Source organism: Engystomops pustulosus, unplaced genomic scaffold, assembly GCF_040894005.1.
Source record: "Engystomops pustulosus unplaced genomic scaffold, aEngPut4.maternal MAT_SCAFFOLD_135, whole genome shotgun sequence".
In the NCBI taxonomy this organism is placed as follows: domain Eukaryota; kingdom Metazoa; phylum Chordata; class Amphibia; order Anura; family Leptodactylidae; genus Engystomops; species Engystomops pustulosus.
This window is the reverse complement of record NW_027285016.1, coordinates 3,682-147,860: the sequence shown is the minus strand read 5'-3', so window position 1 is coordinate 147,860 and position 144,179 is coordinate 3,682. Positions and strand designations below refer to the sequence as shown.

The window sequence follows — 144,179 nt, the reverse complement described above, 5'->3', positions numbered from 1 at the left end:
TAGTCTGGTGTACACCGGGTGCCTGAGCAGTGCACCCTCTCCTGGGGACCCCTAGTCTGATGTACACCGGGTGCCTGAGCAGTGCACCCTCTCCTGGGGACCTCTAGTCTGGTGTACACCGGGTGCCTGAGCAGTGCACCCTCTCCTGGGGACCTCTAGTCTGGTGTACACCGGGTGCCTGAGCAGTGCACCCTCTCCTGGGGACCTCTAGTCTGGTGTACACCGGGTGCCTGAGCAGTGCACCCTCTCCGGGGGACCGCTAGTCTGGTGTACACTGGGTGCCTGAGCAGTGCACCCTCTCCTGGGGACCCCTAGTCTGGTGTACACCGGGTGCCTGAGCAGTGCACCCTCTCCGGGGGACCCCTAGTCTGGTGTACACTGGGTGCCTGAGCAGTGCACCCTCTCCGGGGGACCCCTAGTCTGGTGTACACTGGGTGCCTGAGCAGTGCACCCTCTCCTGGGGACCCCTAGTCTGGTGTACACCGGGTGCCTGAGCAGTGCACCCTCTCCGGGGGACCCCTAGTCTGGTGTACACCGGGTGCCTGAGCAGTGCACCCTCTCCTGGGGACCCCTAGTCTGGTGTACACCGGGTGCCTGAGCAGTGCACCCTCTCCTGGGGATCCCTAGTCTGGTGTACACTGGGTGCCTGAGCAGTGCACCCTCTCCTGGGGACCTCTAGTCTGGTGTACACCGGGTGCCTGAGCAGTGCACCCTCTCCTGGGGACCCCTAGTCTGGTGTACACCGGGTGCCTGAGCAGTGCACCCTCTCCTGGGGACCCCTAGTCTGGTGTACACCGGGTGCCTGAGCAGTGCACCCTCTCCTGGGGACCCCTAGTCTGGTGTACACCGGGTGCCTGAGCAGTGCACCCTCTCCTGGGGACCCCTAGTCTGGTGTACACCGGGTGCCTGAGCAGTGCACCCTCTCCTGGGGACCCCTAGTCTGGTGTACACCGGGTGCCTGAGCAGTGCACCCTCTCCTGGGAACCCCTAGTCTGGTGTACACCGGGTGTCTGAGCAGTGCACCCTCTCCTGGGGACCCCTAGTCTGGTGTACACCGGGTGTCTGAGCAGTGCACCCTCTCCTGGGGACCCCTAGTCTGGTGTACACCGGGTGCCTGAGCAGTGCACCCTCTCCTGGGGACCCCTAGTCTGGTGTACACCGGGTGCCTGAGCAGTGCACCCTCTCCGGGGGACCCCTAGTCTGGTGTACACTGGGTGCCTGAGCAGTGCACCCTCTCCGGGGGACCCCTAGTCTGGTGTACACCGGGTGCCTGAGCAGTGCACCCTCTCCTGGGGACCTCTAGTCTGGTGTACACCGGGTGCCTGAGCAGTGCACCCTCTCCTGGGGACCCCTAGTCTGGTGTACACCGGGTGCCTGAGCAGTGCACCCTCTCCGGGGGACCCCTAGTCTGGTGTACACCGGGTGCCTGAGCAGTGCACCCTCTCCTGGGGACCCCTAGTCTGGTGTACACCGGGTGCCTGAGCAGTGCACCCTCTCCTGGGGACCCCTAGTCTGGTGTACACCGGGATGCCTGAGCAGTGCACCCTCTCCTGGGGATCCCTAGTCTGGTGTACACCGGGTGCCTGAGCAATGCACCCTCTCCTGGGGACCCCTAGTCTGGTGTACACCGGGTGCCTGAGCAGTGCACCCTCTCCGGGGGACCCCTAGTCTGGTGTACACCGGGTGCCTGAGCAGTGCACCCTCTCCTGGGGACCTCTAGTCTGGTGTACACCGGGTGCCTGAGCAGTGCACCCTCTCCTGGGGACCTCTAGTCTGGTGTACACCGGGTGCCTGAGCAGTGCACCCTCTCCTGGGGATCTCTAGTCTGGTGTACACCGGGTGCCTGAGCAGTGCACCCTCTCCTGCGGACCCCTAGTCTGGTGTACACCGGGTGCCTGAGCAGTGCACCCTCTCCTGGGGACCCCTAGTCTGGTGTACACCGGGTGCCTGAGCAGTGCACCCTCTCCTGGGGATCCCTAGTCTGGTGTACACCGGGTGCCTGAGCAGTGCACTCTCTCCTGGGGACCTCTAGTCTGGTGTACACCGGGTGCCTGAGCAGTGCACCCTCTCCGGGGGACCCCTAGTCTGGTGTACACCGGGTGCCTGAGCAGTGCACCCTCTCCTGGGGACCCCTAGTTCGGTGTACACCGGGTGCCTGAGCAGTGCACCCTCTCCTGGGGACCTCTAGTCTGGTGTACACCGGGTGCCTGAGCAGTGCACCCTCTCCGGGGGACCTCTAGTCTGGTGTACACCGGGTGCCTGAGCAGTGCACCCTCTCCTGGGGACCCCTAGTCTGGTGTACACCGGGTGCCTGAGCAGTGCACCCTCTCCGGGGGACCGCTAGTCTGGTGTACACCGGGTGCCTGAGCAGTGCACCCTCTCCTGGGGACCCCTAGTCTGGTGTACACCGGGTGCCTGAGCAGTGCACCCTCTCCTGGGGACCCCTAGTCTGGTGTACACCGGGTGCCTGAGCAGTGCACCCTCTCCGGGGGACCCCTAGTCTGGTGTACACCGGGTGCCTGAGCAGTGCACCCTCTCCGGGGGACCCCTAGTCTGGTGTACACCGGGTGCCTGAGCAGTGCACCCTCTCCTGGGGACCTCTAGTCTGGTGTACACTGGGTGCCTGAGCAGTGCAACCTCTCCTGGGGACCCCTAGTCTGGTGTACATCGGGTGCCTGAGCAGTGCGCCCTCTCCTGGGGACCCCTAGTCTGGTGTACACTGGGTGCCTGAGCAGTGCACCCTCTCCGGGGGATCCCTAGTCTGGTGTACACCGGATGCCTGAGCAGTGCACCCTCTCCTGGGGATCCCTAGTCTGGTGTACACTGGGTGCCTGAGCAGTGCACCCTCTCCGGGGGACCTCTAGTCTGGTGTACACTGGGTGCCTGAGCAGTGCACCCTCTCCTGGGGACCCCTAGTCTGGTGTACACTGGGTGCCTGAGCAGTGCACCCTCTCCTGGGGACCTCTAGTCTGGTGTACACCGGGATGCCTGAGCAGTGCACCCTCTCCTGGGGACCCCTAGTCTGGTGTACACCGGGTGCCTGAGCAGTGCACCCTCTCCTGGGGACCCCTAGTCTGGTGTACACCGGGTGCCTGAGCAGTGCACCCTCTCCTGGGGATCCCTAGTCTGGTGTACACCGGGTGCCTGAGCAGTGCACTCTCTCCTGGGGACCTCTAGTCTGGTGTACACCGGGTGCCTGAGCAGTGCACCCTCTCCGGGGGACCCCTAGTCTGGTGTACACCGGGTGCCTGAGCAGTGCACCCTCTCCTGGGGACCCCTAGTTCGGTGTACACCGGGTGCCTGAGCAGTGCACCCTCTCCTGGGGACCTCTAGTCTGGTGTACACCGGGTGCCTGAGCAGTGCACCCTCTCCGGGGGACCTCTAGTCTGGTGTACACCGGGTGCCTGAGCAGTGCACCCTCTCCTGGGGACCCCTAGTCTGGTGTACACCGGGTGCCTGAGCAGTGCACCCTCTCCGGGGGACCGCTAGTCTGGTGTACACCGGGTGCCTGAGCAGTGCACCCTCTCCTGGGGACCCCTAGTCTGGTGTACACCGGGTGCCTGAGCAGTGCACCCTCTCCTGGGGACCCCTAGTCTGGTGTACACCGGGTGCCTGAGCAGTGCACCCTCTCCGGGGGACCCCTAGTCTGGTGTACACCGGGTGCCTGAGCAGTGCACCCTCTCCGGGGGACCCCTAGTCTGGTGTACACCGGGTGCCTGAGCAGTGCACCCTCTCCTGGGGACCTCTAGTCTGGTGTACACTGGGTGCCTGAGCAGTGCAACCTCTCCTGGGGACCCCTAGTCTGGTGTACATCGGGTGCCTGAGCAGTGCGCCCTCTCCTGGGGACCCCTAGTCTGGTGTACACTGGGTGCCTGAGCAGTGCACCCTCTCCGGGGGATCCCTAGTCTGGTGTACACCGGATGCCTGAGCAGTGCACCCTCTCCTGGGGATCCCTAGTCTGGTGTACACTGGGTGCCTGAGCAGTGCACCCTCTCCGGGGGACCTCTAGTCTGGTGTACACTGGGTGCCTGAGCAGTGCACCCTCTCCTGGGGACCCCTAGTCTGGTGTACACTGGGTGCCTGAGCAGTGCACCCTCTCCTGGGGACCTCTAGTCTGGTGTACACCGGGATGCCTGAGCAGTGCACCCTCTCCTGGGGACCCCTAGTCTGGTGTACACTGGGTGCCTGAGCAGTGCACCCTCTCCGGGGGACCCCTAGTCTGGTGTACACTGGGTGCCTGAGCAGTGCACCCTCTCCTGGGGACCCCTAGTCTGGTGTACACCGGGTGCCTGAGCAGTGCACCCTCTCCGGGGGACCCCTAGTCTGGTGTACACCGGGTGCCTGAGCAGTGCACCCTCTCCTGGGGACCCCTAGTCTGGTGTACACCGGGTGCCTGAGCAGTGCACCCTCTCCTGGGGATCCCTAGTCTGGTGTACACTGGGTGCCTGAGCAGTGCACCCTCTCCTGGGGACCTCTAGTCTGGTGTACACCGGGTGCCTGAGCAGTGCACCCTCTCCTGGGGACCCCTAGTCTGGTGTACACTGGGTGCCTGAGCAGTGCACCCTCTCCTGGGGACCTCTAGTCTGGTGTACACTGGGTGCCTGAGCAGTGCACCCTCTCCGGGGGACCTCTAGTCTGGTGTACACCGGGTGCCTGAGCAGTGCACCCTCTCCGGGGGACCTCTAGTCTGGTGTACACCGGGTGCCTGAGCAGTGCACCCTCTCCGGGGGACCCCTAGTCTGGTGTACACCGGGTGCCTGAGCAGTGCACCCTCTCCTGCGGACCCCTAGTCTGGTGTACACCGGGTGCCTGAGCAGTGCACCCTCTCCTGGGGACCCCTAGTCTGGTGTACACCGGGTGCCTGAGCAGTGCACCCTCTCCTGGGGACCCCTAGTCTGGTGTACACCGGGTGCCTGAGCAGTGCACCCTCTCCTGGGGACCTCTAGTCTGGTGTACACCGGGTGCCTGAGCAGTGCACCCTCTCCTGGGGACCCCTAGTCTGGTGTACACCGGGTGCCTGAGCAATGCACCCTCTCCTGGGGACCCCTAGTCTGGTGTACACCGGGTGCCTGAGCAGTGCGCCCTCTCCTGGGGACCCCTAGTCTGGTGTACACCGGGTGCCTGAGCAGTGCGCCCTCTCCTGGGGACCCCTAGTCTGGTGTACACCGGGTGCCTGAGCAGTGCACCCTCTCCGGGGGACCCGTAGTCTGGTGTACACTGGGTGCCTGAGCAGTGCACCCTCTCCGGGGGACCTCTAGTCTGGTGTACACCGGGTGCCTGAGCAGTGCACCCTCTCCTGGGGACCCCTAGTCTGGTGTACACTGGGTGCCTGAGCAGTGCACCCTCTCCGGGGGACCCCTAGTCTGGTGTACACTGGGTGCCTGAGCAGTGCACCCTCTCCGGGGGACCTCTAGTCTGGTGTACACTGGGTGCCTGAGCAGTGCACCCTCTCCGGGGGACCGCTAGTCTGGTGTACACTGGGTGCCTGAGCAGTGCACCCTCTCCGGGGGACCCCTAGTCTGGTGTACACCGGGTGCCTGAGCAGTGCACCCTCTCCGGGGGACCCCTAGTCTGGTGTACACTGGGTGCCTGAGCAGTGCACCCTCTCCTGGGGACCCCTAGTCTGGTGTACACCGGGTGCCTGAGCAGTGCACCCTCTCCTGGGGACCCCTAGTCTGGTGTACACCGGGTGCCTGAGCAGTGCACCCTCTCCTGGGGACCTCTAGTCTGGTGTACACCGGGTGCCTGAGCAGTGCACCCTCTCCTGGGGACCCCTAGTCTGGTGTACACCGGGTGCCTGAGCAATGCACCCTCTCCTGGGGACCCCTAGTCTGGTGTACACCGGGTGCCTGAGCAGTGCGCCCTCTCCTGGGGACCCCTAGTCTGGTGTACACCGGGTGCCTGAGCAGTGCACCCTCTCCTGGGGACCCCTAGTCTGGTGTACACCGGGTGCCTGAGCAGTGCACCCTCTCCGGGGGACCCGTAGTCTGGTGTACACTGGGTGCCTGAGCAGTGCACCCTCTCCGGGGGACCTCTAGTCTGGTGTACACCGGGTGCCTGAGCAGTGCACCCTCTCCTGGGGACCCCTAGTCTGGTGTACACTGGGTGCCTGAGCAGTGCACCCTCTCCGGGGGACCCCTAGTCTGGTGTACACTGGGTGCCTGAGCAGTGCACCCTCTCCGGGGGACCTCTAGTCTGGTGTACACTGGGTGCCTGAGCAGTGCACCCTCTCCGGGGGACCGCTAGTCTGGTGTACACTGGGTGCCTGAGCAGTGCACCCTCTCCGGGGGACCCCTAGTCTGGTGTACACCGGGTGCCTGAGCAGTGCACCCTCTCCGGGGGACCCCTAGTCTGGTGTACACTGGGTGCCTGAGCAGTGCACCCTCTCCGGGGGACCTCTAGTCTGGTGTACACTGGGTGCCTGAGCAGTGCACCCTCTCCTGGGGACCTCTAGGGTCAGTCTCGGCTATTGGGTGACACCTGCTCTATGTGTCCTGCAGATGGATGATGAAGACACCTTATTACCCCGGAAGCTGCAGGCGGCTCTGGAGCAGGCGCTGGAGAGGAAGGGACAGCTGATTGGTCAGGACTCTGACAGCGACACTGATGAAGGTGAGATTACAAAGTCCAGACCAGGTGATAAATAATAACCCAGACCCTATAATAATGCTACATACTCCAGGCGACCCCCAGACCACAAACAAGAATTCATCCCCAGTGTAATAATGTAATGGTCCAGTAACACAGAGCATCACTAGTGCGCCCTCTTTCTGTCTGGCAGAGTATAACTCACTGAACGCTCTCGTGTCGGAGGTCTTCATCCGTTTCTTTGTGGAAACCATCGGCCATTATTCTCTGTTCCTGGCCCAGAACGAGCGCGGGGAACGAGTCTTCCAGAGAGAAGCTTTCCGCAAATCTGTGGCCTCCAAGAGCATCCGCCGCTTCCTGGAGGTCTTCATGGAGTCTCAGATGTTTGCCGGGTTCATCCAGGACAGAGAGCTGCGCAAATGTCGAGCCAAAGGTGAGTGACGAACACCAGATCCTCAATCCACCACATTTTGAGCGGCCCCCAAACCAAAGTCTCCCCAGCACCAGAGAAAACGTTCTGGCCCCACATTTATCAAATGCATGTGCTAGGTGCAGTGTGCACTATGTGCGGTGTGTACTATGTGCGGTGTGTACTATGTGCGGTGTGTACTATGTGCGGTGTGTACTATGTGCGGTGTGTACTATGTGCAGGGTGTGTACTATGTGCAGGGTGTGTTCTATGTGCAGGGTGTGTTCTATGTGCAGGGTGTGTACTATGTGCAGGGTGTGTACTATGTGCAGGGTGTGTACTATGTGCAGGGTGTGTACTATGTGCGGTGTGCACTATGTGCGGTGTGTACTATGTGCAGGGGATGTACTATGTGCGGTGTGTACTATGTGCAGGGGATGTACTATGTGCGGTGTGTACTATGTGCGGTGTGTACTATGTGCGGTGTGTACTATATGCAGGGGATGTACTATGTGCAGGGGATGTACTATGTGCAGTGTGTACTATGTGCAGTGTGTGTACTATGTGCAGGGTGTGTACTATGTGCGGTGTGTACTATGTGCAGGGTGTGTACTATGTGCAGGCTGTGTACTATGTGCAGGGGGTGTGTACTATGTGCAGGGTGTGTACTATGTGCAGGGTGTGTACTATGTGCGGTGTGTACTATGTGCGGTGTGTACTATGTGCGGTGTGTACTATGTGCAGGGGATGTACTATGTGCGGTGTGTACTATGTGCGGTGTGTACTATGTGCGGTGTGTACTATGTGCATTGGGTATGTACTATGTGCAGGGGGTCTGTACTATGTGCAGGGTGTGTACTATGTGCAGGGTGTGTACTATGTGCAGGGTGTGTACTATGTGCAGGGTGTGTACTATGTGCAGTGTGTGTACTATGTGCGGTGTGTACTATGTGCAGGGGGAGTACTATGTGCAGGGTGTGTACTATGTGCGGTGTGTACTATGTGCGGTGTGTACTATGTGCAGGGTGTGTACTATGTGCAGGGTGTGTACTATGTGCGGTGTGTACTATGTGCGGTGTGTACTATGTGCGGTGTGTACTATGTGCAGGGTGTGTACTATATGCAGGGGATGTACTATGTGCAGGGGATGTACTATGTGCAGTGTGTGTACTATGTGCAGTGTGTGTACTATGTGCAGGGTGTGTACTATGTGCGGTGTGTACTATGTGCAGGGTGTGTACTATGTGCAGGCTGTGTACTATGTGCAGGGGGTGTGTACTATGTGCAGGGTGTGTACTATGTGCAGGGTGTGTACTATGTGTGGTGTGTACTATGTGCGGTGTGTACTATGTGCGGTGTGTACTATGTGCAGGGGATGTACTATGTGCAGTGTGTACTATGTGCGGTGTGTACTATGTGCGGTGTGTACTATGTGCATTGGGTATGTACTATGTGCAGGGGGTCTGTACTATGTGCAGGGTGTGTACTATGTGCAGTGTGTGTACTATGTGCAGGGTGTGTACTATGTGCGGTGTGTACTATGTGCAGGGGGAGTACTATGTGCAGGGTGTGTACTATGTGCGGTGTGTACTATGTGCAGGGGATGTACTATGTGCAGGGGATGTACTATGTGCGGTGTGTACTATGTGCAGGGGGGTGTACTATGTGCAGGGGGTGTACTATGTGCAGGGGGTGTACTATGTGCGGTGTGTACTATGTGCAGGGGGTGTACTATGTGCAGGGGGTGTACTATGTGCAGGGGATGTACTATGTGCAGGGGATGTACTATGTGCAGGGGGTGTACTATGTGCAGGGGGTGTACTATGTGCAGGGGGGTGTACTATGTGCAGGGGATGTACTATGTGCGGTGTGTACTATGTGCAGGGGGTGTACTATGTGCAGGGGGTGTACTATGTGCAGGGGGTGTACTATGTGCAGGGGGTGTACTATGTGCAGGGGATGTACTATGTGCAGGGGGTGTACTATGTGCAGGGGGTGTACTATGTGCAGGGTGTGTACTATGTGCGGTGTGTACTATGTGCGGTGTGTACTATGTGCAGGGGATGTACTGTGTGCGGTGTGTACTATGTGCAGGGGGATGTACTATGTGCAGTGTGTCCTGGGTGCAGTGTCCTGTATAGTGTGACCTAGGTGCAGTGTCCTGTGCAGTGTGTAGTAGGTGCAGTGTCCTGTGCAGTGTGTCCTAGGTGGAGTGTGTCCTTGGTGCAGTGTCCTGTGCACTATGTACTAGGTGCAGTGTCCTGTGCAGTGTGTAGTAGGTGCAGTGTCCTGTGCAGTGTGTCCTAGGTGCAGTGTCCTGTGCAGTGTGTACTTGGTGCAGTGTCCTGTGCAGTGTGTCCTTGGTGCAGTGTCCTGTGCACTATGTACTAGGTGCAGTGTCCTGTACAGTATGTACTAGGTGCAGTGTCATGTGCAGTGTGTCCTAGGTGCAGTGTCCTGTGCAGTGTGTCCTAGGTGCAGTGTCCTGTGCAGTGTGTCCTAGGTGGAGTGTGTCCTTGGTTCAGTGTCCTGTGCACTATGTACTAGGTGCAGTGTCCTGTGCACTATGTACTAGGTGCAGTGTCCTGTGCACTATGTACTAGGTGCAATGCCCTGTGCAGTGTGTCCTAGGTGCAGTGTCCTGTGCAGTATGTACTAGGTGCAGTGTCCTGTGCACTATGTACTAGGTGCAATGCCCTATGCAGTGTGTACTTGGTGCAGTGTCCTGTGCACTGTGTACTAGGTGAGTGTCCTGTGCAGTGTGTACTTGGTGAAGTGTCCTGTGCAGTGTTCTAGGTGTAGTATGTACTAGGTGTAGTGTCCTGTGCAGTGTCCAGTGTAGTAGGTGCAGTGTCCTGTGCAGTGTGTCCTTTTTTGCAGTGTGTACTATTTGCCGTGTGTCCTGGGTGCAGTGTGTACTATGTGCCGTGTGTCCTGGGTGCAGTGTGTACTATGTGCCGTGTGTCCTGGGTGGCGTGTGTCCTGGGTGGCGTGTGTACTATGTGCCGTGTGTACTGGGTGCCGTGTGTACTGGGTGCCGTGTGTCCTGGGTGCAGTGTGTACTATGTGCCGTGCGTCCTGGGTGCCGTGTGTCCTGGGTGCAGCGTGTACTATGTGCCGTGCGTCCTCGGTGCCGTGCGTCCTGGGTGCCGTGCGTCCTGGGTGCAGCGTGTACTATGTGCAGTGCGTCCTCGGTGCCGTGTGTCCTGGGTGCAGCGTGTACTATGTGCCGTGTGTCCTGGGTGCAGCGTGTACTATGTGCCGTGTGTCCTGGGTGCAGCGTGTACTATGTGCCGTGTGTCCTGGGTGCAGCGTGTACTATGTGCAGTGCGTCCTGGGTGCAGTGTGTACTATGTGCCGTGTGTCCTGGGTGCAGCGTGTACTATGTGCCGTGTGTCCTGGGTGCAGCGTGTACTATGTGCAGTGCGTCCTGGGTGCAGTGTGTACTATGTGCCGTGCGTCCTGGGTGCAGTGTGTACTATGTGCCGTGCGTCCTGGGTGCAGTGTGTACTATGTGCCGTGCGTCCTGGGTGCAGTGTGTACTATGTGCCGTGCGTCCTGGGTGCAGTGTGTACTATGTGCCGTGTGTACTGGGTGCCGTGTGTACTATGTGCCGTGTGCACCCAGGACACACGGCACATAGTACACAATGCACCCAGGACACACGGCACATAGTACACGCTGCACCTAGGACACACGGCACATAGTACACGCTGCACCCAGGACACACGGCACATAGTACACAATGCACCCAGGAAGCACTGCACATAGTACACACTGCACCCAGGACGCACTGCACATAGTACACACTGCACCAAGGACACACGGCACATAGTACACACTGCACCCAGGACACACGGCACATAGTACGCACTGCACCCAGGACGCACGGCACATAGTACACACTGCACCCAGGACGCACGGCACATAGTACACACTGCACCCAGGACGCACTGCACATAGTACACACTGCACCCAGGACGCACTGCACATAGTACACACTGCACCCAGGACACACGGCACATAGTACACACTGCACCAAGGACACACGGCACATAGTACACACTGCACCCAGGACACACGGCACATAGTACACACTGCACCCAGGACGCACGGCACATAGGACACACTGCACCCAGGACGCACTGCACATAGTACACACTGCACCCAGGACGCACGGCACATAGTACACACTGCACCCAGGACGCTCGGCACATAGTACACACTGCACCCAGGACGCACGGCACATAGGACACACTGCACCCAGGACGCACGGCACATAGTACACACTGCACCCAGAACGCACTGCACATAGTACACACTGCACCAAGGACACACGGCACATAGTACACACTGCACCCAGGACACACGGCACATAGTACACACTGCACCCAGGACGCACGGCACATAGTACACACTGCACCCAGGACGCACGGCACATAGTACACACTGCACCCAGGACGCACTGCACATAGTACACACTGCACCCAGGACGCACTGCACATAGTACACACTGCACCCAGTGTGTACTATGTGCCGTGTGTCCTGGGTGCAGCGTGTACTATGTGCCGTGCGTCCTCGGTGCCGTGCGTCCTGGGTGCCGTGCGTCCTGGGTGCCGTGCGTCCTGGGTGCCGTGTGTCCTGGGTGCAGTGTGTACTATGTGCCGTGTGTCCTGGGTGCAGTGTGTACTATGTGCCGTGTGTCCTGGGTGCAGTTTGTACTATGTGTCGTGTGTCCTGGGTGCAGTGTGTACTATGTGCCGTGTGTCCTGGGTGCAGTGTGTACTATGTGCCGTGCGTCCTGGGTGCAGTGTGTACTATGTGCCGTGCGTCCTGGGTGCAGTGTGTACTATGTGCCGTGCGTCCTGGGTGCAGTGTGTACTATGTGGTGCCGTGTGTCCTGGGTGCAGTGTGTACTATGTGCCGTGTGTCCTGGGTGCAGTGTGTACTATGTGCCGTGCGTCCTGGGTGCAGTGTGTACTATGTGGTGCCGTGTGTCCTGGGTGCAGTGTGTACTATGTGCCGTGTGTCCTGGGTGCAGTGTGTACTATGTGCTGTGTGTCCTGGGTGCAGTGTGTACTATGTGCCGTGTGTCCTGGGTGCAGTGTGTACTATGTGCCGTGTGTCCTGGGTGCAGTGTGTACTATGTGCCGTGTGTCCTGGGTGCAGTGTGTACTATGTGCCGTGTGTCCTGGGTGCAGTGTGTACTATGTGCCGTGTGTCCTGGGTGCAGTGTGTACTATGTGCCGTGTGTCCTGGGTGCAGTGTGTACTATGTGCCGTGTGTCCTGGGTGCAGTGTGTACTATGTGCCGTGTGTCCTGGGTGCAGTGTGTACTATGTGCCGTGCGTCCTGGGTGCCGTGTGTCCTGGGTGCAGCGTGTACTATGTGCCGTGCGTCCTGGGTGCCGTGCGTCCTGGGTGCAGTGTGTACTATGTGCCGTGTGTCCTGGGTGCAGTGTGTACTATGTGCCGTGTGTCCTGGGTGCAGCGTGTACTATGTGCCGTGTGTACTATGTGCAGTGCGTCCTGGGTGCAGTGTGTACTATGTGCCGTGTGTCCTGGGTGCAGTGTGTACTATGTGCCGTGTGTCCTGGGTGCAGTGTGTACTATGTGCCGTGTGTCCTGGGTGCAGTGTGTACTATGTGCCGTGTGTCCTGGGTGCAGTGTGTACTATGTGCCGTGTGTCCTGGGTGCAGTGTGTACTATGTGCCGTGCGTCCTGGGTGCCGTGCGTCCTGGGTGCCGTGTGTCCTGGGTGCAGCGTGTACTATGTGCTGGGTGCCGTGCGTCCTGGGTGCCGTGCGTCCTGGGTGCAGTGTGTACTATGTGCCGTGCGTCCTGGGTGCAGTGTGTACTATGTGCCGTGTGTCCTGGGTGCAGTGTGTACTATGTGCCGTGTGTCCTGGGTGCAGCGTGTACTATGTGCCGTGTGTACTATGTGCCGTGCGTCCTGGGTGCAGTGTGTACTATGTGCCGTGTGTCCTGGGTGCAGTGTGTACTATGTGCCGTGTGTCCTGGGTGCAGTGTGTACTATGTGCCGTGTGTCCTGGGTGCAGTGTGTACTATGTGCCGTGCGTCCTGGGTGCAGTGTGTACTATGTGCCGTGTGTCCTGGGTGCAGTGTGTACTATGTGCCGTGCGTCCTGGGTGCAGTGTGTCCTGGGTGCAGCGTGTACTATGTGCCGTGCGTCCTGGGTGCCGTGTGTCCTGGGTGCAGCGTGTACTATGTGCCGTGCGTCCTGGGTGCCGTGTGTCCTGGGTGCAGCGTGTACTATGTGCCGTGCGTCCTGGGTGCCGTGCGTCCTGGGTGCCGTGTGTCCTGGGTGCAGTGTGTACTATGTGCCGTGCGTCCTGGGTGCAGTGTGTACTATGTGCCGTGTGTCCTGGGTGCAGTGTGTACTATGTGCCGTGTGTTCTGGGTGCAGCGTGTACTATGTGCCGTGTGTACTATGTGCAGTGCGTCCTGGGTGCAGTGTGTACTATGTGCCGTGCGTCCTGGGTGCAGTGTGTACTATGTGCCGTGTGTCCTGGGTGCTGTGTGTACTATGGGCCGTGTGTCCTGGGTGCCGTGTGTCCTGGGTGCCGTGTGTCCTGGGTGCAGTGTGTACTATGTGCCGTGTGTCCTGAGTGCAGTGTGTACTATGTGCCGTGTGTCCTGGGTGCAGTGTGTACTATGTGCCGTGTGTCCTGGGTGCAGTGTGTACTATGAGCCGTGTGTCCTGGGTGCAGTGTGTACTATGTGCCGTGTGTCCTGGGTGCAGTGTGTACTATGGGCCGTGTGTCCTGGGTGCAGTGTGTCCTGGGTGCAGTGTGTACTATGTGCCGTGTGTCCTGGGTGCAGTGTGTACTATGTGCCGTGTGTCCTGGGTGCAGTGTGTACTATGTGCCGTGCGTCCTGGGTGCAGTGTGTACTATGTGCCGTGTGTCCTTGGTGGTGTGTGCTATGTGCAGTGCGTCCTGGGTGCAGTGTGTACTATGGGCCGTGTGTCCTGGGTGCCGTGTGTCCTGGGTGCAGTGTGTAGTATGTGCCGTGTGTCCTGGGTGCAGTGTGTACTATGTGCCGTGTGTCCTGGGTGCAGTGTGTACTATGTGCCGTGCGTCCTGGGTGCAGTGTGTACTATGTGCAGTGCGTCCTGGGTGCCGTGTGTACTATGTGCCGTGTGTCCTGGGTGCAGTGTGTACTATGTGGTGCCGTGTGTCCTGGGTGCAGTGTGTACTATGTGCCGTGTGTCCTTGGTGGTGTGTGCTATGTGCAGTGCGTCCTGGGTGCAGTGTGTACTATGGGCCGTGTGTCCTGGGTGCCGTGTGTCCTGGGTGCAGTGTGTACTATGTGCCGTGTGTCCTGGGTGCAGTGTGTACTATGTGCCGTGTGTCCTGGGTGCAGTGTGTACTATGTGCCGTGCGTCCTGGGTGCAGTGTGTACTATGTGCCGTGTGTCCTGGGTGCAGTGTGTACTATGTGCAGTGCGTCCTGGGTGCCGTGTGTACTATGTGCCGTGTGTCCTGGGTGCAGTGTGTACTATGTGGTGCCGTGTGTCCTGGGTGCAGTGTGTACTATGTGCCGTGTGTCCTGGGTGCAGTGTGTACTATGTGCCGTGTGTCCTTGGTGGTGTGTGCTATGTGCAGTGCGTCCTGGGTGCAGTGTGTACTATGGGCCGTGTGTCCTGGGTGCCGTGTGTCCTGGGTGCAGTGTGTACTATGTGCCGTGCGTCCTGGGTGCAGTGTGTACTATGTGCCGTGCGTCCTGGGTGCAGTGTGTACTATGTGCCGTGTGTCCTTGGTGGTGTGTGCTATGTGCAGTGCGTCCTGGGTGCAGTGTGTACTATGGGCCGTGTGTCCTGGGTGCCGTGTGTCCTGGGTGCAGTGTGTACTATGTGCCGTGTGTCCTGGGTGCAGTGTGTACTATGTGCCGTGTGTCCTGGGTGCAGTGTGTACTATGTGCCGTGCGTCCTGGGTGCAGTGTGTACTATGTGCCGTGTGTCCTGGGTGCAGTGTGTACTATGTGCAGTGCGTCCTGGGTGCCGTGTGTACTATGTGCCGTGTGTCCTGGGTGCAGTGTGTACTATGTGCCGTGTGTCCTTGGTGGTGTGTGCTATGTGCAGTGCGTCCTGGGTGCAGTGTGTACTATGGGCCGTGTGTCCTGGGTGCCGTGTGTCCTGGGTGCAGTGTGTACTATGTGCCGTGCGTCCTGGGTGCAGTGTGTACTATGTGCCGTGCGTCCTGGGTGCAGTGTGTACTATGTGCAGTGCGTCCTTGGTGCAGTGTGTACTATGTGTCGTGTGTCCTGGGTGCAGTGTGTACTATGTGCAGTGCGTCCTTGGTGCAGTGTTGTGTGCCCTGTGTCCAGGGTGCACTGTCCCCTGGGTGCCGTGTGTCCTGGGTGCACTGTCCCCTGGGTGCCGTGTGTCCTGGGTGCACTGTCCTCTGGGTGCAGTGTGTACTATGTGCCGTGCGTCCTGGGTGCAGTGTGTACTATGTGCCGTGTGTCCTGGGTGCAGTGTGTACTATGTGACGTGTGTCCTGGGTGCTGTGTGTACTATGGGCCGTGTGTCCTGGGTGCCGTGTGTCCTGGGTGCCGTGTGTCCTGGGTGCAGTGTGTACTATGTGCCGTGTGTCCTGAGTGCAGTGTGTACTATGTGCCGTGTGTCCTGGGTGCAGTGTGTACTATGTGCCGTGTGTCCTGGGTGCAGTGTGTACTATGTGCCGTGTGTCCTGGGTGCAGTGTGTACTATGGGCCGTGTGTCCTGGGTGCAGTGTGTCCTGGGTGCAGTGTGTACTATGTGCCGTGTGTCCTGGGTGCAGTGTGTACTATGTGCCGTGTGTCCTGGGTGCAGTGTGTACTATGTGCCGTGCGTCCTGGGTGCAGTGTGTACTATGTGCCGTGTGTCCTTGGTGGTGTGTGCTATGTGCAGTGCGTCCTGGGTGCAGTGTGTACTATGGGCCGTGTGTCCTGGGTGCCGTGTGTCCTGGGTGCAGTGTGTACTATGTGCCGTGTGTCCTGGGTGCAGTGTGTACTATGTGCCGTGTGTCCTGGGTGCAGTGTGTACTATGTGCCGTGCGTCCTGGGTGCAGTGTGTACTATGTGCAGTGCGTCCTGGGTGCCGTGTGTACTATGTGCCGTGTGTCCTGGGTGCAGTGTGTACTATGTGGTGCCGTGTGTCCTGGGTGCAGTGTGTACTATGTGCCGTGTGTCCTTGGTGGTGTGTGCTATGTGCAGTGCGTCCTGGGTGCAGTGTGTACTATGGGCCGTGTGTCCTGGGTGCCGTGTGTCCTGGGTGCAGTGTGTACTATGTGCCGTGTGTCCTGGGTGCAGTGTGTACTATGTGCCGTGTGTCCTGGGTGCAGTGTGTACTATGTGCCGTGCGTCCTGGGTGCAGTGTGTACTATGTGCCGTGTGTCCTGGGTGCAGTGTGTACTATGTGCAGTGCGTCCTGGGTGCCGTGTGTACTATGTGCCGTGTGTCCTGGGTGCAGTGTGTACTATGTGGTGCCGTGTGTCCTGGGTGCAGTGTGTACTATGTGCCGTGTGTCCTGGGTGCAGTGTGTACTATGTGCCGTGTGTCCTTGGTGGTGTGTGCTATGTGCAGTGCGTCCTGGGTGCAGTGTGTACTATGGGCCGTGTGTCCTGGGTGCCGTGTGTCCTGGGTGCAGTGTGTACTATGTGCCGTGCGTCCTGGGTGCAGTGTGTACTATGTGCCGTGCGTCCTGGGTGCAGTGTGTACTATGTGCAGTGCGTCCTTGGTGCAGTGTGTACTATGTGTCGTGTGTCCTGGGTGCAGTGTGTACTATGTGCAGTGCGTCCTTGGTGCAGTGTTGTGTGCCCTGTGTCCAGGGTGCACTGTCCCCTGGGTGCCGTGTGTCCTGGGTGCACTGTCCCCTGGGTGCCGTGTGTCCTGGGTGCACTGTCCTCTGGGTGCAGTGTGTACTATGTGCCGTGCGTCCTGGGTGCAGTGTGTACTATGTGCCGTGTGTCCTGGGTGCAGTGTGTACTATGTGCAGTGCGTCCTTGGTGCAGTGTTGTGTGCCCTGTGTCCAGGGTGCACTGTCCCCTGGGTGCCGTGTGTCCAGGGTGCACTGTCCCCTGGGTGCCGTGTGTCCTGGGTGCACTGTCCCCTGGGTGCCGTGTGTCCTGGGTGCACTGTCCCCTGGGTGCACTGTCCCCTGGGTGCCGTGTGTCCTGGGTGCAGTGTCCCCTGGGTGCCGTGTGTCCTGGGTGCAGTGTCCCCTGGGTGCCGTGTGTCCTGGGTGCAGTGTCCCCTGGGTGCCGTGTGTCCTGGGTGCAGTGTCCCCTGGGTGCCGTGTGTCCTGGGTGCAGTGTCCCCTGGGTGCCGTGTGTCCTGGGTGCAGTGTCCCCTGGGTGCCGTGTGTCCTGGGTGCAGTGTCCCCTGGGTGCCGTGTGTCCTGGGTGCAGTGTCCCCTGGGTGCCGTGTGTCCTGGGTGCACTGTCCCCTGGGTGCCGTGTGTCCTGGGTGCACTGTGTCCTGGGTGCACTGTCCCCTGGGTGCCGTGTGTCCTGGGTGCACTGTCCCCTGGGTGCCGTGTGTCCTGGGTGCACTGTCCCCTGGGTGCCGTGTGTCCTGGGTGCACTGTCCCCTGGGTGCCGTGTGTCCTGGGTGCACTGTCCCCTGGGTGCCGTGTGTCCTGGGTGCACTGTCCCCTGGGTGCCGTGTGTCCAGGGTGCACTGTCCCCTGGGTGCCGTGTGTCCTGGGTGCACTGTCCCCTGGGTGCACTGTCCCCTGGGTGCCGTGTGTCCTGGGTGCACTGTCCCCTGGGTGCACTGTCCCCTGGGTGCACTGTCCCCTGGGTGCCGTGTGTCCTGGGTGCAGTGTCCCCTGGGTGCCGTGTGTCCTGGGTGCAGTGTCCCCTGGGTGCCGTGTGTCCTGGGTGCAGTGTCCCCTGGGTGCCGTGTGTCCTGGGTGCAGTGTCCCCTGGGTGCCGTGTGTCCTGGGTGCAGTGTCCCCTGGGTGCCGTGTGTCCTGGGTGCAGTGTCCCCTGGGTGCCGTGTGTCCTGGGTGCACTGTCCCCTGGGTGCCGTGTGTCCTGGGTGCACTGTCCCCTGGGTGCCGTGTGTCCTGGGTGCACTGTCCCCTGGGTGCCGTGTGTCCTGGGTGCACTGTCCCCTGGGTGCCGTGTGTCCTGGGTGCACTGTCCCCTGGGTGCCGTGTGTCCTGGGTGCACTGTCCCCTGGGTGCCGTGTGTCCTGGGTGCACTGTCCCCTGGGTGCCGTGTGTCCTGGGTGCACTGTCCCCTGGGTGCCGTGTGTCCTGGGTGCACTGTCCCCTGGGTGCCGTGTGTCCTGGGTGCACTGTCCCCTGGGTGCCGTGTGTCCTGGGTGCACTGTCCCCTGGGTGCCGTGTGTCCTGGGTGCACTGTCCCCTGGGTGCCGTGTGTCCTGGGTGCACTGTCCCCTGGGTGCCGTGTGTCCTGGGTGCACTGTCCCCTGGGTGCCGTGTGTCCTGGGTGCACTGTCCCCTGGGTGCACTGTCCCCTGGGTGCCGTGTGTCCTGGGTGCACTGTCCCCTGGGTGCCGTGTGTCCTGGGTGCACTGTCCCCTGGGTGCCGTGTGTCCTGGGTGCACTGTCCCCTGGGTGCCGTGTGTCCTGGGTGCACTGTCCCCTGGGTGCCGTGTGTCCTGGGTGCACTGTCCCCTGGGTGCCGTGTGTCCTGGGTGCACTGTCCCCTGGGTGCCGTGTGTCCTGGGTGCACTGTCCCCTGGGTGCCGTGTGTCCTGGGTGCACTGTCCCCTGGGTGCCGTGTGTCCTGGGTGCACTGTCCCCTGGGTGCCGTGTGTCCTGGGTGCACTGTCCCCTGGGTGCCGTGTGTCCTGGGTGCACTGTCCTCTGGGTGCCGTGTGTCCTGGGTGCACTGTCCCCTGGGTGCCGTGTGTCCTGGGTGCACTGTCCCCTGGGTGCCGTGTGTCCTGGGTGCACTGTCCCCTGGGTGCCGTGTGTCCTGGGTGCAGTGTGTACTATGTGCCGTGTGTCCTGTGTCCTGGGTGCTGTGTGTCCTGGGTGTCCTGGGTGCACTGTCTCCTGGGTGCCGTGTGTCCTGGGTGCACTATCGTTTGCCGACTCCAGATTACTGGCGCCTGTTCTTCATGTATCTGGCGCCTCCTGCACTGCCCCGACAGAGAGAAACAACTTTTTTTTGGTGCCCCTTTATATTAGAGCGGTCCCACTGAGCCCCTTCATGTTTAGAATTCTGTGTGGGGTCCAGTGCGGCGCGGACACTGGATAACTACATGTACCAGCAGTTCAGGGGCTTCCATGTCCTCTCCTCATCTTTCCAGGTCTGTTTGAGCAGCGCGTGGAGCAATATCTGGAGGAGCTGCCGGAGCACGAGCAGAGCGGAGTCAACAAGTTCTGGAGGGGCCTCGGTGAGTCGTACAAACCCGATCCCCCCCCTCCCCCCGGTGCCGATCCAGACCACAGAGACACCATAGGTGGCTGATAACAGGGAGCAGTAGATTGTATTCTCCTGCCCTCAGAGGCACTGATCCAGCATGGCGCAGCGACCCCCAGTCCCCCCAATAACTGCACAAATTCTCAGGGGACGCTCCCTGACCCCTCTTTGTCTCTTTCAATAGGAAACAAGATGAAGTTTCTCCATAAGAAGAACTGAGGACGTCCACAGACTTACCGGAAGGATGTGCCCCATGGGCTGATGAAAGGGGCCACAGGGACTGAGCGGGAGGATGTACCCCCTGTGCCCCCTGGACTGATATAAGGGGCCCCAGGGACTGAGCGGGAGGATGTACCCCCTGTGCCCCATGGACTGATATAAGGGGTCACAGGGACTGAGCGGGAGGATGTACCCCCTGTGCCCCATGGACTGATATAAGGGGCCCCCGGGACTGAGCGGGAGGATGTACCCCCTGTGCCCCATGGACTGATATAAGGGGCCCCCGGGACTGAGCGGAAGGATGAACCCCCTGTGCCCCATGGACTGATATAAGGGGCCCTAGGGACTGAGCGGGAGGATGTACCCCCTGTGCCCCATGGACTGATATAAGGGGCCCTAGGGACTGAGCGGGAGGATGTACCCCCTGTGCCCCATGGACTGATATAAGGGGCCCTAGGGACTGAGCGGGAGGATGTACCCCCTGTGCCCCATGGAATAATATAAGGGGCCCCAGGGACTGAGCGGGAGGATGTGCCCCATGGACTGATATAAGGGGCCCCAGGGACTGAGCGGGAGGATGTACCCCCTGTGCCCCATGGAATAATATAAGGGGCCCTAGGGACTGAGCGGGAGGATGTACCCCCTGTGCCCCATGGAATAATATAAGGGGCCCCAGGGACTGAGCGGGAGGATGTGCCCCATGGACTGATATAAGGGGCCCCATGGACTGAGGGGGAATCACCACTGATTGATATGTAAATATTTTGGCTTTTTTTACTTGTGAATTTTTTAATGAAGCAAATAACTGTGGGTAATGGAGCAGAGCGAGGACAGAGGAGCCCGGGTACGATACTGCCCCGGGGTGACGCCCTGTACAGGAGGCCGGGACCCGGGGTGACGCCCTGTACGGGAGGCCGGGCCCTGGGGTTGACGCCCTGTACAGGAGGCCATTACCCGGGGTGACGCCCTGTACGGGAGGCCGGGCCCTGGGGGTGACGCCCTGTACGGGAGGCCGGGCCCTGGGGGTGACGCCCTGTACGGGAGGCCGGGCCCTGGGGGTGACGCCCTGTACGGGAGGCCATTACCCGGGGTGACGCCCTGTACGGGAGGCCATTACCCGGGGTCGCGCCCTGTACGGGAGGCCATTACCCGGGGTCGCGCCCTGTACGGGAGGCCATTACCCGGGGTCGCGCCCTGTACGGGAGGCCATTACCCGGGGTCGCGCCCTGTACGGGAGGCCATTACCCGGGGTGACGCCCTGTACGGGAGGCCATTACCCGGGGTGACGCCCTGTACGGGAGGCCATTACCCGGGGTGACGCCCTGTACGGGAGGCCATTACCCGGGGTGACGCCCTGTACGGGAGGCCATTACCCGGGGTGACGCCCTGTACGGGAGGCCATTACCCGGGGTGACGCCCTGTACGGGAGGCCATTACCCGGGGTGACGCCCTGTACGGGAGGCCATTACCCGGGGTGACGCCCTGTACGGGAGGCCATTACCCGGGGTGACGCCCTGTACGGGAGGCCATTACCCGGGGTGACACCGTGTACAGGAGGGGCCCCGGGGGTGACACCCTGTACAGGAGGACGGGCCCCGGGGGTGACACCCTGTACAGGAGGCCGGGCCCCGGGGTGCACCGAGGTTGTGATACTAGTTGGGTGTCTGCGCCCTCCAGTCTTACCCAGGACTCAGCGTCGCCATCACCTGCACTAACACTGCAGCGAGGAGGAAGGTACAGGAGACTGCGGGAATAAACGCTGAGACTGAAGCATCACCAGGTCATGTGATCATTTACCCACAAGCCCCAGGCACCTGCAGTCCCATGTAACACCACAGATAACACAGTGATAACTGCCTATAGATATCTTTCACATTGTCACAAGTGTGTAGTCAGCACGGCTTCCATTCACAGACAGCAAACAGAGATTAAAATGTCCAGTCCTGGCCATAAGATGTGAGAATGATACAAATGGTAATTCGGCATCAGGTGTTATAATGGTAATTTGCATAATTTGCAAGTCAGTATTTGCCTAGAAAATGAACTTTTTCCCCCAAAACACATTTCCCCTTCATTGCAGGCACCTTAGGCGGAGCAGCGGTCAGACAGCAAACAGGCGCAATGACCTTAGTGAATGAGCCCCATGTCTTCCCCTCGAGGACATAGAAATGAAGTGTCAGGAGGGAGCGCAGCATCTGTGGTGTCCGGTCCTGCCCCCCCCATGGTCTCTCTGCTCTGTCTGACTGGACTTCACTCTCACTCTACTCTCGAACTTTCCTGACCAGGGGTTTTATTACTCCCACTGGTCAGGTGGTGGTTACTCCTCCAATTGCATCCCAGCTCACAGATACAAGATATGAACATATGTGATTGGCTGACACATATTACATCACATTAAACAATAAACTCCTGCCTTCCCAGGCAGGATCTACCGCTGCAGTGTTCCCCGTGTTATGTAGTGACCTGCTGTGGGGTTGATCAGACTGCACACAGGTTGCGAGCTACATATTGGGACGTATTCGCTCTGCCTTGCATCGGCAGGGGTGTTGCATACCCCCGGGGCAGTTGAAAGAGCCGCCCTCGGCTCGACTATGGACTGGTTGGGGCACAGAGGACCAACCGCTGGCCAGCAGCGGGGCCTCTGGGGTGTCCATGTAAATAATAGCCGGTAGAGGTAAATATAAAGAGGCACTTCCGTGAACTGCAGGCTAAGAGATCTGGAGACAGGCACCTGGGTTGGTGTCGGACTAAGACAAGGACATGTAAATGCGAAGTATGACAGTTGGTTGCTGACGCCATTAAACCAAACTGTACAGTAGGAAAGGTGTGGTATCATGTACTGTAATCCACTCCTTGCACCGGGGCCTGTATATTTGTTATATAAACACTTCTTCCCTAGTGACAAATATATAGTGTGTATATGCATTACATTAGCATATGTGACACAATGAGACATTATACAATGTACAAGTATCTGCCGACTGACATTCTTACCCTTGTGGTATCCAGGTGCTACATCTTTAACATCCCGGGTCCCCTAAGGACCCACAGTTTATGGACTACCCCCACTTACGAAGCTTCGGTTTGAGGCATAAGATAGCGGTCAGGGTTTTACATAGAGACGGTCCGACACAGTCACACTACAATCTGAAAAGCCTATAAAAGGTTAGTGCAAACTACTGGCATAATATTGACAGTGTGCAAACATTTTGTAAACTCACATTGGCTTAGGAGTCCAATGGGTACTTAGCTTCTAACGTTAACATTGCAAACGTTATAGGAACAAGGCTACTCAGGGTAGCAAAAGCAAAGTGCCACAGAATGTCCATTTTCCTGTGGAGAAAAAGGCATAAATGCAAACAGAATGTCTCAATCCTGCAAATAAAGAGCATTCAGTGCAACACAAAAGTCATTAACAACTTTTTCTAGTAGTGGATGGCTAAAAGGCTTTTGAAGAAAAAGTCCATCTTCTGGGCACAGCCCTTGATGTGGGGAAAAGTGCAGATGAAGGGTCTCCTCCAGAGGTGGAGGGACAGAGTCCTTCCCAGAGGTCTCTGCATCGGCAGAGGTGGATGCTAATGTAGCATATAATACTGGTGAGCAGTTCAAGGAAAGTCTCTTGACTGAGAGAAATAAATAGAGGAAGAGTCCCAGGAAAGTCTCTGGCTCTATGGGTTAGGGGCGCTCAGCCCAACTGGGAATAGCAGATAAAGAACATTATTTACAATAAGTACACAGTACCTGGAGAGGGCTACAGCCCATCAGGGGTTATTCAGAATCTGAATTGCAGTCTGTAGGAGTGAGTACCTCAGTATCGGCAAAGCAGACAGCCTTCGTCTTCCGATCTTTGGGTTGGGACAGCTGGTACTCCTGCAGATACGCAGGAGGCTTCCCCTTTGTCTCTCGCTGAGATCTCCTGAGTTCCTGTTGAGAGAAAATTACCATTTCTTCGTCGTCGTCTCCGGAATCAGGCACTGGAGTATGGGTCGCAGGCTCCTCAGAGGGAGCAACAGGTTCTGGGACAGGGTCATCCCCCACAGGCAGCAGCATTGGAGACTGCGGTGAGGATGAAGACCTCTCTGGAGTAGAGACAATCACACAAAGTTGAGGCACAGTCACAAGTTCAAGGAAACTGCGGGTAGAGGAACACAATGGGGCTCTTAGACTGGAAGTTGGGGCCCTAGGACTTGACACAGGGGTGAAGGATCGTAGACATCTCTTCAGCCGGTTCCTGTGTACCCGGATTGATGGACGGTCTCCTCTTGAAATCTCGTAGACTGTCCCTAACTAGGTATGGCTCACACTCCCATCTCCCATCTAACTTACTGGTGGCATGGTTGTATTTCAGCCACACTCGTTCTCCGGGGGCAAGGGGCTCAGCGCAGGCATTGCGGTCAAAGTCTCTCTTTTGCTTGTCTCGGGCCTCTTCCACCTGAAGATCCACAATTTCTCTGATGCTCCTGAACCCAATCAGTCTGGGGGAGTAGAGATTGGGAATCGGGATTTTCCATGTCCAAGGCCATATCGGCAGGGAGATGTCCATGTCTTCCGAACATCAGGTAGTAGGGAGTGTATCCTGTGGAACAATGGGTGGTATTATTGTACAGGTATACTAACTCCGGTAGTAACTTTTGCCAGTCAGTCCTTTTTGAAGGAGTCGGGGTCCTTAGCATGTTGATGAGAGTCTGGTTCATTTTCTCACAGAGCGCATTGCCCTGAGGATGATAGGCTGTGGTCCTCAACTTCTTGCAGCCATAGAGGGTACACAGCTCCGGGAACACTTGTGACTCGAATGCAGTTCCCTGGTCTGTAAGGATTTTATCCAGACAGTCATAAGGGAGGATGAAGCTCTTCCACAGGGCCACTGCGGTGGTCCTGGCGGACAAGTCTCTGACTGGTACTGGGACCACAAACTCTGTGTAGTGGTCGATTATTGTCAGGGCATAAGTGTGACCGGATCTGCTGGGCCCCAACTTCACGTGATCCAGAGCCAGAATCTCCAAAGGACGTTGGCTCACAATGGGATGTAGAGGGGCCCTTTGATTGTGTCGCTCTCCTCGAGCGTTGGTGCAGGCTGGGCACTCTCGACACCAGGCCCCGATGTCGGGCTTCATGTTCACCCAGTAGAAGCACTTCAGGGTAGGTTCAGTCTTCCGAGTGCCAAAGTGTCCGGACTGGTCGTGGTACATATCCAGCACTATCTTGGCGTCCCTCCTGGGAATCACAATCTGGTACAGTCGGTCATAAGTGATAGGGTCCAGAGTTCTCCTTTTCAGCAGGCCCTGATGCATACTCAGAGTCTTCCTCTGGCGCCACAATTGGGACAATTCCCCATCGGCCCTCCTCTGACGAATCCATTCAGGCACTCGCCCACTAGAGAGAGAGTCCATAAGTTCTTCTATGCCGCGGCGATCAGCCTGCAGACTCATCCAGAGGTCTTTTTCTGCCGGCGGCACAGACTCTTCTAGTGGGGTAGCTGGTATTGCTTCTGAGGGTAAGGAGTAGACTCTCTGGGCCTCTTGGCGCACAAACCTGGCATAGAACGCTGGCATCTCCACATTTTCCCACTGAGCATCTGTGGAGGATCCCTCCCACTGGTCAGGGAGACGGGACAGAGCATCAGCATTGTCGTTGGTCTTGCCATTGTCGTTGAAGTTCAAAGGAGGCCCACCGTTGTTCCAGCGCTCTAAGTCGAGCGGTGTTCAGATGTGCCACGGGGTTGTTGTCTGTGAAGACAGTGAAGAAGGATGCAGCTAGGTAGTCCTTGAACTTTTCAGTCACATCCCAGACTAACGCCAGAAACTCCAACTTGAAGGAACTGTAATTCTGGTCGTTCTGTTCCGGTTCTCAGAGGGAATGGTTGGCGTAGGCTATGACCCTTTCAGTTCCATTCTGAAGCTGGGATAGTACAGCTCCTAATCCCTGCTTGCTGGCATCGGTGTAGAGTATGAAAGGCAGATTGTAATCTGGATATCCTAGCACCGGTGGCTCAGTTAGTCTTTGCTTCAGCATTTGGAAGGCTGCTTCTCGTTCTGCTGTCCATTCAATGGCTGCTCGGGATCGTTGGCCCTCTTTTGGCAGTCCCCTTAAGAGTTCTTGCAGGGGGGCTGCCCTGTAGTAGCTGGCAAGAAGCTCTTGATGTCCCGGATAGTAGACGGGGTAGGTCAGTTATGGACAGCTGCAATTTTATCTGGGTCTGGCTCAATTCCATCAGCACTCACCACATGTCCCAGGTACTTTACGCTAGGCTGCAATAGGTGGCACTTGGACGGCTTTACCTTCAACCCATGCTGGGTCAGGATTTTGAAGACTTCCGCCAGATGTTGAAGATGCTCTTCGTAGATCTTAGAGTAGATGATGATATCATCCAAGTACAGGAGGACAGGAGAGCGCATGCGCGCGGGCTCGATGGCGGACGCAGCTTACTGAGCTCCGCAACCTCTGACAGCCCGCGGCGTACACGAGCCAGCAGAAGTGCCGAACGGAGACCGGAGGTGCCCGCATAGGGGTAGGAGTGGAGCGGGTATATCATCATGCCCGGGGGAGGCAGAAGAAAAGAGCAGGGAGCCGGGACGGTGCAGCCGACTCCAGCGCGGGAAGAAGCTCAGCGCCCCCGCCAGAGCGGGAAGACGGGGCTGCAGCCATCACAGTGTGACGCACTCCATGCGGCCGCGCCACATCAGGAGGAAGAGATCCTAACAGGGACCGGAGAAACCCCGGACCCTCAAGGTATTTTGGGCACCCCAGAATTATATATAGCCTCCCCGGCCTCAGAAACATCCTCCCTGGACCATGCGATGGCAACAGCCATTTTTAGCCAGCAATCTTCAGAGGCTATGGGGGAGAGCCAGCAGGCTCCTGCAGGCATGCAAGCTAGTCTTTACTCTGCAAACAACGTGCTACTCGCTCGCTTCTCACATATGCTACAAAGTGAACTTGCAAAAGCTTGCCTGCAAATTACTTCTGATCTTAAAGGGGATTTCCAATCCATTGGATCCAGAATAGAGGCAATTGAAAGCAAGGTTGATGAAACTGGGACAAAGGTGAACCAGAATTGTGATCGCATCACTGATATTTATGCCCAACTGGAAGAAGCGCAACTTAAAATAGAAGACCTTGAAAATAGATCTAGAAGGGGCAATTTTCGTCCCAGAAACTTAAACGGATGCATCCAAGGTGGTCCAAGATCTATTTAAATTGCTTATTCCTGACTTGCCTGATGCTTACTACAAAGTAGATAGAGCACATCGCGCTCTGACGGCGCTAAGGGCAGATGGCCTCCCAAGAGACATTGTAGTAAAACACCATTATTTTTCAATAAAAGAAAAAGTGATGTTGGCGGCTCGGGATGCAGAATCTCTACAGTTGTACGACTCAGATATTCAAATTTTTGCGGATCTAGCCCCGCATACCATTCAGAGGCGCAGATCACTTAAACCGCTATTGAGGGTACTACAAGAAGAGGATGTGAAATACCGCTGGGCTTTCCCTTTTCGTTTGATATTTCATCATCAGAATAAGCCCTATGGCTTCGCCACCTTTCCAGAAGGAGAATCTCTTCTAAAGAATTTGGGCCTACTCACGAAAGACCATCGGAAGCCATCGTCATCTTCGTCAATTGACGCAGACTCGGATCCACCCCTTCAACCGCTATGGCGGACGAGGGCAAAGAAGAAGAAGTGACAGTATTTTGTGATAATTGAGATAAAATACTCAGTACTTAATGTGTTTTCTCCTAATAGTTGATGCTATATTGTAGAAGGTTGAAATGGTAATGTTTCAGTTATAACCATATTGGAATAGTAATGTTCAGAGCAGTTCAGAAAAATGACTACCCTACCCTTAGGGAAATAAGGGCGTTAAACAAAAGGTTAAATTGATATGTTAGTTTGTGAATATTAGAATTTTCTGTTCGGCCTAGGCGTGGAAGTTCTGCCGCTGGGCCTCAGAGGGCCGCATGCCCTCTATTAAGATGTCAGAAGGGTCTCTTGGCTTTAAGCTGGTCCTGAGCCTGGACTCCCCTGACCTCAAAAAGTTCCGGATTTTTATTCGGAATGGTTGCCTTAACGGGTGTTTATTATTAGCAATTGTAAGCAATGTTTGTCTTATTCCCATCCCATTGTTCCTCCTCTTCCTACCTTTCCCCATCAGCCACAAATGGAGGGTCCCTGAGAGATCTTGTTCAGCTTTATCCACCTTGAGAGGTAATGGTTAAAGAGTTATTTACTATTCTTACTCATAATGTACAGGGGCTGAATGCACCAACCAAAAGAAAAATGGCATTCAGGTCCTGTAAGACCCTGAAGGCAGAAGTTTTATTTTTACAGGAACTACATTTCTCAAGGTCATCATGTCCAAAATACATTGCAGCTAACTATCCTCTTACGTATCTAGCACTGGCCAAAAAAAAGAAGAGAGGAGTGGGAATTTTCATGTCAAAAGCGGTGCCCTTTACCCATCGTATCACAATAGCGGACTCTGAAGGTCGATACATCCTGGTCGCAGGTACCATTCATGAGCAAAAGGTTTCGTTCCTTAATTATTATGCCCCTAATGTTGATCAGGTGCGGTTTTTCCAGGGAATGTTTTCAAAACTGTCGGCTCACCTACAGGGAGCAGTATTTGTGGGGGGAGACTCTAATTTAGCCCTGGATGAAGTCCTAGATAGATCTACTCCTAGGTCTACATTTCGTGCTCCTTCTCAGCATAGCGCTGATTTTGCCACCCTACTACATTCATACAATCTAATAGATTCATGGAGATCTAGTCACCCAAATGAGAAATGTCCCAACACCCAAATATAGTGACAGCAGAATTCGCAAAGTTTTATTCTAAACTTTACGATAAAAATAAGAAATTTGATGTCCTGAAAGCGGAGGAAATGTTTAGAAACATCTCGATCCCCTCGTTGTCGGAAGTCCACAGGGATAAAACAGATAGCCCGATCACAGTGCAGGAAGTGGAAGATGCAATCAAAGCCCTCAAACCTTCTAAGGCACCGGGCCCAGACGGATTTTCGGGGTTATATTTTAAAAAATATGGGGCAATTTTGAGTCCTCATTTGGCGAGATACTATAACCGATTATTTGAAGGCCGGCTACCGTTGCCAGAATCGTTACAAGCGACAATTTCCGTAATACCGAAGCCCGATAGAGACCACTCCTCTTGCCAAAACTTTAGGCCTATTGATATCAAAATACTGACAAAGATCATAGCTACCAGGATTAACGCATTCATAGCACACTATATCCACCCAGACCAGGTGGGCTTTATTCCTGGTAGGCAGGCGGGAGACCAAACCCATAGATTAATCGATCTAATATCCCTAGCAAAATACGGATGGGGTGATTCTATTGATTGGGACTACTTACAATTCACGTTAAGTAAATGGGGGTTTGGCAATAAGGTTCTAGGTTTACTCCTCCCCATCTGCAAGGGTCAATGTGGCGGAATATCTTTCATCTCCCTTCCAGATACGGAGAGGTACACGGCAAGGATGCCCTTTATCCCCCATACTTTTTATTTTTGCAATAGAACCCTTAGCCCACATAATTAGGTCAAATGAGAATGTGAAGGGCATTGAGGTTGATGGTGTGTCACACAAATGTGTGTCACGGGTGCTCCCGCGATCCATTTCGCGGATCGCGGGTACACCCGTGCTCCGCTGCCTGCCAGTCCCCGTCTCCCTGCCCTCACTTACCTCTCCTGGCTCCTGTCTGTGCTCCGGCTCCCGGCGTGTAGGCCGCACGCCTCCTTGCCTGCAGTCGCACACTCTCACCACTAGAGGGCGCGCGCGGACTTCTCAAGCCTTAAAGGGCCAGCGTCCTCCTGATTGGCTCCTGCTAATCCGGCTCGCCCTTCTCTCCCTGCCGGATCTTCTCTTAGGATCTCCTATGGTTTCCATGCCAGGCTTCCCTAAGCCGTTCCTGTGGAAGAGAAAGCCCATTAGCGTTTCCAGACGCTTTCCTGTGTTTCTGTGTGTCTCCAGCGTTCCCATACGCTCCTGGTGTGTCCTGTCTTCCAGCGTTCCCATACGCTTCCTGCTGTGCCTTCCAGGGTTCCAGTCCAGCTGTGTCTGCAGTCCGTGCCAGCGTTACCAGTGTTCCTCCGTGTTGCTGTTATCCTCCCAGGCTTGGACTGTTTCCTGCACTTCCCTGTACCTTGGCTGCCACCGCAGGCCTCATACCATCTCCTGCGGTGGTCCAGAGGGTCCACTGGTCCACAGACTCCTCCCTCCGGACTCTTCCCATAGAGACTTTTAGTTCTGTTGTCTGTGTGACCCGTTACAATGCGCTTTATTTGCAGATGACATCCTATTGACGTTATCTTCCCCTCTCACCTCGCTCCCCAATTTATTCCAGATACTAAATAAGTTTTCGGCTATATCGGGCTTGAAAGTCAATCACGGTAAATCCGTGGCCCTAAACATCTCCGTTCCTCCACCAATGGCTAAATTGTTGCAGACAAACTTTAAGTTTCAATGGAAAGAAGATAAGCTTCTATATTTGGGTATGTTTTAGACCATTTCCATCGACAATCTATTTTCTGCCAACTTTAAACCATTATTTCACATGCTGAGAAGAGACATGAATAGGTGGGCGAACTTGAATCTTTCGTGGCTAGGCCGTATAGCGGCCATAAAGATGACTCTACTACCGAAATTACTTTACTGCTTTCAGACGGTTCCGATCGATATACCTACTGATAGTCTAAAAGCGTTACAAGGAGATATAAATAAATGTATATGGGGACCAAGAAGGAGTAGAATCTCGGCAAACACACTATACACGTCCAAGACACAAGGAGGTCTAGGAGCGGGTAACTTACTTAGATATTACTATGCATCTAGATTGTCTCCCTTGGTGACTCTGCATAAGAAAGGAAATTTACCCCATTGGACACAAATTGAACAGTCCGCTTGTCCGCAGCTGCCGATCGACGCTTTGCCTTGGGAGAGACCCTTGATCATGCGCCCACTCCTCTCTATGTTATCACTCTGGGATAGAGTCAAACGTAGTTTTAGGCTACAGTCACCTCACAGCCCGGCTGCTAGAATACTGAATAACCCTAGACTTATCCCTGGCCAACAACCCCGTCCATTCAAATGGTGGACAGATAAAGGTTTATACCGTATAGGGGACTTTTATGATAGACTAGGCCTTCGATCGCTGGAATTTTATAAATCCAAATATGATATACCTGAAAAAGAAGTGTTCAGATTTCAGCAGATCCACCATTTCCTACAGAAGTTGAGAGAAGCGTGCCCTGACATCACCATACATACGGTCTTTGAAGGTCTATGTCTGACGCAAGCTGGACTTCCCCATACTCTTTCCACCATTTACAAAATTCTTAATGACCAATCGGAGAAATTGGGTTATATGTTAGCATGGGAAAAAGACTTACGTATGTCCTTTTCTTTAAGAGAATGGCAAGACATGGCAGAAAACACAGCAAAAAAAGCTAACTATAAAGTACTACTCCGCTGGTATATGGTCCCAGCCCGCATAGCGCAAGCAGTTCCTACCTATTCTCCGTTGTGTTTTAGAGGCTGTGGTAGTAGGGGTACTCACTTCCATATATGGTGGGAATGTCCTAAAATTCGAAGATACTGGAGGAGACTTTATAATATGTTATACTCCATAACAATGATAAACCTGACTCTATCACCCAGCCAGGCATTATTGAATGAAAAAATTCCGGATACTTCTGCTTCTGTAAGGAGGTTTATATCATTTTTTTTTTTCTAGCAGCTAAAATTGCGATTGCTTTCTCCTGGAAGAAGGCCGCGGTCCCCATGGATCTGATCAAACATAAACTAATGTGGATAATGGTAAATGATAACCTTTATTGCTCAGTACAGGATAAAATGACATTATTCAATGACACATGGCAGATGTGGATAACTTACCAATCAAGAGTTTAACCTCAATGATGATAAAATGCACTCGATAGGATCCCCCCATCCCCCCTGGTCTTCCTATTTCCCTCCTCTCCTTGATGTTTTTCCCCTTTCCCTTCTGTCTTACAAAGATGATAGCTGTTAATATAGAAGTACAATGCATTCGGCAGGTCTCTTTTTTGTCTCCACATGATAGCTTTGCCAGACTAGCCGTGGTTTGTTTATTGAAACGTGCGATGCTTGTATATGATACCCCCCACTCCCCCCTTTTTCGTTTCTGTGCCCTTCCCCCCAAAAAAAAAATTCATGGAAAAATTAATAAAAAACATTGTGAACCAAGTACAGGAGGACGGTCTCAAAGTTCCGATGGCCCAAACACTTCTCCATTAACCGCTGAAATTTGCCTGGGGCGTTGCATAGCCCGAACGGCATGTTGTTGAACTCGAACAGGCCCATTGGGGTGGTGAAAGCCGTCTTCTCTCTGTCTTCCGGCGCCATGGCCACTTGCCAGTAGCCACTGGTCAGGTCCAGGGTAGAGAAGTAGGCAGTTGACCCTAGGGCTGCGAGGGATTCCTCGATTCGAGGCAGCGGATAGGCATCCTTGTGGGTGATATTGTTGACCTTCCTATAGTCAACACAGAATCTAAGGGTTCCATCCTTCTTCTTCACAAGGACCAGTGGGGCAGCCCATGGGCTGTGACTCTCCCGGATAACGTTGGCTGTCTTCATCTCTTGTACCAGCTTTTTCACCTCTTGGTAGCGGGCTGGAGGTATGGGCCGGTATCGTTCCTTGATAGGAGGATGAGAGCCAGTAGGAATGGTATGCTGGATCAGGGTAGTCTGCCCAAAATCCAGTGGGTGTTTGCTGAAGGCCTGGTGGTGCTTCATCACGACATCTAGGACACCTTGTACTTGGTCTGCAGGAGTAAAATCGTCGTCTCCAATATTGAGCTCAAGCCACCAGGATTGCTCGGCAGGCTCATCTTCAGCACCTTGCTTCACTTCCAAATGTTGGGAGGCAGACAGAGAGGTTTCCACTAAGTCTTCAGGATGGGCGCTGAAGAGAGTGGCTACGGCTTGGTATCTTCTCAGATCCTCTGGGGAATCTCCCATATTTAGTAGTCGAATGGGTACTTGTCCTCGGGATACAGTGACTAGGCTCCTGGCGGCTAGAATGGGCAGGTCTTCATCAGCTGGTAGAGGTTCTACTATCGCCTGGTAGTCTTGACCTTGGACGCCCATGCAGGCTCGACACCATACTAACGTCTCAGTCCCAGGTTGAAGGCGGACAGGTTGTGGATCTTTGATCCGGGCTCTGCAGATTTCTCCATTAGGGCCAGCAAACTTCTGTTGCGCCGCTAGAACCTGCATAGTCTCCTGAATTACCTTCCGGGAACCATTGGGCACTGTTGGCAGGGAGTCGTGGAGAGCCTTAAGCACTTCAGGGTAGCAGTTGCAGAGGACATTGGTACCCAGTACCAGGGAGAAGTTACCGTTTTCGGGCACTTGTGTCACCACTACGCCCTGTCTGGTTAACTCAGTGTCTCCAATGGTTAGTGTGGGCTCCCAGTAGCCGCGGATAGGGACGGTTTTCCCATTGGTAGCAATAATGTTCAAGTAAGCCCTGGGAGGCTGGATTAAGGATGCTCCTCTTCGGAATCTCTGGAAGGTAGCACTCCGGAGGGTGGTCACTTGAGAACCGGTATCAATTAAGGCCGGTAGGGTAACTCCGTTGATGGTTACATGAACCATGGGGCGAGTCCCCACGAACCTGGGCATCCAGTTGGCATCTCAGGAACTTACAGGTTCTTCCCTTGGAGGTCGTCCCTTAGCTCCAAGGGTTTGTCGTTTAACTGACGACATCCATTCTCTTCATGCCCGTACTTACGGCAGTAGCTGCACCGCTGGCGGGGTTCCTTCTGACTCCAGGTGCTTAACGACTTCGCTTCCCTTGGGCGCGGTTTGGCTGGGGAGTCATGAGGGGTAGCTGACCGTACAGAGTTCTCTGGTGGTTTCCTCTTTGTTGAGGAGATGGTTATTTCCAACTGAGACAATCGGTCGAGTATTTTACTCATGGTGTCCACCAGGTTAGTGACCTGTTCTGCTAGGACAGCAACTTCCGCAGCTGCAGGAGTAGGTGATGTCGACTGCGTTGGATGGCAAGCTAGAGCAGAGTCCTCCATCTCCACGGATTCAGGCTCTTTCTGCGGTCCAGTAGGCGGGCGGTCCTCTAATAAGTCAATGGCAATTTCCTTTAACTCAAGAAAGGAGGCCTGGGCATGTTGAGAAGAGATGATCTTTAGTTGACACCTTTGATTTCTATCAACAAGTCCATTAATGAATTGTTCCCTCAGGGTTTGATCAGAGGTTTCAGCGTCTTTGGGATCAAGAGGGGTTATGGCCTTCCATGTCTCCTGTAGGGAGAGGGCAAAGTCTCGGAGGGACTCTTGGGGCTTCTGTCTTTTCCCGAAGAATTTCTGCTTCAACTCTGAGACAGTACACTTGTCAAAGGTGTTGCGCAGCCTATTGAGAATTTGGACCACATTCTGACACTGTTCTCGGGGCCAAGACTTGACTTCCCGGAGAGCGGGTCCTTTCAACTGCCCGGTTAGGATGCCCACTTTCTGTTCCTCTGTGAACGGGTACAGGGCGAAGGTGGCTAACAACTTGTCTGAATTCAGGGAGAGTGTGTGATTCTCCCTCGTAGTGGGGTAACCAGGGGGCCCCAGATAGTAGGGCATAGTCAGAGGCATAACGGTGGGAGTCCCAGGGACACTAGCTGTAGCAGGGCTGAAGGGACTCTCTGGCGGGCTTAACATGCTCCGGTACCCTGAGGAGGGACGAGACCTGCTCTAGTCCCGTATCTTCGTCCTGGGTGACATGATTGAGCTAGCCTAATGAGGTCTAAGGGGCACACAATGTCTGTTGCTATGGGCGATGGCCGATAATGGGGAATTGGGCACTTTAGAGCACAGTCACTATACCCTGGGAGGTGAGCCAATTAACCTAGCATCTTTAACTTTAACTTCCCCAGCGGTACTCACTCAGGATCAGCTCCAGTGCATGAAGGACTCTGTTCCCGATGTCTGGAGGCAGCCGGGACTCAGCGGTGATCAGCGGTGCTCTCCTCCAGTCGCAGGACACGTGCGCCAGGACTCCAGATGAGACGCACGCTGCTGGCAGGCTTGAGGCGCGACCTGCGGCGAAATCCAAGATGGCCGATTAACCCTATTCGTTGCGGCTGCCCCCGCTCCTCCTCCACGGTACTTCGCACCACATGCCCAGGGGGTGGAGCTTGACGAGGCCTCTGAGTTTCCCGCCAGTGAAGGTTTTGGCGGACTGGAATTATCTGCTGCGCCACAACTCCTGAGGTAAATGCTTCAGGCACTGCAGGGCCGGATGTAGCAGTGCTGGTAAAGTTCTGTGGCAGGGATTAACCTCCGGAGCGGAGCTCAACAGCACGTGTCAGCAGTTTAATACAGTCAATGTGGAAAATAGCACAGTCACTTGGGCCTAAACCCGGATGGCAGCAGGGTTAGGCAGCAAAGTAAATTTGTAATAAAGGACAGTCTTTAGTGCCAGAATAAGGCACAGAAGTAGAAATCCTGTTCGTGATGCCACTTGCAACATCCCCCACCGGGGCCTAGCCTTTTCTCGGGGCCTGGAGACAGCCTGGGCCCGCAGTACCTGAGTGGCTGGCGGTTGCGGCCTAAGCACGCTTGTGTCACGGTGCTTGGTATGGGGGAACCGGAGGGCTGTCCTACAGCCTGGCAGGTCTCCAGCAGGGTGGTGTTGGCAAGAAATGATGAGGGAGAGGCTGCTATAGCGGATCTCCCTGGGGCAACCCTTAGGGGTCTGGAATATGAGTCTCTGTGTGGTGGACAGGGTGCCCGGGATGGTGGCAGCCGGAGTAGCAGGGACCAGACGGAGGCAGAGGTTGAACAAAAATAACTTACAGTTCTTTATTGGAACCGACAGGAACAGTGCATAACGTGCCCAATGAATCTTAACAATGGTGGAGTGCTGGGGGTAGATCACCAGCCTGGATGCAGAGGGCAGGCTGGGAGGTAGCTGTGTCCTAGTAGGATGCTTCAGCTTGTCCTGGATTGCTTCAGATATCACCCTTGAATGTAGGATGATACCCCTTTCCTCACTACACTAACTCCTCAGAGCTCTACTCTCTCTCTGCTCTGTCTGACTGGACTGGTCTCTAGAACTTTCCTGACCAGGGGTTTTATTTCTCCCACTGGTCAGGTGGTGGTTACTCCTCCAATTGCATCCCAGCTTACAATACAATATTAGAACAGATGTGATTGGCTGATGGAAGGACATCACATTAAACAATTAACTCCTGCCTTCCCAGGCAGGATCTACTGCTGCAGTGTTCCCCGTGTTGTGTAGTGACCTGCTGTGGGGTTGATCAGACTGCACACAGGTTGTGAGCTACATATTGGGACGTATTCGCAACAACCCCTCTGCCTTGCATCGGCAGGGGTGTTGCACATGTATCTCATGTCTCCACCCCACATGTATGTCATGTCTCCACCCCCTGATGTCTTGGCCACTCCCCTTACTGTCTTAGCTGTCTCTCCTGTGTTGTCTCTGTCCCCACAGTTTCTGTATCTGATGTAACATCCTGCTACATTGTATATAAAGGACATCTCCCGGGCCCTCACCACCAGGGGCCACAATCTGGACGCCAACGACCAATATCCTCCGTGTATTATTATATATTTATCAGGAGTCAGTTCTGCTACAGTCATTTACCACCAGTAGGGGGCGCCTCATTATCCCCAATGACACTGCCCACCCAATACAAAGGGGGGTTAGGAGGAGTCACACCAGGAGCCCCAATGTGGGAACAGGTAGGTGGCCGGCAGTGTGAGGGGAATCCAGAGCAGAGGTGCAGCGTGAGAGGAGAGTTCACACATTGCGTTGCATTGTTTGTTGCATTCTAAAGGCTTCACCCATCATCCCGCGCTGAGGTTACGTTGCGTCTCTGTTGCATTTGCTAAAACACAATGTAACCTCAGCGCGTGATCAAGGCTGAAGCCTCTGGAATCCGTCAAAAAAACGCAACACATGGTGTGAACGCGGCCTTAGGCAGGAGACACAGGAGGCGTTTTTTTTTTGCGCATCTTTCACATTACGTTTTTTGCGTCCTTGTAAAACGCATCAGTTTTTAATTTTGGCTTTTTAAATGGGTTTTTGGAGAAAGTGTCTGAACCCGGTAACAAGGTGTTTTGTCCCCTGGGTTTTTTTGTCTGCGTTTTTTGAGGTGCGTTTTCATTGTGTTTTTTAAATCGCATGCATTTGTGGTCTGCGTTTTGAAATGCGCGCGATTGCATGCAGAAAGAGCAGGGAGATTTGCCTAATTACACTGTTTTTAACATCACGTTTACTAAACGCAAACAAAACGCAGCGCGGGACCCCAGCCTGGGAGAAGCGGCTCCTCCTGGGGGGTTTTTGTTCTTTTTTTTGTTCCTGGTTTGGACATCAAAAACTGTACCTGAAAAACTGAACATATGAATGCGCTACCCCCCCCCCCCCCAGGAGGACCAGAGCCCCCCCAGTATAGGCTCCTCCCACCTCCCAGACCCTGGAGCACCGGCTCCTCCCGCATCATCACAGAAACAAAGTAACTCAGGAAATTCTTCAGAATATGAAATAAAACCCAGAAATCCGACAGTCACCGAGAAAATCTCCAAACGAGACCCCGGAGAGAAGAGGAAGAAGGCGGAACAGCAGCCGCAACACAGAGGCGCAGGTTACATCATCAGCCCCACCAGACACAGGGCAAGGACAATGACACTACTGCTCTCTGTTATCAGCCATTTCATCCCGGGGAGAGGTGACTGTAGGACAGGTGCATGGGATATGTGTCTCCTTATCTATATATAGTCCATACAACAATCTCCCACCTTCCAGGTAAGGGTTAAGTGCTGTGCAGGTGCTGAGGGTCCCCGCAGAGCTCGCGGTATAGACCCCCCTTCATTGTGCATCTGTATTGGCGTCTGGGGAATATTGCGCTCTCCGGAGGTGACATGATGTAATTTAATAAGATTTTACAAAGCCTCAGCGCAGGTCACATGACCAAGGGCATTGTCCAAAGTTCTGTTACTGTGTATCAGTTGCTGCTTGCTGTCAGTGAATGGATGATAATGGAGTCAGGTGAATATCCAAAGAATAGCCCTGATTACTGCGTAATGCTGCTGCTGTCACTGACACCCTGGGGAGGCAGAGGTGACGGGGTTAATGAGGCAGAGGTGACGGGGTTAATGAGGCAGAGGTGACGGGGTTAATGAGGCAGAGGTGACGGGGTTAATGAGGGAGAGGGGGGGTCATTACCATCTGCCCATTATCGCACCATTTAGTGCCTTGGTCTAGTCTCTAAATACTGTAGATCCTTGTTCATCCTGGTCTGTGAATAAAATACCAAATACACAGTAAAGACCGACACACAGGTGGAGCAGGACATCAGCCAGAGGTCACTGGTGGAGTGTCAGCTCTGCAGGTCAGGGGTCAGTGGTGGAGTGTCAGCTCTGCAGGTCAGGGGTCAGTGGTGGAGTGTCAGCTCTGCAGGTCAGGGGTCAGTGGTGGAGTGTCAGCTCTGTGGGTCACACTGATACATGGAGGCTGCTGACAGGGGTCAGTGGTGGAGTGTCAGCTCTGCGGGTCAGGGACAGTGGTGGAGTGTCAGCTCTGCGGGTCAGGGGTGGAATGTCAGCTCTGCGGGTCACACTGATACATGGAGGCTGCTGGCAGGGGTCAGTGGTGGAGTGTCAGCTCTGTGGGTCACACTGATACATGGAGGCTGCTGGCAGGGGTCAGTGGTGGAGTGTCAGCTCTGTGGGTCACACTGATACATGGGGGCTGCTGGCAGGGGTCAGTGGTGGAGTGTCAGCTATGTGGGTCACACTGATACATGGGGGCTGCTGGCAGGGGTCAGTGGTGGAGTGTCAGCTCTGCGGGTCAGGGATAGTGGTGGAGTGTCAGCTCTGCGGGTCAGGGGTGGAATGTCAGCTCTGCGGGTCACACTGATACATGGAGGCTGCTGGCAGGGGTCAGTGGTGGAGTGTCAGCTCTGTGGGTCACACTGATACATGGAGGCTGCTGGCAGGGGTCAGTGGTGGAGTGTCAGCTCTGTGGGTCAGGGACAGTGGTGGAGTGTCAGCTCTGCGGGTCAGGGACAGTGGTGGAGTGTCAGCTCTGCGGGTCAGGGGTGGAATGTCAGCTCTGCGGGTCACACTGATACATGGAGGCTGCTGGCAGGGGTCAGTGGTGGAGTGTCAGCTCTGTGGGTCACACTGATACATGGAGGCTGCTGGCAGGGGTCAGTGGTGGAGTGTCAGCTCTGTGGGTCACACTGATACATGGAGGCTGCTGGCAGGGGTCAGTGGTGGAGTGTCAGCTCTGCGGGTCAGGGGTCAGTGGTGGAGTGTCAGCTCTGTGGGTCAGGGACAGTGGTGGAGTGTCAGCTCTGCGGGTCAGGGGTGGAATGTCAACTCTGCGGGTCACACTGATACATGGAGGCTGCTGGCAGGGGTCAGTGGTGGAGTGTCAGCTCTGTGGGTCACACTGATACATGGAGGCTGCTGGCAGGGGTCAGTGGTGGAGTGTCAGCTCTGCGGGTCAGGGGTGGAATGTCAGCTCTGCGGGTCACACTGATACATGGGGCCTGCTGGCAGGGGTCAGTGGTGGAGTGTCAGCTCTGCGGGTCAGGGGTGGAATGTCAGCTCTGCGGGTCACACTGATACATGGGGCCTGCTGGCAGGGGTCAGTGGTGGAGTGTCAGCTCTGCGGGTCAGGGGTGGAGTGTCAGCTCTGCGGGACAGGGGTGGAGTGTCAGCTCTGCGGGTCAGGGGTCAGTGGTGGAGTGTCAGCTCTGCGGGTCACACTGATACATGGAGGCTGCTGACAGGGGTCAGTGGTGGAGTGTCAGCTCTGCGGGTCAGGGGTGGAATGTCAGCTCTGCGGGTCACACTGATACATGGAGGCTGCTGGCAGGGGTCAGTGGTGGAGTGTCAGCTCTGTGGGTCACACTGATACATGGAGGCTGCTGGCAGGGGTCAGTGGTGGAGTGTCAGCTCTGCGGGTCACACTGATACATGGGGCCTGCTGGCAGGGGTCAGTGGTGGAGTGTCAGCTCTGCGGGTCAGGGGTGGAATGTCAGCTCTGCGGGTCACACTGATACATGGAGGCTGCTGGCAGGGGTCAGTGGTGGAGTGTCAGCTCTGCGGGTCAGGGGTGGAATGTCAGCTCTGTGGGCCACACTGATACATGGGGCCTGCTGGCAGGGGTCAGTGGTGGAGTGTCAGCTCTGCGGGACAGGGGTGGAGTGTCAGCTCTGTGGGTCACACTGATACATGGAGGCTGCTGACAGGGGTCAGTGGTGGAGTGTCAGCTCTGCGGGTCAGGGACAGTGGTGGAGTGTCAGCTCTGCGGGTCAGGGGTGGAATGTCAGCTCTGCGGGTCACACTGATACATGGAGGCTGCTGGCAGGGGTCAGTGGTGGAGTGTCAGCTCTGTGGGTCACACTGATACATGGAGGCTGCTGGCAGGGGTCAGTGGTGGAGTGTCAGCTCTGTGGGTCACACTGATACATGGGGGCTGCTGGCAGGGGTCAGTGGTGGAGTGTCAGCTATGTGGGTCACACTGATACATGGGGGCTGCTGGCAGGGGTCAGTGGTGGAGTGTCAGCTCTGCGGGTCAGGGATAGTGGTGGAGTGTCAGCTCTGCGGGTCAGGGGTGGAATGTCAGCTCTGCGGGTCACACTGATACATGGAGGCTGCTGGCAGGGGTCAGTGGTGGAGTGTCAGCTCTGTGGGTCACACTGATACATGGAGGCTGCTGGCAGGGGTCAGTGGTGGAGTGTCAGCTCTGTGGGTCAGGGACAGTGGTGGAGTGTCAGCTCTGCGGGTCAGGGACAGTGGTGGAGTGTCAGCTCTGCGGGTCAGGGGTGGAATGTCAGCTCTGCGGGTCACACTGATACATGGAGGCTGCTGGCAGGGGTCAGTGGTGGAGTGTCAGCTCTGTGGGTCACACTGATACATGGAGGCTGCTGGCAGGGGTCAGTGGTGGAGTGTCAGCTCTGTGGGTCACACTGATACATGGAGGCTGCTGGCAGGGGTCAGTGGTGGAGTGTCAGCTCTGCGGGTCAGGGGTCAGTGGTGGAGTGTCAGCTCTGTGGGTCAGGGACAGTGGTGGAGTGTCAGCTCTGCGGGTCAGGGGTGGAATGTCAACTCTGCGGGTCACACTGATACATGGAGGCTGCTGGCAGGGGTCAGTGGTGGAGTGTCAGCTCTGTGGGTCACACTGATACATGGAGGCTGCTGGCAGGGGTCAGTGGTGGAGTGTCAGCTCTGCGGGTCAGGGGTGGAATGTCAGCTCTGCGGGTCACACTGATACATGGGGCCTGCTGGCAGGGGTCAGTGGTGGAGTGTCAGCTCTGCGGGTCAGGGGTGGAATGTCAGCTCTGCGGGTCACACTGATACATGGGGCCTGCTGGCAGGGGTCAGTGGTGGAGTGTCAGCTCTGCGGGTCAGGGGTGGAGTGTCAGCTCTGCGGGACAGGGGTGGAGTGTCAGCTCTGCGGGTCAGGGGTCAGTGGTGGAGTGTCAGCTCTGCGGGTCACACTGATACATGGAGGCTGCTGACAGGGGTCAGTGGTGGAGTGTCAGCTCTGCGGGTCAGGGGTGGAATGTCAGCTCTGCGGGTCACACTGATACATGGAGGCTGCTGGCAGGGGTCAGTGGTGGAGTGTCAGCTCTGTGGGTCACACTGATACATGGAGGCTGCTGGCAGGGGTCAGTGGTGGAGTGTCAGCTCTGCGGGTCACACTGATACATGGGGCCTGCTGGCAGGGGTCAGTGGTGGAGTGTCAGCTCTGCGGGTCAGGGGTGGAATGTCAGCTCTGCGGGTCACACTGATACATGGAGGCTGCTGGCAGGGGTCAGTGGTGGAGTGTCAGCTCTGCGGGTCAGGGGTGGAATGTCAGCTCTGTGGGCCACACTGATACATGGGGCCTGCTGGCAGGGGTCAGTGGTGGAGTGTCAGCTCTGCGGGACAGGGGTGGAGTGTCAGCTCTGTGGGTCACACTGATACATGGAGGCTGCTGGCAGGGGTCAGTGGTGGAGTGTCAGCTCTGCGGGTCAGGGGTGGAATGTCAGCTCTGCGGGTCACACTGATACATGGAGGCTGCTGGCAGGGGTCAGTGGTGGAGTGTCAGCTCTGTGGGTCACACTGATACATGGAGGCTGCTGGCAGGGGTCAGTGGTGGAGTGTCAGCTCTGTGGGTCACACTGATACATGGGGGCTGCTGGCAGGGGTCAGTGGTGGAGTGTCAGCTCTGCGGGTCAGGGATAGTGGTGGAGTGTCAGCTCTGCGGGTCAGGGGTGGAATGTCAGCTCTGCGGGTCACACTGATACATGGAGGCTGCTGGCAGAGGTCAGTGGTGGAGTGTCAGCTCTGCGGGTCAGGGACAGTGGTGGAGTGTCAGCTCTGCGGGTCAGGGACAGTGGTGGAGTGTCAGCTCTGCGGGTCAGGGGTGGAATGTCAGCTCTGCGGGTCACACTGATACATGGAGGCTGCTGGCAGGGGTCAGTGGTGGAGTGTCAGCTCTGTGGGTCAGGGATAGTGGTGGAGTGTCAGCTCTGCGGGTCAGGGGTGGAATGTCAGCTCTGCGGGTCACACTGATACATGGAGGCTGCTGGCAGAGGTCAGTGGTGGAGTGTCAGCTCTGCGGGTCAGGGGTCAGTGGTGGAGTGTCAGCTCTGTGGGTCAGGGACAGTGGTGGAGTGTCAGCTCTGCGGGTCAGGGGTGGAATGTCAGCTCTGCGGGTCACACTGATACATGGAGGCTGCTGGCAGGGGTCAGTGGTGGAGTGTCAGCTCTGTGGGTCACACTGATACATGGAGGCTGCTGGCAGGGGTCAGTGGTGGAGTGTCAGCTCTGCGGGTCAGGGGTGGAATGTCAGCTCTGCGGGTCACACTGATACATGGGGCCTGCTGGCAGGGGTCAGTGGTGGAGTGTCAGCTCTGCGGGTCAGGGGTGGAATGTCAGCTCTGCGGGTCACACTGATACATGGGGCCTGCTGGCAGGGGTCAGTGGTGGAGTGTCAGCTCTGCGGGTCAGGGGTGGAGTGTCAGCTCTGCGGGACAGGGGTGGAGTGTCAGCTCTGCGGGTCAGGGGTCAGTGGTGGAGTGTCAGCTCTGCGGGTCACACTGATACATGGAGGCTGCTGACAGGGGTCAGTGGTGGAGTGTCAGCTCTGCGGGTCAGGGGTGGAATGTCAGCTCTGCGGGTCACACTGATACATGGAGGCTGCTGGCAGGGGTCAGTGGTGGAGTGTCAGCTCTGTGGGTCACACTGATACATGGAGGCTGCTGGCAGGGGTCAGTGGTGGAGTGTCAGCTCTGCGGGTCACACTGATACATGGGGCCTGCTGGCAGGGGTCAGTGGTGGAGTGTCAGCTCTGCGGGTCAGGGGTGGAATGTCAGCTCTGCGGGTCACACTGATACATGGAGGCTGCTGGCAGGGGTCAGTGGTGGAGTGTCAGCTCTGCGGGTCAGGGGTGGAATGTCAGCTCTGTGGGCCACACTGATACATGGGGCCTGCTGGCAGGGGTCAGTGGTGGAGTGTCAGCTCTGCGGGACAGGGGTGGAGTGTCAGCTCTGTGGGTCACACTGATACATGGAGGCTGCTGGCAGGGGTCAGTGGTGGAGTGTCAGCTCTGCGGGTCAGGGGTGGAATGTCAGCTCTGTGGGCCACACTGATACATGGGGGCTGCTGGCAGGGGTCAGTGGTGGAGTGTCAGCTCTGCGGGTCACACTGATACATGGGGGCTGCTGGCAGGGGTCAGTGGTGGAGTGTCAGCTCTGCGGGTCAGGGGTGGAATGTCAGCTCTGTGGGCCACACTGATACATGGGGCCTGCTGGCAGGGGTCAGTGGTGGTGTGTCAGCTCTGCGGGTCAGGGGTCAGTGGTGGAGTGTCAGCTCTGCGGGTCAGGGGTCATTGGTGGAGTGTCAGCTCTGCGGGTCACACTGATACATGGGGGCTGCTGGCAGGGGTCAGTGGTGGAGTGTCAGCTCTGTGGGTCACACTGATACATGGGGGCTGCTGGCAGGGGTCAGTGGTGGAGTGTCAGCTCTGTGGGTCAGTGGTGGAGTGTCAGCTCTGAGGGTCACACTGATACATGGGGGCTGCTGGCAGGGGTCAGTGGTGGAGTGTCAGCTCTGTGGGTCACACTGATACATGGGGGCTGCTGGCAGGGGTCAGTGGTGGAGTGTCAGCTCTGCGGGTCAGGGGTGGAATGTCAGCTCTGTGGGCCACACTGATACATGGGGCCTGCTGGCAGGGGTCAGTGGTGGAGTGTCAGCTCTGCGGGTCAGGGGTCAGTGGTGGAGTGTCAGCTCTGCGGGTCAGGGGTCATTGGTGGAGTGTCAGCTCTGCGGGTCACACTGATACTTGGAGGCTGCTGGCAGGGGTCAGTGGTGGAGTGTCAGCTCTGCGTGTCAGGTGTCAGTGGTGGAGTGTAAGCTCTGTGGGTCAGGGGTCAGTGGTGGAGTGTCAGCTCTGAGGGTCACACTGATACTTGGAGGCTGCTGGCAGGGGTCAGTGGTGGAGTGTCAGCTCTGTGGGTCACACTGATACATGGAGGCTGCTGGCAGGGGTCAGTGGTGGAGTGTCAGCTCTGTGGGTCAGGGACAGTGGTGGAGTGTCAGCTCTATGGGTCAGTGGTGGAGTGTCAGCTCTGTGGGTCAGGGACAGTGGTGGAGTGTCAGCTCTATTAGTCAGTGGTGGAGTGTCAGCTCTGCGGGTCACACTGATACCTGGAGGCTGCTGGCAGGTTTGGCCCCCTCCCTCCTGTCTCTGGGCCCCTGGGGGCCGCTATTTACATCCAGTGCTTGCATCATTCATCTCTTCATATAAACAGCCCCTGCCGCCTGGGACACAGCTGAGAGCAGATCCTACCTGCTGCACCCAGTGCTGCTCCACCTGCACCAGGACCACGGCGCACACTACAGGTACCAGCATGCCCACTGCATGAGGGGGGACAATCTGAGGAGGGGAGATGCTCTGCAGAGCCCTGGATACTGTGAGGAGGGGAGATGCTCTGCAGAGCCCTGGATACTGTGAGGAGGGGAGATGCTCTGCAGAGCTCTGGATACTGTGAGGAGGGGAGATGATCTGCAGAGCTCTGGATACTGTGAGAAGGGGAGATGCTCTGCACAGCTCTGGATACTGTGAGGAGTAGAGATGCTCTGCAGAGCCCTGGATACTGTGAGAAGGGGAGATGTTCTGCAGAGCTCTGGATACTGTGAGAAGGGGAGATGCTCTGCACAGCTCTGGATACTGTGAGGAGTGGAGATGCTCTGCAGAGCCCTGGATACTGTGAGGAGGGGAGATGATCTGCAGAGCCCTGGATACTGTGAGGAGGGGAGATGATCTGCAGAGCTCTGGATACTGTGAGGATGGGAGATGCTCTGCAGAACTCTATATACTGTGAGGAGGGGAGATGCTCTGCAGAGCTCTGGATACTGTGAGGAGGGGAGATGCTCTGCAGAGCGCTGGATACTGTGAGAAGGGGAGATGTTCTGCAGAACTCTATATACTGTGAGGAGGGGAGATGCTCTGCAGAGCGCTGGATACTGTGAGAAGGGGAGATGTTCTGCAGAACTCTATATACTGTGAGGAGGGGAGATGCTCTGCAGAGCTCTGGATACTGTGAGGAGGGCAGATGCTCTGCAGAGCTCTGGATACTGTGAGAAGGGGAGATGTTCTGCAGAGCTCTGGATACTGTGAGAAGGGGAGATGTTCTGCAGAGCTCTGGATACTGTGAGAAGGGGAGATGTTCTGCAGAGCTCTGGATACTGTGAGAAGGGGAGATGTTCTGCAGAGCTCTGGATATTGTGAGGAGGTGAGATGTTCTGCAGAGCTCTGGATACTGTGAGGAGGTGAGATGTTCTGCAGAGCTCTGGATATTGTGAGGAGGTGAGATGTTCTGCAGAGCTCTGGATACTGAGAGGAGGTGAGATGTTCTGCAGAGCAGTGGATACTGTGAGAAGGGGAGATGTTCTTCAGAGCTCTGGATATTGTGAGGAGGTGAGATGATCTGCAGAGCTCTGGATACTGAGAGGAGGTGAGATGTTCTGCAGAGCTCTGGATACTGTGAGAAGGGGAGATGTTCTGCAGAGCTCTGGATACTGTGAGAAGGGGAGATGTTCTGCAGAGCTCTGGATATTGTGAGGAGGTGAGATGTTCTGCAGAGCTCTGGATACTGTGAGGAGGTGAGATGTTCTGCAGAGCTCTGGATATTGTGAGGAGGTGAGATGTTCTGCAGAGCTCTGGATACTGTGACGTGGGGAGATGTTCTGCAGAGCTCTGGATATTGTGAGGAGGTGAGATGTTCTGCAGAGCTCTGGATATTGTGAGGAGGTGAGATGTTCTGCACAGCTCTGGATACTGAGAGGAGGTGAGATGTTCTGCAGAGCTCTGGATATTGTGAGGAGGGGAGATGTTCTGCAGAGCTCTGGATATTGTGAGGAGGGGAGATGCTCTGCAGAGCTCTGGATATTGTGAGGAGGGGAGATGCTCTGCAGAGCCTTGGATACTGTGAGGAGGTGAGATGTTCTGCAGAGCTGTAGATGATGGGGGGGGGGGGGGATATAAATCTGCACTTATTGCAGGGGGAGCTGTAACTCCGTTTATATGAATATGAACAGGTGGTGCGATGCTCTGCAGCACTGGATTGTCCTGGGTGATATATTAGCAGCAAGAGAAATGTTTTCCTCAGTTCCCATAAATCTCCATGTGACTGCGGTGTTATAACTGCGTCTCATTATCCAGCCTGCAGCAGACAGAGGGTTAATGACACATGAAGGGTCAGGGTAAGGGGGTGGGGTTATGTCAGGGATCTAGTGATGTCACAGGGTAAGGGGGTGGGGTTATGTCAGGGATCTAGTGATGTCCCAAGGTAAGGGGGTGGGGTTATCTCAGGGATCTAGTGCTGTCACAGGGTAAGGGGGTGGGGTTATCTCAGGGATCTAGTGCTGTCACAGGGTAAGGGGGTGGGGTTATGTCAGGGATCTAGTGATGTCACAGGGTAAGGGGGTGGGGTTATGTCAGGGATCTAGTGATGTCACAGGGTAAGGGGGTGGGGTTATGTCAGGGATCTAGTGATGTCACAGGGTAAGGGGGTGGGGTTATGTCAGGGATCTAGTGATGTCCCAGGGTAAGGGGGTGGGGTTATGTCAGGGATCTAGTGATGTCACAGGGTAAGGGGGTGGGGTTATGTCAGGGATCTAGTGATGTCACAGGGTAAGGGGGTGGGGTTATCTCAGGGATCCGGTGATGTCACAGGGTAAGGGGGTGGGGTTATCTCAGGGATCCGGTGATGTCACAGGGTAAGGGGGTGGGGTTATGTCAGGGATCTAGTGATGTCCCAAGGTAAGGGGGTGGGGTTATCTCAGGGATCTAGTGCTGTCACAGGGTAAGGGGGTGGGGTTATCTCAGGGATCTAGTGCTGTCACAGGGTAAGGGGGTGGGGTTATGTCAGGGATCTAGTGATGTCACAGGGTAAGGGGGTGGGGTTATGTCAGGGATCTAGTGATGTCACAGGGTAAGGGGGTGGGGTTATGTCAGGGATCTAGTGATGTCACAGGGTAAGGGGGTGGGGTTATGTCAGGGATCTAGTGATGTCCCAGGGTAAGGGGGTGGGGTTATGTCAGGGATCTAGTGATGTCACAGGGTAAGGGGGTGGGGTTATGTCAGGGATCTAGTGATGTCACAGGGTAAGGGGGTGGGGTTATCTCAGGGATCCGGTGATGTCACAGGGTAAGGGGGTGGGGTTATCTCAGGGATCCGGTGATGTCACAGGGTAAGGGGGTGGGGTTATCTCAGGGATCCGGTGATGTCACAGGGTAAGGGGGTGGGGTTATCTCAGGGATCCGGTGATGTCACAGGGTAAGGGGGTGGGGTTATCTCAGGGATCCGGTGATGTCACAGGGTAAGGGGGTGGGGTTATCTCAGGGATCCGGTGATGTCACAGGGTAAGGGGTTGGGGTTATGTCAGGGATCTAGTGATGTCACAGGGTAAGGGGGTGGGGTTATCTCAGGGATCCGGTGATGTCCCAGGGTAAGGGGGTGGGGTTATCTCAGGGATCTAGTGATGTCACAGGGTAAGGGGGTGGGGTTATGTCAGGGATCTAGTGATGTCACAGGGTAAGGGGGTGGGGTTATCTCAGGGATCTGGTGATGTCACAGGGTAAGGGAGTGGGGTTATCTCAGGGATCTGGTGATGTCACAGGGTAAGGGGGTGGGGTTATCTCAGGGATCTGGTGATGTCACAGGGTAAGGGAGTGGGGTTATCTCAGGGATCTAGTGATGTCACAGGGTAAGGGGGTGGGGTTATCTCAGGGATCTGGTGATGTCACAGGGTAAGGGGGTGGGGTTATCTCAGGGATCTGGTGATGTCACAGGGTAAGGGGGTGGGGTTATCTCAGGGATCTAGTGATGTCACAGGGTAAGGGGGTGGGGTTATCTCAGGGATCTAGTGATGTCACAGGGTAAGGGGGTGGGGTTATCTCAGGGATCCGGTGATGTCACAGGGTAAGGGGGTGGGGTTATCTCAGGGATCTAGTGATGTCACAGGGTAAGGGGGTGGGGTTAGCTCAGGGATCTGGTGATGTCACAGGGTAAGGGGGTGGGGTTATCTCAGGGATCTGGTGATGTCACAGGGTAAGGGAGTGGGGTTATCTCAGGGATCTAGTGATGTCACAGGGTAAGGGGGTGGGGTTATCTCAGGGATCTGGTGATGTCACAGGGTAAGGGGGTGGGGTTATCTCAGGGATCTGGTGATGTCACAGGGTAAGGGGGTGGGGTTATCTCAGGGATCTGGTGATGTCACAGGGTAAGGGGGTGGGGTTATCTCAGGGATCTGGTGATGTCACAGGGTAAGGGGGTGGGGTTATCTCAGGGATCTAGTGATGTCACAGGGTAAGGGGGTGGGGTTATCTCAGGGATCTAGTGATGTCACAGGGTAAGGGGGTGGGGTTATCTCAGGGATCCGGTGATGTCACAGGGTAAGGGGGTGGGGTTATCTCAGGGATCTAGTGATGTCACAGGGTAAGGGGGTGGGGTTAGCTCAGGGATCCGGTGATGTCACAGGGTAAGGGGGTGGGGTTAGCTCAGGGATCCGGTGATGTCACAGGGTAAGGGGGTGGGGTTAGCTCAGGGATCTAGTGATGTCACAGGGTAAGGGGGTGGGGTTATGTCAGGGATCTAGTGATGTCAGAGGGTAAGGGGGTGGGGTTAGCTCAGGGATCCGGTGATGTCACAGGGTAAGGGGGTGGGGTTGTGGTGATGGGGGTCCCTGATTATTATTGCCGACGGTCTCCAGGGAGGAAACAAAGTATAAATGTGGATGTAACATATTGTACAATGAGAAGCTGTGAGTGCAATGTACGTTATACCCCAGGCGGGGGCGTCACTGGAGGGGCTGCAGCGGGTGCGGAGGCTTAGGGGCCCAGGAGGTGTCACTTTCCTATATGAGAAGACTAGTGCTATATACCAGACATTATGGCTCATACATTATGCACCGGGGCCCATCCGCTTCTAGTTACCCCGGGACCCCTGGTGATATAGTGACTGGTAGAGGGGCCCCAGGAAGGACCCAGCGCTGCCCGGGGGGGGGGGGGCACGACCCTTAGGCTCCCTGTCAGGACCGCACGGAATAAAAATCTCAAAATGTCAAAGAAAAGTCAAAAGAAACCCAGGGGCCCCAGAGACGTGGCATGCCCGGGCTCCTGCACCTTGTAGGACGTACACCCTGGTGTGTCATCAGATTGCCTCATACACGGCCCCCGGAGCAGTGACGCAAGAGACCCTCATGGCTGCTGATTAACCCAGGCACCAGCTGTGGTGACGAGTCCCCGAGCAGCAGCCGGAGGAGAAGCCTGGGAGCAGCCATGGATCCGCGTCACATGTCACAGATCCCGGGGAGAGATCCACGTCACATGTCACAGACCCCGATCCGCAGAGTTCTCCGAAAGTGCATTGTCCGTGTATAATGCGCTGTGCGGGGAGTCACTAAGATCCTGCACCCGATATCCTTCATGTGTCGCTTCCCCGCTCAGGTCCCTGGAGTTCACCTTCTTCTTCCTGGTGCATGTAAGTGCATTGTCCGTGTATAACGCGCTGTGCGGGGAGTCACTAAGATCCTGCACCCGATATCCTGCATGTGTCACTTCCCCGCTCAGGTCCCTGGAGTTCACCTTCTTCTTCCTGGTGCATGTAAGTGCATTGTCCGTGTATAATGCACTGTGCGGGGAGTCACTAAGATCCTGCGCCCGATATCCTGCATGTGTCGCTTCCCCGCTCAGGTCCCCGGAGTTCACCTTCTTCTTCCTGGTGCATGTAAGTGCATTGTCCGTGTATAATGCACTGTGCGGGGAGTCACTAAGATCCTGCGCCCGATATCCTGCATGTGTCACTTCCCTGCTCAGGTCCCTGGAGTTCACCTTCTTCTTCCTGGTGCATGTAAGTGCATTGTCCGTGTATAATGCGCTGTTCGGGGAGTCACTAAGATCCTGCACCTGATATCCTGCATGTGTCGCTTCCCCGCTCAGGTCCCTGGAGTTCACCTTCTTCTTCCTGGTGCATGTAAGTGCATTGTCCGTGTATAATGCACTGTGCGGGGAGTCACTAAGATCCTGCGCCCGATATCCTGCATGTGTCACTTCCCCGCTCAGGTCCCCGGAGTTCACCTTCTTCTTCCTGGTGCATGTAAGTGCATTGTCTGTGTATAATGCGCTGTGCGGGGAGTCACTAAGATCCTTCACCCGATATCCTGCATGTGTCGCTTCCCCGCTCAGGTCCCTGGAGTTCACCTTCTTCTTCCTGGTGCATGTAAGTGCATTGTCCGTGTATAATGCGCTGTGCGGGGAGTCACTAAGATCCTGCGCCCGATATCCTGCATGTGTCACTTCCCTGCTCAGGTCCCCGGAGTTCACCTTCTTCTTCCTGGTGCATGTAAGTGCATTGTCCGTGTATAATGCGCTGTGCGGGGAGTCACTAAGATCCTGCGCCCGATATCCTGCATGTGTCGCTTCCCCGCTCAGGTCCCTGGAGTTCACCTTCTTCTTCCTGGTGCATGTAAGTGCATTGTCCGTGTATAATGCGCTGTGCGGGGAGTCACTAAGATCCTGCGCCCGATATCCTGCATGTGTCGCTTCCCCGCTCAGGTCCCTGGAGTTCACCTTCTTCTTCCTGGTGCATGTAAGTGCATTGTCCATGTATAATGCGCTGTGCAGGGAGTCACTAAGATCCTGCACCCGATATCCTGCATGTGTCACTTCCCCACTCAGGTCCCAGGAGTTCACCTTCTTCTTCCTGGTGCATGTAAGTGCATTGTCCATGTATAATGCGCTGTGCGGGGAGTCATTAAGATCGTGCGCCCGATAACCTGCATGTGTCGCTTCCCCGCTCAGGTCCCTGGAGTTCACCTTCTTCTTCCTGGTGCATGTAAGTGCATTGTCCGTGTATAATGCGCTGTGCGGGGAGTCACTAAGATCCTGCGCCCGATATCCTGCATGTGTCGCTTCCCCACTCAGGTCCCCGGAGTTCACCTTCTTCTTCCTGGTGCATGTAAGTGCATTGTCCGTGTATAATGTGCTGTGCAGGGAGTCACTAAGATCGTGCACCCGATATCCTGCATGTGTCACTTCCCCGCTCAGGTCCCTGGAGTTCACCTTCTTCTTCCTGGTGCATGTAAGTGCATTGTCCGTGTATAATGCGCTGTGCGGGGAGTCACTAAGATCCTGCGCCCGATATCCTGCATGTGTCGCTTCCCCGCTCAGGTCCCTGGAGTTCACCTTCTTCTTCCTGGTGAATGTAAGTGCATTGTCCGTGTATAATGTGCTGTGCGGGGAGTCACTAAGATCCTGCGCCCGATATCCTGCATGTGTCGCTTCCCCGCTCAGGTCCCTGGAGTTCACCTTCTTCTTCCTGGTGCATGTAAGTGCATTGTCCGTGTATAATGCGCTGTGTAGGGAGTCACTAAGATCCTGCGCCCGATATCCTGCATGTGTCACTTCCCCGCTCAGGTCCCCAGAGTTCACCTTCTTCTTCCTGGTGCATGTAAGTGCATTGTCCGTGTATAATGCGCTGTGCGGGGAGTCACTAAGATCCTGCACCCGATATCCTGCATGTGTCACTTCCCCGCTCAGGTCCCCGGAGTTCACCTTCTTCTTCCTGGTGCATGTAAGTGCATTGTCCGTGTATAATGCGCTGTGCGGGGAGTCACTAAGATCCTGCACCCGATATCCTGCATGTGTCACTTCCCCGCTCAGGTCCCCGGAGTTCACCTTCTTCTTCCTGGTGCATGTAAGTGCATTGTCCGTGTATAATGCGCTGTGCGGGGAGTCACTAAGATCCTGCACCCGATATCCTGCATGTGTCACTTCCCCGCTCAGGTCCCTGGAGTTCACCTTCTTCTTCCTGGTGCATGTAAGTGCATTGTCCGTGTATAATGCGCTGTGCGGGGAGTCACTAAGATCCTGCTCCCGATATCCTGCATGTGTCACTTCCCCGCTCAGGTCCCCGGAGTTCACCTTCTTCTTCCTGGTGCATGTAAGTGCATTGTCCGTGTATAATGCGCTGTGCGGGGAGTCACTAAGATCCTGCGCCCGATATCCTGCATGTGTCGCTTCCCCGCTCAGGTCCCTGGAGTTCACCTTCTTCTTCCTGGTGCATGTAAGTGCATTGTCCGTGTATAATGTGCTGTGTAGGGAGTCACTAAGATCCTGCGCCCGATATCCTGCATGTGTCACTTCCCCGCTCAGGTCCCCAGAGTTCACCTTCTTCTTCCTGGTGCATGTAAGTGCATTGTCCATGTATAATGCGCTGTGCGGGGAGTCACTAAGATCCTGCACCCGATATCCTGCATGTGTCGCTTCCCCGCTCAGGTCCCCGGAGTTCACCTTCTTCTTCCTGGTGCATGTAAGTGCATTGTCCGTGTATAATGCGCTGTGCGGGGAGTCACTAAGATCCTGCGCCCGATATCCTGCATGTGTCACTTCCCCGCTCAGGTCCCCGGAGTTCCCCTTCTTCTTCCTGGTGCATGTAAGTGCATTGTCCGTGTATAATGTGCTGTGCGGGGAGTCACTAAGATCCTGCACCCGATATCCTGCATGTGTCACTTCCCCGCTCAGGTCCCCAGAGTTCACCTTCTTCTTCCTGGTACATGTAAGTGCATTGTCCGTGTATAATGCGTTGTGCGGGGAGTCACTAAGATCCTGCGCCCGATATCCTGCATGTGTCGCTTCCCCGCTCAGGTCCCAGGAGTTCTCCTTCTTCTTCCTGGTGCATGTAAGTGCATTGTCCGTGTATAATGCGCTGTGCGGGGAGTCACTAAGATCATGCACCCGATATCCTGCATGTGTCGCTTCCCCGCTCAGGTCCCAGGAGTTCACCTTCTTCTTCCTGGTGCATGTAAGTGCATTGTCCGTGTATAATGCGCTGTGCGGGGAGTCACTAAGATCCTGCGCCCGATATCCTGCATGTGCTGCTTCCCCGCTCAGGTCCCCGGAGTTCACCTTCTTCTTCCTGGTGCATGTAAGTGCATTGTCCGTGTATAATGCGCTGTGCGGGGAGTCACTAAGATCCTGCGCCCGATATCCTGCATGTGTCGCTTCCCCGCTCAGGTCCCCGGAGTTCACCTTCTTCTTCCTGGTGCATGTAAGTGCATTGTCCGTGTATAATGTGCTGTGCGGGGAGTCACTAAGATCCTGCGCCCGATATCCTGCATGTGTCGCTTCCCCGCTCAGGTCCCTGGAGTTCACCTTCTTCTTCCTGGTGCATGTAAGTGCATTGTCCGTGTATAATGCGCTGTGCGGGGAGTCACTAAGATCGTGCCCCCGATATCCTGCATGTGTCACTTCCCCGCTCAGGTCCCCGGAGTTCACCTTCTTCTTCCTGGTGCATGTAAGTGCATTGTCCGTGTATAATGCGCTGTGCGGGGAGTCACTAAGATCGTGCGTCCGATATCCTGCATGTGTCGCTTCCCCGCTCAGGTCCCCGGAGTTCTCCTTCTTCTTCCTGGTGCATGTAAGAGCATTGTCCGTGTATAATGCGCCGTACAGGGAGTCACTAAGATCATGCGTCCGATATCCTGCATGTGTCATTTCCCTGCTCAGGTCCCCGGAGTTCACCTCCTTCTTCCTGGTGCATGTAAGTGCATTGTCCGTGTATAATGCGCTGTGCGGGGAGTCACTAAGATCCTGCGCCTGATATCCTGCATGTGTCGCTTCCCCGCTCAGGTCCCTGGAGTTCACCTTCTTCTTCCTGGTGCATGTAAGTGCATTGTCCGTGTATAATGCGCTGTGCGGGGAGTCACCAAGATCCTGCGCCTGATATCCTGCATGTGTCGCTTCCCCGCTCAGGTCCCTGGAGTTCACCTTCTTCTTCCTGGTGCATGTAAGTGCATTGTCCGTGTATAATGCGCTGTGCGGGGAGTCACCAAGATCCTGCCCCCGATATCCTGCATGTGTCGCTTCCCCGCTCAGGTCCCTGGAGTTCACCTTCTTCTTCCTGGTGCATGTAAGTGCATTGTCCGTGTATAATGCGCTGTGCGGGGAGTCACTAAGATCCTGCCCCCGATATCCTGCATGTGTCGCTTCCCCGCTCAGGTCCCCGGAGTTCACCTTCTTCTTCCTGGTGCATGTAAGTGCATTGTCCGTGTATAATGCGCTGTGCGGGGAGTCACTAAGATCCTGCTCCCGATATCCTGCATGTGTCGCTTCCCCGCTCAGGTCCCTGGAGTTCACCTTCTTCTTCCTGGTGCATGTAAGTGCATTGTCCGTGTATAATGCGCTGTGCGGGGAGTCACTAAGATCCTGCGCCTGATATCCTGCATGTGTCACTTCCCCGCTCAGGTCCCTGGAGTTCACCTTCTTCTTCCTGGTGCATGTAAGTGCATTGTCCGTGTATAATGCGCTGTGCGGGGAGTCACTAAGATCCTGCGCCCGAGTTCCTGCATGTGTCGCTTCCCCGCTCAGGTCCCCGGAGTTCGCCTTCTTCTTCCTGGTGCATGTAAGTGCATTGTCCGTGTATAATGCGCTGTGTAGGGAGTCACTAAGATCCTGCGCCCGATATCCTGCATGTGTCGCTTGCCCGCTCAGGTCCCCGGAGTTCACCTTCTTCTTCCTGGTGCATGTAAGTGCATTGTCCGTGTATAATGCGCTGTGCGGGGAGTCACTAAGATCCTGCACCCGATATCCTGCATGTGTCGCTTCCCCGCTCAGGTCCCTGGAGTTCACCTTCTTCCTCCTGGTGCATGTAAGTGCATTGTCCGTGTATAATGCGCTGTGCGGGGAGTCACTAAGATCCTGCGCCCGATATCCTGCATGTGTCGCTTCCCCACTCAGGTCCCTGGAGTTCACCTTCTTCTTCCTGGTGCATGTAAGTGCATTGTCCGTGTATAATGTGCTGTGCAGGGAGTCACTAAGATCCTGCGCCCGATATCCTGCATGTGTCTCTTCCCCGCTCAGGTCCCTGGAGTTCGCCTTCTTCTTCCTGGTGCATGTAAGTGCATTGTCTGTGTATAATGTGCTGTGCGGGGAGTCACTAAGATCATGCACCCGATATCCTGCATGTGTCGCTTCCCCGCTCAGGTCCCCGGAGTTCACCTTCTTCTTCCTGGTGCATGTAAGTGCTTGATCTTGCGACACAATTTGAAAGTTAAATCCTGCGCTCAGTCCGAATCAGTCGGATGCTCTGACAGCCCGCCACCAAAATCCGATGACTTGCAACATAAACCCCTGTTAAATAACGTGGCACAGTGGCACAAATCCCAAAAACGTTGGAAAAACCGACAAAAGTGCGGCCACAACCCCTTAGTAAATAAGCCACATGAGGTCTTCCCTAGGTTTTGGTAAGTTCCCGCACAATAAGATGTTTATTGTTTCCTAAAAAGTAACAGAATATTCACAAGACCCATATGAAGGTTATAAAGAATTGGGGTAGGAGTACTGGATGATGGGAGGATCATGGGAGCTGTAAACCCAAAACGATATGAGGAATCCGACCCGCAGCTTCTCCCTTGTCTTTCAGGTGACCCCCCATGCCCTGCGCTGCACCACGTGTGACTCTACTGGAGGCGGCTTTACAGTCATATGGCCATGGCTAAGGTGCGTGCATCGTATAGACTGTATATTACATCATCTGTACGTTATACAAGATACAGAGAGATTCCTCATATGTAAATGTTACACAAACTTCCAGGCGTTTTATTTATATTCTATGCGATAAAGAAACACAAAGTATCAAAGGGCAAAGATAATGATACGTGTGCTGAGTGTATGTATTCACCTATTCATCTTCTCTGTACATCTAGAGGCTGGAGGTTCCCCCCATTCTTCTCTGTACATCTAGAGGCTGGAGGTTCCCCCATTCTTCTCTGTACATCTAGAGGCTGGAGGTTCCCCCCATTCTTCTCTGTACATCTAGAGGCTGGAGGTTCCCCCCATTCTTCTCTGTACATCTAGAGGCTGGAGGTTCCTCCATTCTTCTCTGTACATCTAGAGGCTGGAGGTTCCCCCATTCTTCTCTGTACATCTAGAGGCTGGAGGTTCCCCATTCTTCTCTGTACATCTAGAGGCTGGAGGTTCCCCCATTCTTCTCTGTACATCTAGAGGCTGGAGGTTCCCCCCATTCTTCTCTGTACATCTAGAGGCTGGAGGTTCCCCCCATTCTTCTCTGTACATCTAGAGGCTGGAGGTTCCCCCATTCTTCTCTGTACATCTAGAGGCTGGAGGTTCCCCCATTCTTCTCTGTACATCTAGAGGCTGGAGGTTCCCCCATTCTTCTCTGTACATCTAGAGGCTGGAGGTTCCCCCATTCTTCTCTGTACATCTAGAGGCTGGAGGTTCCTCCATTCTTCTCTGTACATCTAGAGGCTGGAGGTTCCCCCATTCTTCTCTGTACATCTAGAGGCTGGAGGTTCCCCCATTCTTCTCTGTACATCTAGAGGCTGGAGGTTCCCCCATTCTTCTCTGTACATCTAGAGGCTGGAGGTTCCCCCATTCTTCTCTGTACATCTAGAGGCTGGAGGTTCCTCCATTCTTCTCTGTACATCTAGAGGCCGGAGGTTCCTCCATTCTTCTCTGTACATCTAGAGGCCGGAGGTTCCCCCATTCTTCTCTGTACATCTAGAGGCCGGAGGTTCCCCCATTCTTCTCTGTACATCTAGAGGCTGGAGGTTCCCCCATTCTTCTCTGTACATCTAGAGGCTGGAGGTTCCCCCATTCTTCTCTGTACATCTAGAGGCTGGAGGTTCCCCCATTCTTCTCTGTACATCTAGAGGCTGGAGGTTCCTCCATTCTTCTCTGTACATCTAGAGGCTGGAGGTTCCCCCCATTCTTCTCTGTACATCTAGAGGCTGGAGGTTCCCCCATTCTTCTCTGTACATCTAGAGGCTGGAGGTTCCCCCCATTCTTATTTGTACATCTAGAGGTTCCCCCATTCTTCTCTGTACATCTAGAGGCTGGAGGTTCCTCCATTCTTCTCTGCACATCTAGAGGCTGGAGGTTCCTCCATTCTTCTCTGTACATCTAGAGGCTGGAGGTTCCCCCATTCTTCTCTGTACATCTAGAGGCTGGATGTTCCCCCATTCTTCTCTGTACATCTAGAGGCTGGAGGTTCCCCCCATTCTTCTCTGTACATGTAGAGGCTGGAAGTTCCTCCATTCTTCTCTGTACATCTAGAGGCTGGAGGTTCCCCCATTCTTCTCTGTACATCTAGAGGCTGGAGGTTCCCCCATTCTTCTCTGTACATCTAGAGGCTGGAGGTTCCCCCCATTCTTCTCTGTACATCTAGAGGCTGGGGGTTCCCCCATTCTTCTTTGTACATCTAGAGGCTGGAGGTTCCCCCATTCTTCTCTGTACATCTAGAGGCTGGAGGTTCCCCCATTCTTCTCTGTACATCTAGAGGCTGGAGGTTCCCCCATTCTTCTCTGTACATCTAGAGGCTGGAGGTTCCCCCATTCTTCTCTGTACATCTAGAGGCTGGAGGTTCCCCCATTCTTCTCTGTACATGTAGAGGCTGGAGGTTCCCCCATTCTTCTCTGTACATCTAGAGGCTGGAGGTTCCCCCATTCTTCTCTGTACATCTAGAGGCTGGAGGTTCCCCCATTCTTCTCTGTACATGTAGAGGCTGGAGGTTCCCCCATTCTTCTCTGTACATGTAGAGGCTGGAGGTTCCCCCATTCTTCTCTGTACATCTAGAGGCTGGAGGTTCCCCCATTCTTCTCTGTACATCTAGAGGCTGGAGGTTCCCCCATTCTTCTCTGTACATCTAGAGGCTGGAGGTTCCCCCATTCTTCTCTGTACATCTAGAGGCTGGAGGTTCCCCCATTCTTCTCTGTACATCTAGAGGCTGGAGGTTCCTCCATTCTTCTCTGTACATCTAGAGGCTGGAGGTTCCCCCCATTCTTCTCTGTACATCTAGAGGCTGGAGGTTCCTCCATTCTTCTCTGTACATCTAGAGGCTGGAGGTTCCTCCATTCTTCTCTGTACATCTAGAGGCTGGAGGTTCCTCCATTCTTCTCTGTACATCTAGAGGCTGGAGGTTCCTCCATTCTTCTCTGTACATCTAGAGGCTGGAGGTTCCCCCATTCTTCTCTGTACATCTAGAGGCTGGAGGTTCCTCCATTCTTCTCTGTACATCTAGAGGCTGGAGGTTCCCCCATTCTTCTCTGTACATCTAGAGGCTGGAGGTTCCCCCATTCTTCTCTGTACATCTAGAGGCTGGAGGTTCCCCCATTCTTCTCTGTACATCTAGAGGCTGGAGGTTCCCCCATTCTTCTCTGTACATCTAGAGGCTGGAGGTTCCTCCATTCTTCTCTGTACATCTAGAGGCTGGAGGTTCCCCCATTCTTCTCTGTACATCTAGAGGCTGGAGGTTCCCCCCATTCTTCTCTGTACATCTAGAGGCTGGAGGTTCCTCCATTCTTCTCTGTACATCTAGAGGCTGGAGGTTCCTCCATTCTTCTCTGTACATCTAGAGGCTGGAGGTTCCCCCCATTCTTCTCTGTACATCTAGAGGCTGGAGGTTCCTCCATTCTTCTCTGTACATCTAGAGGCTGGAGGTTCCTCATTCTTCTCTGTACATCTAGAGGCTGGAGGTTCCCCCATTCTTCTCTGTACATCTAGAGGCGGGAGGTTCCTCCATTCTTCTCTGTACATCTAGAGGCTGGAGGTTCCCCCCATTCTTCTCTGTACATCTAGAGGCTGGAGGTTCCCCCATTCTTCTCTGTACATCTAGAGGCTGGAGGTTCCCCCCATTCTTCTCTGTACATCTAGAGGCTGGAGGTCCCCCCATTCTTCTCTGTACATCTAGAGGCTGGAGGTTCCCCCATTCTTCTCTGTACATCTAGAGGCTGGAGGCTCCCCCATTCTTCTCTGTACATCTAGAGGCTGGAGGTTCCTCCATTCTTCTCTGTACATCTAGAGGCTGGAGGTTCCCCCATTCTTCTCTGTACATCTAGAGGCTGGAGGTTCCTCATTCTTCTCTGTACATCTAGAGGCTGGAGGTTCCCCCATTCTTCTCTGTACATCTAGAGGCTGGAGGTTCCCCCCATTCTTCTTTGTACATCTAGAGGCTGGAGGTTCCCCCCATTCTTCTTTGTACATCTAGAGGCTGGAGGTTCCTCCATTCTTCTTTGTACATCTAGAGGCTGGAGGTTCCCCCATTCTTCTTTGTACATCTAGAGGCTGGAGGTTCCCCCATTCTTCTTTGTACATCTAGAGGCTTGAGGTCCCCCCCCCATTCTTCTCTGTACATCTAGAGGCTGGAGGTTCCCCCATTCTTCTCTGTACATCTAGAGGCTGGAGGTTCCCCCCATTCTTCTCTGTACATGTAGAGGCTGGAGGTTCCTCCCATTCTTCTCTGTACATCTAGAGGCTGGAGGTTCCCCCATTCTTCTCTGTACATCTAGAGGCTGGAGGTTCCCCCATTCTTCTCTGTACATCTAGAGGCTGGAGGTTCCCCCATTCTTCTCTGTACATCTAGAGGCTGGAGGTTCCCCCATTCTTCTCTGTACATCTAGAGGCTGGAGGTTCCCCCATTCTTCTCTGTACATCTAGAGGCTGGAGGTTCCCCCATTCTTCTCTGTACATCTAGAGGCTGGAGGTTCCCCCATTCTTCTCTGTACATCTAGAGGCTGGAGGTTCCTCCATTCTTCTCTGTACATCTAGAGGCTGGAGGTTCCTCCCATTCTTCTCTGTACATCTAGAGGCTGGAGGTTCCCCCCATTCTTCTCTGTACATCTAGAGGCTGGAGGTTCCCCCATTCTTCTCTGTACATCTAGAGGCTGGAGGTTCCCCCCATTCTTCTCTGTACATCTAGAGGCTGGAGGTTCCTCCCATTCTTCTCTGTACATGTAGAGGCTGGATGTTCCCCCATTCTTCTCTGTACATCTAGAGGCTGGAGGTTCCCCCATTCTTCTCTGTACATCTAGAGGCTGGAGGTTCCCCCATTCTTCTCTGTACATCTAGAGGCTGGAGGTTCCCCCATTCTTCTCTGTACATCTAGAGGCTGGAGGTTCCTCCCATTCTTCTCTGTACATCTAGAGGCTGGAGGTTCCCCCCATTCTTCTCTGTACATCTAGAGGCTGGAGGTTCCCCCATTCTTCTCTGTACATCTAGAGGCTGGAGGTTCCTCCCATTCTTCTCTGTACATCTAGAGGCTGGAGGTTCCCCCATTCTTCTCTGTACATCTAGAGGCTGGAGGTTCCTCCCATTCTTCTCTGTACATCTAGAGGCTGGAGGTTCCCCCATTCTTCTCTGTACATCTAGAGGCTGGAGGTCCCCCCATTCTTCTCTGTACATCTAGAGGCTGGAGGTTCCTCCATTCTTCTCTGTACATCTAGAGGCTGGAGGTTCCCCCATTCTTCTCTGTACATCTAGAGGCTGGAGGTTCCTCCATTCTTCTCTGTACATCTAGAGGCTGGAGGTTCCCCCATTCTTCTCTGTACATCTAGAGGCTGGAGGTTCCTCCCATTCTTCTCTGTACATGTAGAGGCTGGATGTGCTTAGTCTGTAGGGTATACATTATATAGGCAGTATATATATATATATATGATGAGGCTTTGTGACATACGGTGCTTCCTATGCACAGGGGGACAGGATGTAATTAGCTGCTGCAGCGCATCGTGAGTTTCTCCGCTATAAATAGACACTTTCCATGACTGGCAGGAAAACAAGATAATTACTGAGACAGGAGTAAGATCTGCACCAGCTGCAGCCCCCCGACACTGCACCGGAGCTCAGGCCGGACCCATACTGAATGTATATGTAGATGGCAGAGGATGCTGGGACTTGTAGTCCCCTGCCTGATGATGCTGTTGTTCTCTTGTAGACGTGCTATGATTGCACAGAGAAGAATCCGGCGCACAGCCTCTGCACCAAGTGTAACAAGTGGTTGTGTAGCACCTGCGCGGAGCAGCACCGGCACAGCAAGGCCGACCACTACCTGGCCACGTCTCAGAGAGGTAACGGGGGGCCGCGGGGAGACGTGGGGGGCCGCGGGGGGCCGCAGGGGGGTAATGGTAGAAGGATTGTACTGAGGGGCTTATCTCTGTGCAGGGGGGACGCGGGGGGACGCAGGGGGTAATGGTAGAAGGATTGTACTGAGGGGCTTATCTCTGTGCAGGGGGGAGGCGGGGGGAGGCAGGGGGGTAATGGTAGAAGGATTGTACTGAGGGGCTTATCTCTGTGCAGGGGGGAGGCGGGGGGACGCAGGGGGGTAATGGTAGAAGGATTGTACTGAGGGGCTTATCTCTGTGCAGGGGGGACGCGGGGGGACGCAGGGGGGTAATGGTAGAAGGATTGTACTGAGGGGCTTATCTCTGTGCAGGGGGGCCGCGGGGGGCCGCAGGGGGTAATGGTAGAAGGATTGTACTGAGGGGCTTATCTCTGTGCAGGGGGGACGTGGGGGGAGGCAGGGGGGTAATGGTAGAAGGATTGTACTGAGGGGCTTATCTCTGTGCAGGGGGGAGGCGGGGGGACGCAGGGGGGTAATGGTAGAAGGATTGTACTGAGGGGCTTATCTCTGTGCAGGGGGGAGGCGGGGGGACGCAGGGGGTAATGGTAGAAGGATTGTACTGAGGGGCTTATCTCTGTGCAGGGGGGAGGCGGGGGGACGCAGGGGGGTAATGGTAGAAGGATTGTACTGAGGGGCTTATCTCTGTGCAGGGGGGAGGCGGGGGGACGCAGGGGGGTAATGGTAGAAGGATTGTACTGAGGAGCTTATCTCTGTGCAGGGGGGACGCGGGGGGACGCAGGGGGTAATGGTAGAAGGATTGTACTGAGGGGCTTATCTCTGTGCAGGGGGGACGTGGGGGGAGGCAGGGGGGTAATGGTAGAAGGATTGTACTGAGCAGCTTATCTCTGTGCAGGGGGGACACGGGGGGACGCAGGGGGTAATGGTAGAAGGATTGTACTGAGGGGCTTATCTCTGTGCAGGGGGGACGCGGGGGGACACAGGTGGGTAATGGTAGAAGGATTGTACTGAGGGGCTTATCTCTGTGCAGGGGGGAGGCGGGGGGACGCAGGGGGGTAATGGTAGAAGGATTGTACTGAGGAGCTTATCTCTGTGCAGGGGGGACGCGGGGGGACGCAGGGGGGTAATGGTAGAAGGATTGTACTGAGGAGCTTATCTCTGTGCAGGGGGGAGGTGGGGGGACGCAGGGGGGTAATGGTAGAAGGATTGTACTGAGGGGCTTATCTCTGTGCAGGGGGGACGCGGGGGGACGCAGGGGGGTAATGGTAGAAGGATTGTACTGAGGGGCTTATCTCTGTGCAGGGGGGACGCGGGGGGACGCAGGGGGGTAATGGTAGAAGGATTGTACTGAGGGGCTTATCTCTGTGCAGGGGGGGGAGGCGGGGGGACACAGGGGGGGTAATGGTAGAAGGATTGTACTGAGGGGCTTATCTCTGTGCAGGGGGGAGGCGGGGGGACGCAGGGGGGTAATGGTAGAAGGATTGTACTGAGGGGCTTATCTCTGTGCAGGGGGGACGCGGGGGGACGCAGGGGGGTAATGGTAGAAGGATTGTACTGAGGGGCTTATCTCTGTGCATGGGGGAGGCGGGGGGGACACAGGGGGTAATGGTAGAAGGATTGTACTGAGGGTCTTATCTCTGTACAGGGGGGAGGCGGGGGGACGCAGGGGGGTAATGGTAGAAGGATTGTACTGAGGAGCTTATCTCTGTGCAGGGGGGACGCGGGGGGACGCAGGGGGGTAATGGTAGAAGGATTGTACTGAGGGGCTTATCTCTGTGCAGGGGGGAGGCGGGGGGACGCAGGGGGTAATGGTAGAAGGATTGTACTGAGGGGCTTATCTCTGTGCAGGGGGGAGGCGGGGGGACGCAGGGGGGTAATGGTAGAAGGATTGTACTGAAGGGCTTATCTCTGTGCGGAGAGGAGGCGGGGGGACGCAGGGGGGTAATGGTAGAAGGATTGTACTGAGGGGCTTATCTCTGTGCAGGGGGGACGCGGGGGGACGCAGGGGGGTAATGGTAGAAGGATTGTACTGAGGGGCTTATCTCTGTGCAGGGGGGACGCGGGGGGAAGCAGGGGGGTAATGGTAGAAGGATTGTACTGAGGAGCTTATCTCTGTGCAGGGGGGATGTGGGGGGACGCAGGGGGGTAATGGTAGAAGGATTGTACTGAGGAGCTTATCTCTGTGCAGGGGGGAGGCGGGGGGACGCAGGGGGGTAATGGTAGAAGGATTGTACTGAGGAGCTTATCTCTGTGCAGGGGGGAGGCGGGGGGACGCAGGGGGGTAATGGTAGAAGGATTGTACTGAGGAGCTTATCTCTGTGCAGGGGGGACGCGGGGGGAGGCAGGGGGGTAATGGTAGAAGGATTGTACTGAGGAGCTTATCTCTGTGCAGGGGGGATGTGGGGGGACGCAGGGGGGTAATGGTAGAAGGATTGTACTGAGGGGCTTATCTCTGTACAGGGGGGAGGCGGGGGGACGCAGGGGGGTAATGGTAGAAGGATTGTACTGAGGGGCTTATCTCTGTGCAGGGGGGACGCGGGGGGAGGCAGGGGGGTAATGGTAGAAGGATTGTACTGAGGAGCTTATCTCTGTGCAGGGGGGATGTGGGGGGACGCAGGGGGGTAATGGTAGAAGGATTGTACTGAGGAGCTTATCTCTGTGCAGGGGGGAGGCGGGGTGACGCAGGGGGGTAATGGTAGAAGGATTGTACTGAGGGGCTTATCTCTGTGCAGGGGGGACGCGGGGGGACATGGTAGAAGGATTGTACTGAGGAGCTTATCTCTGTGCAGGGGGGAGGCGGGGGGACGCAGGGGGGTAATGGTAGAAGGATTGTACTGAGGGGCTTATCTCTGTGCAGGGGGGGACGCGGGGGACGCAGGGGGGTAATGGTAGAAGGATTGTACTGAGGGGCTTATCTCTGTGCAGGGGGGAGGCGGGGGGACGCAGGGGGGTAATGGTAGAAGGATTGTACTGAGGGGCTTATCTCTGTGCAGGGGGGAGGCGGGGGGACGCAGGGGGGTAATGGTAGAAGGATTGTACTGAGGAGCTTATCTCTGAGCAGGGGGGAGGCGGGGGGGACACAGGGGGTAATGGTAGAAGGATTGTACTGAGGAGCTTATCTCTGTGCAGGGGGGACGCGGGGGGACGCAGGGGGGTAATGGTAGAAGGATTGTACTGAGGGGCTTATCTCTGTGCAGGGGGGACGCGGGGGGACGCAGGGGGGTAATGGTAGAAGGATTGTACTGAGGGGCTTATCTCTGTGCAGGGGGGAGGCGGGGGGGACACAGGGGGGTAATGGTAGAAGGATTGTACTGAGGGGCTTATCTCTGTGCAGGGGGGAGGTGGGGGGACGCAGGGGGGTAATGGTAGAAGGATTGTACTGAGGGGCTTATCTCTGTGCAGGGGGGACGCGGGGGGACGCAGGGGGGTAATGGTAGAAGGATTGTACTGAGGGGCTTATCTCTGTGCAGGGGGGAGGCGGGGGGGACACAGGGGGTAATGGTAGAAGGATTGTACTGAGGGGCTTATCTCTGTGCAGGGGGGACGCGGGGGGACGCAGGGGGGGTAATGGTAGAAGGATTGTACTGAGGGGCTTATCTCTGTGCAGGGGGGACGCGGGGGGACGCAGGGGGGGTAATGGTAGAAGGATTGTACTGAGGGGCTTATCTCTGTGCAGGGGGGAGGCGGGGGGACGCAGGGGGGTAATGGTAGAAGGATTGTACTGAGGAGCTTATCTCTGTGCAGGGGGGAGGCGGGGGGACGCAGGGGGGTAATGGTAGAAGGATTGTACTGAGGAGCTTATCTCTGTGCAGGGGGGACGCGGGGGGACGCAGGGGGGTAATGGTAGAAGGATTGTACTGAGGGGCTTATCTCTGTGCAGGGGGGAGGCGGGGGGACGCAGGGGGGTAATGGTAGAAGGATTGTACTGAGGGGCTTATCTCTGTGCAGGGGGGACGCAGGGGGGTAATGGTAGAAGGATTGTACTGAGGAGCTTATCTCTGTGCAGGGGGGAGGCGGGGGGACGCAGGGGGGGTAATGGTAGAAGGATTGTACTGAGGGGCTTATCTCTGTGCAGGGGGGACGCGGGGGGACGCAGGGGGGTAATGGTAGAAGGATTGTACTGAGGAGCTTATCTCTGTGCAGGGGGGATGTGGGGGGGACGCAGGGGGGTAATGGTAGAAGGATTGTACTGAGGAGCTTATCTCTGTGCAGGGGGGAGGCGGGGGGACGCAGGGGGGTAATGGTAGAAGGATTGTACTGAGGAGCTTATCTCTGTGCAGGGGGGAGGCGGGGGGAGGCAGGGGGGTAATGGTAGAAGGATTGTACTGAGGAGCTTATCTCTGTGCAGGGGGGAGGCGGGGGGACGCAGGGGGGTAATGGTTGAAGGATTGTACTGAGGGGCTTATCTCTGTGCAGGGGGGACGCGGGGGGGACGCAGGGGGGTAATGGTAGAAGGATTGTACTGAGGAGCTTATCTCTGTGCAGGGGGGAGGCGGGGGGCCGCAGGGGGTAATGGTAGAAGGATTGTACTGAGGGGCTTATCTCTGTGCAGGGGGGAGGCGGGGGGCCGCAGGGGGTAATGGTAGAAGGATTGTACTGAGGAGCTTATCTCTGTGCAGGGGGGAGGCGGGGGGACGCAGGGGGGTAATGGTAGAAGGATTGTACTGAGGGGCTTATCTCTGTGCAGGGGGGAGGCGGGGGGACGCAGGGGGGTAATGGTAGAAGGATTGTACTGAGGGGCTTATCTCTGTGCAGGGGGGAGGCGGGGGGAGGCAGGGGGGTAATGGTAGAAGGATTGTACTGAGGAGCTTATCTCTGTGCAGGGGGGAGGCGGGGGGAGGCAGGGGGGTAATGGTAGAAGGATTGTACTGAGGAGCTTATCTCTGTGCAGGGGGGAGGCGGGGGGACGCAGGGGGGTAATGGTAGAAGGATTGTACTGAGGAGCTTATCTCTGTGCAGGGGGGAGGCGGGGGGAGGCAGGGGGGTAATGGTAGAAGGATTGTACTGAGGAGCTTATCTCTGTGCAGGGGGGAGGCGGGGGGAGGCAGGGGGGTAATGGTAGAAGGATTGTACTGAGCAGCTTATCTCTGTGTAGGGGGGAGGCGGGGGGAGGCAGGGGGGTAATGGTAGAAGGATTGTACTGAGCAGCTTATCTCTGTGCAGGGGGGAGGCGGGGGGACGCAGGGGGGTAATGGTAGAAGGATTGTACTGAGGAGCTTATCTCTGTGCAGGGGGGAGGCGGGGGGACGCAGGGGGGTAATGGTAGAAGGATTGTACTGAGGAGCTTATCTCTGTGCAGGGGGGAGGCGGGGGGACGCAGGGGGGTAATGGTAGAAGGATTGTACTGAGGAGCTTATCTCTGTGCAGGGGGGGTGCGGGGGGACGCAGGGGGGTAATGGTAGAAGGATTGTACTGAGGGGCTTATCTCTGTGCAGGGGGGAGACGGGGGGCCGCAGGGGGTAATGGTAGAAGGATTGTACTGAGGGGCTTATCTCTGTGCAGGGGGGAGGCGGGGGGAGGCAGGGGGGTAATGGTAGAAGGATTGTACTGAGGGGCTTATCTCTGTGCGGGGGGGAGGCGGGGGGACGCAGGGGGGTAATGGTAGAAGGATTGTACTGAGGGGCTTATCTCTGTGCAGGGGGGAGGCGGGGGGACGCAGGGGGGTAATGGTAGAAGGATTGTACTGAGGAGCTTATCTCTGTGCAGGGGGGAGGCGGGGGGACGCAGGGGGGTAATGGTAGAAGGATTGTACTGAGGGGCTTATCTCTGTGCAGGGGGGACGCGGGGGGACGCAGGGGGTAATGGTAGAAGGATTGTACTGAGGGGCTTATCTCTGTGCAGGGGGGACGCGGGGGACGCAGGGGGGTAATGGTAGAAGGATTGTACTGAGGGGCTTATCTCTGTGCAGGGGGGACGCGGGGGGACGTGGGGGGACGCGGGGGGTAATGGTAGAAGGATTGTACTGAGGGGAGGCGGGGGGACGCAGGGGGGTAATGGTAGAAGGATTGTACTGAGGGGAGGCGGGGGGACGCAGGGGGGTAATGGTAGAAGGATTGTACTGAGGAGCTTATCTCTGTGCAGGGGGGACGCGGAGGGACGCAGGGGGGTAATGGTAGAAGGATTGTACTGAGGGGCTTATCTCTGTGCAGGGGGGAGGCGGGGGGGACGCAGGGGGGTAATGGTAGAAGGATTGTACTGAGGGGCTTATCTCTGTGCAGGGGGGACGCGGAGGGACGCAGGGGGGTAATGGTAGAAGGATTGTACTGAGGAGCTTATCTCTGTGCAGGGGGGAGGCGGGGGGAGGCAGGGGGGTAATGGTAGAAGGATTGTACTGAGCAGCTTATCTCTGTGTAGGGGGGAGGCGGGGGGAGGCAGGGGGGTAATGGTAGAAGGATTGTACTGAGGGGCTTATCTCTGTGCAGGGGGGAGGCGGGGGACGCAGGGGGGTAATGGTAGAAGGATTGTACTGAGGGGCTTATCTCTGTGCAGGGGGGAGGCGGGGGGACGCAGGGGGGTAATGGTAGAAGGATTGTACTGAGGAGCTTATCTCTGTGCAGGGGGGAGGCGGGGGGACACAGGGGGGTAATGGTAGAAGGATTGTACTGAGGGGCTTATCTCTGTGTAGGGGGGAGGCGGGGGGACACAGGGGGGTAATGGTAGAAGGATTGTACTGAGGAGCTTATCTCTGTGCAGGGGGAAGGCGGGGGGACGCAGGGGGTAATGGTAGAAGGATTGTACTGAGGAGCTTATCTCTGTGCAGGGGGGGTGCGGGGGACACAGGGGGGTAATGGTAGAAGGATTGTACTGAGGGGCTTATCTCTGTGCAGGGGGGACGCGGGGGGACGCAGGGGGGTAATGGTAGAAGGATTGTACTGAGGAGCTTATCTCTGTGCAGGGGGGAGGCGGGGGGACGCAGGGGGGTAATGGTAGAAGGATTGTACTGAGGGGCTTATCTCTGTGCAGGGGGGAGGCGGGGGGACGCAGGGGGGTAATGGTAGAAGGATTGTACTGAGGAGCTTATCTCTGTGCAGGGGGGAGGCGGGGGGGACACAGGGGGTAATGGTAGAAGGATTGTACTGAGGGGCTTATCTCTGTGCAGGGGGGAGGCGGGGGGACGCAGGGGGGTAATGGTAGAAGGATTGTACTGAGGGGCTTATCTCTGTGCAGGGGGGACGTGGGGGGACGCAGGGGGGTAATGGTAGAAGGATTGTACTGAGGGGCTTATCTCTGTACAGGGGGGAGGCGGGGGGACACAGGGGGGTAATGGTAGAAGGATTGTACTGAGGGGCTTATCTCTGTGCAGGGGGGAGGCGGGGGACGCAGGGGGGTAATGGTAGAAGGATTGTACTGAGGAGCTTATCTCTGTGCAGGGGGGAGGCGGGGGGACGCAGGGGGTAATGGTAGAAGGATTGTACTGAGGGGCTTATCTCTGTGCAGGGGGGAGGCGGGGGGACGCAGGGGGTAATGGTAGAAGGATTGTACTGAGGGGCTTATCTCTGTGTAGGGGGGAGGCGGGGGGACGCAGGGGGGTAATGGTAGAAGGATTGTACTGAGGGGCTTATCTCTGTGCAGGGGGGAGGCGGGGGGACGCAGGGGGGTAATGGTAGAAGGATTGTACTGAGGGGCTTATCTCTGTGCAGGGGGGACGCGGGGGGACGCAGGGGGGTAATGGTAGAAGGATTGTACTGAGGGGCTTATCTCTGTGCATGGGGGAGGCGGGGGGGACACAGGGGGTAATGGTAGAAGGATTGTACTGAGGGTCTTATCTCTGTACAGGGGGGAGGCGGGGGGACGCAGGGGGGTAATGGTAGAAGGATTGTACTGAGGAGCTTATCTCTGTGCAGGGGGGAGGCGGGGGGACGCAGGGGGGTAATGGTAGAAGGATTGTACTGAGGAGCTTATCTCTGTGCAGGGGGGAGGCGGGGGGACACAGGGGGTAATGGTAGAAGGATTGTACTGAGGGGCTTATCTCTGTGCAGGGGGGAGGCGGGGGGACGCAGGGGGGTAATGGTAGAAGGATTGTACTGAGGGGCTTATCTCTGTGCAGGGGGGAGGCGGGGGGACGCAGGGGGGTAATGGTAGAAGGATTGTACTGAGGGGCTTATCTCTGTGCAGGGGGGACGCGGGGGGACGCAGGGGGGTAATGGTAGAAGGATTGTACTGAGGGGCTTATCTCTGTGCAGGGGGGAGGCGGGGGGAGGCAGGGGGGTAATGGTAGAAGGATTGTACTGAGGAGCTTATCTCTGTGCAGGGGGGAGGCGGGGGGAGGCAGGGGGGTAATGGTAGAAGGATTGTACTGAGGAGCTTATCTCTGTGCAGGGGGGAGGCGGGGGGACGCAGGGGGGTAATGGTAGAAGGATTGTACTGAGGAGCTTATCTCTGTGCAGGGGGGAGGCGGGGGGACGCAGGGGGGTAATGGTAGAAGGATTGTACTGAGGGGCTTATCTCTGTGCAGGGGGGACGCAGGGGGGTAATGGTAGAAGGATTGTACTGAGGGGCTTATCTCTGTGCAGGGGGGAGGCGGGGGGACACAGGGGGGGTAATGGTAGAAGGATTGTACTGAGGAGCTTATCTCTGTGCAGGGGGGAGGCGGGGGGACGCAGGGGGATAATGGTAGAAGGATTGTACTGAGGGGCTTATCTCTGTGCAGGGGGGAGGCGGGGGGAGGCAGGGGGGTAATGGTAGAAGGATTGTACTGAGGGGCTTATCTCTGTGCAGGGGGGAGGCGGGGGGAGGCAGGGGGGTAATGGTAGAAGGATTGTACTGAGGGGCTTATCTCTGTGCAGGGGGGACGCGGGGGGACGCAGGGGGTAATGGTAGAAGGATTGTACTGAGGGGCTTATCTCTGTGCAGGGGGGGTGCGGGGGGACGCAGGGGGATAATGGTAGAAGGATTGTACTGAGGGGCTTATCTCTGTGCAGGGGGGAGGCGGGGGGAGGCAGGGGGGTAATGGTAGAAGGATTGTACTGAGGGGCTTATCTCTGTGCAGGGGGGAGGCGGGGGGAGGCAGGGGGGTAATGGTAGAAGGATTGTACTGAGGGGCTTATCTCTGTGCAGGGGGGACGCGGGGGGACGCAGGGGGGTAATGGTAGAAGGATTGTACTGAGGGGCTAATCTCTGTGCAGGGGGGACAAGGGGGGACGCAGGGGGGTAATAGTAGAAGGATTGTACTGAGGGGCTTATCTCTGTGCAGGGGGGACGCGGGGGGACGCAGGGGGGTAATGGTAGAAGGATTGTACTGAGGGGCTTATCTCTGTGCATGGGGGAGGCGGGGGACGCAGGGGGGTAATGGTAGAAGGATTGTACTGAGGGGCTTATCTCTGTGCAGGGGGGAGGCGGGGGGACGCAGGGGGGTAATGGTAGAAGGATTGTACTGAGGGGCTTATCTCTGTGCAGGGGGGGACGCGGGGGACGCAGGGGGGTAATGGTAGAAGGATTGTACTGAGGGGCTTATCTCTGTGCAGGGGGGAGGCGGGGGGACGCAGGGGGGTAATGGTAGAAGGATTGTACTGAGGGGCTTATCTCTGTGCAGGGGGGAGGCGGGGGGACGCAGGGGGGTAATGGTAGAAGGATTGTACTGAGGAGCTTATCTCTGTGCAGGGGGGAGGCGGGGGGACGCAGGGGGTAATGGTAGAAGGATTGTACTGAGGGGCTTATCTCTGTGCAGGGGGGACGCGGGGGGACGCAGGGGGATAATGGTAGAAGGATTGTACTGAGGAGCTTATCTCTGTGCAGGGGGGACGCGGGGGGACGCAGGGGGGTAATGGTAGAAGGATTGTACTGAGGAGCTTATCTCTGTGCAGGGGGGACGCGGGGGGACGCAGGGGGGTAATGGTAGAAGGATTGTACTGAGGGGCTTATCTCTGTGCAGGGGGGACGCGGGGGGACGCAGGGGGGGGTAATGGTAGAAGGATTGTACTGAGGGGCTTATCTCTGTGCAGGGGGGACGCGGGGGGACGCAGGGGGGTAATGGTAGAAGGATTGTACTGAGGGGCTTATCTCTGTGCAGGGGGGAGGCGGGGGGACGCAGGGGGGTAATGGTAGAAGGATTGTACTGAGGGGCTTATCTCTGTGCAGGGGGGACGCGGGGGGGACGCAGGGGGGTAATGGTAGAAGGATTGTACTGAGGAGCTTATCTCTGTGCAGGGGGGACGCGGGGGGACGCAGGGGGGTAATGGTAGAAGGATTGTACTGAGGGGCTTATCTCTGTGCAGGGGGGAGGCGGGGGGACGCAGGGGGGTAATGGTAGAAGGATTGTACTGAGGAGCTTATCTCTGTGCAGGGGGGAGGCGGGGGACGCAGGGGGGTAATGGTAGAAGGATTGTACTGAGGGGCTTATCTCTGTGCAGGGGGGACGCGGGGGACGCAGGGGGGTAATGGTAGAAGGATTGTACTGAGGAGCTTATCTCTGTGCAGGGGGGACGCGGGGGACGCAGGGGGGTAATGGTAGAAGGATTGTACTGAGGGGCTTATCTCTGTGCAGGGGGGCCGCGGGGGGACGCAGGGGGGTAATGGTAGAAGGATTGTACTGAGGAGCTTATCTCTGTGCAGGGGGGAGGCGGGGGGACGCAGGGGGGTAATGGTAGAAGGATTGTACTGAGGGGCTTATCTCTGTGCAGGGGGGACGCGGGGGGACGCAGGGGGGTAATGGTAGAAGGATTGTACTGAGGAGCTTATCTCTGTGCAGGGGGGAGGCGGGGGGACGCAGGGGGGTAATGGTAGAAGGATTGTACTGAGGAGCTTATCTCTGTGCAGGGGGGAGGCGGGGGGACGCAGGGGGGTAATGGTAGAAGGATTGTACTGAGGAGCTTATCTCTGTGCAGGGGGGACGCGGGGGGACGCAGGGGGGTAATGGTAGAAGGATTGTACTGAGGAGCTTATCTCTGTGCAGGGGGGAGGCGGGGGGACGCAGGGGGGTAATGGTAGAAGGATTGTACTGAGGGGCTTATCTCTGTGCAGGGGGGAGGCGGGGGGACGTGGGGGGAGGCGGGGGGACACAGGGGGGTAATGGTAGAAGGATTGTACTGAGGGGCTTATCTCTGTGCTGGGGGGAGGCGGGGGGACGCAGGGGGGTAATGGTAGAAGGATTGTACTGAGGGGCTTATCTCTGTGCAGGGGGGAGGCGGGGGGACGCAGGGGGGTAATGGTAGAAGGATTGTACTGAGGAGCTTATCTCTGTGCAGGGGGGAGGCGGGGGGACGCAGGGGGGTAATGGTAGAAGGATTGTACTGAGGAGCTTATCTCTGTGCAGGGGGGAGGCGGGGGGACGCAGGGGGGTAATGGTAGAAGGATTGTACTGAGGAGCTTATCTCTGTGCAGGGGGGACGCGGGGGGACGCAGGGGGGTAATGGTAGAAGGATTGTACTGAGGAGCTTATCTCTGTGCAGGGGGGAGGCGGGGGGACGCAGGGGGGTAATGGTAGAAGGATTGTACTGAGGGGCTTATCTCTGTGCAGGGGGGAGGCGGGGGGACGTGGGGGGAGGCGGGGGGACACAGGGGGGTAATGGTAGAAGGATTGTACTGAGGGGCTTATCTCTGTGCTGGGGGGAGGCGGGGGGACGCAGGGGGGTAATGGTAGAAGGATTGTACTGAGGGGCTTATCTCTGTGCAGGGGGGAGGCGGGGGGACGCAGGGGGGTAATGGTAGAAGGATTGTACTGAGGAGCTTATCTCTGTGCAGGGGGGAGGCGGGGGGACGCAGGGGGGTAATGGTAGAAGGATTGTACTGAGGGTCTTATCTCTGTGCAGGGGGGAGGCGGGGGGACGCAGGGGGGTAATGGTAGAAGGATTGTACTGAGGGGCTTATCTCTGTACAGGGGGGAGGCGGGGGGACGCAGGGGGTAATGGTAGAAGGATTGTACTGAGGAGCTTATCTCTGTGCAGGGGGGACGCGGGGGGACGCAGGGGGGTAATGGTAGAAGGATTGTACTGAGGGGCTTATCTCTGTACAGGGGGGAGGCGGGGGGACACAGGGGGGTAATGGTAGAAGGATTGTACTGAGGGGCTTATCTCTGTGCAGGGGGGACGCGGGGGGACGCAGGGGGGTAATGGTAGAAGGATTGTACTGAGGGGCTTATCTCTGTGCAGGGGGGACGTGGGGGGACGCAGGGGGGTAATGGTAGAAGGATTGTACTGAGGAGCTTATCTCTGTACAGGGGGGACGCAGGGGGTAATGGTAGAAGGATTGTACTGAGGGGCTTATCTCTGTGCAGGGGGGAGGCGGGGGGAGGCAGGGGGGTAATGGTAGAAGGATTGTACTGAGGGGCTTATCTCTGTGCAGGGGGGAGGCGGGGGGACGCAGGGGGGTAATGGTAGAAGGATTGTACTGAGGGGCTTATCTCTGTGCTGGGGGGGAGGCGGGGGGACGTGGGGGGAGGCGGGGGGACACAGGGGGGTAATGGTAGAAGGATTGTACTGAGGGGCTTATCTCTGTGCTGGGGGGGAGGCGGGGGGACGCAGGGGGGTAATGGTAGAAGGATTGTACTGAGGGGCTTATCTCTGTGCAGGGGGGAGGCGGGGGGACGTGGGGGGAGGCGGGGGGACACAGGGGGGTAATGGTAGAAGGATTGTACTGAGGGGCTTATCTCTGTGCTGGGGGGGAGGCGGGGGGACGCAGGGGGGTAATGGTAGAAGGATTGTACTGAGGGGCTTATCTCTGTGCAGGGGGGAGGCGGGGGGACGCAGGGGGTAATGGTAGAAGGATTGTACTGAGGGGCTTATCTCTGTGCAGGGGGACGCGGGGGGACGCAGGGGGGTAATGGTAGAAGGATTGTACTGAGGGGCTTATCTCTGTGCAGGGGGGACGCGGGGGGACGCAGGGGGGTAATGGTAGAAGGATTGTACTGAGGGGCTTATCTCTGTGCAGGGGGGACGCGGGGGGCCGCAGGGGGTAATGGTAGAAGGATTGTACTGAGGGGCTTATCTCTGTGCAGGGGGGAGGCGGGGGGACGCAGGGGGGTAATGGTAGAAGGATTGTACTGAGGAGCTTATCTCTGTGCAGGGGGGAGGCGGGGGGACGCAGGGGGGTAATGGTAGAAGGATTGTACTGAGGGGCTTATCTCTGTGCAGGGGGGACGCGGGGGGCCGCAGGGGGTAATGGTAGAAGGATTGTACTGAGGGGCTTATCTCTGTGCAGGGGGGAGGCGGGGGGACGCAGGGGGGTAATGGTAGAAGGATTGTACTGAGGAGCTTATCTCTGTGCAGGGGGGAGGCGGGGGGACGCAGGGGGGTAATGGTAGAAGGATTGTACTGAGGGTCTTATCTCTGTGCAGGGGGGAGGCGGGGGGACGCAGGGGGGTAATGGTAGAAGGATTGTACTGAGGGGCTTATCTCTGTACAGGCGGGAGGCGGGGGACGCAGGGGGTAATGGTAGAAGGATTGTACTGAGGGGCTTATCTCTGTGCAGGGGGGACGCAGGGGGGTAATGGTAGAAGGATTGTACTGAGGAGCTTATCTCTGTGCAGGGGGGACGCGGGGGGACACAGGGGGGTAATGGTAGAAGGATTGTACTGAGGGGCTTATCTCTGTGCAGGGGGGACGCGGGGGGACGCAGGGGGGTAATGGTAGAAGGATTGTACTGAGGAGCTTATCTCTGTGCAGGGGGGACGCGGGGGGACGCAGGGGGTAATGGTAGAAGGATTGTACTGAGGGGCTTATCTCTGTGCAGGGGGGACGCGGGGGGACGCAGGGGGGTAATGGTAGAAGGATTGTACTGAGGAGCTTATCTCTGTGCAGGGGGGGGAGGCGGGGGGACACAGGGGGGTAATGGTAGAAGGATTGTACTGAGGAGCTTATCTCTGTGCAGGGGGGACGTGGGGGGACGCAGGGGGGTAATGGTAGAAGGATTGTACTGAGGAGCTTATCTCTGTGCAGGGGGGGGAGGCGGGGGGACACAGGGAGGTAATGGTAGAAGGATTGTACTGAGGAGCTTATCTCTGTGCAGGGGGGACGCGGGGGGACACAGGGGGGTAATGGTAGAAGGATTGTACTGAGGAGCATATCTATGTGCAGGGGGGAGGCGGGGGGACGCAGGGGGGTAATGGTAGAAGGATTGTACTGAGGGGCTTATCTCTGTGCAGGGGGGAGGCGGGGGACGCAGGGGGGTAATGGTAGAAGGATTGTACTGAGGGGCTTATTTCTGTGCAGGGGGGACGCGGGGGGACGCAGGGGGGTAATGGTAGAAGGATTGTACTGAGGGGCTTATTTCTGTGCAGGGGGGACGCGGGGGGACGCAGGGGGGTAATGGTAGAAGGATTGTACTGAGGGGCTTATCTCTGTGCAGGGGGGACGCGGGGGGACGCGCGGGGGGGGGGGGGTAATGGTAGAAGGATTGTACTGAGGGGCTTATCTCTGTGCAGGGGGGAGGCGGGGGGACGCAGGGGGGTAATGGTAGAAGGATTGTACTGAGGAGCTTATCTCTGTGCAGGGGGGAGGCGGGGGGGACGCAGGGGGGTAATGGTAGAAGGATTGTACTGAGGGGCTTATCTCTGTGCAGGGGGGGGTGCGGGGGGACGCAGGGGGGTAACGGTAGAAGGATTGTACTGAGGAGCTTATCTCTGTGCAGGGGGGGAGGCGGGGGGACGCAGGGGTGTAACGGTAGAAGGATTGTACTGAGGGGCTTATCTCTGTGCAGGGGGGAGGCGGGGGGACGCAGGGGGGTAATGGTAGAAGGATTGTACTGAGGGGCTTATCTCTGTGCAGGGGGGAGGCGGGGGGACGCAGGGGGGTAATGGTAGAAGGATTGTACTGAGGGGCTTATCTCTGTGCAGGGGGGAGGCGGGGGGACGCAGGGGGGTAATGGTAGAAGGATTGTACTGAGGGGCTTATCTCTGTGCAGGGGGGAGGCGGGGGGACGCAGGGGTGTAATGGTAGAAGGATTGTACTGAGGAGCTTATCTCTGTGCAGGGGGGGTGCGGGGACGCAGGGGGGTAATGGTAGAAGGATTGTACTGAGGGGCTTATCTCTGTGCAGGGGGGACGCGGGGGGACGCAGGGGGGTAATGGTAGAAGGATTGTACTGAGGAGCTTATCTCTGTGCAGGGGGGGTGCGGGGGGACGCAGGGGGGTAATGGTAGAAGGATTGTACTGAGGGGCTTATCTCTGTGCAGGGGGGACGCGGGGGGACGCAGGGGGTAATGGTAGAAGGATTGTACTGAGGGGCTTATCTCTGTGCAGGGGGGAGGCGGGGGGACGCAGGGGGGTAATGGTAGAAGGATTGTACTGAGGGGCTTATCTCTGTGCAGGGGGGAGGCGGGGGGACGCAGGGGGGTAATGGTAGAAGGATTGTACTGAGGGGCTTATCTCTGTGCAGGGGGGACGCGGGGGGACGCAGGGGGTAATGGTAGAAGGATTGTACTGAGGAGCTTATCTCTGTGCAGGGGGGACGCGGGGGGACGCAGGGGGGTAATGGTAGAAGGATTGTACTGAGGGGCTTATCTCTGTGCAGGGGGGAGGCGGGGGGACGCAGGGGGGTAATGGTAGAAGGATTGTACTGAGGGGAGGCGGGGGGACACAGGGGGGTAATGGTAGAAGGATTGTACTGAGGAGCTTATCTCTGTGCAGGGGGGACGCGGGGGGAGGCAGGGGGGTAATGGTAGAAGGATTGTACTGAGGGGCTTATCTCTGTGCAGGGGGGAGGCGGGGGGACGCAGGGGGGTAATGGTAGAAGGATTGTACTGAGGGGCTTATCTCTGTGCAGGGGGGACGCGGGGGGACGCAGGGGGGTAATGGTAGAAGGATTGTACTGAGGGGCTTATCTCTGTGCAGGGGGGAGGCGGGGGGACGCAGGGGGGTAATGGTAGAAGGATTGTACTGAGGGGCTTATCTCTGTGCAGGGGGGAGGCGGGGGGACGCAGGGGGGTAATGGTAGAAGGATTGTACTGAGGGGCTTATCTCTGTGCAGGGGGGAGGCGGGGGGACGCAGGGGGTAATGGTAGAAGGATTGTACTGAGGGGCTTATCTCTGTGCAGGGGGGACGCGGGGGACGCAGGGGGGTAATGGTAGAAGGATTGTACTGAGGGGCTTATCTCTGTGCAGGGGGGAGGCGGGGGGACGCAGGGGGGTAATGGTAGAAGGATTGTACTGAGGGGCTTATCTCTGTGCAGGGGGGAGGCGGGGGGACGCAGGGGGGTAATGGTAGAAGGATTGTACTGAGGAGCTTATCTCTGTGCAGGGGGGACACGGGGGGACGCAGGGGGGTAATGGTAGAAGGATTGTACTGAGGGGCTTATCTCTGTGCAGGGGGGAGGCGGGGGGACGCAGGGGGGTAATGGTAGAAGGATTGTACTGAGGAGCTTATCTCTGTGCAGGGGGGAGGCGGGGGGACGCAGGGGGGTAATGGTAGAAGGATTGTACTGAGGGGCTTATCTCTGTGCAGGGGGGAGGCGGGGGGACGCAGGGGGGTAATGGTAGAAGGATTGTACTGAGGGGCTTATCTCTGTGCAGGGGGGAGGCGGGGGGACGCAGGGGGGTAATGGTAGAAGGATTGTACTGAGGGGCTTATCTCTGTGCAGGGGGGAGGCGGGGGGACGCAGGGGGGTAATGGTAGAAGGATTGTACTGAGGGGCTTATCTCTGTGCAGGGGGGACGCGGGGGGACATGGTAGAAGGATTGTACTGAGGAGCTTATCTCTGTGCAGGGGGGAGGCGGGGGGACGCAGGGGGGTAATGGTAGAAGGATTGTACTGAGGGGCTTATCTCTGTGCAGGGGGGACGCGGGGGGACGCAGGGGGGTAATGGTAGAAGGATTGTACTGAGGGGCTTATCTCTGTGCAGGGGGGAGGCGGGGGGACGCAGGGGGGTAATGGTAGAAGGATTGTACTGAGGGGCTTATCTCTGTGCAGGGGGGAGGCGGGGGACGCAGGGGGGTAATGGTAGAAGGATTGTACTGAGGGGCTTATCTCTGTGCAGGGGGGACGCGGGGGGACGCAGTGGGGTAATGGTAGAAGGATTGTACTGAGGGGCTTATCTCTGTGCAGGGGGGAGGCGGGGGGACGCAGGGGGGTAATGGTAGAAGGATTGTACTGAGGGGCTTATCTCTGTGCAGGGGGGAGGCGGGGGGCCGCAGGGGGTAATGGTAGAAGGATTGTACTGAGGGGCTTATCTCTGTGCGGAGAGGAGGCGGGGGGACGCAGGGGGGTAATGGTAGAAGGATTGTACTGAGGAGCTTATCTCTGTGCAGGGGGGAGGCGGGGGGGTAATGGTAGAAGGATTGTACTGAGGGGCTTATCTCTGTGCAGGGGGGACGCGGGGGGACGCAGGGGGGTAATGGTAGAAGGATTGTACTGAGGGGCTTATCTCTGTGCAGGGGGGAGGCGGGGGGACGCAGGGGGGTAATGGTAGAAGGATTGTACTGAGGGGCTTATCTCTGTGCAGGGGGGACGCGGGGGGACGCAGGGGGGTAATGGTAGAAGGATTGTACTGAGGAGCTTATCTCTGTGCAGGGGGGACACGGGGGGACGCAGGGGGGTAATGGTAGAAGGATTGTACTGAGGGGCTTATCTCTGTGCAGGGGGGAGGCGGGGGGACGCAGGGGGGTAATGGTAGAAGGATTGTACTGAGGAGCTTATCTCTGTGCAGGGGGGACGCAGGGGGGTAATGGTAGAAGGATTGTACTGAGGGTCTTATCTCTGTGCAGGGGGGAGGCGGGGGGACGCAGGGGGGTAATGGTAGAAGGATTGTACTGAGGGTCTTATCTCTGTGCAGGGGGGAGGCGGGGGGACGCAGGGGGGTAATGGTAGAAGGATTGTACTGAGGAGCTTATCTCTGTGCAGGGGGGAGGCGGGGGGACGCAGGGGGGTAATGGTAGAAGGATTGTACTGAGGAGCTTATCTCTGTGCAGGGGGGACGCGGGGGGACGCAGGGGGTAATGGTAGAAGGATTGTACTGAGGGGCTTATCTCTGTGCAGGGGGGAGGCGGGGGGACGCAGGGGGGTAATGGTAGAAGGATTGTACTGAGGGTCTTATCTCTGTGCAGGGGGGACGCGGGGGGACGCAGGGGGGTAACGGTAGAAGGATTGTACTGAGGAGCTTATCTCTGTGCAGGGGGGAGGCGGGGGGGACGCAGGGGGGTAATGGTAGAAGGATTGTACTGAGGGGCTTATCTCTGTGCAGGGGGGACGCGGGGGGACGCAGGGGGGTAATGGTAGAAGGATTGTACTGAGGAGCTTATCTCTGTGCAGGGGGGGTGCGGGGGGACGCAGGGGGGTAATGGTAGAAGGATTGTACTGAGGAGCTTATCTCTGTGCAGGGGGGACGCGGGGGGACATGGTAGAAGGATTGTACTGAGGAGCTTATCTCTGTGCAGGGGGGAGGCGGGGGGACGCAGGGGGGTAATGGTAGAAGGATTGTACTGAGGGGCTTATCTCTGTGCAGGGGGGAGGCGGGGGGACGCAGGGGGTAATGGTAGAAGGATTGTACTGAGGAGCTTATCTCTGTGCAGGGGGGAGGCGGGGGACGCAGGGGGTAATGGTAGAAGGATTGTACTGAGGAGCTTATCTCTGTGCAGGGGGGAGGCGGGGGGACGCAGGGGGGTAATGGTAGAAGGATTGTACTGAGGAGCTTATCTCTGTGCAGGGGGGACGCGGGGGGACGCAGGGGGGTAATGGTAGAAGGATTGTACTGAGGAGCTTATCTCTGTGCAGGGGGGACGCGGGGGGACGCAGGGGGGTAATGGTAGAAGGATTGTACTGAGGGGCTTATCTCTGTGCAGGGGGGAGGCGGGGGGACGCGGGGGGTAATGGTAGAAGGATTGTACTGAGGGGCTTATCTCTGTGCAGGGGGGACGCGGGGGGACGCAGGGGGGTAATGGTAGAAGGATTGTACTGAGGGGCTTATCTCTGTGCAGGGGGGACGCGGGGGGACGCAGGGGGGTAATGGTAGAAGGATTGTACTGAGGGGCTTATCTCTGTGCAGGGGGGAGGCGGGGGGAGGCAGGGGGGTAATGGTAGAAGGATTGTACTGAGGGGCTTATCTCTGTGCTGGGGGGACGCAGGGGGGTAATGGTAGAAGGATTGTACTGAGGGGCTTATCTCTGTGCAGGGGGGACGCGGGGGGACGCAGGGGGGTAATGGTAGAAGGATTGTACTGAGGGGCTTATCTCTGTGCTGGGGGGAGGCGGGGGGACGCAGGGGGGTAATGGTAGAAGGATTGTACTGAGGGGCTTATCTCTGTGCAGGGGGGAGGCGGGGGGGGGGGACGCAGGGGGGTAATGGTAGAAGGATTGTACTGAGGAGCTTATCTCTGTGCAGGGGGGAGGCGGGGGGACGCAGGGGGGTAATGGTAGAAGGATTGTACTGAGGAGCTTATCTCTGTGCAGGGGGGACGCGGGGGGACGCAGGGGGGTAATGGTAGAAGGATTGTACTGAGGAGCTTATCTCTGTGCAGGGGGGAGGCGGGGGGACGCAGGGGGGTAATGGTAGAAGGATTGTACTGAGGGGCTTATCTCTGTGCAGGGGGGAGGCGGGGGGGACGCAGGGGGGTAATGGTAGAAGGATTGTACTGAGGGGCTTATCTCTGTGCAGGGGGGAGGCGGGGGGACGCAGGGGGGTAATGGTAGAAGGATTGTACTGAGGGGCTTATCTCTGTGCAGGGGGGAGGCGGGGGGACGCAGGGGGGTAATGGTAGAAGGATTGTACTGAGGGGCTTATCTCTGTGCAGGGGGGACGCAGGGGGGTAATGGTAGAAGGATTGTACTGAGGAGCTTATCTCTGTGCAGGGGGGACACGGGGGGACGCAGGGGGGTAATGGTAGAAGGATTGTACTGAGGGGCTTATCTCTGTGCAGGGGGGAGGTGGGGGGACGCAGGGGGGTAATGGTAGAAGGATTGTACTGAGGAGCTTATCTCTGTGCAGGGGGGAGGCGGGGGGACGCAGGGGGGTAATGGTAGAAGGATTGTACTGAGGAGCTTATCTCTGTGCAGGGGGGAGGCGGGGGGACGCAGGGGGGTAATGGTAGAAGGATTGTACTGAGGGGCTTATCTCTGTGCAGGGGGTGACGGGGCCGGCAGCCATCTCTTCTGTGCCGCTCACAGCCAAGAATCCCTCAAGTTATTCTGCGAGTCGTGCGACGTCCTGATGTGCCGCCACTGCCTGCTCCTGGAGCACAAGGATCACAGGTAGCAGAGTTATGTCCAAGGGGACAGCTGCTGCAGAGTATTACACCATCTGCAGAACACTGCTCCCTCTACCTGCTCACAGACATACATTCTGCAGATTATTACACCACTGACCGCTATAGATCTACAGAACATCACACATGTGCCATAGATACATTCTGCAGATTATTACACCACTGACCGCTATAGATCTACAGAACATCACACATGTGCCATAGATACATTCTGCAGATTATTACACCACTGACCGCTATAGATCTACAGAACATCACACATGTGCCATAGATACATTCTGCAGATTATTGCACCGCTGACCTCTATACTACAGAACATCACACATGTGCCATAGATACATCCTGCAGATTATTACACCACTGACCCCTATACTACAGAACATCACACATGTGCCATAGATACATTCTGCAGATTATTACACCACTGACCTCTATACTACAGAACATCACACATGTGCCATAGATACATCCTGCAGATTATTACACCACTGACCCCTATAGATCTACAGAACATCACACATGTGCCATAGATACATTCTGCAGATTATTGCACCACTGTATGTGCAGGTGTTAATCTTCATCTTTCTGTCCTTCAGATTCCGGAGATTGGATGAAGCTCTGCAGAACCAGCGAGTTTTACTGGAAAATGTTATAACTCAGGTAGAAGAGAAGAAAATAGTTGTCCAGGCGGCAGGGAAACAGATCGAGGAGCGGTGAGACATCTACAGGTTCTCTCATTTTAGAGGAGGAGGAGGACAGAGGAGTCTGGAGGAGGAGGAGGAGGACAGAGGAGTCTGGAGGAGGAGGGAGGACAGAGGAGTCTGGAGGAGGAGGACAGAGGAGTCTGGGGGAGGAGGAGGGAGGACAGAGGAGTCTGGGGGAGGAGGAGGGAGGACAGAGGAGTCTGGGGGAGGAGGAGGGAGGACAGAGGAGTCTGGGGGAGGAGGAGGGAGGACAGAGGAGTCTGGGGGAGGAGGAGGGAGGACAGAGGAGTCTGGGGGAGGAGGAGGGAGGAAAGAGGAGTCTGGGGGAGGAGGAGGGAGGACAGAGGAGTCTGGGGGAGGAGGAGGGAGGACAGAGGAGTCTGGGGGAGGAGGAGGGAGGACAGAGGGGTCTGGAGGAGGACGGAGGATGAGGACGGAGGAGGAGGACAAGTCTGGAGGAGGAGGAGGAGTCTGGAGGAGGACAGAGGAGTCTGGAGGAGAAGGAGGACAGAGGAGTCTGGAGGAGGAGGAGGACAGAGGAGTCTGGAGGAGGAGGAGGACAGAGGAGTCTGGAGGAGGAGGAGGAGAAGTCTGGAGGAGGCGGAGGACAGAGGAGTCTGGAGGAGGAGGACAGAGGAGTCTGGAGGAGGACAAGTCTGGAGGAGGAGGAGGAGGACAGAGGGGTCTGGAGGAGGAGGAGGAGGAGGAGGAGGAGGACAGAGGGGTCTGGAGGAGGAGGAGGAGGAGGAGTCTGGAGGAGGAGGAGGAGGACAGAGGGGTCTGGAGGAGGAGGAGGAGGAGGAGGACAGAGGGGTCTGGAGGAGGAGGAGGAGGAGGAGGAGGACAGAGGGGTCTGGAGGAGGAGGAGGAGGAGGAGTCTGGAGGAGGAGGAGGAGGACAGAGGGGTCTGGAGGAGGAGGAGGAGGACAGAGGAGTCTGGAGGAGGAGGAGGAGGACAGAGGGGTCTGGAGGAGGAGGAGGACAGAGGGGTCTGGAGGAGGAGGAGGAGGAGGAGTCTGGAGGAGGAGGAGGAGGACAGAGGGGTCTGGAGGAGGAGGAGGAGGAGGAGGAGGAGGAGGATAAGTCTGGAGGTGTCTCTGACGTGTTGCACGTTGCTGCAGGTTGTATGAGATAAAGCACATGCACCGGAAGGTGGAGAATCAGATTAAGATGACTAAGATGGTGATAATCAATGAGCTGAACAAGAGGATGAACTCCCTGCTGGAGCAGCTGGAGGTGAGGAGCAGGCCATGTGGGGGGCACCGGGGGGGCACGGACCTGGCAGGGGATGATGAGGGTTGTGTGGAGCTGGGGGGAGCAGGCGATGTGGGGGGCACGGACCTGGCAGGGGATGATGAGGGTTGTGTGGAGCTGGGGGGAGCAGGCGATGTGGGGGGCACGGACCTGGCAGGGGATGATGAGGGTTGTGTGGAGCTGGGGGGAGCAGGCGATGTGGGGGGCACGGACCTGGCAGGGGATGATGAGGGTTGTGTGGAGCTGGGGGGAGCAGGCGATGTGGGGGGCACCGGGGGGCACGGACCTGGCAGGGGATGATGAGGGTTGTGTGGAGCTGGGGGGAGCAGGCGATGTGGGGGGCACGGACCTGGCAGGGGATGATGAGGGTTGTGTGGAGCTGGGGGGAGCAGGCGATGTGGGGGGCACGGACCTGGCAGGGGATGATGAGGGTTGTGTGGAGCTGGGGGGAGCAGGCGATGTGGGGGGCACCGCGGGGGCACGGACCTGACAGGGGATGATGAGGGTTGTGTGGAGCTGGGGGGAGCAGGCGATGTGGGGGGCACGGACCTGGCAGGGGATGATGAGGGTTGTGTGGAGCTGGGGGGAGCAGGCGATGTGGGGGGCACGGACCTGGCAGGGGATGATGAGGGTTGTGTGGAGCTGGGGGGAGCAGGCGATGTGGGGGGCACGGACCTGGCAGGGGATGATGAGGGTTGTGTGGAGCTGGGGGGAGCAGGCGATGTGGGGGGCACGGACCTGGCAGGGGATGATGAGGGTTGTGTGGAGCTGGGGGGAGCAGGCGATGTGGGGGGCACGGACCTGGCAGGGGATGATGAGGGTTGTGTGGAGCTGGGGGGAGCAGGCGATGTGGGGGGCACGGACCTGGCAGGGGATGATGAGGGTTGTGTGGAGCTGGGGGGAGCAGGCGATGTGGGGGCACCGGGGGGCACGGACCTTGCAGGGGATGATGAGGGTTGTGTGGAGCTGGGGGGAGCAGGCGATGTGGGGGGCACGGACCTGGCAGGGGATGATGAGGGTTGTGTGGAGCTGGGGGGAGCAGGCGATGTGGGGGGCACGGACCTGGCAGGGGATGATGAGGGTTGTGTGGAGCTGGGGGGAGCAGGCGATGTGGGGGGCACGGACCTGGCAGGGGATGATGAGGGTTGTGTGGAGCTGGGGGGAGCAGGCGATGTGGGGGGCACCGGGGGGCACGGACCTGGCAGGGGATGATGAGGGTTGTGTGGAGCTGGGGGGAGCAGGCGATGTGGGGGGCACGGACCTGGCAGGGGATGATGAGGGTTGTGTGGAGCTGGGGGGAGCAGGCGATGTGGGGGGCACGGACCTGGCAGGGGATGATGAGGGTTGTGTGGAGCTGGGGGGAGCAGGCGATGTGGGGGGCACCGCGGGGGCACGGACCTGACAGGGGATGATGAGGGTTGTGTGGAGCTGGGGGGAGCAGGCGATGTGGGGGGCACGGACCTGGCAGGGGATGATGAGGGTTGTGTGGAGCTGGGGGGAGCAGGCGATGTGGGGGGCACGGACCTGGCAGGGGATGATGAGGGTTGTGTGGAGCTGGGGGGAGCAGGCGATGTGGGGGGCACGGACCTGGCAGGGGATGATGAGGGTTGTGTGGAGCTGGGGGGAGCAGGCGATGTGGGGGGCACGGACCTGGCAGGGGATGATGAGGGTTGTGTGGAGCTGGGGGGAGCAGGCGATGTGGGGGGCACGGACCTGGCAGGGGATGATGAGGGTTGTGTGGAGCTGGGGGGAGCAGGCGATGTGGGGGGCACGGACCTGGCAGGGGATGATGAGGGTTGTGTGGAGCTGGGGGGAGCAGGCGATGTGGGGGGCACGGACCTGGCAGGGGATGATGAGGGTTGTGTGGAGCTGGGGGGAGCAGGCGATGTGGGGGGCACGGACCTGGCAGGGGATGATGAGGGTTGTGTGGAGCTGAGGGGAGCAGGCGATGTGGGGGGCACGGACCTGGCAGGGGATGATGAGGGTTGTGTGGAGCTGGGGGGAGCAGGCGATGTGGGGGGCACCGGGGGGCACGGACCTGGCAGGGGATGATGAGGGTTGTGTGGAGCTGGGGGGAGCAGGCGATGTGGGGGGCACGGACCTGGCAGGGGATGATGAGGGTTGTGTGGAGCTGGGGGGAGCAGGCGATGTGGGGGGCACGGACCTGGCAGGGGATGATGAGGGTTGTGTGGAGCTGGGGGGAGCAGGCGATGTGGGGGGCACGGACCTGGCAGGGGATGATGAGGGTTGTGTGGAGCTGGGGGGAGCAGGCGATGTGGGGGGCACCGGGGGGCACGGACCTGGCAGGGGATGATGAGGGTTGTGTGGAGCTGGGGGGAGCAGGCGATGTGGGGGCACGGACCTGGCAGGGGATGATGAGGGTTGTGTGGAGCTGGGGGGAGCAGGCGATGTGGGGGGCACCGGGGGGCACGGACCTGGCAGGGGATGATGAGGGTTGTGTGAAGCTGGGGGGAGCAGGCGATGTGGGGGGCACGGACCTGGCAGGGGATGATGAGGGTTGTGTGGAGCTGGGGGAGCAGGCGATGTGGGGGCACGGACCTGGCAGGGGATGATGAGGGTTGTGTGGAGCTGGGGGGAGCAGGCGATGTGGGGGGCACCGGGGGGCATGGACCTGGCAGGGGATGATGAGGGTTGTGTGAAGCTGGGGGGAGCAGGCGATGTGGGGGGCACGGACCTGGCAGGGGATGATGAGGGTTGTGTGGAGCTGGGGGGAGCAGGCGATGTGGGGGGCACCGGGGGGCACGGACCTGGCAGGGGATGATGAGGGTTGTGTGGAGCTGGGGGGAGCAGGCGATGTGGGGGGCACGGACCTGGCAGGGGATGATGAGGGTTGTGTGGAGCTGGGGGGAGCAGGCGATGTGGGGGGCACCGGGGGGCACGGACCTGGCAGGGGATGATGAGGGTTGTGTGGAGCCGGGGGGAGCAGGCGATGTGGGGGGCACGGACCTGGCAGGGGATGATGAGGGTTGTGTGGAGCTGGGGGGAGCAGGCGATGTGGGGGGCACCGGGGGGCACGGACCTGGCAGGGGATGATGAGGGTTGTGTGAAGCTGGGGGGAGCAGGCGATGTGGGGGGCACGGACCTGGCAGGGGATGATGAGGGTTGTGTGGAGCTGGGGGGAGCAGGCGATGTGGGGGCACCAGGGGGCACGGACCTGGCAGGGGATGATGAGGGTTGTGTGCAGTTACAGACGAGCGACTTCTCCCATTTATATCTTCCAGAAAATCACCAGCGAGAAGCAGCAGAAGTTTGAGCAGCAGCTGCAGTCGGTTCTTCTCCTAAACCGGCAACTGGAACATGTGCAGAACTTTGTGAACTGGGCCATGTACAGCAAGAACAGCGTCCCCTTCCTGTTCAGCAAGGAGCTGGTATGTGCCATAGGTACCACCGGGAATGACGGGGCGGTATATGGAGCTGGTATGTGCCATAGGTACCACCGGGAATGACGGGGCGGTATATGGAGCTGGTATGTGCCATAGGTACCACCGGGAATGACGGGGCAGTATACGGAGCTGGTATGTGCCATAGGTACCACCGGGAATGACGGGGCGGTATACGGAGCTGGTATGTGCCATAGGTACCACCGGGAATGACGGGGCGGTATACGGAGCTGGTATGTGCCATAGGTACCACCGGGAATGACGGGGTGGTATACGGAGCTGGTATGTGCCATAGGTACCACAGGGAATGACGGGGCAGTATACGGAGCTGGTATGTGCCATAGGTACCACAGGGAATGACGGGGCGGTATACGGAGCTGGTATGTGCCATAGGTACCACCGGGAATGACGGGGCGGTATACGGAGCTGGTATGTGCCATAGGTAGCACAGGGAATGACGGGGCGGTATATGGAGCTGGTATGTGCCATAGGTAGCACAGGGAATGACGGGGCGGTATATGGAGCTGGTATGTGCCATAGGTAGCACAGGGAATGACGGGGCGGTATATGGAGCTGGTATGTGCCATAGGTAGCACAGGGAATGACGGGGCGGTATATGGAGCTGGTATGTGCCATAGGTAACACAGGGAATGACGGGGCGGTATATGGAGCTGGTATGTGCCATAGGTAACACAGGGAATGACGGGGCGGTATATGGAGCTGGTATGTGCCATAGGTAGCACAGGGAATGACGGGGCGGTATATGGAGCTGGTATGTGCCATAGGTAACACAGGGAATGATGAGGCGGTATATGGAGCTGGTATGTGCCATAGGTACCACAGGGAATGACGGGGCGGTATATGGAGCTGGTATGTGCCATAGGTACCAGAGGGAATGACGGGGCGGTATATGGAGCTGGTATGTGCCATAGGTACCACAGGGAATGACGGGGCAGTATACGGAGCTGGTATGTGCCATAGGTAGCACAGGGAATGACGGGGCGGTATATGGAGCTGGTATGTGCCATAGGTAACACAGGGAATGACGGGGCGGTATATGGAGCTGGTATGTGCCATAGGTAGCACAGGGAATGACGGGGCGGTATATGGAGCTGGTATGTGCCATAGGTAGCACAGGGAATGACGGGGCGGTATATGGAGCTGGTATGTGCCATAGGTAACACAGGGAATGACGGGGCGGTATATGGAGCTGGTATGTGCCATAGGTAGCACAGGGAATGACGGGCGGTATATGGAGCTGGTATGTGCCATAGGTAGCACAGGGAATGACGGGGCGGTATATGGAGCTGGTATGTGCCATAGGTAGCACAGGGAATGACGGGGCGGTATATGGAGCTGGTATGTGCCATAGGTAACACAGGGAATGACGGGGCGGTATATGGAGCTGGTATGTGCCATAGGTAGCACAGGGAATGACGGGCGGTATATGGAGCTGGTATGTGCCATAGGTACCACAGGGAATGACGGGGCGGTATATGGAGCTGGTATGTGCCATAGGTAGCACAGGGAATGACGGGGCGGTATATGGAGCTGGTATGTGCCATAGGTAACACAGGGAATGACGGGGCGGTATATGGAGCTGGTATGTGCCATAGGTAGCACAGGGAATGACGGGGCGGTATATGGAGCTGGTATGTGCCATAGGTAGCACAGGGAATGACGGGGCGGTATATGGAGCTGGTATGTGCCATAGGTAGCACAGGGAATGACGGGGCGGTATATGGAGCTGGTATGTGCCATAGGTAACACAGGGAATGACGGGGCGGTATATGGAGCTGGTATGTGCCATAGGTAGCACAGGGAATGACGGGCGGTATATGGAGCTGGTATGTGCCATAGGTAGCACAGGGAATGACGGGGCGGTATATGGAGCTGGTATGTGCCATAGGTAACACAGGGAATGACGGGGCGGTATATGGAGCTGGTATGTGCCATAGGTAGCACAGGGAATGACGGGCGGTATATGGAGCTGGTATGTGCCATAGGTAGCACAGGGAATGACGGGGCGGTATATGGAGCTGGTATGTGCCATAGGTAGCACAGGGAATGACAGGGCGGTATATGGAGCTGGCACCCTCTATAGTTACCACAGGGAGAGGAATATCACTGATACATACATGGTATATGGACGGGGCGGTATATGGAGCTGGTATCCTGTGTAGGTGCCTCAGGGTATACATGGTATATGGCAGATATATTAACCCCTGAAACGCCTCCTTTTCCTGCAGATCGTCTTCCAGATGCAGCGGCTGCTAGAGACGAGCTGCGGCAGCGACTTTGGACGCCCCCTGAAGATGAAGTTCAGCTGGGAACCCTCTTTTTGGACCAAGCAGATCTCAAACCTAGGTACTAGCCGAGCCCGAGGGTGGGGGAGATTTATGAGAATGGCTGCACGGTCTGCGCCCGCCTGTGTCCGTCCTGCTGGAATCCCCACTTATATATATGTATATACAGTATATATATGTCTGATGTGACTCTGTGCTTCTCCTCAGGTTGTATACTGACTGACGCGGTCCACCTACCTCCTACAGATGTCCCTACTTATGGACCTATAGAAGACGTGCAGTCGCCTTATTACCAGACTCATCACCCTGCCCCCACCCCACATCTGACACCCATCAATAGCACCCAGTCCTATGCACCCTCGGTGCAGTGCCCCACTCCGGTCTGCTGTGCCCATTGCCACACACTGCCGTCCATTACCAAGAGCCCGCCGGCCAACAGCACCATCAGCCACCACATGAACTTCACCCATTCCACCACCATCAAGCAGCAGGTGGTGCAGCCCATACAGTACAGCTCCAGCAAGGAGCAGAAGTGCCTCTCCCGACCCCTGAGGGTCATACAGCCATGGCTGCCCAGCCAGCCGCACTCAGACACGGAGAACTCATCGTACTGGACCGAGACCCAGCAGCAGAGAGCGGCCGTCCAGCCCCCGGTGCAGAACGTGGCGCCAATCTGTTCTGTGACATCGCAGGACTTCAGCCAGGTGCACACAGCGCTGCCGCTCAGCACCACCACACCCCTGCCAGCGCCCTCTGTACAGATGCAGCTGGGCCCAGTGCCTAGTGGGGCACCACAGAGACACCAGAGCAGCGTGTGCCCGGCAGAGGCCACCCACGAGCAGGCCATGCACCACAGCCTGGACATCATTAACCAGCAGTTTGAGCTGGAGCAGATGCAGAAAGGGCTGGAGCTTCTCCTGCAGAGTCAGCCGTCCAACGTACAGCTCAGCCAGGGCAAGCAGCCGCAGCACGTCCAGCAGACCATAGTGGGCCAGATCAACTACATAGTGCGCCAGCCTGCAGCCCTGCCCCTGCAGAGCCAGGAGGAGGCGCCAACGGTCAGTGTATACATACCTCACAGCCATCATATAGCTGCATAATGTCATGTATATATTATATCGTAGAGGGGGGAGCATGGTGTATAATATATTATAGAGGGGGGAGCATGGTATATAATATATTATAGAGGGGGAAGAGCATGGTATATAATATATTATAGAGGGGAGGAGCATGGTATATAATATATTATAGAGGGGAGGAGCATGGTATATAATATATTATAGAGGGGGGAGCATGGTATATAATATATTATAGAGGGGGGAGCATGGTATATAATATATTATAGAGGGGGGAGCATGGTATATAATATATTATAGAGGGGGGAGCATGGTATATAATATATTATAGAGGGGGGAGCATGGTATATAATATATTATAGAGGGGAGGAGCATGGTATATAATATATTATAGAGGGGAGGAGCATGGTATATAATATATTATAGAGGGGGGAGCATGGTATATAATATATTATAGAGGGGGGAGCATGGTATATCATATACGGGAGGAGCATGGTATATAATATATTATAGAGGGGAGGAGCATGGCGTATAATATATCATAGAGGGGAGGAGCATGGTATATCATATATCATAGAGGGGAGGAGCATGGCGTATAATACATCATAGAGGGGAGGAGCATGGTGTATAATATATTATAGAGGGGGGAGCATGGTATATAATATATTATAGAGGGGGAGGAGCATGGTGTATAATATATTATAGAGGGGGAGGAGCATGGTGTATAATATATTATAGAGGGGGGAGCATGGCATATAATATAGAGGGGGAGGAGCATGGTATATAATATATTATAGAGGGGGAGGAGCATGGCATATAATATATTATAGAGGGGGAGGAGCATGGCATATAATATATTATAGAGGGGGAGGAGCATGGCATATAATATATTATAGAGGGGGAGGAGCATGGCATATAATATATTATAGAGGGGGAGGAGCATGGCATATAATATATTATAGAGGGGGAGGAGCATGGCATATAATATATTATAGAGGGGGAGGAGCATGGCATATAATATATTATAGAGAGGGGGAGGAGCATGGCATATAACATATTATAGAGGGGAGGAGCATGTCATATAATATATTATAGAGGGGGAGGAGCATGGCATATAATATATTATAGAGGGGGAGGAGCATGGTATATAATATATTATAGAGGGGAGGAGCATGGCATATAATATATTATAGAGGGGGAGGAGCATGGTATATAATATATTATAGAGGGGAGGAGCATGGTATATAATATATTATAGAGGGGGAGGAGCATGGTATATAATATATTATAGAGGGGGGAGCATGGTATATAATATATATAATATATTATAGAGGGGAGAGCATGGTATATAATATATTATAGAGGGGAGGAGCATGGTGTATAATATATTATAGAGGGGGAGGAGCATGGCATATAATATATTATAGAGGGGGAGGAGCATGGCATATAATATATTATAGAGGGGGAGGAGCATGGCATATAATATATTATAGAGGGGGAGGAGCATGGCATATAATATATTATAGAGGGGGAGGAGCATGGCATATAATATATTATAGAGGGGGAGGAGCATGGCATATAATATATTATAGAGGGGAGGAGCATGGCATATAATATATTATAGAGGGGGAGGAGCATGGCATATAATATATTATAAAGGGGGAGGAGCATGGTATATAATATATTATAGAGGGGAGGAGCATGGCATATAATATATTATAGAGGGGGAGGAGCATGGTATATAATATATTATAGAGGGGAGGAGCATGGTATATAATATATTATAGAGGGGGAGGAGCATGGTATATAATATATTATAGAGGGGGGAGCATGGTATATAATATATATAATATATTATAGAGGGGAGAGCATGGTATATAATATATTATAGAGGGGAGGAGCATGGCGTATAATATATTATAGAGGGGGAGGAGCATGGCATATAATATATTATAGAGGGGGAGGAGCATGGCATATAATATATTATAGAGGGGGAGGAGCATGGCATATAATATATTATAGAGGGGGAGGAGCATGGCATATAATATATTATAGAGGGGGAGGAGCATGGCATATAATATATTATAGAGCGGAGGAGCATGGCATATAATATATTATAGAGGGGGAGGAGCATGGCATATAATATATTATAGAGCGGAGGAGCATGGTATATAATATATTATAGAGGGGAGGAGCATGGCATATAATATATTATAGAGGGGGAGGAGCATGGTATATAATATATTATAGAGGGGAGGAGCATGGTATATAATATATTATAGAGGGGGAGGAGCATGGTATATAATATATTATAGAGGGGGAGCATGGTATATAATATATTATAGAGGGGAGGAGCATGGTATATAATATATTATAGAGGGGAGGAGCATGGTATATAATATATTATAGAGGGGAGGAGCATGGCATATAATCTTTATTCATTATATAGTAGAATGTGATTAGAACAAGGAGACATAAAAATGATCAACGAAATTATTAGGCTGATAAATTGGTGGAAACGCCTCTGGGAAGTGAGGATCAGTATTTTAGTATCTGCTCCGGGCTCTGAGCTGACATATAGATGTGTCATCCTGGATGAGCGGCTCTACCTGAGATACTTGTGTGGGTTGTAGACTGCGCCTCCTGCTACCTCTAGGGGTGAGAGAGTCTGTGGTCCCCACCTACAGAACCTCTCTAGGGCGCGTCTTGCTACATGTTGTCTGTTACATTTGCAATCAGTGCTAATTCATAACGGGACGGAATGATGTCACTGTTGGGTGTGATGGTGTGGGGGGGGGGCTGTGCTGGTGACACTGTTGGGTGTGGGGGGCTGTGCTGGTGACACTGTTGGGTGTGATGGTGTGGGGGGGGGCTGTGCTGGTGACACTGTTGGGGGTGATGGTGTGTGGGGCTGTGCTGGTGACACTGTTGGGTGTGATGGTGTGGGGGGCTGTGCTGGTGACACTGTTGGGTGTGATGGTGTGGGGGGCTGTGCTGGTGACACTGTTGGGTGTGATGGTGTGGAGGGCTGTGCTGGTGACACTGTTGGGTGTGATGGTGTGGGGGGCTGTGCTGGTGACACTGTTGGGTGTGATGGTGTGGGGGAGGGGCTGTGCTGGTGACACTGTTGGGTGTGATGGTGTGGGGGGGCTGTGCTGGTGACACTGTTGGGTGTGATGGTGTGGGGGGGCTGTGCTGGTGACACTGTTGGGTGTGATGGTGTGGGGGGCTGTGCTGGTGACACTGTTGGGTGTGATGGTGTGGGGGGCTGTGCTGGTGACACTGTTGGGTTTGATGGTGTGGGGGGTGGGTTCTGGTGACACTGTTGGGGGTGATGGTGTGGGGGGGCTGTGCTGGTGACACTGTTGGGTGTGATGGTGTGGGGGGCTGTGCTGGTGACACTGTTGGGTGTGATGGTGTGGGGGGCTGTGCTGGTGACACTGTTGGGTGTGATGGTGTGGGGGGGCTGTGCTGGTGACACTGTTGGGTGTGATGGTGTGCGGGGGGCTGTGCTGGTGACACTGGTGGGTGTGATGGTGTGGGGGAGGGGCTGTGCTGGTGACACTGTTGGGTGTGATGGTGTGGGGAGGCTGTGCTGGTGACACTGTTGGGTGTGATGGTGTGTGGGGGGGCTGTGCTGGTGACACTGTTGGGTGTGATGGTGTGGGGGGCTGTGCTGGTGACACTGGTGGGTGTGATGGTGTGGGGGAGGGGCTGTGCTGGTGACACTGTTGGGTGTGATGGTGTGGGGAGGCTGTGCTGGTGACACTGTTGGGTGTGATGGTGTGTGGGGGGGCTGTGCTGGTGACACTGTTGGGTGTGATGGTGTGGGGGGCTGTGCTGGTGACACTGGTGGGTGTGATGGTGTGGGGGGTGGGTGCTGGTGACACTGTTGGGTGTGATGGTGTGGGGGGCTGTGCTGGTGACACTGTTGGGTGTGATGGTGTGGGGGAGCTGTGCTGGTGACACTGTTGGGTGTGATGGTGTGGGGGGCTGTGCTGGTGACAGTGTTGGGTGCGATGGTGTGGAGGAGCTGTGCTGGTGACACTGTTGGGTGTGATGGTGTGGGGGGCTGTGCTGGTGACACTGCTGGGTGTGTTGGTGTGGGGGGCAGTGCTGGTGACACTGTTGGGTGTGATGGTGTGGGGGGCTGTGCTGGTGACACTGTTGGGTGTGATGGTGTGTGGGGGGCTGTGCTGGTGACACTGTTGGGTGTGATGGTGTGTGGGGGGGCTGTGCTGGTGACACTGTTGGGTGTGATGGTGTGGGGGGCTGTGCTGGTGCCACTGTTGGGTGTGATGGTGTGGGGGGCTGTGCTGGTGACAATGTTGGGTGTGATGGTGTGGGGGGCTGTGCTGGTGACACTTGTGTGTGATGGTGTGGGGGGGCTGAACTGGTGACACTGTTGGGGGTGATGGTGTGGGGGGGCTGTGCTGGTGACACTGTTGGGGGTGATGGTGTGGGGGGGGCTGTGCTGGTGACACTGTTGGGTGTGATGGTGTGGGGGGGCTGTGCTGGTGACACTGTTGGGTGTGATGGTGTGGGGGGCTGTGCTGGTGACACTGTTGGGGGTGATGGTGTAGGGGGGGCTGTGCTGGTGACACTGTTAGGTGTGTTGGTGTAGGGGGGGCTGTGCTGGTGACACTGTTGGGGGTGATGGTGTAGGGGGGACTGTGCTGGTGACACTGTTGGGTGTGATGGTGTGGGGGGCTGTGCTAGTGACACTGTTGGGTGTGATGTGCTGGTGACACTGTTGGGTGTGATGGTGTGGGGGGGCTGTGCTGGTGACACTGTTGGGTGTGATGGTGTGGGGTCTGTGCTGGTGACACTGTTGGGTGTGATGGTGTGGGGGGCTGTGCTGGTGACACTGTTGGGTGTGATGGTGTGGGAGCTGTGCTGGTGACACTGTTGGGTGTGATGGTGTGGGGGGCTGTGCTGGTGACACTGTTGGGTGTGGGGGGCTGTGCTGGTGACACTGTTGGGTGTGATGGTGTGGGGGGCTGTGCTGGTGACACTGTTGGGTGTGATGGTGTGGGGGGCTGTGCTGGTGACACTGTTGGGTGTGATGGTGTGGGGGGCTGTGCTGGTGACACTTGTGTGTGATGGTGTGGGGGGGGGCTGAACTGGTGACACTGTTGGGTGTGATGGTGTGGGGTCTGTGCTGGTGACACTGTTGGGTGTGATGGTGTGGGGTCTGTGCTGGTGACACTGTTGGGGGTGATGTGCTGGTGACACTGTTGGGTGTGATGGTGTGGGGGGGCTGTGCTGGTGACACTGTTGGGTGTGATGGTGTGGGAGCTGTGCTGGTGACACTGTTGGGTGTGATGGTGTGGGGGGCTGTGCTGGTGACACTGTTGGGTGTGGGGGGCTGTGCTGGTGACACTGTTGGGTGTGGGGGGCTGTGCTGGTGACACTGTTGGGTGTGATGGTGTGTGGGGCTGTGCTGGTGACACTGTTGGGTGTGATGGTGTGGGGGGGCTGTGCTGGTGACACTGTTGGGTGTGATGGTGTGGGGGGGCTGTGCTGGTGACACTGTTGGGTGTGATGGTGTGGGGGGGCTGTGCTGGTGACACTGTTGGGTGTGATGGTGTGGGGGGCTGTGCTGGTGACACTGGTGGTGTGATGGTGTGGGGGGCTGTGCTGGTGACACTGTTGGGTGCGATGGTGTGGGGGGCAGTGCTGGTGACACTGTTGGGTGTGATGGTGTGGGGGGCTGTGCTGGTGACACTGTTGGGTTTGATGGTGTGGGGGGTGGGTTCTGGTGACACTGTTGGGTGTGATGGTGTGTGGGGGGGCTGTGCTGGTGACACTGTTGGGTGTGATGGTGTGTGGGGCTGTGCTGGTGACACTGTTGGGTGTGATGGTGTGGGGGGGCTGTGCTGGTGACACTGTTGGGTGTGATGGTGTGGGGGGCTGTGCTGGTGACACTGTTGGGTGTGATGATGTGTGGGGCTGTGCTGGTGACACTGTTGGGTGTGATGGTGTGGGGGGGGGGCTGTGCTGGTGACACTGTTGGGTGTGATGGTGTGTGGGGCTGTGCTGGTGACACTGTTGGGTGTGATGGTGTGGGGGGCAGTGCTGGTGACACTGTTGGGGGTGATGGTGTGGGGGGGCTGTGCTGGTGACACTGTTGGGGGTGATGGTGTGGGGGGGCTGTGCTGGTGACACTGTTGGGTGTGATGGTGTGGGGGGCTGTGCTGGTGACACTGTTGGGTGTGATGGTGTGGGGGGGCTGTGCTGGTGACACTGTTGGGTGTGATGGTGTGGGGGGCTGTGCTGGTGACACTGTTGGGTGTGATGGTGTGGGGGGGCTGTGCTGGTGACACTGTTGGGTGTGATGGTGTGGGGGGGGGCTGTGCTGGTGACACTGTTGGGTGTGATGGTGTAGGGGGGCTGTGCTGGTGACACTGTTGGGTGTGATGGTGTGGGGGGCTGTGCTGGTGACACTGTTGGGTGTGATGGTGTGGGGGGGGCTGTGCTGGTGACACTGTTGGGTGTGATGGTGTAGGGGGGGCTGTGCTGGTGACACTGTTGGGGGTGATGGTGTGGGAAGCTGTGCTGGTGAAACTGTTGGGTGTGATGGTGTGGGGGGCTGTGCTGGTGACACTGGTGGTGTGATGGTGTGGGGGGGCTGTGCTGGTGACACTGTTGGGTGTGATGGTGGGGGGGGCTGTGCTGGTGACACTGTTGGGTGTGATGGTGTGGGGGGCTGTGCTGGTGACACTGTTGGGTGTGATGGTGTGGGGGGCTGTGCTGGTGACACTGTTGGGTGCGATGGTGTGGGGGGCAGTGCTGGTGACACTGTTGGGTGTGATGGTGTGGGGGGCTGTGCTGGTGACACTGTTGGGTTTGATGGTGTGGGGGGTGGGTTCTGGTGACACTGTTGGGTGTGATGGTGTGTGGGGGGGCTGTGCTGGTGACACTGTTGGGTGTGATGGTGTGTGGGGCTGTGCTGGTGACACTGTTGGGTGTGATGGTGTGGGGGGCTGTGCTGGTGACACTGTTGGGTGTGATGGTGTGGGGGGCTGTGCTGGTGACACTGTTGGGTGTGATGATGTGTGGGGCTGTGCTGGTGACACTGTTGGGTGTGATGGTGTGGGGGGGGGCTGTGCTGGTGACACTGTTGGGTGTGATGGTGTGTGGGGCTGTGCTGGTGACACTGTTGGGTGTGATGGTGTGGGGGGCAGTGCTGGTGACACTGTTGGGGGTGATGGTGTGGGGGGGCTGTGCTGGTGACACTGTTGGGGGTGATGGTGTGGGGGGGCTGTGCTGGTGACACTGTTGGGTGTGATGGTGTGGGGGGCTGTGCTGGTGACACTGTTGGGTGTGATGGTGTGGGGGGGCTGTGCTGGTGACACTGTTGGGTGTGATGGTGTGGGGGGCTGTGCTGGTGACACTGTTGGGTGTGATGGTGTGGGGGGACTGTGCTGGTGACACTGTTGGGTGTGATGGTGTGGGGGGCTGTGCTGGTGACACTGTTGGGTGTGATGGTGTGTGGGGCTGTGCTGGTGACACTGTTGGGTGTGATGGTGTGGAGGGCTGTGCTGGTGACACTGTTGGGTGTGATGGTGTGGGGGGCTGTGCTGGTGACACTGTTGGGTTTGATGGTGTGGGGGGTGGGTTCTGGTGACACTGTTGGGTGTGATGGTGTGTGGGGGGGCTGTGCTGGTGACACTGTTGGGTGTGATGGTGTGTGGGGCTGTGCTGGTGACACTGTTGGGTGTGATGGTGTGGGGGGGCTGTGCTGGTGACACTGTTGGGTGTGATGGTGTGGGGGGCTGTGCTGGTGACACTGTTGGGTGTGATGATGTGTGGGGCTGTGCTGGTGACACTGTTGGGTGTGATGGTGTGGGGGGCAGTGCTGGTGACACTGTTGGGGGTGATGGTGTGGGGGGGCTGTGCTGGTGACACTGTTGGGGGTGATGGTGTGGGGGGGGCTGTGCTGGTGACACTGTTGGGTGTGATGGTGTGGGGGGCTGTGCTGGTGACACTGTTGGGTGTGATGGTGTGGGGGGGCTGTGCTGGTGACACTGTTGGGTGTGATGGTGTGGGGGGCTGTGCTGGTGACACTGTTGGGTGTGATGGTGTGGGGGCTGTGCTGGTGACACTGTTGGGTGTGATGGTGTGGGGGGCTGTGCTGGTGACACTGTTGGGTGTGATGGTGTGGGGGGCTGTGCTGGTGACACTGTTGGGTGTGATGGTGTGTGCGGGGGGCTGTGCTGGTGACACTGTTGGGTGTGATGGTGTGTGGGGCTGTGCTGGTGACACTGTTGGGTGTGATGGTGTGGGGGGCTGTGCTGGTGACACTGTTGGGTGTGATGGTGTGGAGGAGCTGTGCTGGTGACACTGTTGGGTGTGATGGTGTGGGGGGCTGTGCTGGTGACACTGTTGGGTGTGATGGTGTGGGGGCTGTGCTGGTGACACTGTTGGGTGTGATGGTGTGGGGGAGCTGTGCTGGTGACACTGTTGGGTGTGATGGTGTGGGGGGGCTTTGCTGGTGACACTGTTGGGTGTGATGGTGTGGGGGGCTGTGCTGGTGACACTGTTGGGTGTGATGGTGTGGGAGGGCTGTGCTGGTGACACTGTTGGGTGTGATGGTGTGGGGGGCTGTGCTGGTGACACTGTTGGGTGTGATGGTGTGGGAGGGCTGTGCTGGTGACAGTGTTGGGTGTGATGGTGTGGGGGGGCTGTGCTGGTGACACTGTTGGGTGTGATGGTGGGGGGGTAGTGCTGGTGACACTGTTGGGTGTGATGGTGTGGGGGGCTGTGCTGGTGACACTGTTGGGTGTGATGGTGTGGGGGGCTGTGCTGGTGACACTGTTGGGTGTGATGGTGTGGGGAGGCTGTGCTGGTGACACTGTTGGGTGTGATGGTGTGGGGGGGGGCTGTGCTGGTGACACTGTTGGGTGTGATGGTGCGGGGGGTTGTGCTGGTGACACTGTTGGGTGTGATGGTGTGGGGGCTGTGCTGGTGACACTGTTGGGTGTGATGGTGTGGGGGGGGGCTGTGCTGGTGACACTGTTGGGTGTGATGGTGTGGGGGGGCTGTGCTGGTGACACTGTTGGGGGTGATGGTGTGTGGGGCTGTGTTGGTGACACTGTTGGGTGTGATGGTGTGGGGGGGCTGTGCTGGTGACACTGTTGGGTGTGATGGTGTGGGGGGGCTGTGCTGGTGACACTGTTGGGTGTGATGGTGTGGGGGGCTGTGCTGGTGACAGTGTTGGGTGCGATGGTGTGGGGGGGCTGTGCTGGTGACACTGTTGGGTGTGATGGTGTGGGGGGGCTGTGCTGGTGACACTGTTGGGTGTGATGGTGTGGGGGCTGTGCTGGTGACAGTGTTGGGTGCGATGGTGTGGGGGGCTGTGCTGGTGACACTGTTGGGTGTGATGGTGTGGGGGGCTGTGCTGGTGACACTGTTGGGTGTGATGGTGTGGGGGGCTGTGCTGGTGACACTGTTGGGTGTGATGGTGTGGGGGGGGGGCTTTGCCACTAGACCTGAACAAAATCCAGATGGTTTGGGGTGAGCTGGACCGCAGAGTGAAAACAAAAGGGCCGACAACTGCTGAGCATCTCTGGGATCTCCTTTAAGACTGTGGGAGACCATTTCAGGTGACTACCTCTTGTATTTCATCAAGAGAAGCCCAGACTTTGCAGAGCAGTGACCACAGGACGAATGTGTCCAAACTTATATATAGAGAGAGAGAAAAGTATATGGACAAATATAAAAGTCAGCACTTTTGGAACAAGGGGAGTAAAAAAACAGAAATGCAAAAATAATAAAGGTCCTGTAAAGGTTAAAGAATTTAATATTGTGGTTCAGCAATTTAATTCAACTAATAGGAGGTGAAAGTAGATCTCACCAGTCTTATCCTGCAGCAGAATTTTTTTTTTGCGACGGTTTTTTTTTTTCATTTTTTAAAAGTAGCTTTTAAAAGTAGCTAAAGAATGCTAACTCCCCCAATAGTGGATGTATCAAGCACTAAGATACAGCAGGAAGGCGGGAGCACAATCCCAGACTGATGATACGTGGGGCCCACAATATTTAGGGTTCCTGGGATACTCGGCTGTGACTGCCCCCTCCAGTAAGTGGCTGTGTCCTTGCTCTGATTTTAGGTGTGTGATGAGCCTATATCCCCCGGGGGTCACACGGTGGATCTCTCCCCAGTGACCGCGCCCTCTCCTGGGAACCTTCAGTCGCAGTCTATAGCAGATGAGATTATTGCAGCAGTGGAGAGCGACGCATGCCGCAGGAACCAGCTCTCTGCAACCCCAGCAAGGAAGGTAAGTGCTGCAGGGACACCCCAGTATTGGGGTATAAATGGTTAACATTACAGACTAACCCCATACTCATATAACACATGCTCAGGTCTAATAAGTGGGAGGGGGCTGTGAATGAGAACTGCAGCTCTGAGGCATGTAATGCTGCACATAGCAGTGTACTGTATGGAGGAAGATGCTTCTAGTGGTGGGGGTCCCAGCCCCCGGGGATAGGTGATAAATGCTGGGGTTATGCTACATGACAGCAGCCTTGTCCATGGTCATCACAATGTCATCTCCTTTATCTGCAGCGTTCAGCCTCAGAAAGTTTCTCAAACTCTCCAGATCTAGAATTGTCGTCCCCCAGACTGTCCCGATCTGTGGACCCCCAGATGCAAGCGGTGCCCTGCCAGTTCTTCAGCCAGCCCCAGGACAGGTGTTACAGTACGGAAGGGGAGTCGGAGAGAATGACTGCTTACGCCTCTGTGGACGCAGCTGTGCCGGAGGAGATGCACTTACCATCCAATGATCACCTAGCAACAGGGGGCGCTCTCCTGGGAAATGCAATATGTAAGGTATGATTACTGATCCCCCCGGAGGATTGGAGCGTAAACACTGCGGAGCTGTGAGACCAGCGGCTCCTCTAACCGTGCAGATGTGGGACTGTGTACAAGCTCCGGAGCTGCGCTCAGTACCCAGGGGTGTCAGGGAGTAATGATACAATGTACAGCACAAGTGTAACCAGTCATTACTGGAATAACGGTGTAACCCATTCATTACCAGCTCCACAAATATCATGGTGCTCCAACCCAAGTGTCACCGACCTGTCCCCCCACCTGTCAGTGTGTCCCTGTACTATACCCCCAAGTGTCAGCGTGTCCCTGTACTATACCCCCAAGTGTCAGCGTGTCCCTGTCCCCCCAAGTGTCAGTGTGTGCCTGTACTATACCCCCAAGTGTCATCGTACCCCTGTCCCCCCCCCCCAAGTGTCACTGACCTGTCCCCCCACCTGTCAGTGTGTCCCTGTACTATACCCCCAAGTGTCATCGTACCCCTGTCCCCCCCCCCCCCCAAGTGTCACTGACCTGTCCCCCCACCTGTCAGTCTGTCCCTGTACTATACCCTCAAGTGTCATTGTACCCCTGTCCCCCCCCAAGTGTCATTGTACCCCTGTCCCCCCCAAGTGTCACTGACCTGTCCCCCCACCTGTCAGTGTGTCCCTGTACTATACCCCCAAGTGTCATTGTACCCCTGTCCCCCCCCAAGTGTCACTGACCTGTCCCCCCACCTGTCAGTGTGTCCCTGTACTATACCCCCAAGTCTCATTGTACCCCTGTCCCCCCCAAGTGTCATTGTACCCCTGTCCCCCCCAAGTGTCACTGACCTGTCCCCCCACCTGTCAGCGTGTCCCTGTACTATACCCCCAAGTGTCATTGTACCCCTGTCCCCCCCAAGTGTCAGCAGCAGCTCATTAATAATAAGTCCAGCAGCAGCCTCACTCCACTCACTGAAATGTCCAGCAGCAGCCTCCACTCATTAATAATAAGTCCAGCAGCAGCCTTCACTCATTGATAAGAAGTCCAGCAGCAGCCTCCACTCATTAATAATAAGTCCAGCAGCAGCCTCACTCCACTCACTGAAATGTCCAGCAGCAGCCTCCACTCATTAATAATAAGTCCAGCAGCAGCCTCCACTCATTAATAATAAGTCCAGCAGCAGCCTCCACTCATTAATAATAAGTCCAGCAGCAGCCTCCACTCATTAATAATAAGTCCAGCAGCAGCCTCACTCCACTCACTGAAATGTCCAGCAGCAGCCTCACTCCACTCACTAATATGTCCAGCAGCAGCCTCCACTCATTAATAATAAGTCCAGCAGCAGCCTCCACTCATTAATAATAAGTCCAGCAGCAGCCTCCACTCATTGATAATAAGTCCAGCAGCAGCCTCCACTCATTAATAATAAGTCCAGCAGCAGCCTCCACTCATTGATAATAAGTCCAGCAGCAGCCTCCACTCATTAATAATAAGTCCAGCAGCAGCCTCCACTCATTAATAATAAGTCCAGCAGCAGCCTCCACTCATTAATAATAAGTCCAGCAGCAGCCTCCACTCATTAATAATAAGTCCAGCAGCAGCCTCCACTCATTAATAATAAGTCCAGCAGCAGCCTCCACTCATTAATAATAAGTCCAGCAGCAGCCTCCACTCATTAATAATAAGTCCAGCAGCAGCCTCCACTCATTAATAATAAGTCCAGCAGCAGCCTCACTCCACTCACTGAAATGTCCAGCAGCAGCCTCCACTCATTAATAATAAGTCCAGCAGCAGCCTCCACTCATTAATAATAAGTCCAGCAGCAGCCTCCACTCATTAATAATAAGTCCAGCAGCAGCCTCCACTCATTAATAATAAGTCCAGCAGCAGCCTCCACTCATTAATAATAAGTCCAGCAGCAGCCTCCACTCATTAATAATAAGTCCAGCAGCAGCCTCCACTCATTAATAATAAGTCCAGCAGCAGCCTCACTCCACTCACTGAAATGTCCAGCAGCAGCCTCCACTCATTAATAATAAGTCCAGCAGCAGCCTCACTCCACTCACTGAAGTGTCCAGCAGCAGCCTCACTCCACTCACTGAAATGTCCAGCAGCAGCCTCCACTCATTAATAATAAGTCCAGCAGCAGCCTCCACTCATTAATAATAAGTCCAGCAGCAGCCTCCACTCATTAATAATAAGTCCAGCAGCAGCCTCACTCCACTCACTGAAATGTCCAGCAGCAGCCTCACTCCACTCACTAATATGTCCAGCAGCAGCCTCCACTCATTAATAATAAGTCCAGCAGCAGCCTCCACTCATTAATAATAAGTCCAGCAGCAGCCTCCACTCATTAATAATAAGTCCAGCAGCAGCCTCACTCCACTCACTGAAATGTCCAGCAGCAGCCTCCACTCATTAATAATAAGTCCAGCAGCAGCCTCCACTCATTAATAATAAGTCCAGCAGCAGCCTCCACTCATTAATAATAAGTCCAGCAGCAGCCTCCACTCATTAATAATAAGTCCAGCAGCAGCCTCACTCCACTCACTGAAGTGTCCAGCAGCAGCCTCACTCCACTCACTGAAATGTCCAGCAGCAGCCTCCACTCATTAATAATAAGTCCAGCAGCAGCCTCCACTCATTAATAATAAGTCCAGCAGCAGCCTCCACTCATTAATAATAAGTCCAGCAGCAGCCTCACTCCACTCACTGAAATGTCCAGCAGCAGCCTCACTCCACTCACTAATATGTCCAGCAGCAGCCTCCACTCATTAATAATAAGTCCAGCAGCAGCCTCCACTCATTAATAATAAGTCCAGCAGCAGCCTCCACTCATTGATAATAAGTCCAGCAGCAGCCTCCACTCATTAATAATAAGTCCAGCAGCAGCCTCCACTCATTGATAATAAGTCCAGCAGCAGCCTCCACTCATTAATAATAAGTCCAGCAGCAGCCTCCACTCATTAATAATAAGTCCAGCAGCAGCCTCCACTCATTAATAATAAGTCCAGCAGCAGCCTCCACTCATTAATAATAAGTCCAGCAGCAGCCTCCACTCATTAATAATAAGTCCAGCAGCAGCCTCCACTCATTAATAATAAGTCCAGCAGCAGCCTCCACTCATTAATAATAAGTCCAGCAGCAGCCTCCACTCATTAATAATAAGTCCAGCAGCAGCCTCACTCCACTCACTGAAATGTCCAGCAGCAGCCTCCACTCATTAATAATAAGTCCAGCAGCAGCCTCACTCCACTCACTGAAGTGTCCAGCAGCAGCCTCACTCCACTCACTGAAATGTCCAGCAGCAGCCTCCACTCATTAATAATAAGTCCAGCAGCAGCCTCCACTCATTAATAATAAGTCCAGCAGCAGCCTCCACTCATTAATAATAAGTCCAGCAGCAGCCTCACTCCACTCACTGAAATGTCCAGCAGCAGCCTCACTCCACTCACTAATATGTCCAGCAGCAGCCTCCACTCATTAATAATAAGTCCAGCAGCAGCCTCCACTCATTAATAATAAGTCCAGCAGCAGCCTCCACTCATTGATAATAAGTCCAGCAGCAGCCTCTACTCATTGATAATAAGTCCAGCAGCAGCCTCCACTCATTGATAATAAGTCCAGCAGCAGCCTCCACTCATTGATAATAAGTCCAGCAGCAGCCTCACTCCACTCACTGAAGTGTCCAGCAGCAGCCTCACTCCACTCACTGATATGTCCAGCAGCAGCCTCCACTCATTAATAATAAGTCCAGCAGCAGCCTCCACTCATTAATAATAAGTCCAGCAGCAGCCTCCACTCATTAATAATAAGTCCAGCAGCAGCCTCCACTCATTGATAATAAGTCCAGCAGCAGCCTCCACTCATTGATAATAAGTCCAGCAGCAGCCTCCACTCATTAATAATAAGTCCAGCAGCAGCCTCCACTCATTAATAATAAGTCCAGCAGCAGCCTCCACTCATTAATAATAAGTCCAGCAGCAGCCTCCACTCATTGATAATAAGTCCAGCAGCAGCCTCCACTCATTGATAATAAGTCCAGCAGCAGCCTCCACTCATTGATAATAAGTCCAGCAGCAGCCTCCACTCATTGATAATAAGTCCAGCAGCAGCCTCCACTCATTAATAATAAGTCCAGCAGCAGCCTCCACTCATTGATAATAAGTCCAGCAGCAGCCTCCACTCATTAATAAGTCCAGCAGCAGCCTCACTCCACTCACTGAAATGTCCAGCAGCAGCCTCCACTCATTAATAATAAGTCCAGCAGCAGCCTCACTCCACTCACTGAAGTGTCCAGCAGCAGCCTCACTCCACTCACTGAAATGTCCAGCAGCAGCCTCCACTCATTAATAATAAGTCCAGCAGCAGCCTCCACTCATTAATAATAAGTCCAGCAGCAGCCTCCACTCATTAATAATAAGTCCAGCAGCAGCCTCACTCCACTCACTGAAATGTCCAGCAGCAGCCTCACTCCACTCACTGATATGTCCAGCAGCAGCCTCCACTCATTAATAATAAGTCCAGCAGCAGCCTCCACTCATTAATAATAAGTCCAGCAGCAGCCTCCACTCATTGATAATAAGTCCAGCAGCAGCCTCCACTCATTAATAATAAGTCCAGCAGCAGCCTCCACTCATTGATAATAAGTCCAGCAGCAGCCTCCACTCATTAATAATAAGTCCAGCAGCAGCCTCCACTCATTAATAATAAGTCCAGCAGCAGCCTCCACTCATTGATAATAAGTCCAGCAGCAGCCTCCACTCATTGATAATAAGTCCAGCAGCAGCCTCCACTCATTGATAACAAGTCCAGCAGCAGCCTCCACTCATTGATAATAAGTCCAGCAGCAGCCTCCACTCATTAATAATAAGTCCAGCAGCAGCCTCCACTCATTGATAATAAGTCCAGCAGCAGCCTCCACTCATTGATAATAAGTCCAGCAGCAGCCTTGTGGGCAGACACACATTCCCAGGGGGGGCTGTTAACTATTACAGTAGCGCAGAATTATGTGCCCAGACTAGTGTCAGTCACAGTACAGGTCAGCTACAAAATCCTCACATATATATATATAAGACTGTAGCAGTATCTGTCCAGGATAAGCTAAACTATGCGGTCTGTGCTCCTCTCTCCCTCCTACTTCCTATCCTCTACCTCCTCTCACTGCTGTCTCCTTGTACTTGTACCTCTGTGGTACCTCGCAGTCATGGCGGGGCCCGGTCCTGGGGTGCATGCACTCCAGCAGGAGCCAGTCCGGTTCAGAGAGACTGTGGGTGCGGGTAAGTCTCTTCCCCTCCTTACAGCTTCCTTTGCCATGGACCAGGCTGCAGGACTCTCCTGTCCCCAGCCGCAGCCTCTGTGACCGTGATCAATACTTTACTGGAGGAATAGAAGTCACATAAATAAGTTCTGTTCTAATATTTTCTATTATTTTACAGATAGAAAATGAGACGTTCAGCTGCAGCGGACCTCCGGCACCAGCGCCCCCTCCACCACTGCCGCCTCCGGCACCGGATAACACTATGGGAAGCGACAGCGGGGCCGCACTCACTGACCTTGTGCTACCGCTGGACAATATGTTTGAGGAGCCGATAAATCTCTCTATTAAAAAATGTTTCCCACCCGAGGCATCCTCTGCCCCCCGGAGAGACCCGAGCCCCCCACAATCAGTAATCAAGGAGATAAAGAATGAAGAGGGTAAATAAGACCTGATATTATAATAATAATCATTTATATAGCGCCATCAAATTCTCCAGCACTTTACAAATCAAAAATTATAGAAAGTTTCTCCAAAATTATCTCATAATAGAAATAACAGTATTGTGGTATCATCCAACCCAGATACAGAGAATCGCTTCCAGCAACACTACCCTGAAGAACCAAAGCGACAAGAGAACACTAACAGGTAATGTGACCCGACAGCAGAATAGTGAGTGCAGCTCTAGAGTATAACACAGGATGTAACTCAGGATCAGTACAGGATAAGTAATGTCATGTATGTACATAGTGACTGCACCAGCAGCAGAATAGTGAGTGCAGCTCTGGGGTATAATACAGGATGTAACTCAGGATCAGTACAGGATAAGTAATGTCATGTATGTACACAGTGACTGCACCAGCAGCAGAATAGTGAGTGCAGCTCTGGGGTATAATACAGGATGTAACTCAGGATCAGTACAGGATAAGTAATGTCATGTATGTACACAGTGACTGCACCAGCAGCAGAATAGTGAGTGCAGCTCTGGAGTATAATACAGGATGTAACTCAGGATCAGTACAGGATAAGTAATGTCATGTATGTACACAGTGACTGCACCAGCAGCAGAATAGTGAGTGCAGCTCTGGGGTATAATACAGGATGTAACTCAGGATCAGTACAGGATAAGTAATGTCATGTATGTACACAGTGACTGCACAGCAGCAGAATAGTGAGTGCAGCTCTGGGGTATAATACAGGATGTAACTCAGGATCAGTACAGGATAAGTAATGTCATGTATGTACACAGTGACTGCACCAGCAGCAGAATAGTGAGTGCAGCTCTGGGGTATAATACAGGATGTAACTCAGGATCAGTACAGGATAAGTAATGTCATGTATGTACATAGTGACTGCACCAGCAGCAGAATAGTGAGTGCAGCTCTGGGGTATAATACAGGATGTAACTCAGGATCAGTACAGGATAAGTAATGTCATGTATGTACACAGTGACTGCACCAGCAGCAGAATAGTGAGTGCAGCTCTGGGGTATAATACAGGATGTAACTCAGGATCAGTACAGGATAAGTAATGTCATGTATGTACACAGTGACTGCACCAGCAGCAGAATAGTGAGTGCAGCTCTGGGGTATAATACAGGATGTAACTCAGGATCAGTACAGGATAAGTAATGTCATGTATGTACACAGTGACTGCACCAGCAGCAGAATAGTGAGTGCAGCTCTGGGGTATAATACAGGATGTAACTCAGGATCAGTACAGGATAAGTAATGTCATGTATGTACACAGTGACTGCACAGCAGCAGAATAGTGAGTGCAGCTCTGGGGTATAATACAGGATGTAACTCAGGATCAGTACAGGATAAGTAATGTCATGTATGTACACAGTGACTGCACCAGCAGCAGAATAGTGAGTGCAGCTCTGGGGTATAATACAGGATGTAACTCAGGATCAGTACAGGATAAGTAATGTCATGTATGTACACAGTGACTGCACCAGCAGCAGAATAGTGAGTGCAGCTCTGGAGTATAATACAGGATGTAACTCAGGATCAGTACAGGATAAGTAATGTCATGTATGTACACAGTGACTGCACCAGCAGCAGAATAGTGAGTGCAGCTCTGGGGTATAATACAGGATGTAACTCAGGATCAGTACAGGATAAGTAATGTCATGTATGTACACAGTGACTGCACCAGCAGCAGAATAGTGAGTGCAGCTCTGGAGTATAATACAGGATGTAACTCAGGATCAGTACAGGATAAGTAATGTCATGTATGTACACAGTGACTGCACCAGCAGCAGAATAGTGAGTGCAGCTCTGGAGTATAATACAGGATGTAACTCAGGATCAGTGCAGGATAAGAAATGTCATGTATGTACACAGTGACTGCACCAGCAGCAGAATAGTGAGTGCAGCTCTGGGGTATAATACAGGATGTAACTCAGGATCAGTACAGGATAAGTAATGTCATGTATGTACACAGTGACTGCACCAGCAGCAGAATAGTGAGTGCAGCTCTGGAGTATAATACAGGATGTAACTCAGGATCAGTACAGGATAAGTAATGTCATGTATGTACCCAGTGACTGCACCAGCAGCAGAATAGTGAGTGCAGCTCTGGAGTATAATACAGGATGTAACTCAGGATCAGTACAGGATAAGTAATGTCATGTATGTACAGTGACTGCACCAGCAGCAGAATAGTGAGTGCAGCTCTGGGGTATAATACAGGATGTAACTCAGGATCAGTACAGGATAAGTAATGTCATGTATGTACACAGTGACTGCACCAGCAGCAGAATAGTGAGTGCAGCTATGGGGTATAATACAGGATGTAACTCAGGATCAGTACAGGATAAGTAATGTCATGTATGTACACAGTGACTGCACCAGCAGCAGAATAGTGAGTGCAGCTCTGGGGTATAATACAGGATGTAACTCAGGATCAGTACAGGATAAGTAATGTCATGTATGTACACAGTGACTGCACCAGCAGCAGAATAGTGAGTGCAGCTCTGGGGTATAATACAGGATGTAACTCAGGATCAGTACAGGATAAGTAATGTCATGTATGTACACAGTGACTGCACCAGCAGCAGAATAGTGAGTGCAGCTCTGGGGTATAATACAGGATGTAACTCAGGATCAGTACAGGATAAGTAATGTCATGTATGTACAGTGACTGCACCAGCAGCAGAATAGTGAGTGCAGCTCTGGAGTATAATACAGGATGTAACTCAGGATCAGTACAGGATAAGTAATGTCATGTATGTACACAGTGACTGCACCAGCAGCAGAATAGTGAGTGCAGCTCTGGGGTATAATACAGGATGTAACTCAGGATCAGTACAGGATAAGTAATGTCATGTATGTACACAGTGACTGCACCAGCAGCAGAATAGTGAGTGCAGCTCTGGAGTATAATACAGGATGTAACTCAGGATCAGTGCAGGATAAGAAATGTCATGTATGTACAGTGACTGCACCAGCAGCAGAATAGTGAGTGCAGCTCTGGGGTATAATACAGGATGTAACTCAGGATCCGTACAGGATAAGTAATGTCATGTATGTACACAGTGACTGCACCAGCAGCAGAATAGTGAGTGCAGCTCTGGGGTATAATACAGGATGTAACTCAGGATCAGTACAGGATAAGTAATGTCATGTATGTACACAGTGACTGCACAAGCAGCAGAATAGTGAGTGCAGCTCTGGGGTATAATACAGGATGTAACTCAGGATCAGTACAGGATAAGTAATGTCATGTATGTACAGTGACTGCACCAGCAGCAGAATAGTGAGTGCAGCTCTGGAGTATAATACAGGATGTAACTCAGGATCAGTACAGGATAAGTAATGTCATGTATGTACACAGTGACTGAACCAGCAGCAGAATAGTGAGTGCAGCTCTGGGGTATAATACAGGATGTAACTCAGGATCAGTACAGGATAAGTAATGTCATGTATGTACACAGTGACTGCACCAGCAGCAGAATAGTGAGTGCAGCTCTGGGGTATAATACAGGATGTAACTCAGGATCAGTACAGGATAAGTAATGTCATGTATGTACACAGTGACTGCACCAGCAGCAGAATAGTGAGTGCAGCTCTGGGGTACCAATAGCTGGCTGCTCCTCCTGCTCCTACAATGTAAAGCTTTAATATTACACAAGTAGTGGATGTACATTATCCGCATAGATACTGGAACCAGAAATCTGATACAATGTGACTTCCTGTATAGTGGATGAGTAATTATACAGTAACTTAGTATCATGTGATGTTCCTGGAGGAGGCTGCAGGTCGGGCTCTCCAGGGCCACTTCTTACACTTATGCTTTACTTTCAGGGCAGAACCTAAAGAGACTAAGATCCCATATGTGCGTCTGGAGCGTCTGAAGATCTGCCCCCCTCCGTCTGGAGAGCTGCCAACCTTCAAGGTGCAGCCACAGAAGAAAGACGAAGACGGGTCTCTGCGCTTACTGATTAAATATGGCGCCCGATACAAAAGCATGTCAATAAAGGTAAGTCAGCGGTCTCACACAATACCATAAGACACGGAACTGCAGCTTTGGATGTGAACACTGACACCAGGGCTACATGGAACTGCAGCTTTGGATGTGAACACTGACACCAGGGCTACATACACACAGAGCACAGATAACAAAATGTATGATAGTCCATCTACTATATTACTATCTCCTGGTTACTCAATGGGGCTCATTTACTAAGGGTCCGAACGCTGCGCTTTCGTCGGGTTTCCCGAATATTTCCGATTTGTGCCGAATTGCCCCAGGATTTTGGCGCATGAGATCGGATTGTGGCGCATCGGCGCCGGCTTTCACGAAACAGAAATGGGGGGGGGGGGCGTGGCCGTCGGACAACCCGATGGATTCGGAAAAACCGCGGGAGGGAGCTCCTCCTGGATGGCGTCAGCTCGGTAATGCCGCTCGAAACGCAACTTCATTATGACAGGTGTGTGGGCGTTTTCGCCATTGGCATAGACACCGCCCCCAGACGAAGTCTAGAGCCGAAACGCGCGTCGGGGAATCTTGTGTCAGGCGACAGGTGGATTTTGATAACGTGCAATATGCCTTCCTATTTGTGCTGTGAAACACTGGATGTGTCTATATTATTTCCTTTTGTAGCATGGAGTGTTTTATGGATGTTTACAAAACAATAAATTGCAACATTGTATCTGGGTATAGCTACATTTCACTATAGCACCGAGCAGCACAGGATTTACCCAATACCATTACATTTACTGTGTGAGCTTTCCCATTAATCCCCATGTACCCCCTGTATCAGCAGTCTGCATCTGTGTACCCGTGTAGTGGGCTTGTTTCTTTTGACGCTATCAGTTTTTGTTGTTTAGTATTTATATGTCATTTTATTACATGAATTTGGTAAATTGGCTTTTTTTGTTCTTGAGATAGGTGTAGCTTTGGATGTGACTGGAGTATAAGACACAATATAATAGGGAAATAGTTAATACAGTTTTGGATGTGAGTATAACAGGTTGATATTGAATGCAGCTCTGGATGGGACTGGAGTATAACACATTGGGGCAGATTTACTTACCCGGCCCATTCGCGATCCAGCGATGCGTTCTCTGCGGTGGATTCGGGTCTTCCGGCGATTCACTAAGGCAGTTCCTCCGACGTCCACCAGATGTCGCTGCTGCGCTGAAGAGCATCGGAACGCACTGGAATACACCGAGCCGGGGTGAGTGAAGGTAAGCGTGTGCCGAACGACATTTTTTTTTTTTTTTAAATGCGGTGGTTTTTCTGAATCCGTCGGGTTTTCATTTGGCCACGCCCCCAATTTCAGTCGTGTGCATGCCGGCGCCGATGCGCCACAATCTGGTCGCGTGCGCCAAAATCTCGGGGCAATTCAGGGAAAATCGGCGCAAATCAGAAATATTCGGGTAACACGTTGGGAAGACGCGAATCGGGCCCTTAGTAAATGACCACCAGTGTGTAGCAGCTCTGGATGTGACTAGAGCGTAGCCTTGTACAGAGATGTACCCTATGGAGGTGAACCTATAGGCTCTATGTATTGCAGGTGAATGCGGACAGCTCGTGCTCGTCCTCTCCTGCCACAGACGTCTCACCGCCGTCTACGCTGCCCTATAATACAGAAGCAGTACCGCCGGCAGCAGCGCAAACCATGCAGACGCCACCACTGCCGCAGCATCCCTTCCCCCGGATCCAGTCTTACACGGGGGGATCGCAGGAGGTCCGGCACATCGTAGAACCCAATCCAGAACACAACCAAGAATGCAAAATGACTACAGGACCCTCGAAAAGGTCAGAGGTCCCCAAGCACATTGAGAACGAGGATTTCTGTGCCGTCTGCCTGAACGGGGGCGAGATGCTCTGCTGCGACAACTGTCCCAAGGTTTACCACCTGTCCTGCCACGTGCCCACCCTTCTCAGCTTTCCAGGGTACGTCCACTGATGTATTTGGGAATTTTAAGATCTCAGCTTGCTTTAATCGTATAATTTTATAGGAGTATTGAAAGTTCAGCAACTTTTTAATAGACTTAAAACTGAACCTTCACTGTTTTCAAGATCTCTGCTTGCTGTGGGCTAGTGAAAAGGTGACTTTTCTCATTGCATCTATCAGTTGCATATGTGCATGCGTCAGTCAGACATGGAGTCACTGATCAAGAAGCTTCCAATCACAGACAACAAGCAGAGATCTTGGAAACTGTGGAAAAAGTATATTAAAGGGACACAGTAGGGAATTTGTGGGCCCCAGTTTTTGGAAGTTGGACCTCTACAGATCAAACGCATTTATCCAAACCTATAAAATAGAATACAAGGATCATACTGTCATTTTGTGGTCCCTCTTCTCTAGATCCTGATAACATGTGGAGCAGAGTTACACGAGGCCAATCCCTTCTTTTTAGATTTCCAAGAAGTGTATAAATTTGCCATGTACATAAGACAGACCTTGCAGCTTAGGGGGTGAGCTGTGCACATTTTCCAGCAGATGCTTATTTGCCAATGTCCTAAAGTGTTGTCTTCAAATTGATAAAGTCATAAATATCTCAAAAGAGGAAAAACAAAGGAGAAATCAGACAATGTAACTATAGAAAGAAGGGTGGGAGCGCTCTGCTGCCCCCTACTGGCCAGATGGAGCCCTGCACAATGCCCCAGATAGATTTATATAGATATAGACAATTTATAACTACATGTACAAGATCCATAGACCTTCTGTCCAGTGCAGAGGAACCAGAGAAGGTGCAGGCACAATAAAAGACCTGGGCCAATGTGTTTCCCAATGTTCTGGAGGGGGATGGGTCTGCACCGAGGTGTATAGTAATAATGTGATGCGTCTCTTCCAGAGGGGAATGGGTCTGCACTCTGTGCCGCAATCTGAACAAGCCAGAAGTGGAATACGACTGCGATAATACGCGATACAGCCGCGAGAACAAGATCGAAGAGGGAATGTTACCCAACCTGGACCCTGTGGATCAGAGGGTGAGGGGGAGCAGGGGGGCGCTCATAACCAGCAGAGAGATACTAAGCTAAGGAATTCCAGGGATACCCTGAGGTATCACATCTCATCATGTGTGATACAGTCTGCTGTGTATCTAATCCTATCCTGTGTGATACTGACTGCTGTGTATCTAATCCTATCCTGTGTGATACTGACTGCTGAGCTGTGTATCTAATCCTCTCCTGTGTGATACTGTCTGCTGAGCTGTGTATCTAATCCTCTCCTGTGTGATACTGACTGCTGAGCTGTGTATCTAATCCTCTCCTGTGTGATACCGACTGCTGAGCTGTGTATCTAATCCTATCCTGTGTGATACAGTCTGCTGAGCTGTGTATCTAATCCTCTCCTGTGTGATACTGCTGAGCTGTGTATCTAATCCTCTCCTGTGTGATACTGCTGAGCTGTGTATCTAATCCTCTCCTGTGTGATACTGCCTGCTGAGCTGTGTATCTAATCCTCTCCTGTGTGATACTGCCTGCTGAGCTGTGTATCTAATCCTCTCCTGTGTGATACTGTCTGCTGAGCTGTGTATCTAATCCTATCCTGTGTGATACAGTCTGCTGAGCTGTGTATCTAATCCTATCCTGTGTGATACAGTCTGCTGAGCTGTGTATCTAATCCTATCCTGTGTGATATAGTCTGCTGAGCTGTGTATCTAATCCTATCCTGTGTGATACAGTCTGCTGAACTGTGTATCTAATCCTATCCTGTGTGATACAGTCTGCTGAGCTGTGTATCTAATCCTATCCTGTGTGATATAGTCTGCTGAGCTGTGTATCTAATCCTATCCTGTGTGATACAGTCTGCTGAGCTGTGTATCTAATCCTATCCTGTGTGATACAGTCTGCTGAGCTGTGTATCTAATCCTATCCTGTGTGATAGTCTGCTGAGCTGTGTATCTAATCCTATCCTGTGTGATACAGTCTGCTGAGCTGTGTATCTAATCCTATCCTGTGTGATACAGTCTGCTGAGCTGTGTATCTAATCCTATCCTGTGTGATACAGTCTGCTGAGCTGTGTATCTAATCCTATCCTGTGTGATACAGTCTGCTGAGCTGTGTATCTAATCCTATCCTGTGTGATACAGTCTGCTGAGCTGTGTATCTAATCCTATCCTGTGTGATACAGTCTGCTGAGCTGTGTATCTAATCCTATCCTGTGTGATATAGTCTGCTGAGCTGTGTATCTAATCCTCTCCTGTGTGATGCAGTGTGCTGAGCTCGTGTATCTCAGCCTGTAGAGTGTGATACAGTCTGCTGAGCTGTGTATCTAATCCTCTCCTGTGTGATACTGCTGAGCTGTGTATCTAATCCTCTCCTGTGTGATGCAGTGTGCTGAGCTCGTGTATCTCAGCCTGTAGAGTGTGATACAGTCTGCTGAGCTGTGTATCTAATCCTCTCCTGTGTGATGCAGTGTGCTGAGCTCGTGTATCTCAGCCTGTAGAGTGTGATACAGTCTGCTGAGCTGTGTATCTAATCCTCTCCTGTGTGATGCAGTGTGCTGAGCTCGTGTATCTCAGCCTGTAGAGTGTGATACAGTCTGCTGAGCTGTGTATCTAATCCTCTCCTGTGTGATGCCGTGTGCTGAGCTCGTGTATCTCAGCCTGTAGAGTGTGATACAGTCTGCTGAGCTGTGTATCTAATCCTCTCCTGTGTGATACTGTCTGCTGTGCTGTGCATCTAATCCTCTGCTGTGCGATACTGTCTGCTGAGCTGTGTATCTAATCCTATCCTGTGTGATACTGTCTGCTGTGCTGTGCATCTAATCCTCTGCTGTGCGATACTGTCTGCTGAGCTGTGTATCTAATCCTCTGCTGTGCGATACTGTCTGCTGTGCTGTGTATCTAATCCTCTGCTGTGTGATACAGTCTGCTGAGCTGTGTATCTAATCCTCTCCTGTGTGATGCCGTGTGCTGAGCTTGTGTATCTCAGCCTGTAGAGTGTGATACTGCTGAGCTGTGTATCTAATCCTCTCCTGTGTGATGCCGTGTGCTGAGCTTGTGTATCTCAGCCTGTAGAGTGTGATACTGCTGAGCTGTGTATCTAATCCTCTCCTGTGTGATGCAGTGTGCTGAGCTCGTGTATCTCAGCCTGTAGAGTGTGATACAGTCTGCTGAGCTGTGTATCTAATCCTCTCCTGTGTGCTGAGCTCGTGTATCTCAGCCTGTAGAGTGTGATACAGTCTGCTGAGCTGTGTATCTAATCCTCTCCTGTGTGATGCAGTGTGCTGAGCTCGTGTATCTCAGCCTGTAGAGTGTGATAGTCTGCTGAGCTGTGTATCTAATCCTCTCCTGTGTGCTGAGCTCGTGTATCTCAGCCTGTAGAGTGTGATACTGTCTCCTGAGCTGTGTATCTAATCCTCTCCTGTGTGCTGAGCTCGTGTATCTAATCCTCTCCTGTGTGATACTGCTGAGCTGTGTATCTAATCCTCTCCTGTGTGATACTGACTGCTGAGCTGTGTATCTACCCCCATCCTGTGTGATGCAGTGTGCTGAGCTCGTGTATCTCAGCCTGTAGAGTGTGATACAGTCTGCTGAGCTGTGTATCTAATCCTCTCCTGTGTGATGCAGTGTGCTGAGCTCGTGTATCTCAGCCTGTAGAGTGTGATACAGTCTGCTGAGCTGTGTATCTAATCCTCTCCTGTGTGATGCAGTGTGCTGAGCTCGTGTATCTCAGCCTGTAGAGTGTGATACAGTCTCGGAGCAGCATTGTACCTAGTAACCTTCATTGCGGTGTTTCCTGTACAGAAGTGTGAGAAGCTGGTGCTGTCGCTGTACTGTAAGAGCCTGAGTGTCCCCTTCCAGGAGCCGGTCAGCCCTCTTGTGAGTATCACCCCCACCCCCCTAGCAGATTATAAGGGACACTAGGTATTGTTTGTGCCCCCCGCCCTCCAGCTTTATGTTACCCCCCCAGGGGGCTTGCAGTTTAGCATTAACCCTTGCATTGCTGATTAAACTAATGGAAGTATTTGTTATATGCACGTTTTTTAATGAAGGCGCGTCACTATTACCAGATTATAAAGAGGCCAATGGACCTGTCAATCATCCGTAAGAAGCTTCAGAAGAGGCACATCCCTCATTACTCCGCCCCCGAGGAGCTGGTGTCAGACATAAGGCTAATGTTCTGGAACTGCGCAAAGTTCAATTACGTAAGTGATTCACCCGGTGATTATATTCTGCCAGGAAAGGGTTAACCACAGTCCCGTTACATAGTGATGTGATGTCAGGGGTTGGTCTGATGAAGACCTCTTATGTCTATATGTCCTGCTAGATCATACAGACATCAGGGCATGGGCGGTCCTTAGCTAAAGACCGCCCCCTAGGAGCTAGAATAGGGAGCTGCGGTGTACATGTGGCTTTCATTCTGCAGATAATGATTGGCACCGCTGTGATGTGACCCAGGGGATCAACCCAGTGTGAGGGGCTTTAGGGGGTCTCCACGTAGACATTGTGGTTTTCACCCTTTGCCTTGCTACTCATGGCACTACTACTCTCTTTTGGTACAGACTTCCTTTGTCTTCTGTGACAGCAATCACAAAGTGTGACCATACAATGTGTCATCAGAACATTGTGTATGTTGTTTGTAGCAACATGGAAATATGGATTTATATTGCAGAATTGTGCTGGGGGTGTGTCCTCACACTGCTGTTCTCTGTGCACTGAACTACTCCACAGCACCCCCCCCCCCTTCCTTTCTGAGTGACTTCTGTAGCACTTAACCAGAGGCTTCTTGCAGCTGTTACACAGAGCGGCAGGGAGATGCTGCAGAACAATCTAATGCACATAGTTACTCTGGGAGGAAAAGAAAAGGTTACATACATGTTACAAATGTTACAGGAGAGGGAGGGGGGGGGGGGGAGGAGCATCACTGCTCTGCAGCGACTACCCAGATGTTAGCACAGATTACACTAATATTGGGTCAGGCGTCTATCCCTGGAGTCTATAGAACCTGCAGTCAATGATTGTCACCTCTTATTCTTCTGAATATTTGGGGCAGCACCAGGTGATTACATTGTGCTATAAACCTGGCGCCGCCTCACGGGTTATATGATACTAGAGAGCAGGAGGGATGGTGAATGGAGAGCGACGTGAGCTCTTATACCAGATATATCACACATAGACTGAAATACATGTGCGACTACAGACAGTGATGTCACCGATACACCTGCTAGTGATGATGTCACCGATACACCTGCTAGTGATGTCACCAACATAAAGGACCAAAGGACCTACTGTACAGGCCAGTGATGTCACTGATATCTGGAGTGATGATGTCACTGATATCTGGAGTGATGATGTCACTGATATCTGGAGTGATGATGTCACTGATATCTGGAGTGATGATGTCACTGATATACCTGCTAGTGATGATGTCACTGATATACCTGCTAGTGATGATGTCACTGATATACCTGCTAGTGATGATGTCACTGATATACCTGCTAGTGATGATGTCACTGATATACCTGCTAGTGATGATGTCACTGATATACCTGCTAGTGATGATGTCACTGATATACCTGCTAGTGATGATGTCACTGATATACCTGCTAGTGATGATGTCACTGATATACCTGCTAGTGATGATGTCACTGATATACCTGCTAGTGATGATGTCACTGATATACCTGCTAGTGATGATGTCACTGATATACCTGCTAGTGATGATGTCACTGATATACCTGCTAGTGATGATGTCACTGATATACCTGCTAGTGATGATGTCACTGATATACCTGCTAGTGATGATGTCACTGATATACCTGCTAGTGATGATGTCACTGATATACCTGCTAGTGATGATGTCACTGATATACCTGCTAGTGATGATGTCACTGATATACCTGCTAGTGATGATGTCACTGATATCTGGAGTGATGATGTCACTGATATCTGGGTCATTTTCTGGGATTATTTAAGGACCGGTCTAATTGTCATGTCTGGTGTTTGTACAGGAGGACTCGGAGGTTGCTGAGGCCGGGAGGAACCTGGAGATCTGTTTTGAGGAGGTGTTAAAAGAAGTCTACCCCGGCCGAGTGTTCCCCTTCCCACAAGATGATGACTCCGAGACCGAGGAGATTGGGGGCGATAACTGCCCCCTGAACCTGAAGAGCTTCCACTGGCCAAATTACGGACAGGACTGCGTGCAGCCCAAGAGGAGACGCCGCCACCCCATGAGCCAGAAGAGCAGAGACTTCAACCTCTGCTAGATGTCCTGGGAGCCGGCCATCCCTGAGTACCGGGGCATAGGGATGGACATAGTGACTGGCCAGGACATCCCCATGGCCAGGAGAGCAAAGACTTCGACCTCTGCTAGATGTCCTGGGAGCCGGCCACCCCCGAGTACCGGGGCATAGGGATGGACATAGTGACTGGCCAGGACAACCTCTGCTAGATGTCCTAGGAGCCGGCCACCCCCGAGTACCGGGGCATAGGGATGGACATAGTGACTGGCCAGGACAACCTCTGCTAGATGTCCTAGGAGCCGGCCACCCCCTGAGTACCGGGGCATAGGGATGGATATAGTGACTGGCCAGGACAACCTCTGCTAGATGTCCTGGGAGCCGGCCACCCCTGAGTACTGGGAGCATAGGGATGGACATAGTGACTGGCCAGGACATCCCCACGGCCAGGAGAGGCGGCTCCATCTTATAGTCCAAGACACAAAGTTTCCTTAAGATTTTCATATTTTTACTTCTATGCAAAAACAAGTGACAGGATGAACTATACCGGACACTTCTTCTGTATGATACATGATGTGCCTTATACCAGCCTGACACTGGAGGGGGCACACGGGGGTCTCCAGCTGACTAACATCCCCCAAACCTGAGGAATGGCCTTCAAGAAAAAAAAATAACTTTAGGGAAGTCTATTGTTCACTGTGACTGATCTCCTCCTCTTATAACGCTCCAGTACTGATATAACCTGCAGATATTACATCACATGTGACTGATCTCCTCCTCTTATAACGCTCCAGCGCTGATATAACCTGCAGATATTACATCACATGTGACTGATCTCCTCTTATAACGCTCCAGTACTGCTATAACCTGCAGATATTACATCACATGTGACTGATCTCCTCTTATAACGCTCCAGTACTGATATAACCTGCAGATATTACATCACATGTGACTGATCTCCTCTTATAACGCTCCAGTACTGATAACCTGCAGATATTACATCACATGTGACTGATCTCCTCCTCTTATAATGCTCCAGCACTGATATAACCTGCAGATATTACATCACATGTGACTGATCCCCTCCTCTTATAACGCTCCAGCACTGATATAACCTGCAGATATTACATCACATGTGACTGATCTCCTCCTCTTATAACGCTCCAGCACTGATATAACCTGCAGATATTACATCACATGTGACTGATCTCCTCTTATAACGCTCCAGTACTGATATAACCTGCAGATATTACATCACATGTGACTGATCTCCTCTTATAACGCTCCAGTACTGATATAACCTGCAGATATTACATCACATGTGACTGATCTCCTCCTCTTATAACGCTCCAGTACTGATATAACCTGCAGATATTACATCACATGTGACTGATCTCCTCCTCTTATAACGCTCCAGTACTGATATAACCTGCAGATATTACATCACATGTGACTGATCTCCTCTTATAACGCTCCAGTACTGATATAACCTGCAGATATTACATCACATGTGACTGATCTCCTCCTCTTATAACGCTCCAGTACTGATATAACCTGCAGATATTACATCACATGTGACTGATCTCCTCCTCTTATAACGCTCCAGTACTGATATAACCTGCAGATATTCCATCACATGTGACTGATCTCCTCCTCTTATAACGCTCCAGTACTGATATAACCTGCAGATATTCCATCACATGTGACTGATCTCCTCCTCTTATAACGCTCCAGTACTGATATAACCTGCAGATATTACACCACATGTGACTGATCTCCTCCTCTTATAACGCTCCAGTACTGATATAACCTGCAGATATTACATCACAGGTGACTGATCTCCTCCTCTTATAATGCTCCAGTACTGATATAACCTGCAGATATTACATCACATGTGACTGATCTCCTCCTCTTATAACGCTCCAGTACTGATATAACCTGCAGATATTCCATCACATGTGACTGATCTCCTCCTCTTATAACGCTCCAGTACTGATATAACCTGCAGATATTCCATCACATGTGACTGATCTCCTCCTCTTATAACGCTCCAGTACTGATATAACCTGCAGATATTCCATCACATGTGACTGATCTCCTCCTCTTATAACGCTCCAGTACTGATATAACCTGCAGATATTACATCACATGTGACTGATCTCCTCCTCTTATAACGCTCCAGTACTGATATAACCTGCAGATATTACATCACATGTGACTGATCCCCTCCTCTTATAACGCTCCAGCACTGATATAACCTGCAGATATTACATCACATGTGACTGATCTCCTCTTATAACGCTCCAGCACTGATATAACCTGCAGATATTACATCACATGTGACTGATCTCCTCCTCTTATAACGCTCCAGCACTGATATAACCTGCAGATATTACATCACATGTGACTGATCTCCTCTTATAACGCTCCAGCACTGATATAACCTGCAGATATTACATCACATGTGACTGATCTCCTCTTATAACGCTCCAGTACTGATATAACCTGCAGATATTACATCACATGTGACTGATCTCCTCCTCTTATAACGCTCCAGTACTGATATAACCTGCAGATATTACATCACATGTGACTGATCTCCTCCTCTTATAACGCTCCAGTACTGATATAACCTGCAGATATTACATCACATGTGACTGATCTCCTCTTATAACGCTCCAGCACTGATATAACCTGCAGATATTACATCACATGTGACTGATCTCCTCCTCTTATAACGCTCCAGTACTGATATAACCTGCAGATATTACATCACATGTGACTGATCTCCTCTTATAACGCTCCAGCACTGATATAACCTGCAGATATTACATCACATGTGACTGATCTCCTCTTATAACGCTCCAGCACTGATATAACCTGCAGATATTACATCACATGTGACTGATCTCCTCTTATAACGCTCCAGCACTGATATAACCTGCAGATATTACATCACATGTGACTGATCTCCTCCTCTTATAACGCTCCAGTACTGATATAACCTGCAGATAATACATCACATGTGACTGATCTCCTCCTCTTATAACGCTCCAGTACTGATATAACCTGCAGATAATACATCACATGTGACTGATCTCCTCCTCTTATAACGCTCCAGCACTGATATAACCTGCAGATATTACATCACATGTGACTGATCTCCTCCTCTTATAACGCTCCAGTACTGATATAACCTGCAGATATTACATCACATGTGACTGATCTCCTCCTCTTATAACGCTCCAGTACTGATATAACCTGCAGATATTACATCACATGTGACTGATCTCCTCTTATAACGCTCCAGTACTGATATAACCTGCAGATATTACATCACATGTGACTGATCTCCTCTTATAACGCTCCAGCACTGATATAACCTGCAGATATTACATCACATGTGACTGATCTCCTCTTATAACGCTCCAGCACTGATATAACCTGCAGATATTACATCACAGGTGACTGATCTCCTCCTCTTATAACGCTCCAGTACAGATATAACCTGCAGATATTACATCACATGTGACTGATCTCCTCCTCTTATAACGCTCCAGCACTGATATAACCTGCAGATATTACATCACATGTGACTGATCTCCTCCTCTTATAACGCTCCAGCACTGATATAACCTGCAGATATTACATCACATGTGACTGATCTCCTCCTCTTATAACGCTCCAGTACTTATATAACCTGCAGATATTACATCACATGTGACTGATCTCCTCCTCTTATAACGCTCCAGTACTGATATAACCTGCAGATATTACATCACATGTGACTGATCTCCTCCTCTTATAACGCTCCAGTACTGATATAACCTGCAGATATTACATCACATGTGACTGATCTCCTCCTCTTATAACGCTCCAGTACTGATATAACCTGCAGATATTACATCACATGTGACTGATCTCCTCCTCTTATAACGCTCCAGTACTTATATAACCTGCAGATATTACATCACATGTGACTGATCCCCTCCTCTTATAACGCTCCAGTACTGATATAACCTGCAGATATTACATCACATGTGACTGATCTCCTCCTCTTATAACGCTCCAGTACTTATATAACCTGCAGATATTACATCACATGTGACTGATCTCCTCCTCTTATAACGCTCCAGTACTGATATAACCTGCAGATATTACATCACATGTGACTGATCTCCTCCTCTTATAACGCTCCAGTACTGATATAACCTCCAGATATTACATCACATGTGACTGATCTCCTCCTCTTATAACGCTCCAGCACTGATATAACCTGCAGATATTACATCACATGTGACTGATCTCCTCTTATAACGCTCCAGTACTGATATAACCTGCAGATATTACATCACATGTGACTGATCTCCTCTTATAACGCTCCAGTACTGATATAACCTGCAGATATTACATCACATGTGACTGATCTCCTCCTCTTATAACGCTCCAGTACTGATATAACCTGCAGATATTACATCACATGTGACTGATCTCCTCCTCTTATAACGCTCCAGTACTGATATAACCTGCAGATATTACATCACATGTGACTGATCTCCTCCTCTTATAACACTCCAGTACTGATATAACCTGCAGATATTACATCACATGTGACTGATCTCCTCTTATAACGCTCCAGCACTGATATAACCTGCAGATATTACATCACATGTGACTGATCTCCTCCTCTTATAACACTCCAGTACTGATATAACCTGCAGATATTACATCACATGTGACTGATCTCCTCCTCTTATAACGCTCCAGCACTGATATAACCTGCAGATATTACATCACATGTGACTGATCTCCTCCTCTTATAACACTCCAGTACTGATATAACCTGCAGATATTACATCACATGTGACTGATCTCCTCCTCTTATAACGCTCCAGCACTGATATAACCTGCAGATATTACATCACATGTGACTGATCTCCTCCTCTTATAACGCTCCAGTACTGATATAACCTGCAGATATTACATCACATGTGACTGATCTCCTCTTATAACGCTCCAGCACTGATATAACCTGCAGATATTACATCACATGTGACTGATCTCCTCCTCTTATAACACTCCAGTACTGATATAACCTGCAGATATTACATCACATGTGACTGATCTCCTCCTCTTATAACGCTCCAGCACTGATATAACCTGCAGATATTACATCACATGTGACTGATCTCCTCCTCTTATAACACTCCAGCGCTGATATAACCTGCAGATATTACATCACATGTGACTGATCTCCTCCTCTTATAACGCTCCAGTACTGATATAACCTGCAGATATTACATCACATGTGACTGATCTCCTCCTCTTATAACGCTCCAGTACTGATATAACCTGCAGATATTACATCACATGTGACTGATCTCCTCCTCTTATAACACTCCAGTACTGATATAACAGTGGACTTTGTACATACTGTGGATCTTAGGGTTAGATACTTTTCTATACATGGGTCCCATCTCTTTATATTACTGTCTGTATCCTGACCTCATAGAACCTTGTGTATAATTGCAGTTTTTAGCGAACTTCAAATATTGATGAAAAGTGACAATAAACGTTTTCTCTTTGGCAGCAAAGAAAATCTCTCATGGCAAATCAATATAATGTATAACGCACCCTACATATATCCATCCCCCCTGTATAACACATCATACATATATACATTCCCCCTGTATAACACACCATACATATATACATCCCCCCTGTATAACACACCATACATATATACATCCCCCCTGTATAACACATCATACATATATACATCCCTCCTGTATAACACACCATACATATATCCATCCCCCCTGTATAACACATCATACATATATACATTCCCCCTGTATAACACATCATACATATATCCATCCCCCCTGTATAACACATCATACATGTATCCATCCCTCCTGTATAACACATCATACATGTATCCATCCCTCCTGTATAACACATCATACATGTATCCATCCCTCCTGTATAACACATCATACATGTATCCATCCCTCCTGTATAACACATCATACATGTATCCATCCCTCCTGTATAACACATCATACATGTATCCATCCCTCCTGTATAACACATCATACATGTATCCATCCCTCCTGTATAACACATCATACATGTATCCATCCCTCCTGTATAACACATCATACATGTATCCATCCCTCCTGTATAACACATCATACATGTATCCATCCCTCCTGTATAACACATCATACATGTATCCATCCCTCCTGTATAACACATCATACATGTATCCATCCCTCCTGTATAACACATCATACATGTATCCATCCCGCCTGTATAACACATCATACATGTATCCATCCCGCCTGTATAACACATCATACATGTATCCATCCCGCCTGTATAACACATCATACATGTATCCATCCCGCCTGTATAACACATCATACATGTATCCATCCCGCCTGTATAACACATCATACATGTATCCATCCCGCCTGTATAACACATCATACATGTATCCATCCCGCCTGTATAACACATCATACATGTATCCATCCCGCCTGTATAACACATCATACATGTATCCATCCCGCCTGTATAACACATCATACATGTATACATCCCGCCTGTATAACACATCATACATGTATACATCCCGCCTGTATAACACATCATACATGTATACATCCCGCCTGTATAACACATCATACATATATACATCCCTCCTGTATAACACATCATACATATATCCATCCCTCCTGTATAACACATCATACATATATCCATCCCTCCTGTATAACACATCATACATATATCCATCCCTCCTGTATAACACATCATACATATATACATCCCTCCTGTATAACACATCATACATATATACATCCCTCCTGTATAACACACCATACATATATCCATCCCTCCTGTATAACACACCATACATATATCCATCCCTCCTGTATAACACACCATACATATATACATCCCTCCTGTATAACACATCATACATATATACATCCCTCCTGTATAACACATCATACATATATACATCCCCCCTGTATAACACATCATACATATATACATCCCCCCTGTATAACACATCATACATATATACATCCCTCCTGAATAACACACCATACATATATCCATCCCGCCTGTATAACACATCATACATGTATACATCCCTCCTGTATAACACATCATACATGTATACATCCCGCCTGTATAACACACCATACATGTATACATCCCCCCTGTATAACACACCATACATGTATACATCCCTCCTGTATAACGCATCATACATATATACATCCCTCCTGTATAACGCACCATACATATATACATCCCTCCTGTATAACGCACCATACATATATACATCCCTCCTGTATAACGCACCATACATATATACATCCCTCCTGTATAACGCACCATACATATATACATCCCTCCTGTATAACGCACCATACATATATACATCCCTCCTGTATAACGCACCATACATATATACATCCCTCCTGTATAACGCACCATACATATATACATCCCTCCTGTATAACGCACCATACATATATACATCCCTCCTGTATAACGCACCATACATATATACATCCCTCCTGTATAACGCACCATACATATATACATCCCTCCTGTATAACGCACCATACATATATACATCCCTCCTGTATAACGCACCATACATATATACATCCCTCCTGTATAACGCACCATACATATATACATCCCTCCTGTATAACGCACCATACATATATACATCCCTCCTGTATAACGCATCATACATATATACATCCCGCCTGTATAACACACCATACATATATACATCCCTCCTGTATAACACATCATACATGTATACATCCCTCCTGTATAACACATCATACATATATACATCCCCCCTGTATAACACACCATACATATATACATCCCCCCTGTATAACACATCATACATATATCCATCCCCCCTGTATAACACACCATACATGTATACATCCCTCCTGTATAACACATCATACATATATCCATCCCCCCTGTATAACACATCATACATGTATACATCCCTCCTGTATAACACATCATACATGTATACATCCCTCCTGTATAACACACCATACATATATACATCCCTCCTGTATAACACACCATACATATATACATCCCTCCTGTATAACACACCATACATATATCCATCCCCCCTGTATAACACATCATACATATATACATCCCTCCTGTATAACACACCATACATATATACATCCCGCCTGTATAACACATCATACATATATACATCCCCCCTGTATAACACATCATACATATATCCATCCCCCCTGTATAACACATCATACATATATCCATCCCGCCTGTATAACACATCATACATATATACATCCCTCCTGTATAACACATCATACATATATCCATCCCTCCTGTATAACACATCATACATATATACATCCCCCCTGTATAACACATCATACATATATACATCCCTCCTGTATAACACATCATACATATATACATCCCCCCTGTATAACACATCATACATATATCCATCCCCCCTGTATAACACACCATACATATATACATCCCTCCTGTATAACACATCATACATATATTTTAATCTTAGGGGAGAGGGAAAGTGTAGGAGAAGTGGCAGTAAAATGTAACTTTTATTAATTATAATTAAAATTAAAAGTAGAAAATAGTTGTGAACGAATTTTAACAAATAGGAAAAGTTCAAGGGATGTTTTTCCCCTTCCATGCAGAGACTGACCCCTATAAATTGACTTGCATGGATTCCCTTAAATTGAGGGATTTATTTGAGGGTATCGTGATCCAACTTCAAGGATATTATTAATGGTGTGATATCCAGTGTTGATTGTGTTTATACTTTGTTCCTCATTCACAGTGTAACAATGTTGCGACTTGTTAGTTTCACAGCCTCTTATTGTGGATAGTTAGTCTGTTATTTTGCAACAGTGTTTGTTATAAACCAGGCATGCACAGACTATTGTCCTGCACACACCGTGTATGACAGTTGCAGCGTCTGGTGTTATATTAGTGTGGCATCGATCCCAAATGTTTTAGGAACGATGTTCACACAGCTAGTTTTGCTGCTCAGCTACTGCTGTGTCCCTAAAGACAGTCAGTGTAGCAGGGGATTACTGCATTGATGTGTTAATGAACCAGCAGCACTATCTCACTCTTTCTGTAAGTGTCCGATCACTGTGTAAGATCGCGGCTGTTTCTCTCCTGCTGCTCTTATATCCTTATCTGTCACTAGGATCACTCGCTATTTCTGTGAGTGTCAGGTCACTGTGTATGATTCCAGCTTAACTATTTCTCTCCTGCTGCTCCTATATCTTAGTCTAACACTGGATTCTCTCACTGCATTTCCCTCTTAGCATATGTAGAACTTTCCCTAGTAATACCCTACGGCCGTTTCGCCGCCATGTTGCGGCTTCATCTGGGGGTGTCGGCGCCCGTTTGTTGGCGCTTTTTATTCCAACCAGAGTGATTGATGTCTCTCAGCACCAATCAGGTTAGATTGTTTTTCTAGTTCATTTTGAAGCATTTTCTTTTATTTTTATATCAGAAACTGACAGTGTCTTGATAGTGGTAATCTTCTTCTGTGAATTTTTGTTACAGAAGACAGACTATAATCATAATCATAGAAGATTATGCTTTTAATGTATACTGTTTTATTAATCTGTTTTTGTATATTGCGCTCTCATCATAAGAATTTTATTGATGTTGTATATTGTATATATCTGATATTCACATTTTGTTGAGAAAATATCGAGTAGTGTGGGGATTTTCAGGAATACTCCCATTATCTGATATAAGATGGACAGAGGTTCTGCAAAAAGGAAATGTCTCCTTTTTGTTAAGCAATACTCCACTATGAAGTTACTGATGGGAGTTCATAAATGCCTTGTTGTGGTCAGAGGTTCTTATGTCAGACCTCGTACTTGGCAAATAATTACAGGAAGCATCCAAAATTAAAGGATTCGTTAAGTCCTTTTGGACTAACTGAGTTCATTTTGAAAATCCACTCGCTTTCTTTCTGAAGGAGGATCTTATCCAGATCTCCTCCTCTAATGTTTAATTTTCTCTGGCAGATGGCCCAACCTTTTAGTTCGTTGATTTTTCCTTTGTGGACCACATTCATGTGCCTGGCTACTGGTGTTGGTTGAAAAATTATTTTTTCTTTTCTGCATTTCTCTTCCTCTTTTGTATAGTTTTTTATTTTATTTAGATGTTCTCTCATTCTTATTCTGAGTTCTCTCTTAGTTTTTCCTACATAATGCAGGTTACATGTGCATTGTAGTATGTAAATGATGCCTTTAGATGCACACGTGATGTGGTCTTGTATTGGGATTAAGTTTCCTTTGTCATCAAGAAAATCTTTCTTCTTAATAAGAATTTGACACCCTGTGCATATTCCACATGGGAAGAAACCTGGGTATTTAGTTTTCTCGGGGGTTTTTTTATTATGTACAAAATGACTGCTGGTGATCTGGTCACCTATTGTAATGCTCTTCCTATATCCGCAGCTTGCTTTTTTACTTATCCACCTCTTTAGGTCTGGGTCTGATTGTAAGATCTCCCAATGTTTTCCCAAGATGGTTTTCATTTCTGTCCATTGGGTGTGGAATCGGGTGATGAATCTTATTTCTTCATCTTTTTCTTTCTCTTTTACTTTGAGTAAGGTTTTCCTATCAGTTCTTAACGCTGTGTTATACGCAGCTTTTATTGATCTATTACTGTAGTGACGTTGTATCAGGCGTTCTTTAAGGTTTTTCGCCCCTTCTTTAAATTTCTCAAAAGTGGAGCAGTTTCTCCTCAGCCTCAAGAATTCTCCTTTTGGGATGCCTTGGATAGTTCTTGGTAAATGTGCACTCTGGGCATCCAGAATGCTGTTGGTTGCCGTCTTTTTTCTGTAAAGCTCGGTTTCTATTTTTCCTTTATCCCCTTGATATATGGTGAGGTCTAAAAATGGTATTCGGCTTCTACTGGATTCTACTGTAAGTTTGATGTTAAATTCATTCCTATTCAAGGCCTGGAAGTATTCAGTGAGTTCATTTTCAGTCCCTTTCCAGATGCATACAACATCATCTATATAACGACGCCACAAAACTATATGATCTTTCCATCTTAGGTAGTTCTCTTTAAAAACAACTTCTTCCTCCCACCATCCTAAGAATAAGTTTGCGAACGTCGGTGCGCACGTGGCGCCCATGGCCGTTCCATGGATTTGTAAATAGAAACGGCCACAGAAAGTAAAAAAGTTTCGAGTCAGAACGAAATTCAGGAGTCTAAGTAAAAACTCTCTGCGGATTGGATTATAGTCAGGGTCTTTCAGGAGAAAATACTCGACCGCTTTACAGCCCAGATCATGTCCTATACTCGTGTATAGGCTTTCTACATCACAAGTTGTCAGGATTTCGTCCTCTCCTAAACTTACGCCATCCAGGTCTTGTAATACTTGCATGGTGTCCCTAGTATAGGAGGGTAACTGGTATACATAATTACGGAGTTCGTTGTCGAGCCATTGGCTTGCCTTTTCTGTAAGGCAGCCAATGCCCGACACAATGGGTCGTCCTGGGGGTCGCTCTAAATTCTTATGGACTTTGGGTAACATGTAGAACGTTGCCACTTTAGGTTGTTTGTTTTCCAGGAAGTTTTTCTCCTGTTGGGTTATAGCTCGATTTGCCATCCCTTCCGCAATTAGGATCTCATATTCTTTTAGAAATTGTGCACTCGGATCTGCCCACAGTGCTTTGTAGCATTTTTTATTGTGTAGTTGCTTATTAGCCTCTGCTATATAGAGATCTTTTGGCCACAGAACCACGTTCCCCCCTTTATCGGACTTTTTAAAAATTACACTGTCTAGGTTTTTTAACTCTTTGAGAGCTTCTCTCTCCTTCTTTGTCAGATTATCTTTAAAGTTATCTTCTTGAAGTGCCATAATGTCTGCTGTTACTATGTCCAAAAATACTTTGACATGTGGACTTTTGTCAAAAGGGGGCATTCTTTGAGATTTGGGTTTTAGTATTTTCTTTTTATATTGCTTGGAGGTTTCTGTTTCTCTATTGTCTTGGTCTGAGATCAGATTCAGTAAGATGTCTAGATCTGTATCTGTATTTTTACTGTGAAAATTTTCAGATAACAGAGATTCCAGACATTCTAAGGCTTCTCTTTCCATATCTGTTAAATTTTCAGCCTGAAATTCTTTCGATTCTGACGTGAAAATCTTTTTATAGATTAATTTTCTTCCAAAAAGATGTAAATCCTTTATACATTCGAATTTGTTGAGACGTCTGGGCAGACAGAAATTCAGGCCCTTCTTTAATAGGCTTGTTTGTGCTCCTGTTAATACATGTTTTGAGAGGTTTATTATTTGCATAATATTCATACCAAATTCTGTGTCATGATTCAATATTTCCCTCTTCCTCTCCCTCTCGATCTCCCTCTGTGGTAGTTCTGACCTCTTCTTTGTTCTCTGAAGCCCCATTTTAGACGGTCCCTTAAAAAATGTGAGGGTCCTTCTAGGGAGGAAGATATTGATTGGGTATTAGAACTATTTGTTTGTGGTGAATATAATACTAAAATGCACATGTAACCTGCATTATGTAGGAAAAACTAAGAGAGAACTCAGAATAAGAATGAGAGAACATCTAAATAAAATAAAAAACTATACAAAAGAGGAAGAGAAATGCAGAAAAGAAAAAATAATTTTTCAACCAACACCAGTAGCCAGGCACATGAATGTGGTCCACAAAGGAAAAATCAACGAACTAAAAGGTTGGGCCATCTGCCAGAGAAAATTAAACATTAGAGGAGGAGATCTGGATAAGATCCTCCTTCAGAAAGAAAGCGAGTGGATTTTCAAAATGAACTCAGTTAGTCCAAAAGGACTTAACGAATCCTTTAATTTTGGATGCTTCCTGTAATTATTTGCCAAGTACGAGGTCTGACATAAGAACCTCTGACCACAACAAGGCATTTATGAACTCCCATCAGTAACTTCATAGTGGAGTATTGCTTAACAAAAAGGAGACATTTCCTTTTTGCAGAACCTCTGTCCATCTTATATCAGATAATGGGAGTATTCCTGAAAATCCCCACACTACTCGATATTTTCTCAACAAAATGTGAATATCAGATATATACAATATACAACATCAATAAAATTCTTATGATGAGAGCGCAATATACAAAAACAGATTAATAAAACAGTATACATTAAAAGCATAATCTTCTATGATTATGATTATAGTCTGTCTTCTGTAACAAAAATTCACAGAAGAAGATTACCACTATCAAGACACTGTCAGTTTCTGATATAAAAATAAAAGAAAATGCTTCAAAATGAACTAGAAAAACAATCTAACCTGATTGGTGCTGAGAGACATCAATCACTCTGGTTGGAATAAAAAGCGCCAACAAACGGGCGCCGACACCCCCAGATGAAGCCGCAACATGGCGGCGAAACGGCCGTAGGGTATTACTAGGGAAAGTTCTACATATGCTAAGAGGGAAATGCAGTGAGAGAATCCAGTGTTAGACTAAGATATAGGAGCAGCAGGAGAGAAATAGTTAAGCTGGAATCATACACAGTGACCTGACACTCACAGAAATAGCGAGTGATCCTAGTGACAGATAAGGATATAAGAGCAGCAGGAGAGAAACAGCCGCGATCTTACACAGTGATCGGACACTTACAGAAAGAGTGAGATAGTGCTGCTGGTTCATTAACACATCAATGCAGTAATCCCCTGCTACACTGACTGTCTTTAGGGACACAGCAGTAGCTGAGCAGCAAAACTAGCTGTGTGAACATCGTTCCTAAAACATTTGGGATCGATGCCACACTAATATAACACCAGACGCTGCAACTGTCATACACGGTGTGTGCAGGACAATAGTCTGTGCATGCCTGGTTTATAACAAACACTGTTGCAAAATAACAGACTAACTATCCACAATAAGAGGCTGTGAAACTAACAAGTCGCAACATTGTTACACTGTGAATGAGGAACAAAGTATAAACACAATCAACACTGGATATCACACCATTAATAATATCCTTGAAGTTGGATCACGATACCCTCAAATAAATCCCTCAATTTAAGGGAATCCATGCAAGTCAATTTATAGGGGTCAGTCTCTGCATGGAAGGGGAAAAACATCCCTTGAACTTTTCCTATTTGTTAAAATTCGTTCACAACTATTTTCTACTTTTAATTTTAATTATAATTAATAAAAGTTACATTTTACTGCCACTTCTCCTACACTTTCCCTCTCCCCTAAGATTAAAACATACGTAACTTTGGTGGTGCACACCTGGCAGGAGATATATAATTAGAAGGAAAGAAAGAAAGATACAACGTTCATAAACTAATATTCTTCTGATATATCGGTCTGTTACATCATACATATATACATCCCCCCTGTATAACACATCATACATATATATGTATGTGTTGATGACACTCTATGAATATGTGTGAAGTTATAACTGGTGCAGGGGCTTTAATAAACGGGGGCTAAAATTTTAAAAACAAATCAAGAAATTGCATTAATGCATTTGTTAACACATTGTTTGAGCATGCGTTAACATCGCATTTACACTGCATTTTGTAAACGCAAATGTTTATAGTAATGTAATTAGGCAAATCCCCTCCTCAAATGTTGTAATGCGTTTCAAAATGCAATGAAAATGCAACAAAAACGCAGCGTGTGACTGCGCCCTTAGGCCGGCAAACGCAAACAAAGTCGCGCCCACCGGGGCGGGCTTCGGCCCGATCGCATCGGCGTTTCTATGCGTGCGGGCCGAGGACCTCCCCCTGTGCGCTAGCGTCACGTTATGAACGGACGTCTAGCGGTACATGTGACCGCGGTCTTATCACGCTGAAAGTGGCGCGTGGGGTGGAAAACCGCCACAACTGGTGGAAATGGAGCTTTCTACATGACTTGTCCGCAGTGTCTACCCAGACCAGAGCTGTAATAATGTCCATAATATAGATGTTATATTACATATATATCACACACACATTACACATTACACAGTATATTACATATATATCACACACACATTACACATTACACAGTATATTACATATATATCACACACACATTACACAGTATATTACATATATATCACACACACATTACACAGTATATTACATATATATCACACACACATTACACAGTATATTACATATATATCACACACACATTACACAGTATATTACATATATATCACACACACATTACACAGTATATTACATATATATCACACACACATTACACAGTATATTACATATATATCACACACATTACACAGTATATTACATATATATCACACACACATTACACAGTATATTACATATATATCACACACACATTACACAGTATATTACATATATATCACACACACATTACACATTACACAGTATATTACATATATATCACACACATTACACAGTATATTACATATATATCACACACACATTACACAGTATATTACATATATATCACACACACATTACACAGTATATTACATATATATCACACATACATTACACAGTATATTACATATATATCACACACACATTACACAGTATATTACATATATATCACACACACATTACACATTACACAGTATATTACATATATATCACACACATTACACAGTATATTACATATATATCACACACATTACACAGTATATTACATATATATCACACACATTACACAGTATATTACATATATATCACACACATTACACAGTATATTACATATATATCACACACACATTACACAGTATATTACATATATATCACACACATTACACAGTATATTACATATATATCACACACACATTACACAGTATATTACATATATATCACACACACATTACACAGTATATTACATATATATCACACACACATTACACAGTATATTACATATATATCACATACATTACACAGTATATTACATATATATCACACACACATTACACAGTATATTACATATATATCACACACACATTACACAGTATATTACATATATATCACACACATTACACAGTATATTACATATATATCACACACATTACACAGTATATTACATATATATCACACACACATTACACAGTATATTACATATATATCACACACACATTACACAGTATATTACATATATATCACACACATTACACAGTATATTACATATATATCACACACACATTACACAGTATATTACACATATATCACACACACATTACACAGTATATTACATATATACCACACACACATTACACAGTATATTACATATATATCACACACATTACACAGTATATTACATATATATCACACACATTACACAGTATATTACATATATATCACACACATTACACAGTATATTACATATATATCACACACACATTACACAGTATATTACATATATATCACACACACATTACACAGTATATTACATATATATCACACACACATTACACAGTATATTACATATATATCACACACACATTACACAGTATATTACATATATATCACACACATTACACAGTATATTACATATATATCACACACACATTACACAGTATATTACATATATATCACACACATTACACAGTATATTACATATATATCACACACACATTACACATTACACAGTATATTACATATATATCACACACACATTACACATTACACAGTATATTACATATATATCACACACATTACACAGTATATTACATATATATCACACACACATTACACAGTATATTACATATATATCACACACACATTACACAGTATATTACATATATATCACACACACATTACACAGTATATTACATATATATCACACACACATTACACAGTATATTACATATATATCACACACACATTACACAGTATATTACATATATATCACACACATTACACAGTATATTACATATATATCACACACACATTACACAGTATATTACATATATATCACACACATTACACAGTATATTACATATATATCACACACATTACACAGTATATTACATATATATCACACACATTACACAGTATATTACATATATATCACACACATTACACAGTATATTACATATATATCACACACACATTACACAGTATATTACATATATATCACACACACATTACACAGTATATTACATATATATCACACACACATTACACAGTATATTACATATATATATCACACACATTACACAGTATATTACATATATATCACACACATTACACAGTATATTACATATATATCACACACATTACACAGTATATTACATATATATCACACACATTACACAGTATATTACATATATATCACACACACATTACACAGTATATTACATATATATCACACACATTACACAGTATATTACATATATATCACACACATTACACAGTATATTACATATATATCACACACATTACACAGTATATTACATATATATCACACACACATTACACAGTATATTACATATATATCACATACATTACACAGTATATTACATATATATCACACACATTACACAGTATATTACATATATATCACACACATTACACAGTATATTACATATATATCACACACACATTACACAGTATATTACATATATATCACACACATTACACAGTATATTACATATATATCACACACATTACACAGTATATTACATATATATCACACACACATTACACAGTATATTACATATATATCACACACACATTACACAGTATATTACATATATATCACACACACATTACACAGTATATTACATATATATCACACACATTACACAGTATATTACATATATATCACACACATTACACAGTATATTACATATATATCACACACATTACACAGTATATTACATATATATCACACACACATTACACAGTATATTACATATATATCACACACATTACACAGTATATTACATATATATCACACACATTACACAGTATATTACATATATATCACACACACATTACACAGTATATTACATATATATCACACACATTACACAGTATATTACATATATATCACACACACATTACACAGTATATTACATATATATCACACACATTACACAGTATATTACATATATATCACACACACATTACACAGTATATTACATATATATCACACACATTACACAGTATATTACATATATATCACACACACATTACACAGTATATTACATATATCACACACACATTACACAGTATATTACATATATATCACACACACATTACACAGTATATTACATATATATCACACACATTACACAGTATATTACATATATATCACACACACATTACACAGTATATTACATATATATCACACACACATTACACAGTATATTACATATATATCACACACACATTACACAGTATATTACATATATATCACACACATTACACAGTATATTACATATATATCACACACACATTACACAGTATATTACATATATATCACACACACATTACACAGTATATTACATATATATCACACACATTACACAGTATATTACATATATATCACACACATTACACAGTATATTACATATATATCACACACACATTACACAGTATATTACATATATATCACACACACATTACACAGTATATTACATATATATCACACACATTACACAGTATATTACATATATATCACACACACATTACACAGTATATTACATATATATCACACACATTACACAGTATATTACATATATATCACACACATTACACAGTATATTACATATATATCACACACACATTACACAGTATATTACATATATATCACATACATTACACAGTATATTACATATATATCACACACACATTACACAGTATATTACATATATATCACACACATTACACAGTATATTACATATATATCACACACACATTACACAGTATATTACATATATATCACACACACATTACACAGTATATTACATATATATCACACACATTACACAGTATATTACATATATATCACACACATTACACAGTATATTACATATATATCACACACACATTACACAGTATATTACATATATATCACACACACATTACACAGTATATTACATATATATCACACACACATTACACAGTATATTACATATATATCACACACACATTACACAGTATATTACATATATATCACACACATTACACAGTATATTACATATATATCACACACATTACACAGTATATTACATATATATCACACACACATTACACAGTATATTACATATATATCACACACACATTACACAGTATATTACATATATATCACACACACATTACACAGTATATTACATATATATCACACACACATTACACAGTATATTACATATATATCACACACACATTACACAGTATATTACATATATATCACACACATTACACAGTATATTACATATATATCACACATACATTACACAGTATATTACATATATATCACACACATTACACAGTATATTACATATATATCACACACATTACACAGTATATTACATATATATCACACACATTACACAGTATATTACATATATATCACACACATTACACAGTATATTACATATATATCACACACACATTACACAGTATATTACATATATATCACACACATTACACAGTATATTACATATATATCACACACATTACACAGTATATTACATATATATCACACACACATTACACAGTATATTACATATATATCACACACACATTACACAGTATATTACATATATATCACACACATTACACAGTATATTACATATATATCACACACACATTACACAGTATATTACATATATATCACACACACATTACACAGTATATTACATATATATCACACACACATTACACAGTATATTACATATATATCACACATACATTACACAGTATATTACATATATATCACACACATTACACAGTATATTACATATATATCACACACACATTACACAGTATATTACATATATATCACACACACATTACACAGTATATTACATATATATCACACACACATTACACAGTATATTACATATATATCACACACACATTACACAGTATATTACATATATATCACACACATTACACAGTATATTACATATATATCACACACACATTACACAGTATATTACATATATATCACACACACATTACACAGTATATTACATATATATCACACACACATTACACAGTATATTACATATATATCACACACACATTACACAGTATATTACATATATATCACACACACATTACACAGTATATTACATATATATCACACACACATTACACAGTATATTACATATATATCACACACACATTACACAGTATATTACATATATATCACACACACATTACACAGTATATTACATATATATCACACACACATTACACAGTATATTACATATATATCACACACACATTACACAGTATATTACATATATATCACACACACATTACACAGTATATTACATATATATCACACACACATTACACAGTATATTACATATATATCACACACACATTACACAGTATATTACATATATATCACACACATTACACAGTATATTACATATATATCACACACACATTACACAGTATATTACATATATATCACACACACATTACACAGTATATTACATATATATCACACACACATTACACAGTATATTACATATATATCACACACACATTACACAGTATATTACATATATATCACACACACATTACACAGTATATTACATATATATCACACACACATTACACAGTATATTACATATATATCACACATACATTACACAGTATATTACATATATATCACACACACATTACACAGTATATTACATATATATCACACACACATTACACAGTATATTACATATATATCACACATACATTACACAGTATATTACATATATATCACACACATTACACAGTATATTACATATATATCACACACATTACACAGTATATTACATATATATCACACATACATTACACAGTATATTACATATATATCACACACATTACACAGTATATTACATATATATCACACACACATTACACAGTATATTACATATATATCACACACACATTACACAGTATATTACATATATATCACACACACATTACACAGTATATTACATATATATCACACACACATTACACAGTATATTACATATATATCACACACACATTACACAGTATATTACATATATATCACACACACATTACACAGTATATTACATATATATCACACACACATTACACAGTATATTACATATATATCACACACACATTACACAGTATATTACATATATATCACACACACATTACACAGTATATTACATATATATCACACACACATTACACAGTATATTACATATATATCACACACACATTACACAGTATATTACATATATATCACACACACATTACACAGTATATTACATATATATCACACACACATTACACAGTATATTACATATATATCACACACACATTACACAGTATATTACATATATATCACACACACATTACACAGTATATTACATATATATCACACACACATTACACAGTATATTACATATATATCACACACACATTACACAGTATATTACATATATATATCACACACATTACACAGTATATTACATATATATCACACACACATTACACAGTATATTACATATATATCACACACATTACACAGTATATTACATATATATCACACATACATTACACAGTATATTACATATATATCACACACACATTACACAGTATATTACATATATATCACACACACATTACACAGTATATTACATATATATCACACACACATTACACAGTATATTACATATATATCACACACACATTACACAGTATATTACATATATATCACACATACATTACACAGTATATTACATATATATCACACACATTACACAGTATATTACATATATATCACACACACATTACACAGTATATTACATATATATCACACACACATTACACAGTATATTACATATATATCACACACACATTACACAGTATATTACATATATATCACACACACATTACACAGTATATTACATATATATCACACACACATTACACAGTATATTACATATATATCACACACATTACACAGTATATTACATATATATCACACACACATTACACAGTATATTACATATATATCACACACACATTACACAGTATATTACATATATATCACACACATTACACAGTATATTACATATATATCACACACACATTACACAGTATATTACATATATATCACACACACATTACACAGTATATTACATATATATCACACACACATTACACAGTATATTACATATATATCACACACATTACACAGTATATTACATATATATCACACACACATTACACAGTATATTACATATATATCACACACACATTACACAGTATATTACATATATATCACACACACATTACACAGTATATTACATATATATCACACACATTACACAGTATATTACATATATATCACACACACATTACACAGTATATTACATATATATCACACACACATTACACAGTATATTACATATATATCACACACACATTACACAGTATATTACATATATATCACACACATTACACAGTATATTACATATATATCACACACACATTACACAGTATATTACATATATATCACACACATTACACAGTATATTACATATATATCACACACACATTACACAGTATATTACATATATATCACACACACATTACACAGTATATTACATATATATCACACACACATTACACAGTATATTACATATATATCACACACACATTACACAGTATATTACATATATATCACACACACATTACACAGTATATTACATATATATCACACACATTACACAGTATATTACATATATATCACACACACATTACACAGTATATTACATATATATCACACACATTACACAGTATATTACATATATATCACACACATTACACAGTATATTACATATATATCACACACACATTACACAGTATATTACATATATATCACACACATTACACAGTATATTACATATATATCACACACATTACACAGTATATTACATATATATCACACACACATTACACAGTATATTACATATATATCACACACATTACACAGTATATTACATATATATCACACACACATTACACAGTATATTACATATATATCACACACACATTACACAGTATATTACATATATATCACACACACATTACACAGTATATTACATATATATCACACACACATTACACAGTATATTACATATATATCACACACACATTACACAGTATATTACATATATATCACACACATTACACAGTATATTACATATATATCACACACATTACACAGTATATTACATATATATCACACACACATTACACAGTATATTACATATATATCACACACATTACACAGTATATTACATATATATCACACACACATTACACAGTATATTACATATATATCACACACATTACACAGTATATTACATATATATCACACACACATTACACAGTATATTACATATATATCACACACACATTACACAGTATATTACATATATATCACACACATTACACAGTATATTACATATATATCACACACACATTACACAGTATATTACATATATATCACACACACATTACACAGTATATTACATATATATCACACACACATTACACAGTATATTACATATATATCACACACACATTACACAGTATATTACATATATATCACACACACATTACACAGTATATTACATATATATCACACACACATTACACAGTATATTACATATATATCACACACACATTACACAGTATATTACATATATATCACACACACATTACACAGTATATTACATATATATCACACACACATTACACAGTATATTACATATATATCACACACACATTACACAGTATATTACATATATATCACACACACATTACACAGTATATTACATATATATCACACACACATTACACAGTATATTACATATATATCACACACACATTACACAGTATATTACATATATATCACACACACATTACACAGTATATTACATATATATCACACACACATTACACAGTATATTACATATATATCACACACACATTACACAGTATATTACATATATATCACACACACATTACACAGTATATTACATATATATCACACACACATTACACAGTATATTACATATATATCACACACACATTACACAGTATATTACATATATATCACACACACATTACACAGTATATTACATATATATCACACACACATTACACAGTATATTACATATATATCACACACACATTACACAGTATATTACATATATATCACACACATTACACAGTATATTACATATATATCACACACACATTACACAGTATATTACATATATATCACACACACATTACACAGTATATTACATATATATCACACACACATTACACAGTATATTACATATATATCACACACACATTACACAGTATATTACATATATATCACACACACATTACACAGTATATTACATATATATCACACACACATTACACAGTATATTACATATATATCACACACACATTACACAGTATATTACATATATATACACACACATTACACAGTATATTACATATATATCACACACATTACACAGTATATTACATATATATCACACACACATTACACAGTATATTACATATATATCACACACATTACACAGTATATTACATATATATCACACACATTACACAGTATATTACATATATATCACACACATTACACAGTATATTACATATATATCACACACACATTACACAGTATATTACATATATATCACACACACATTACACAGTATATTACATATATATCACACACACATTACACAGTATATTACATATATATCACACACATTACACAGTATATTACATATATATCACACACATTACACAGTATATTACATATATATCACACACACATTACACAGTATATTACATATATATCACACACACATTACACAGTATATTACATATATATCACACACACATTACACAGTATATTACATATATATCACACACACATTACACAGTATATTACATATATATCACACACACATTACACAGTATATTACATATATATCACACACACATTACACAGTATATTACATATATATCACACACACATTACACAGTATATTACATATATATCACACACATTACACAGTATATTACATATATATCACACACACATTACACAGTATATTACATATATATCACACACACATTACACAGTATATTACATATATATCACACACATTACACAGTATATTACATATATATCACACACACATTACACAGTATATTACATATATATCAC

The 144,179-nt window shown here is 51.6% G+C and overlaps 2 protein-coding genes across 6 annotated transcripts in view; both read left to right on the top strand.

Annotated features, from left to right (window-relative positions):
- DENND2B (DENN domain containing 2B) overlaps nucleotides 1–21,392 on the top strand; it is a 160,565-nt gene extending 139,173 nt beyond the window's left edge. For all 3 annotated transcript variants that reach the window (XM_072131758.1, XM_072131759.1, XM_072131757.1), the window contains 4 exons: nucleotides 6,501–6,612; nucleotides 6,782–7,021; nucleotides 19,285–19,371; nucleotides 19,582–21,392. In XM_072131758.1, the coding sequence (XP_071987859.1) occupies nucleotides 6,501–6,612; nucleotides 6,782–7,021; nucleotides 19,285–19,371; nucleotides 19,582–19,616 (474 nt within the window). In that variant the 3' untranslated portion in view covers nucleotides 19,617–21,392. The remainder of the gene's footprint in view (nucleotides 1–6,500; nucleotides 6,613–6,781; nucleotides 7,022–19,284; nucleotides 19,372–19,581) is intronic.
- A 23,058-nt stretch (nucleotides 21,393–44,450) lies between these two features.
- TRIM66 (tripartite motif containing 66) lies at nucleotides 44,451–124,221 on the top strand. 3 transcript variants are annotated; one of them, XM_072131756.1, is made up of 19 exons: nucleotides 44,451–44,543; nucleotides 55,627–55,703; nucleotides 60,931–61,063; nucleotides 81,058–81,184; nucleotides 81,795–81,911; nucleotides 83,024–83,138; nucleotides 86,399–86,545; nucleotides 88,807–88,924; nucleotides 89,071–89,921; nucleotides 100,052–100,219; nucleotides 100,507–100,770; nucleotides 106,170–106,428; nucleotides 106,573–106,636; nucleotides 110,299–110,473; nucleotides 112,014–112,396; nucleotides 113,302–113,437; nucleotides 116,203–116,277; nucleotides 116,469–116,603; nucleotides 118,410–124,221. In XM_072131756.1, the coding sequence occupies exons 2-19, from the start codon at nucleotides 55,689–55,691 to the stop codon at nucleotides 118,662–118,664; spliced, it is 3,537 nt and encodes a 1,178-aa protein (XP_071987857.1). In that variant the 5' UTR covers nucleotides 44,451–44,543; nucleotides 55,627–55,688; the 3' UTR covers nucleotides 118,665–124,221. The 3 variants fall into 3 exon arrangements, with proteins under 3 accessions (XP_071987857.1, XP_071987855.1, XP_071987856.1); XM_072131754.1 differs by having other exon boundaries at nucleotides 116,451–116,603; XM_072131755.1 differs by lacking the exon at nucleotides 44,451–44,543 and having other exon boundaries at nucleotides 55,506–55,703; nucleotides 116,451–116,603.
- The last annotated feature ends 19,958 nt before the right edge of the window (nucleotides 124,222–144,179 follow it).

Coding starts and splice junctions, on each gene's coding strand:
- TRIM66 (XM_072131754.1), top strand. Junction 61,064..81,057: donor CCTGGCCACGTCTCAGAGAG/GTAACGGGGGGC, acceptor ATCTCTGTGCAG/GGGGTGACGGGGCCGGCAGC. Junction 89,922..100,051: donor GCCAGGAGGAGGCGCCAACG/GTCAGTGTATAC, acceptor CTCTGATTTTAG/GTGTGTGATGAGCCTATATC.